The sequence below is a fragment of the Chamaea fasciata genome, unplaced genomic scaffold, assembly GCF_029207755.1.
Source record: "Chamaea fasciata isolate MVZ Bird 193981 ecotype frontalis unplaced genomic scaffold, bChaFas1.0.hap1 SCAF_46, whole genome shotgun sequence".
In the NCBI taxonomy this organism is placed as follows: domain Eukaryota; kingdom Metazoa; phylum Chordata; class Aves; order Passeriformes; family Sylviidae; genus Chamaea; species Chamaea fasciata.
Window position 1 is genome coordinate 920,866 of NW_027094131.1, and position 140,665 is coordinate 1,061,530.

Genomic DNA, 140,665 nt, shown 5'->3' on the forward strand with positions numbered 1-140,665 from the left:
TACCCTTCTTTTCTTTTTGATGTGAGAGGAGAGATTCATCTGTCTTAGAGATGAATCCTGTTTGGGAGGCTCACTGGGCAGATGATTTTCTTCTAAATCATCTGTCTGACTCTAGATCCAGGGCCTCACCTATTCTGAAGTGGCACCTGGCTGGGGGATGGGGGTTGGGGGGAATTCTTATTGTTACCTTCCTGAGCAGGGACCCATTTCCACTCCCCTTCACCTACCAGGCATCCTTTTATTGGCTGACGGTGGGCAGGTGCCCCCGCATCGGGACAAAATCCTGCCCCAGAGGAGGCACTTGCAACGCCCGCCTGCGGCCCCTCCCGGCCCCGAAGATCCCGGCAGCGGCCCCGCTGTCGCAGGGGGGGCTTTGCAGCAGGGACGCTCTGCGGGCCCCCCGGGCTGTGCCCCCTCCCAGGCCGTGCCCGCCCCGGTGCTGATGCTCGGCCCGGCCTCTCTCGCTCTTCCCGGCTCCCGCACAGTCCCGGGCTGACCGGGCACCGACCGCCCGGCGCCGCAGGGCCCCGAGCCCCTGCTCAGCAAAGGGGCAGTGGCCATCGCCGGCCCCTGGCCGGGGGCTCCGGACATTCCCCATCCCCGGCACAACCCACAGCTCCCACCGCAGCTCCCCCGAGCCGGCACTGCGGCTTCTGCAACGAGACAGAAGATTCAGTTCATGGAATCTTTGCTAGCTCTGCTTAGATGTGCAAAACCAGCTGCTGCTGACACAATCCTATCTCACACTCAAGGGTTCCCACTCAAAATGCTACCATTCACTCCTGACACACCATTAAAAAGATCCAAGAGCAAAAGAGACAGCTGATTACAGAATCTTGCAAAATCACATCCCAGAACATTTTGGTGTAAAATCACAAATATGAATGGAAGCTGAGAAAGTCAACAATGTCAGAAAACAAGCAAACATCAGATATCAGGCACCAGGTGCTGGTAATGACTAGACCTGGATCCTTCCCTTCCCTTCCCTTCCCTTCCCTTCCCTTCCCTTCCCTTCCCTTCCCTTCCCTTCCCTTCCCTTCCCTTCCCTTCCCTTCCCTTCCCTTCCCTTCCCTTCCCTTCCCTTCCCTTCCCTTCCCTTCCCTTCCCTTCCCTTCCCTTCCCTTCCCTTCCCTTCCCTTCCCTTCCCTTCCCTTCCCTTCCCTTCCCTTCCCTTCCCTTCCCTTCCCTTCCCTTCCCTTCCCTTCCCTTCCCTTCCCTTCCCTTCCCTTCCCTTCCCTTCCCTTCCCTTCCCTTCCCTTCCCTTCCCTTCCCTTCCCTTCCCTTCCCTTCCCTTCCCTTCCCTTCCCTTCCCTTCCCTTCCCTTCCCTTCCCTTCCCTTCCCTTCCCTTCCCTTCCCTTCCCTTCCCTTCCCTTCTGTTTGTCCTTCAGTTATTGAGAAGATGTTATAATAATGTTCAATCTGAGCACACCACTTTCTTACTGAGGCCCTCTGGGTCACCCCTTCAGGTGGGGGGGTCCCAGTAGTGACTGTCTTAATAACTTTGAAAGGGCGTCTCCAGACAATTGGTTGTTGTGCTGCAATCGCCTCCACTTCTATGAGAGTAAAGCTAACCACAAACAAGTCTTTTTCCCAGGTAGTATACCTCTTTTCAGCATCTCTGAAACCACGGGAATAAAAACCAACAGGCCACGTCGGATCCTCAGGACTCCGCTGCCATATGTGTACTGACAACCCTGAGGAGGCAAATCCCCATTCCACCTGGAAGGGATCTGTAGGATGAATAGGGCCAAAGGCTTGGTGAGCAGTTGCTTCAAAAATCCGTAATTGCATTGCTTCTTCCTGAGAAGCAGTCCATTCCCATAAGCAGGCAGCTTTGTGCACGCTTTCCAAAAGTTGGTCGGGGGTACTAACTGTAGCTAAAGGGTTTCCCCTTTCCAAAGGATTAATTCCCCTGGCCCAGAAAGCTGCACAGTGTGTCAGGGACCATGTGTCACATTTGTCTCCTGTTGTTAAGAAAACTCCATGTCCCCAGTATCCACCGGCCTCCTGTTCAGTTAATTTAATTCGATCTCCACCAGTGAGGGACACTTGGAAAACATACTCTGTCTCCAATTTTTGTGGGAGTTGGCCATATTCTTTCTTTAACTTGGCCAACTCGCAAGCACTGTATGGTATTTGTTTAGTTGTGATATGCAGATCAAAGTCTTCATCACTAATATAATTATATTCTGTTTTAACAAAGGGTCTCAAATGAGGGCAGCAGTTTTCCCCACAATTATTTACTAATTTCAATTCCTTCTGGGGGTATATTTCATTAATGTGAGGAGTTTCTTTTTCCTCTGCCTCCTTTAGGGAGTCAGTATTCTTTGAATTCTTAGAATATTCATCTCTCAGGGCAGCCTGTAGCAAATGATTTTCATTTCTTTCTTCATCTAATTGTTTCTGCAAAATTCCCACTAAGTTTTGAAGAGAATCTATAATTGTTTCCTCTTCATTACGCTGCTTAAAGTGGTTTTCTATAGCAGCTGTAAGGCAAGCTCCTAAAACAGAACAACTTATGGCTTTATTTCGGCCAAATCTAAGTTTTGTTTCATGTTGTAAAAAACATATTCTATCAATCACACTCTCCAAATTAAACCATTTATCCTGAGCCCACTTTTCAATTTCAGGAGAGGGTCTAGCATTGTGTTTTGCTAATGGAGCATAAAATGCAGCTTTGTCTTTTGCACTAGAGTTTTCACTCATTTTGTGAAGGGATCAAAAACCACAACAGGGAGGTAAGACTTAGTTGCACAGACACACAGCTCTTGCTGTCCCCCTTTGCTTCCCTGGGTGGGTGAAGAGACCAAATCTGCCTGGGAGGTACTCCTTAAGCTACTTATGGTTGTGTCTTCGTTACACCAAGCACTCCAGGTTCATACACACGCAAAACAGTTTCCCCTTTTGCACTATGAGATCTTTTGTGAAATTCTGAAGACAGAGCCCTCAACTGAGTATGAGGATGCTTTTCACCTAGGCGTATGCAGTTTCTGGGAAATTCGAGTCACCCCCCTTGCTTTCTAGACACCGCTCACCCTTTTTAGGGTGTCGGGCTAGGTGCGGCTAGAGTGAAACATTTTTCCCCTGTTACAGATTACACTCAACTCTGCATACCTCTCTGTCTCTCAGAATCCTGTCTGTGACACCAATTTAATGTCACAATCCACTAATACAAGTGGGGGTTGTGATGGTTCGTTAACTGATCTCAGAGTACAAAAACAACACAGAGGGGATTTCAGTATTAATCAAAACAAATGTACCTTTATTGAGTGCCAACAGCAAATGCCATAGAAGGATTAGAAAGGAAATAAAGGATAGAGAGAGAGAAAGAGGGGGTGAGTAATAGCTACCAATGGAGAGACAAAATCCTTGTGGTCCAGCCAATAGATCCATCATCTTCTGTGGGGAGATCTCGAAGTCTTTGGTTCACTCAGGGGTCTTTTATAGTCTTTTCCAAAGCAATAGGCAGTTGGCCAAAAGGTGGAGACATCGATATGTTTGTTTTGAGAGAAGGAGAACAGGTACAGAAGGAGAACAGGTACAGACACAGACCTGTCCAGCAGCAAGTACAATCAATTCACCGTGACTTGCCTACTGTTCCTGCTCAGGTTCCAATAGGAATGCATGCCAGTTTTTTTCCAGTGAACACACCTGCAGGCAACATTTGGCAAACGCCTCACCTCAGCCAGGCCAGAACTCCTGTGTTGGGGTTTTAGAGTCCTTTAGGGAGTTCAGTCTCTGTCCTTGGGGTTTCAGTCTCTCCTTGATGGCGGTCGTGAGGCAGATGAGAGATCTTTGGACTGTCTCTTACACCCCTGCCGCTTCCACACCCCGCATGCCCCCAAGGATGCTACGCCACCCCTCATCCCCCACACTGTCCCAGGCCCTGCATCCCCCAAGGAGACCTTGAGGACTTTGGGGACTGTTCCCACGTCCTGCCCCCAGGTCCCCCATGGTACCTCTGCTGCTGCACCAGCACTCAGCCCCAGTTCCTGTCATGGCTTCCTGATGTGAGCAGGCAGGAGTTTCAGTCACACCCTCCCCTCCTCTTCCTCCTCCTCTCTTCCTCCTTCTCCTCCTCCTTCTCCTCCTCCTTCTCCAGGAGGTGATGCCACTTGTCCCACTGGGGACGCACTGGCAACACCGAGGGGACATCACAGGTCACTCCTCAAAGGGATTGCAGGCTCACAGTGGCTCTTGGAGTCCCTTCGAAATGGCAGCTGGGGGACCCGGTATGCTACAGGTGCCAGTCTAGGGGATGGGTGCTCATTTGTGAAGAGGTTAGGGTCTCCAGGATGGCTCCTGAAGTCCCCTCCCATCGCTACAAATCACCCCCAGCCTGTGCCTCAGTTTCCCCATCACTCTGCAGGGACCACTGGCAACCAATGTTCTGGAATTTGGTTTATTTTGGGTGGTTTTGGGGTTAGGACTACAGAGATGGGCTGGTGGGCCAGTGAATTGGGACAAGACTTTGGGGACTGTCTCCCTGTCCCCACCTCCTGTTCCCCATGGTACCTTCCATAATGCACTCAGATTCGGCCCCGATTCCTGCCGCAGCTACCCCATGTCACCCAGCAGGAGTCTGAGTCACACGCTCACCTCTTCCTTCTCCTCCAACGCACTGGTGACACTGGGGGAGACACCATGGGTCAGTTCTTGAAGGGACTGCAGGGTACTGGTGGCTCCTGGAGTCCCCCCGATGTGACAACTGGGGGACTCACAATGCTGTGGTGACAGTTTGGGGAGTGGGTGCTCGTTTGGGGGTCTGCAGGGTGGATCATGAAGTCCCCTGCCCTCATGGCAGAAACCCCACCCCGTGCCTCAGTTTCCCCCTCGCTCTGCAGGGACCACCCAGAGCCGATGTTCTGAAACTGGGTTTATTTTGGGGGGTTTTGGGGTTGGGGCTACTGGGATGGGCTGGTGGACCAGTGTGCAGCCAGGGTGTGGTCAGGCTGGTGGCCATCTGGGTTGGGAGCTGGCCAGGCTGGGGGGCTGCAGGGCCTGGGGCTATCCAGACCAGAGTCCAGCTGGAATCTGTTACTCTGGTGTCCATCTGGACCAGCGTCCAACTTCTCCTGTCCCCATCCATCCCAGGCTCCCTGGCCAAGGCCACTCCTAACTGCAGAGTGGACAAGACCCATGGTCAGTCCCAAGATGACCCCAAACCCCCTCCCACCAACCCCACCAGGCCACCCACCCTGAGCTTGGGGCCACCAGTGTCCCCTGGAAGCTGGGCCAGCTCTGGATCTCCTGGAAGACGAGATCCACATTCCCGGCCTGGGGACTTGAGGGCATCCAGGATGGTGAGCACCAAGTCCTTGTGGCATGGCGGGAGAGTAGGAGACAGGCCTGGCGGGACAGGGAGTGGGGAGTGAGAGTTGGAAGGAGAAGATGCACTCAAAAATGTGCCAAAGTCAAGGGGTGGGCACTCAGAATTGGGGTAAAGGATGGGAAAGGAGAGACCTGATCCACAATAGAGGGGAAACCGATGCAAAAGATGGGGAAAGGACACAAAATAGGGAGGAAAAGACAGAAAACAGGGAGAAGGGACCCAAAATGGCGGGGGGGGAGGGACCCAAAATCAGAGGACAAAGGGTCTTATGGGATGTCATTGAATGTCACAGGGTGTCATGGGATGTCCCTACATGTGACGGGACAGGTTAAGATGCTCAGCATCAGAAGTAGCCACAGGAACATCCTGGGGGACACAGGGACACCTTGAGGGACATGGCCCTGGAACCTCGGGGACTTTGGCTGCATCAGGGGCATGGGACAGGAACATAGGGGAAGGGGACAGGGACTCACAGGGGGGAGAGGGACACAGAGGGGTGACAGGGAGCCATAGCATGGCATGGAGACATATGGAGGGAGGGGACACGATGCCACAAGGAGACACATCAGGGGACAATGTCACTATACCTGTTGGGATGCTTCCACCAGGACATGCTTCCACCAGGACACCTCCATTCACACCCAGCATGGGGCCACATGACCCCCTGGGTGACATGGACACTTGCCCTGTCCCCAGGGGTGGTTGAGGTCCCCGAAGTGCAGTGGCCCTGAGACACCCTGGTGGCTGTCACGTGCTTCCAAGCCACTTGTCCCCAGATGAACAAGTTCCCCGTCTCCTCCTGGTGGGGGGTGACATTCAGCTGGTGACCGCGGTGGTGACACTGGGGACATGGTGGCAGGAACTGCATCAGGCAGTGCTTTGCCATGGCCGAGATGAAGGTGCTGGTGGCACTGTGGTGGCAAAGGTGGTGTCATTGATGCTGTCCTAGTTCATGTCACAATCTATGTCCCCCATGCCCCACAAGTCTATGTCCCCCCATGGCCCCATCCATGTCATTGTCCCCCACATCCCCATCCAAGCTTTAGTTCAACATTTTTATTTTTACCACAGTTTCAGGGCTTTCAAAGGGATGAACAGAAACCTTTTTCATTTCAAGGCCAAAACAAAAGGATTTATGTGTCCCTGCCGTGAGAGCATCCACGTGCTTGGGTGGATGGGATGAAACTATTTTGGAGGGGTTTCAACCCTGCTGTCTCCAAAATCATGGGTTTTGACCCAGTGTGTCCCCATTTGCTGTGGAATATGCCTGTGGGCTACAGAGAATTGAAATGATGGATTTATGTTGGAGAAGACCTCCAAGCCCTGCAGCATTACTTGATGTCAACAGAAGATGCAAAAAGTGAAATTTTTCTAGGGTCAGAAGTTGACAAATCCGCTCTCCACAATGGATTTCAGATGTTGGTCTATGGATGTGTCCAGGTGCCCATAGGGAGCCAGGAGGATTTGCAGCCCCCAGGCAGGTGTCCTCCCAACACACAACACTGACACCACGGATCACCGGGGCTCTGCCCACCAGGGGTCACTGGGGATCAGCCAGCATGGATCCTCCCATGGGGGGTGGAGCTGGAGCAGCGCACGAAGCTCTTCCCACACTCAGGGCACTTGCAGGGCTTCCCTTAGAGGTGGCTCTGTTGGTGTTTGGTCAAGTTAGAGCTCTGTGAGAAGTCCTTCCCACATTCAGGAAACTCGCAAGGCCTCTCCCTGGTGTGGATGTGCTGGTGGTGGATGAGGGTGGAGTTGCGCTTGAAGCCCTTCCCACAGTCGGGGCAGCAGAAGGGCCTCTCATCCGTGTGAATGCGCTGGTGCAGGAGGAGATGGGAGCTGGTCAGAAACCTTTTCCTGCATTGGTCACACTTGTAGGGCCTCTCCCCAATGTGGATGCGCTTGTGGGTGATGAGGGTGGAGTTGTCCCTGAAGCCCTTCCTGCAGTCAGGGCAGCAGAGAGGCCTCCCCTCTGTGTGAATCTGCTGTTGCCTGAGGAGACAGGAGCTCCTCAGAAACCTCTTCCTGCGTTTATCACACTCATAGGGCCATTCTGCCATGTGGCTTCTCTGGTGGATAATCAGGTTGGAGCTCTGGCTGAAACTCTTCCTACATTCGCCACACTCGTAGGGCCAATCACCAAGGTGGATTCCCCCAGTGCTGGATCAGGGAGGACCTCTTGCTGAAGCTCTTCTCACATTTTGAGAACTTGTGGAGCTTCTCCCCATCCTGAAGCTGCTCAGGGACCCCAGGCTCTGAGCTCCGGCCGTCTCCCCGGCCCAGGATGGATCTTTCCTCCTCAGATCCCGGTGATCTGCGTTTGCAGCCACTCCTTGTGCGGGATCTCTGGGGCTTTTCTTCCCGGTTAGATTCCTGCACCATGGAATGGAGCCGCTCAAAACGGGTTCTTCCACAAGGTTTTGCTGTAGGGATTTGTTCTCCCTGGTCTCTCTGCTCAGGTCCTTGTCTAGGGGACAAAAGACAAGGAGAGGATGGGATTTGCCTTGTGCTACAGGAAAGGGGAAGGAGATCCCTTCCAGTGTGTCTCCAGCAGGACGGTGCCGGCAGCGGGGTTGTCCTGCAGTCGGGGGCATGCTGGGCTGGGAGATGGAGCAGGAGAGAGGGGGAAAGGGACAGTGACTTCCTCCTCACCTGCCTGGAGCTCCTGGGCCATCTTCCTCTTCCTCGCGGCCTCCTCCTCTTCCATCGGGCCAAGGTTTGGGAAATTCTGGTTTGCGAGGGAAAAGAAGGGCTGAGCGCATTGGGTTTGATGATCCCGCTGCCGAAGTGCAGCTGCAGAAGTCAGCGCCCTTTTCAGCCTCGGGGGGCCCGGACCCCGCTCATCTCCAGGTCCCCCACCGCTCCAGCCCGCCAGGGGCCCCCCGTGCCCGGGATCGCCCCTCTGCGCTCTTCCCGCTCCGGGGCTTCTGAGTTCCTCCCCGCTTCTCCCGGGGATCCCCAAACCCGATATCGCCCCTCCGCCCGCCGATATCGGGCGATCGCCACGTGGGACCCGCCAAGATCCCTCCAGGGCCATTTCCGGGTGCGGATTTGGGGTCCTGCAAGATCCAAACATGCCCTGCCCCGCAAAAACCTGCCCCGCAAAAAAATCCCTCCCGGAGAGCCCCCGATGAATTTGGGGCGACCTCTCCCTCCCCGCTCACCCTGCCCTGGGGGGTTCCAAAGCGGCCCCGACCCGCGCGGCACTGGGAGCGATCCTGGGAGCAGTGGGAAGGAATTGGGGAGCGCTTTCCCTCCCAGCATCGCTCTCACTGGGAGCGCTGGGAGGGAACTGGGAGGAAACAGCGCCCGGACTCGGCTGCAGCCGGCGCTGGGCGGGGCTGAACCCGAGGGCGTGGCTATGCAAATACAGGAGCGATCGCGATCTGTGATTGGCGGGCGGGAGCAGCTCGCGGTGAGGGCTGCGGGGGAGCGGAGCAATGCCGGCGGCATCCAGTGAGAGAGGAGAGGGACCGGGGATGGGAGCGGGAATGGGGACAGGGACTGGGGACAGGGACCGGGAACGGGGACGTGGAATCAGACAGACAATGAGTACAGGGAGCGGGAATGGGGACAGGGAGCAGGAATGGTAATTTGGGGGAGGGACGTGGAATGTGACCTGGAATGCGAATATGGGAACTAGACAGGGAACATGGAACAGGAATCGGAGAGAGCATATGGGATGGGGATTAAGAAGATGGAGCCGGGATCAGAAATTGGAATACAGGAATGGGACTGGGAATATGGGAACGGGACCGGGAATATAGAAAGGAAAATGTGGGACCGAAAGACTGGGAATACAAGAACAGGAACTGGGCAGGGAATATGGGATTGGGAATATGGGAACAGCAAACAGAGAATACATGACAGGGACAGGGAATGAGACAGGGAATGCGATCTGCACTGGGATGTGAGTGGGACGAAACCGGGAGTGGGATGACAAGGGAATGGCCAGGAGACAAGGGGAGTGACTGTGGGGAGAGGGGGATCCTGGACAGGGGACACCGGGAAACGGGGTGGAGGGACATGGGGACAGTTCCAGGGCAGGAGGTCCTTGATCAGCTGCCCCACAACCTCTGCCAGGGTCTCCCAGTGCAGCTGGAGCCACTCGGCCTGGAGTGACCAAAGCCCTCAGCAACCTCCTTGTCCCTGCCAGGAACCCTCAACTCCCTTGCACCCAGCATCCCCCACATCCCCTGGAAGATCCATCCATGTCCCAATCTACGATTTAGTTCAATGTCCTTATTTTTACCCCGATTTTGGATGTTTTGAAAGGACACAGAGAAATGAAAAGAAAATCCAGGCCACGGGGAGCCAGGAGGATGTGGAGCCCCCAGCCAGGTGTCTTCCCAACACAGATCACTCGCACCATGGATCACTGGGGCTCTGCCCACTGGGGGTCACAGGATCATCCAGCGCGGATCCTCCCATGGGGGATGGAGCTGGAGCAGCTCACGAAGCTCTTCCTGCGCTTGGGGCACTTGCAGGGCTTCCTTTAGTTGTGCCTATGTTGGTGTCTGGTCAAGTTAGAGCTCTGTGAGAAGCTCTTCCCACACTTGATACACTCGTAGGGCCTTTGACATAAAAAAAAAGAGAAAAAAGAAAAGAAAAGAAAAGAAAAGAGAAAAGAGAAGAAAAGAAAAGAAAAGAAAAGAAAAGAAAAGAAAAGAAAAGAAAAGAAAAGAAAAGAAAAGAAAAGAAAAGAAAAGAAAAGAAAAGAAAAGAAAAGAAAAGAAAAGAAAAGAAAAGAAAAGAAAAGAAAAGAAAAGAAAAGAAAAGAAAAGAAAAGAAAAGAGAAAAGAAAAGAGAAAAGAAAGGAAAAGAAAAGAAAAGAAAAGAAAAGAAAAGAAAAGAAAAGAAAAGAAAAGAAAAGAAAAGAAAAGAAAAGAAAAGAAAAGAAAAGAAAAGAGAAAAGAAAAGAAAAGAAAAGAAAAGAAAAGAAAAGAAAAGAAAAGAAAAGAAAAGAAAAGAGAAAAGAAAAAAGAAAAGAAAGGAAAAGAAAGGAAAAGAAAGGAAAAGAAAAGAAAAGAAAAGAAAAGAAAAGAAAAGAAAAGAAAAGAAAAGAAAAGAAAAGAAAAGAAAAGAAAAGAAAAGAAAAGAAAAGAAAAGAAAAGAAAAGAAAAGAAAAGAAAAGAAAAGGAAAAGAAAAGAGAAAAGAAAAGAAAGGAAAGGAAAAGAAAAGAAAAGAAAAGAAAAGAAAAGAAAAGAAAAGAAAAGAAAAGAAAAGAAAAGAAAAGAAAAGAAAAGAAAAGAAAAGAAAAGAAAAGAAAAGAAAAGAAAAGAAAAGAAAAGAAAAGAGAAAAGAAAAAAGAAAAGAAAGGAAAAGAAAGGAAAAGAAAAGAAAAGAAAAGAAAAGAAAAGAAAAGAAAAGAAAAGAAAAGAAAAGAAAAGAAAAGAAAAGAAAAGAAAAGAAAAGAAAAAAGAAAAGAAAAGAAAAGAAAAGAAAAGAAAAGAAAAGAAAAGAAAAGAAAAGAAAAGAAAAGAGAAAAGAAAAAAGAAAAGAAAGGAAAAGAAAGGAAAAGAAAAGAAAAGAAAAGAAAAGAAAAGAAAAGAAAAGAAAAGAAAAGAAAAGAAAAGAAAAGAAAAGAAAAGAAAAGAAAAGAAAAGAAAAGAAAAGAAAAGAAAAGAAAAGAAAAGAGAAAAGAAAAAAGAAAAGAAAGGAAAAGAAAGGAAAAGAAAGGAAAAGAAAAGAAAAGAAAAGAAAAGAAAAGAAAAGAAAAGAAAAGAAAAGAAAAGAAAAGAAAAGAAAAGAAAAGAGAAAAGAAAAGAAAAGAAAAGAAAAGAAAAGAAAAGAAAAGAAAAGAAAAGAAAAGAGAAAAGAGAAAGACGAAAGACAGAAAGACGAAAGACAGAAAGACAGAAAGACAGACAGACAGACAAGAAAGAAAGACAGAAAGAAAGAAAGAAAGAAAGAAAGAAAGAAAAAGATAATTGTAGCCCGGCTGGATGTCAGGCACCCACCAAAGCTGCTTTCTCACTCCCCTCCAGAGATGGACAAGAGAGAGAAAACAGGATGAGGGCTTCATAGCTTGGGATAAGGACCAGGACAGATCACTCAGCACATGCCATCATGGGTTAACCAGGTTTGAAATTAGAGCCATTAATTGAATTTATTGCTGTCAAAATCAGAGCAGGATAGTGAGATGTAAATTAGAGCTTTAAAGGCACCTTCTTCCCATCCCTCCCTCCTTCCCAGCTCTACCTCCTCTCCCAGTGGGTGCAGGGAGACAGGGAAAGGAGGTTCTGATCAGTTCATCCCATGTTTTCCCCTGCTTCTCAGGGAGAGGAGTTGTTCCCTTCTGTGCCAGGGATCCCTCCCATTTCCCTCCATGAACTTCTCCAACGTGAGTTCATCTCACAGAAAGCAGTTTTTCACAAACTGCTGCAACGTGGGTCACTCTTCCATGGGCTCACAAGTCCTACCAGCACCCTGCTCCAGCATGAGCTCCTCTCTCCATGGGTTTGCAGGTCCCTGCTCCAGTACAGGTTTCTCATGGGGTCACAGTCTGCACTCAGGCATCCCCCTGCTCCAGCACGGGCTCCTGCAGATGCTGCAGGTGCATCTCTGCACCCTGTGCCCTCCATGGGCTGCAGGGGCCCAGCTGCCTCTGCACAGACTGCACCACGGAATGTCAGGGCAATCAGCCCCAGCAGCTGGAGCAGCTCCTGCCCCTCCTCCTGCCCTGCCCTTGGTGTGTGCAGAGTTTTTCCTCTCACATGTTCTCCCCCTGCTCTTCCCTGGTCACAGTTACAACTCCCCGATAAGCGATTTTCTTTTTCTTCAATCTGTTATCCCAGAGTTGTTGCCACCATTTCTAACTGGCCCAGCCTTGACCCGTGGCTGGTCTGTCCTGGAGCTGGCTGGTGTTGCCTCTGTGGGACATGGAGGAGCAGCTGCTTCCAGCAGCCTCTCACAGAAGCAGCCTCTCGTAGAGCTTCCCTTAGCAAAACCTGGCCATGCAAACCTCTAGTATAAATATGGTAGGGATTTTACTACCATCATTAATTCTTATTACTGCTATTATCTCTTTTCTTGCCTAATAATATTAGTTATTATTATTCCCACTATTTTTAGGTTTTTTGACTCTATGTTGATAGTGTCTAATAACTATATTAGTAGTAGAACTCAAAACCAATTTTTTAATTGCAAGTAGAAGTTTTCATTTTGGCCGCTGCTTGCCCTGCCCTGTTCTATGGCATTGCTGTGTGTTATTCTGCTGCTGCCAGGGCTCCCTATTTCCCTGCTTTGCGAAATCCGATGGCATTGCTCATATGTCAGAAAGAGAGGGCTCATTCCAATCAAATGCATTGCCTGAGCTCTTCTAATCCCAGTGTTCGAAGCTTGTTTTCCAACATTGTTGACTTGCTCAGCTTTTGTTAATGTTTGTGATTTTATACCAAAATGTTCTGGGATGTGATTTTGCAAGATTCTGTAATCAGCTGTCTCTTTTGCTCTTGGATCTTTTTAATGGTGTGTCAGGAGTGAATGGTAGCATTTTGAGTGGGAACCCTTGAGTGTGAGATAGGATTGTGTCAGCAGCAGCCGGTTTTGCACATCTAAGCAGAGCTAACAAAGATTCCATGAACTGAATCTTCTGTCTCGTTGCAGAAGCCGCAGTGCCGGCTCGGGGGAGCTGCGGTGGGAGCTGTGGGTTGTGCCGGGGATGGGGAATGTCCGGAGCCCCCGGCCAGGGGCCGGCGATGGCCACTGCCCCTTTGCTGAGCAGGGGCTCGGGGCCCTGCGGCGCCGGGCGGTCGGTGCCCGGTCAGCCCGGGACTGTGCGGGAGCCGGGAAGAGCGAGAGAGGCCGGGCCGAGCATCAGCACCGGGGCGGGCACGGCCTGGGAGGGGGCACAGCCCGGGGGGCCCGCAGAGCGTCCCTGCTGCAAAGCCCCCCCTGCGACAGCGGGGCCGCTGCCGGGATCTTCGGGGCCGGGAGGGGCCGCAGGCGGGCGTTGCAAGTGCCTCCTCTGGGGCAGGATTTTGTCCCGATGCGGGGGAATTGCCGCGGGCTGGGCGGGCTGGGGCCGCTGCCGAGCGCCTGCCGCCGCCTTTCCCCGGGAGCCCCCGGGCAGAGCTCTCTGCTCCGGCCAAGGGCCGGCCGCCCGCTCGGCGCTCGGCGGCTCCGAGACGGCAAAATGCTGCTACATGCTTTTATAAATGCATATTGCAAAGTTGGATTTTCGCGGATACTAAATGCTAGATGTGTAGTATGGGTAGGTTTTGCTGTATTTTTTACTTCTGCTGTTAATGAAACTTAGAAATAAGTAGTGTGATGAATACATATATTTCTTAGTCTATAACATGATATTAAAGTAATGGACTGTTTTTGTGGCATCTAAAGCGGCTAAGCCAGAAGGATGGAGAGAATCCCTGGCATTCCTGACTTCTCTTATGCAGATGAAGACTACTGACCAAAGCTTCAGGAGACTTCTGTAATCAGTATCTTATCCAGATGAAGACGACAAAAACTCCAAGAGAGGAATTTATTGAACCAATGCTACCAGACAGAATGGAGCCATTTGCAGATGGGTCTACAAGATAAAATGGTTGGGGGGGGTTGGGGGGGGGGTTGGGGGGGGGGAGTGGGTAATTGAAACTGAAGAAAGAAAGTCACATTCAGAAGGAATGTTTGAATCATGCATGTGATTTTATGAATATGCAACAGGCTGATATTTTCAAGAAGTAAGCCTTTTCGGTAGCAGGTGTGCATTTGACTGAATGCCAAGTCACCCGGCCGTTTAATCTTTTGCTTTCTTTCTATGAAAAACGAGGTTCACTTTCTATGTAAAATTTAAAAATAAATTTAATAAAGTTATAAGACAAGGGAGATTAAAAAAGCAAAATACAGCCGGCCGGGTGACTTGGCACTCAGCCAAATCCACACCCTGCTATATCAAAGTCATACTTTAAATACCCTTTCTATTCTATTGCATCAGTCTGTTGAATATTCATATTTTTCCATAAACTAGTTTCCATATTCCAGGAACTGTTCTGCATGGCCCGTCCTTGGGTCCGCCTTTTTAGAGCATGCGTGTTTCTTGCCCGTGTCTTCGTTATCACCTCCAGTTTGGGCCTTGGTCCGTGCTTTCTTCAGATGGTAGATGCTTGATAGTTGTTTTATCAATAGCAGAGTCCCTTTTTGCATGTTCACTGGATGTTGTCTCGACCAAACAGACAGTTTAAGCATACTATATCAGCTAATACCAATATGCTTAGTTCTCTTTACTAATAGTAGAAATAAAAGAAAAACTTATATCCTTACCACAACATTATTACTCATATAACACACATCTTGCAGAAAGCCAACCCTATAATATAGATTTATAACAATTCCCCCCTCTTTCTAATTCATTTGGCTTGAGCCATATTTCTTGTTTTCTAGCCTCCCTTATTTGTTCATTTTTTTCACAGATCAATTTTGCTTCTTCAAAGGGGTCTTTTACATTATTTCGCTTCTTTAGCACCATGATCTTTTGTGCCGTTCCGGATGTAGTCAATTTTGGGTCTGTTGGCATTGCTACTACTTGCATGCCTTGAACTACATTTGTGATCAGCCGAATAAAACAGGGGATTAAAGAAGGAAGAAATATTAGGCCAGCAGTAGCACATAAGAGGAAAAATCCTAGTTTTTTCCACCATTCTATTCCCAGTAAATTATCCCACCAGCTGCTTTTAGCATTGATTCCCACTTTTAGATGGGTACGTGAGCTTTTTTCTTGACATCATTGATTATATCCAGAACAGCACCTCCATTGTCATCTATTTTCAAACAACAATCTGATGTATTAGATTTTCCACAAACATCCCCTTCTTTAGTTAGTAAATAATCTAAAGCCAACCTATTTTGACACACTGCAGCCCTTGTTTGGCGATGTTCACTCGATATTAATTCCAACACCTGACCAGTTTTGTTTGTTATTATTTTTACAACAGCCTGGAGTCTTATGATGCGGTTCAGCATATAAATTTGGGTCCAATATCCCCAACTCCGATCCTGTGCCCAGGTGGCTGGCCCATATGTTTCCAGTATGCGTTCAGGGGGCCATTCATCATTCCCCCATTTTTGGAATCCTCCAATCACATCTCTCTTATTTCTTTTCAAGTCCTCATAAACTGGTATCCCTAATTGATCTCCCTTTGGTCCTGGCAAAAGAAAGAACCCTGGCTGTATGATTCCCAAAGTGCAACTCCCTTTCCACCTAGAGGGTGTCGGAGTCCAGGGCATTCCTCTGGATGCCCTGGGAGGCCACAGACCTGAGCAAGAGGGTTTGAGATCTGTACAGGGGGTTTGGAATCTGTACAGGGGGGGTTTTGGAGCTGTGCAGGGAGGTTGGAGATCCTGGCACGGAGCCCAGGTGGACACTGCCTTTGACTTCAGTCCATGGGAACGGCTTCCAACACTGAGGGAAGAATTACAAACCACAAAGATGTGAAAAAAAGTAGTTTAGTTTGGTATGGGATGAGAAATGATGTAGTTTTGAGTTTTTAGAATATAGGTACATGGGGGACAAGATGGAGGATTTAGGGTGTTGCCCTTAGTTCTTCCTTCTTCTCCCCTGGCCTCCATCTTTTGGTGACGGTGGCACAAAGTGGTTTAAGGAGATTGGATTAGAGTAAAGTTGACCATTTTAGTATAGGTGATAGGTATTGGAATATAAGTGTAAACAGGTGATACATAACTTTCTGTATAAAGGGACTGCAACGTCCCACTGTGGGAGGAGTCGCCTCGTGTCCTAGCTGCTGTTCAGATTTCGGCTAGGCACGGAGAACATTTTAAGATATGAAACAATAAACAACATGAAATATCAAGAGAACAAGACCTTGAGGACTCCGCTTCTTTCTTGCGACCTGGCTCAGGGCTTTCAGAGGGAAAAAGGACTTTTAACATCTTTAAGCTCGGGTGAGGAGACCTAACCTGACAAGAGGGGAGCCTTGGGTATGCCCTCTTTTCACATATCCAAAAAAAACCATTTAGTGTTTACAATTTCCCTTTTTCATTTTCTTTTGAGCCCAATACCAAGTTGGTTCCTCTGGGATCCACCATGTAAAAGTTCCATTGCTTACCTTATATCTTTTACAGGGAGTGTTTCCTACTTCATTAAGAAAATCTTTTCAAGTGTGCCATTCTTCCCCCATTGCTGTTGAGCTTAAAATCCACCCTTCCAGTCGGTTTTCCACTTTTATATTTGTCTGATTCCACTTAAAGAGTTCAACTGGGCCTAAGCTACTGCCTTTCCATGGCCATTCCTCCGACATCAAAGCCCCTCCACAGACCCAACAGCTGGTTATGTTAAGCTCCTTACTTATTCTTTCCCCCAATTCCACAAACAGATTTATCCCTAGTCTCGAGATATCTATTTCTTTTTCTAATTGCTGGTCCAGTTTTGTATACAAATCTTGGAGTGAAATTTGTACAGGGTTTGATTGCTGTGCTAGCTTTGCCTTTTTGTTCACCAGTTGCTCTTTTACTAAATCTTGGATGGTGCTCACAACAGCATATGTGAAACAAATCCATCTTTCCCCTTTTGGACACTTACTTTCCAACCTGTCACCACTGGTCCCCAAGTTTTCTGCAATCCAATATTCTTTCCATTTTGAATACAATGATCTAATTTGGATGGGTTATAACAGTGACTCTTGATATGGGTATGTGCAATAAGAAAGGAACCTTGGTGTCTTTACATATACAACTTTTGATAGCATCTGTGGCATGACCTTGCCGATATCCCATAAGGAAAAAGCCAAAAAATGAGTGACAGAAAAAGGAATAACAGAGGTCTGGTATGGCTTGTACCTCCACCTTCCATGCCTATGGGGTTGCTACCCACAGCAGGAGTATATGATCTTCTTGGTGGCAAGTACAGCGGCCAACCCAGTTTTGCCCTCTATTTCCTTGCCACTTCCTTTTTTTTGTTTTGTTTTGTTAATTTCCAGCCAAATTGCCTTTGACACTTCTTAACTGTAATTTCCCACTGTTCCTCAGGTATTTTCCCACTCAACAGGCACTAGTAATTCCCACACCCAAAGCAAAGTTATTAGTTCAGCTTGTTCTTAGTTCTGCTGGGGTGGGGAATAGACTTGTCACTCAAGACTTCATACAATGTGAACTACTGTTGGGAAAGGTGAGACAGGGAAAGTCCACAAACATGATTGTCAGACAAGAAACCCTGAAAATATAAAACTTGTGAGGGATATAGAAATGAAAGCTAGCTTTGAGATGCAGGCATGGCATGCAGGAAGACAGCGATTAGTTGGCGATGGGTTGGGTGATAACAGATGAAAATGAGCTCTAGAAAGTAGCCCCAACAAGGCATCAGGGAAAAGTTAGATAAGAAAGTAGTCTCCAGAGTCCAGAATACAGAATGATATGGTAAAATAGTAGCTCTCACAGGCTGCATGCAAAGCCTGCAGGCCCTGTATTCTGCGCCAGTTGGCCAATGCAATGTAGAACACTCACTAAAGAAGATATAATATAATGCATTGCAACGGGGTCCTCAGCCCTTCTTTTAGCCCTTTTTGGCCCTTTTCGCTTCTTACCCCTTGCTCTCATCCCTTTTACTTCCACCTCATTTCTCTCTCTCTCTCCAGCCCCCCCCCCCCAGCCAAGGCTGAAGGCAGACCCCCTTCAATCCACGACCCTTGCAACAAAACCCCATATCCCTATAAGTGTTTCAGGCTTGCAGAGCTCTCTGATCTCTGCCGTCCCCACCAGCCCCTACAAACTACAATACCAATTTTCTGCAATTTAACATTTACATTAAACTCAGCTAACATGTCTAGTATTAGGATGAATCAAACAGGGTGTATAGTATAATTTTGATGGGGGTGGTAACTCCTGTGCACAAGTCACAAGCTAGGGCGAGAATATGAGAATCCTCTGACCAAAACAGTCCTGATCCTCTTGTTTGAAGTGGAAATATCCCTCCCCAGGGGGAATAATGGAGGTGTTTCGGAATTCTTCAAGGCTGAACTTGAAACCACTGATATAAGCTTGGCCTTATCTCCCAATTAGGTGTGATTCTTTGTATGTTTCTTGGGTCATTTAGGTTTTCCCCAGTTCATTACCTCCCAGTCCTTGTTTAAGAGTCTGTTTGGTATCACCTGCTTTAGATGTTACAGTCCATTCCTTTGGGTTTTCCATGGGTCCGTTGATCCTGCTGGCGTTGATTCAAGACCTGCACTTTAGTCATCTGGATACCTGAAATGCATCTTTTTGCTGTGGGGTTAAAGAACCATCTTCTCTCTCTCTCGATATATATATATATATATATTTTTTTTTTCCTCTCAGCTGTAAAAATATACCTTTTTAACATTCGTCTTTATTTACTTCATAAACAACAATTTCATAATTCAAACATTACTTCTTAGGATGTTACTTTCAGACTTTCACACACATTTTATTCACGGCATTTGCGTATTAATTTTGTTAGAAAAATTCTCAATAACAACAAAAATTTCAATCTCATCTATAATCTTTTCTTCTTTTTCCTCACTACATTCCTTAAACTTCTAGATATTTCCTATCAAACACCAGAACTCTCACCACCCTTCTGACCCTAATCTCTTGTTCCATCAAAACTATTCCTTCTCATTTTCAAGGTCACTTCCCCCGCTTTCCCTTTATCTCACAGTTACTTTTTAGACAATTCTAATGCTCCTAAGAACTTGTAAACAACCTTCAAGACTTCTAACCACCAAAAAAAAAAACCTGCTAAAATATTTGTAAAAGCCTCAAAAAAACCCAAAACTTCTAAGTTCCCAAAAACAAAAAAAACCTTTTAATATAAACTTCCATTAATTTATAAAACTGCATTAATCACCCCCCCTTTTTTTTAGCAGCCCTCTTTTCTCTTATTTTTTTTTTCCCAAGTATGTATTATCTCCAATTAGTAAACGTTTCACTTTTTAAAGGCACATTCTTTTCATTGCAAGATTTTCTTACAACTCATCAACACATTTTCTCTCTTTTTCTTAGAAGATTTTATTCTTGCCAAACATTTATTATTCTTCTGGTATAACCCTCATTCCTAATAATATTTCTAGATCTTTTCCCAACACATTGAGACCCAGTTCAGGCATTAATAATATATTTCCTATTCATATGTTGGTATTTCTTTTAATTACTACATTTTCTATGATAGGGACTTCAAACTTCTTTTCTTCTACTGTCACCAATTTTGAGATTTTTTTACTTATTTTACATCTTATTGGGTTTTTCATGATACTCTGTTTTAAGATCAACCAAAAATAGGAATATTTCCTCTTTAGGACCTAATTTTAAAGTTACTAAAGGTTTTATAAAACATTCATCTCTTGAAAACCGAACTCTTTGTTCTTCTCTTGGATATAACTCTGTCAGAGTTTGGTTTTCTCCCTCCTTTCGGTCTTCAAAATTCAAATCGAGACAGTTTTGGACTCTAACTAGGCTTCCTGTGTCAAAAAGAAGGTCATTTATAGCAGATATGAGAACAGAATTTGTTTCATGGATTAATTCTTCTAAGGCAGAGAGGAGGAAACCAGCACTCCAAGCTGAGTCTTGTAGGAATAAGGGAGTGTGAGCCCCCTCGGCTGTGACATAAACAAGCGGGATTGCAGGGAAAGTGATGGGGGTGGAGTGGTCGGAGCCAACGGGACCCCCGGCATGATAGGCGGATTAGTTGTGGGTAGGGTGGCTGAGGCCGGGTGGGACCGAGCCTCCAGTGAGGTCAGGGCTGGCGCGGGGGCCGAGGTGAACGGGAGCGCAGGCGGCGGTGCGGCCGCAGAGACGGAGCGCAGCGCGGCCGCGGGCAGCGCTCGGGCAGGCGGCGGCGCGGGGATGGGGAGCGGGAACCCCGAGGGAGACACTAGAGGTGGTTCGGTGAACGCTGCGACAGGCGCCAGCGGAGCCACGAATGACCGGGCGGAGGGGACAGGCGGCTGCACAGGGGCCAGCACTTCAAAGAGATTCCAATCTCCCTCCCCCTCCTTCCCCCCCCCCTCCGCTTCCAGCGCTTCTGTCACCACAAACAACTGTCCTGAACCTGAACTCCTCGCTAACTCCGCCACAATCCTCTCCCTCTGCGAACACAACTTCTCAGAACTCCTCTCTGGCCTGCAGTTCCCTTCTCCTTGCCATTCAGACATTTTAACTCTTTTACACTTCAACAATTCACTTCTCTAGCACAAATAAATTCCACAACAAGCACACCTTCTTCTCAACTGCTTATTTCCACTTCCGCAAAGACAACATAAAAAGACAATCCTATAGGTGTTTAACTCACTCTTCTCCAAATGATCTTGGATTATCACACTTTAAAGCTTCTAGTGTCTCTCAACCTGGCAGCCTTTTTTTTTTTTTTTTTTTTTTTTTTAAAACCCCAAAAAACCCCCCAGGTATCTTGAACCTTGCACTCCTAGCTTTTTGTGTATTTTCCTCAATTTGGCAAAAAGAGATTCATATATTTGACCACTCTCTTGATGTTCTCATGCTTCTACATAACTTTTAACTCAACAGCAAGTCTAGGTGTTATCGGATCCTTTATTTGACTTTTAACTTAGCAACATTATCCCGTTTTCCCAGTGGTTTGTGTCAGGAAAACCTTTCCTCCCTTCTTTTAAGGGGTCCACCCCCTTATTTGGGACCCCGTCCCAATCATTCTTCTAAGGGGTCTAACCCCTTTCTCTGGGACCCCGTCCCAGACCAGGGGGTTCAAACCTTTTCCCCACCCAGTATCCCGCTTTCCCAGTGGATTGTACTAGGAAAAGCTGTCGGCTCCCTTCCTCTGAGGGGTCCAACCCCTCCCCAGGACTGTCCCAGCCACTCGGGGTTTTTTACAACCCCTTCTTCCCCTGGGACCCCATCCCAACCACCCGGGGGGGGGGGGGGGTCACTTGCATTCCTTTTTATCTTTCGCTTCACCTCCGTACTGGCCAACTCCCTCGCAAGAGAATGGAACCGCAGCTTAAGAAGCTACAACACTCGCCTCACCAGTCTGGGGTACCCAGCCAGTGTCTCATTCACACACCGCACAGACCCCCCCCCCCTTTAACCCCCTCCCCTAAAAAGTACTTACAATCCTTTTTCTTTCTTAGGTTCTTCGTGCACGAGGTTTTTACGGAGCAAAAAAATACGGCAGTTTTAGGGAGCCTTTTCCCTTTTCCTCACTTTGCTTTTTCTGTCTCCCTGCTTGTCTCTTGAGGTGTTTACCTGCAAATCCCCGATTTTCACCTGGAAAAACAAAGTTTTGGGCCGCCAAAAAAAAAACAGGCAGGGCGCCTCCCTTGCTCTGGATTTCCTGGGGTTTCAGGGACGAGGTATATCCCGGCAAGAGCCCCCAAAATGTGAAAAACGAGGTTCACTTTCTATGTAAAATTTAAAAATAAATTTAATAAAGTTATAAGACAAGGGAGATTAAAAAAGCAAAATACGGCCGGCCGAGTGACTTGGCACTCAGCCAAATCCACACCCTGCTATATCAAAGTCATACTTTAAATACCCTTTCTATTCTATTGCATCAGTCTGTTGAATATTCATATTTTTCCATAAACTAGTTTCCATATTCCAGGAACTGTTCTGCATGGCCCGTCCTTGGGTCCGCCTTTTTAGAGCATGCGTGTTTCTTGCCCGTGTCTTCGTTATCACCTCCAGTTTGGGCCTTGGTCCGTGCTTTCTTCAGATGGTAGATGCTGATAGTTGTTTTATCAATAGCAGAGTCCCTTTTTGCATGTTCACTGAATGTTGTCTCGACCAAACAGACAGTTTAAGCAAATAGCAGAGTCCTCTTTACATGTTCACTGGATGTTATCCCGGCCAAACAGACAGTTTAAGGAAATAGTGAAACATTAATTTTGAAGAATTAAAGATTTTAGTTAAATCAGATATTGCTGAAGTAAGACAGATAGACTTCCCTTTTGATAAGCAGAAGCCGGATTCAAGGAACTGATAAATCATGGGGCCTGTCAACTTATGTTTGTGCATTCTGACTAATCAATAGGCTTCAAGACGGACAAGGAATTCATAAATCAAATACTCCTGGGAAAACAGGATTCAGTTGTCACACAACACTAAAAGGTTAAAAAGTCAAGGCGAAGAAGACTCACTCACTTCATCATTTTGAGACCCTGCCCCATAAAAAAGACCACCGACCCATTTCAAAGAACAAACCACGCATGCTTAATAGCTTTTGGCTAATTACCATACGAAGTGGGGAATGGGATGTACTAAAGTCATGAATATACATTTGTGTTTTGGGTATTCAATCCTTCTGTACATAAAAAGACCCTGTGATCTTCTGTAGGTGCGTGTGTGTTTGGGAGCTATCCCGCACGCTGCCCGGCGTCGTAATTAAACATACACTTTCTAACTCTAAACTGCTGGAGAGTCTTTTGTCCGTCATAGTTGGATATCGGCATTAGGGCGATATTCATATTTTTTTAATAATTCAATAGCAGAGTCCTCTTTACATGCTCACTGGATGTTATCCTGGCCAAACAGACAGTTTAAGCATACTATATCAGCTAATACAAATATGCTTAGTTCTCTTTACTAATAGTAGAAATAAAAGAAAAACTTATATCCTTACCACAACATTATTACTCATATAACACACATCTTGCGGAAAGCCAACCCTATAATATAGATTTATAACACTTTCTGTCTCCTAATTGTCTATCTTTTTATTTTTTATTAAACTTTTAAATTCTTCTAAGAAAGTGAACTTCATTTTTCACAAGGTGGGTCCCCCGATGCTGGCTGCCAGCAGAGCCCCGGCGCTGGGCCGGGGGATGCGTGGGACCCTCCCGCGGTGGGGCTGGGGCTGCCCGGGTCAGGCGCTGCATCGTCAGCCCGGAGCCACGGTGCGATGGCCCGGTACCGACAGGGCTGGGGGTTGGGAGAGCGGAGAAGGGCGGTACTGGAGCTGGGGGAGCCTCTGCAGCCTGCGGGGACGGACGTGCCGATAAGGGGGACCCCCGGGATCCTGGAACGTGGAGCCCGGCTAGGGGGAACCCCGGCAGCCTGGAGATGTTGGGAGCATGGACAAGGGAGACGCAGGGATACCCCGGGGCCCTGTAACGGGGGCCCCAGACAGGTGGTACCCCCGGAGCCCCTCTGACAGCCAGCTGGGGAGCCCAGAGAAGGGGAACCTCTGGGATTCCCAGGAGCCCCAGCAGCCCAGAGAGAGGGAATTCCAATACACACTGGAGCTGCAGAAGCCCAGACAGGAGGGACGCTCTGAACCCCGAAGCGGAGAGACCAGAGACAGGGAATTCCTGGGTGGATGCTGAATCTTGGTGGTTTGGGTGTTTTTGAGGGTGGCTGGATCTTGGTGGTCTGGAGGTTTTTATGGGCACCAGACACCTGGTTACCTTTAGAGATGGACTTGGGCAGGAGGAACACCCAAGTGAACACGCTCACTCCTTGTTTTTCCCGCAAAACAGGAATTCCATTTCCCAAAGTTTGGCCAGCTGGAGGAGGAGGCTGCAAAGAAGGGGAAGACTGGCCGGGAGCCCCAGGCAGGTGAGGAGGACGTCAGTGCCCCTTTCCTCCTCTCTCCTGCTCTATCTCCCAGCCCAGCCTGGCCCTTGGCTGCAGGACAACCCCGCTGCCAACGCCGTCCTGCCAGGGATGCACTGGGGGATGCCTTTCCCCTTCCCCGTGGCACAAAGGCAGATCCCATCCTCTCCTTGTTCTTCGTCCCCCAGACAAGGGGCTGAGGATGGAGACCAGGGAGGACAAATCCCTGGAGCAGAACCTCATGGAAGAGGCTGTTTTGAGCAGCTGCAGGGTGCATGAATCCAATGGGGAGGAAAAGTCCTGGAGATCTCACACGAGGAGTGGCTGCAAACACATCCTAGGGGTTCCAGGAGGAAAGATCCACACTGGGACAGGGAGGCCACCGGAGCTGAGAGCAGGGGGTCTCTGAGCAGCTTCAGGATGGGGAGACGCCCCACAAATGCTCGAATTGTGGGAAGAGCTTCAGCCACAGCTGCAACCTGGTTGCCCACCAGAGGAGTCATGGGGGGGAACCGCCCTACCAGTGTGTGGAGTGTGGGAAGATGTTGCTCTGATCTTTTTCAGCCTTCTGATGTTTGCATTTTTGTGGTGGAGCTTCTCACAGATTTCAGGTAAACAAAAGTGATGAAATGTAAACTGTCCTTCATATTTACCATTCCTCTCTTGAAGTGGGATAAGTGATAGACTTCTAGTTTGACCTGTGTGGTTGGAGAGGTGACAACCTCATCCTCCAATCCCTGGTCATTGTCCAGAATCTATATAAATTGAAGTCTCAAATAAACTGCCCTCTTTTCCTGCCCTGACTGCTAACTGCGTGCGTGTCATTCATTTCGTGTCCTCTAGCAACAGGAAGAGGTACAGGCATGGTGCCCACCTCCTCTACCACCAGCGGGTGCCCACGGGGAAACAGCCCTATAAGTGCTGAGAATGTGGGAAGAGCTTCAGCGACAATTCCCACCTGCTCTGGCACCAGAAGATCCACCCTGGGGAATGGCCCTAAAACTGTGGGGAGTGTGGGAAGAGCTTCAGAGACAGCTCCGGACGCATCACCCACCATTGCGTGCACAACGGGGAACAGCCCTAAATATGCTTGGAATGTGGGAGGGGTTCAGCATTAGGTCCAATCTGACCTCCCACCTGAAGATCCCCACTGGGGAACAGCCCTACGAGTGTTCTGAGTGTGGGAAAAAGGCTTGGAGCAGTCCAGATCTCCTCAAGCACCAGCGCACACACACAGGGGAGAGGCCCTTCCGCTGCCCGGACCGCGGGAAGGGCTTCACCCACAACTTCAGCCTCCTCACCCACCGGCACATCCACACCCAGGAGCAGCCCTTTGAGTGTCCTGAGTGTGGGAAGAGCTTCTCCAGGAGCTCTCACTTCCTCAGATACCAACGGAGCCACTGGTAAGAGAAGCCCTGTGATGGCCCTGACTGCAAGAAGAGTTTTGTCCGCTGCTCCAACTCCATCCCCCATCAGAGGACCCCTGTTGCGGTGTACCCCTGACTCCCCTCCGTTTTCCCTCACAGCTGGTCTTGCCCATAATGTTCCCACCACCCCTCCTGCCCATCAAGTTGTCCCTGCCCTTTGTTCCTGACCCTTCTATGCCAATCCTCAGTCGTGCCAACCCCCTGCCTATCCATCAAAGATCAGCCCTTCCCCTTTACCTAGAATGTTCTGTGTTCCACAGCACCTGGTTGGTGCCTGAGCTTTGTATCCTCCCCTTTATGTACCCCACTGGTTGTTGTTCCTTGTACCTCCCATTGATTTCCCCGCCCGCTGGATACCCGTTGGCTGTTGCTTTATTCCACCCAATGTACCACCCCCTGTTTAAAGGCTGCTACGCAGCAGTGCCAGTTGCTCTTCTCTCCCTGACCCCTTTGACTCCAGTAAACCTGTCGGAACCTCACGGAGAGAGCCTCCCTCGTCTCCCTTGCCTGGGTCCTTGTCGTTGACTCCTTCACACGGCGTAGGGCTGAAAGCCCTAAAGGTTCAGCATTGGCACCGTTTGTGCCCTGCCGTTCCCCACACTCGCTGTTCAGCTCTTTGCTGCTACCCGGGGCTTTGGAGACCAATAGGAGCAGAACGACAGACCCCCATTAGGCAGAGCCCTGGTGACCCACATTCCTGCTGATCCATGTTGGGAAGACACCTGGCTGGTTCTCTCCATGTCCTTCTGGTTTCCCGTAGGCACCTGGCTGAACACAGGGGCAGAAACATCCATGTGGACAGAGACTAACATCAGAAATTGATTGGGAAGAGGAGATTTGTTGACTTTAAACTCTAGAAACTCTCACCTGCTCTGTCAGGTCATTTCTTCTGATAGCATCATGCAGCACTGGATGATCTTGGAGCCTCCCATGGCACTGGACAGCTGCTTTTGGTGTGTCAGCACCTGCCCAGAGCTGCAGATGGGGCCTGTGGGGGCAGCTGGGGCCACACTGGTGGTGCTTGGAGCCCCCCAGCTTGGAGCCAAGGGAACTTGGGTGAGCGGGGAGCACGGGAAGGGGGAGCCCATGGGAAATGTGCGGGAGAGGGAGGAAAAGTGGGGTGGGAACTCCAAAAGAAGTGGGAGGGGAGTGGGACCCCCAAAGCAAGATTGGGGTGGTGGGAGATGATGATTCAGGGCACGATAGGAAAGGTGAGAGAGAGAAGGGAAAAGAGAGGGCTTTGGCCTGATGCCTTCTTGGGACTACCTAAAAACAGGCCAGATAAAATTAAGGGAATAAACAGCAGTTGTATTTATTGAAGGGCCTTCAGGTACATTTCAGGCAGAGAAAGCACCCCCAGGAGCTACACCCAAAAATGGACAACAGGTCACGGCTTTTCATACTTTTATAAGTTTGGTCCATTTGCATATTGATGGTTAATCTTCCAACTACAGCTTCAGGTAATGAAGTCATTTAACCCAAGTTTGTTCCCCCTCAACTCACTTCTGTTTATATTTCTTGGGCCTGAGACAATAAGGTGTCCTTGATTCCCTGTCCTGGGGAGGAATTGTTTTGTCTGACCAAAAGGGGAAAGCAGTAGTGAACACTCTGTATGGAGTTTAGAGTCATACACTAAAGAATTGCAGGATTACAAATACAGGAAAAAATACAGAAGCGAAAATCCTAAGCCATCAATGGCAGCTCAAAAGGATAAAAGGATTTGTGAGTCCTTGCTAAAACATTTAGATGGAGAGCAAGATGAGAGAGAATTTTCCACAAAATTCGGTGAACTCCTTCCAAAAGCATTCAGATGGAAAGCAAAATTAGAGAGCAAATTTGGAATCTCTGCTGATTATGGAAGGGACCTTAGCAGACAAATGCACTTTGGGCTCCATAAGGCTGCAGAGTGGGAGAATGCATTGGGAGACACGTTGGGTACATGGACAGGGATGAGGAGGCGGCACAAGGGGTGAGCACAAGGACATGGGCGGGCAGTGGTTGAGATAAGGAAGAGTTGGGAAAGTGCAGGAAGAATTAGCGGGTGAAAGGAAGAGGTCAGATCAGGCATGGAAACCTTTAGAAACCAAGAGAGTGACTAAGTCAGGACAGGAAATCAGTAGGGTGAGGAGGATGAGGAGAAGGAGAAAAAGACAAGTGTGGGACAAGGAGACAAAGCTGGAGAAGTGGCTGTGGAAGAGAAGGGAGAGGCAGGAGAGCAGGCAGTGGAAAAAAAAGAAGAGGCACCTAAGGAAAAGGGAGAGGCTGTGGAAGGGCAGGCAGAGACAGCGCAAGTGTGGGCAGCAGGTGCTGGGGAGCAGAAAGAAGTCGCAGAAGAGGAAGTGCCTGAATCCTGGGAGCCAGGGCTTTTCCTAAGGGTAAATGATCCTCCTAAGTCCTGGTGCCATATACAGAGGGCTGTCTGTTGTCCAGGGGGTTGAAATCCCCTGGAGAGGGAGAGCAGGCTTTGGGAAAGGCGGCGTTGTTGAGCAGGGTCAGCAGAAGGAAAAGAAGCTGCAGGCAGAGGGGCTGCTCACCAAGTGCGATCGTGTGAGGAGGCTTCAGGCAGAGCTTGGTGATGGAGATGAGAGGGAGTGTGGAGGCCCTCGATCCTCTGAGGGAAACTCCTAGGCCAATGCCTTAGAAAAATCTACCACAGGCTTCAAGGATGCCTCATAGCTTAGGGTGAGCAAAGAGGCTTCCCCCAGGGTGCTCTGCAGCATTCTGTTAATCTACCTCAGTTTTGTTTTTCCCATTGGCCCGTGGGCCTTGCCCACCTCTATTGCTCATATATGTCCCAACTTGGAGAAGGTTTGTCCTTTCCCTGTTTCCCAGTTGGTTGTGGTTTCGCTGATGGTCTGCCCTTATGTCCCCTATAGGTCATTGCTCTTTGCCTTGCCCTCGTACTGCCCCTGTGTTCAGACCATTGGCTCCTGACCCCCATACTTAATCCTGGATATTCCTTTGATCTGGGTTTTTCTGTCCATGGAACCTTCAGCCTGAGTTTGAAAAATTAACCTCACTGGAATATTATACAGGAGACCCTTCCGGTCTTAGTTCGCTGGGCGAGCTATGGGGGTGTGTGCGTGTGTGGACTTGAGTGACTGCTGTGAGCCCACCCAAGCGGCTTCTAGAGAAAAGATGCTTTTCTGGGAGAGGTAGCAGCAACAACCATCCATCTCCATGCTACCACAGCTCACCACGAAGCTCCAATCGTATGAGGAGGCTTCAGGCAGAGCTTGGTGATGGAGATGAGAAGGGAATCTTAGCGAGAGAATGAAAGGATGGAGAGTCTATAGCCCTAAACCAAACTGAACCCAGAGATGATGGTCAAGGTGGACACACTGCTACCAAACAGTGCCATACACAGTGACTGAGATATCCAAGTTATTTCAGGATCAGTTAAATTAAGAGGTGGGAGACCCTGTAAGTATTCCCAGCCTGAATGTGGAGGTTGTGTCCGCACTAAGCCATGCACAAGCCCTAGGTGAAAGCACACTAAGACCTTTGAAAGTGGTTCAATTATTTACCCAAGCCCAGTTCCATCCAACCAAACAAAGCCATTTCTCTGCCTGGGTGCTACAGGACTGCCCCAGGGGAGAAGGAATTAAATCTCTTTCAGCAAACAAGCCAATTAATCTTAAGCACCACACACTGGTGACCAGTTGACCAGTTTTCTTGGATTTATCCACTACTGGAGCAGTGACTTGAATATCTTTGGCCAGTTCTTTATGGGTAGCTGCCAGTGCCCATGACCAACAGCACTGTATCCACGTGAACTAAATGTGGATACAATTTGTATCCACATTTGGTGTGAAAAATCTAATTGCCATAAGAAGCCGCACAGCTTCACCTCTTACCCAGGTTAATTCTCTTCATCCAAGAATACTCAAAGAACGGCTGATGATTTATGAACAGTTTTGGGAAACTGGAGAAGTCCATCCTGACTGGATGCTGGCTAACAGTTTTCCAAAAGGTCAAGAAGGATGACCCAGGACACTACAGGCCTGTCAGTCTCACTTCAGTGCCTGGTAAAATGATGGAGAAGATCATTCAGGCAGGCATTGAAAAATATATGGAGGACAATGCAGTCCTTGGTCACAGGCAGCGTGGCTTCATGAGGGGGAGAGTCCTGCTTCTCCAACCTGATTGCCTTTTAGGACAGTGTAACCCACTGAGCTGATCAAGACAGCTGATGTCATCATTTTGAATTTCAGGTGGGAGCTCTGGCTGAAGCTCTTCCCACACTCCCCACACTCAAAGGGCCGTTTTCCTCTGTGGATTCTCTGGTAGACAATCGGGTTGGAGTTGTGGATAAAGCTCTTCCCACACTCCCCACACTTGTAGAGCCGTCCCCCTTTGTGACTCACCTGGTGGCGGATCAGGTGGTAGCTCCTGCTGAAGCTCTTCCCACACTCGTAGAGACCCTCCCCAGTGTGTCTCCTCTGGTGGGCAGTCAGGGTGGAGCTCCGGCTGAAGCTCTGCCCACACTCCCCACACTCATAGGGCCGTTCCCCTGTGTGGCTCCTCTGGTGGGCAATCAGCGTTGAGCTCTGTGAGAAGCTCTTCCCACAGTCAGGACACTCGTAGGGCCTCTCCCCAGTGTGGATGAGCTGGTGGATGATGAGGGCAGAGTTGTGCTTGAAGCCCATCCCGCAGTCAGGGCAGTGGAAGGGCCTCTCATCCGTGTGAATCCGCTGGTGCAGGAGGAGATGGGAGCTGGTCTGAAACCTCTCCCTGCATTGGTCACAATCATAGGACCGTTCCCCCACGTGGCTCCTCTGGTGGATGATCAGTTCAGTGTTTGACCTGAAGCTCTTCCCACACTCCCCACACTCGTAGGGCCGTTCTCCCGTGTGGATTCTCCAGTGGCAGATCAGGTTGGATTTTTTGCTGAACCTCTTCTCACATTTTGAGCACTTGTGGGGCTTATCCATCTCATGAACCTGCTCATGGACCCCCAGCTCTGAGTTCTGGTCCAGAGTGGGTCTTTCCTCCTCAGATTCTTCTGACCTGCATTTCCAGCTCCTCCTTGTGTGGGATCTCTGGTGCTTTTCCTCCCTGTTAAATTCCTGCACCATGCAGGCACTCAAAATGGGGTTTTGCCCCACGGATTTGTCTTCCCTGGTCTCCATTCTCAGCTCTGTGTCTGGGGGAGGCAGGACAAGGAGAGGATGGGACTTGCCGACGTGCCAGAGGGAAGAGGAAGGAGATTGCCCCAGTCCAGCCCAGGCAGGACGTTGTCAGCAGCGGGGTTGTCCTGCAGCCAGGGTCCAGGCTGGGCTGGAAGATGGAGCAGGAGAGAGGACGAAAGGGGCACTGACTTCCTCCTCACCTGCCTGAGGTTCTCGGGCCATCTTCCTCTTCCTCGCAGCCTGTCCCTTCTTCATCGGGCCAAGGTTTGGGAATGGGAAATCCTGTTTTGGGGGGAAAACAAGGGCTGAGCGCGTTGGCTTTGGTGGTCCCGCTGCCCAAGCGCAGCTGCAGAAGTCCGCGCCCCTTTCAGCCTCGCGGGCCCGGACCCCGCTCATGTCCAAGCTCCCTCCCCCACCCCTCCAAGCTGCCCGGGGTCCCCGGCTCGGGGATCGCCCCTCTGCGCTCTCCCCGCTCCAGGGCACCCGCGTTCCCCCCCGGCTCTCCCGGGGATCCCCAAACCCGATATCGCCCCTCTGCTCGCCGGTACTGGGAGGTCGACACGTGCAACCCTCCAAGACCCCTCAAGGACCATTTCCGGCGCTCCGCTTTGGGGTTCTGCAAGATGCAAACATCCCCTGCCCCGCTAATAAACGCTCCCGGAGACCACCCCCCGCGATGGAGCTCCCTTTCCCCGCTCACTTGAGAGTTCCGGGGGTGCGATGCTGCCGCAGCCGAAGGAGTTTCGGCCTGAGCGGGCGGGTGGGGGAATCGCGTGGTGTTGCTGCTGCTGCTGCTCTTCTTTGCGGTCCTCCTCTTCTTCCTCCTCCTCTGTCCCTCCTCTTCCTCCCGCTCCTCCTCCGCTCCCAGCCCGGCCCGGGCGGTGCCGACAACCAAAAGCAGCCGCGCTCTGCCCGGGGGGGGTTCCAAAGCGGCCCCGCCCCGCGCGGCACCGGGAGCGATGCCGAGAGCACCGGGAGCGATGCCGAGAGCAGCGGGAAGGAACTGGGAGCGCTTTCCCTCCCAGTATCGCTCTTACTGGGAGCGCCGGGAGGGAACTGGGAGGAAACAGCGCCCGGACTCGGCTGCAGCCGGCGCTGGGCGGGGCCAAGGCCAAGGTTATGCAAATACAGGAGCGATCGCGCCCTGTGATTGGTTGACGGGAGCAGCACAGCAGCACGGGGTTTCCCTGTGGACGTGAAAGCCGAGTGGGGGCCGGAGGGATGGTGGCGGCGTCCGGTGAGAGGGGACCGGGAATGGGGACGGGACTACGGAAACGGGACAGGGACTGTGGAAACTGCACCCGGAGAGAGAATACGGGACTGGGATTAGTGTTCCAAAGCGTTGCGGTGAAACACATGCGGGGCTGCGAGCTCTGCAGCTGGGCCTCCCCTGGGCTGCTGCGGCCCAGGGCCCAAAGGCTGGAGCTGCAGCCTTGCTCCTGTGTCAAGAACAGGAGGCTCCTGCAGGCCCGTGTCCCCTCCGTGTCCCCAGCATGAGGGAGGGCTCTGAGGCACGGCGGGTGCTGGCAGGAGGGGCTGCTCTGGCCAGCCGGGGGCCTGTGAGAAATGGCCAAAGCCTTGTGCTCTGTGCAGCCGGCCAAGGACAGCAGCAGGGCTGAAGGGATCGTGTGCCACAGGCAGCCCGAGCTGTGGAGCCCTCAGGGCCCCGTGTGAGAGGCGGCCCTCGGGAATGGGACTGGGAATGGGGACAGGGATTGGGAATGAAGGCGGAAATCAGATCAGGAATGCGACTGGGACTGGGGATAGGAAACAGGGACCGAGAATGGGATCAGAAAGGGGACTGGGACTAGGAATGGGGCCTGTGATCAGGAATAGGAGACAGGAACTGAGAATAGGGTCGGGAATGGGGACCGGGATCAAGAATGGGGACAGGGACTGGGAATGGGGCCTGGAATATGGGACCAGGACCAGGAATGGAGTGAGATCAGGAATGGGCGACAGGAACCAGGACTGGTACCAGGAATGGGACTGGGATTTGGAATAGGAAACAGCAACTGGGATAGGGACCTGGAATAGGGACATGGACCAGGATTGAGACTGGGAATGGGAACGGGGTCCGGAAGTGGGACTGGGAATGTGACTGTGCATGGGGACAGGGACTGGGACTAGGACCAGGAGTCTGGGGGAGGGATGTGGAATGTACCCTGGGATGGGAATATAGGAACGGGGCAGGAACAATGGAAACAGGAATTGGAGAGACAATATGGGATGGGGATTAGGAAGATGGGACCAGGATTGGAAACGGGAATACAGGAAAGGGACTGGGAATGGGAGTATGGGAACACAACAGGGAATATAGAAATGAAAATGTGGGACCAGCAGGGGGACTGGGAATACGAGAAAAGGAGCCGGGTAGGGAATATGGGACTGGGAATATGGGAATGACAACCAAACACAGAATACAGGCCCAGGACAGGGAATGAGACCAGGAATGGGATCTGGACTGGGATGGGAGCAGGATGGCACCAGGAGTGGGGTGACATGCGAAGGGGCAGGTGGCAAGAGGAGTGACAGCAGGGAGAGGGGGACCTGGGGACAGTTCCAGGGCTGGGGGTCCTTGATCAGCTGCCCCACAGCCTCCACCAGGGTCTCCCAGCACAGCCAGAGGTGCTCAGCCTGGGAACCCCAAAGCCCTGAGTAACCATCACATCTCTGCCAAGAGCCCTCAACTCCCTTGCATCCAGCATCCCCCACATTCCCTGGAAGATTGCACCCATGTCCACATTCAGGACTTAGTTCAAAATCTTTATTTTAACCCCGGTTTTGGGTGTTTGGAAAGGACAAAGAGAAATGAAAAAAAAATATAAGCCATGATGAGTCAGGAGGGTGTGGAACCCCCAGCCAGGTGTCTTCCCAGCACGGATCACCAGGTCTCTGCCAACTGGGGGTCACTGGGGATCAACCAGAGCAGATCCTCCCATGGGGGATGGAGCTGGAGCAGCGGCACAAAGCTCTTCCCACACTCGGGGCACTCAAAAGACTCCCTCAGTGGTGGCTCTGTTGGTGTCTGATCAAGTGAGAGCTCTGTGAGAAGCTCTTCCCACACTTGATACACTCGTAGGGCCTTTGACAGCACAAGGAGCAGGGCTGGGATGTGCTCTGGTGCCTGTGACAGCACAAGGAGCAGGGCTGGGATGTGCTCTGGTGCCTGTGACAGCACAAGGAGCAGGGCTGGGATGTGCTCTGGTGCCTGTGACATCACAAGGAGCAGGGCTGGGATGTGCTCTGGTGCCTGTGACAGCACAAGGAGCAGGGCTGGGATGTGCTCTGGTGCCTGTGACAGCACAAGGAGCAGGGCTGGGATGTGCTCTGGTGCCTGTGACATCACAAGGAGCAGGGCTGGGATGTGCTCCGGTGCCTGTGACAGCACAAGGAGCAGGGCTGGGATGTGCTCTGGTGCCTGTGACAGCACAAGGAGCAGGGCTGGGATGCTCTCTGGTGCCTGTGACAGCACAAGGAGCAGGGCTGGGATGTGCTCTGGTGCCTGTGACAGCACAAGGAGCAGGGCTGGGATGTGCTCTGGTGCCTGTGACAGCACAAGGAGCAGGGCTGGCTGTGCTGCTCTCTGGTGCGTGGGACATGACAAGGGGCAGGGCTGGCTGTGATTTCTTTGGTGCCTGTGAAATCCCAAGGGCAGTGTCACAGTGGGGGCAGCTCTCAATGTCCCCAGCAGGTCCCACTGTCCAGTGCAGCCCGTGCCAGCGATCACTGCGCACACGGGGGAGGCTGGGCTGGGCGGGGGTCGGGGCAGAAACGCCGCCCTGGGACTGGGCTCTCCCCCTGCCTCCGGGGCCCAGCCCCTGCTGGGAGCGCCTTGGGCAGGGCACGGGGCTGCTGCTGGCCCAGGGGGACAGGCCTTGTCCCCTGCCAGCTGCCTGGGCCCCTCTGATGCCTGTCCCACATCCCTGTGCCTCCTGTCCCTGCTACTCCCTGCCAGCTTCACACCCTCCATCAAAGCCCCACTCAACCTCTGCACTGTGACCTGTGGAAAGAAAGAAAGAATGAAGGAAAGGAAATGTAGTCATTGTAGCCTGACTGGATGCCAGGCACCCACCAAAGCTGCTCTTTGACTCCCCTTCAGAGATGGACTGGAGAGAGAAAACAGGATGAAGGCTTCATGGCTTGGGATAAGTACTGGGACAGATCACTCAGCACATGCCACCATGGGCAAACCTGGATTGAAATTGGAGCCATTAATTGAATTTATTGCTATCAACAATAGCAGGACAGTGAGAAGTAAAACAGAGCTTTCAAAGCACCTTCTGCCCATCCCGCCCTCCTTCCCACCTCTACCTCCTCTCCCAGTGGGTGCAGGGAGACAGGGAAAGGGGGTTCTGCTCAGTTCATCCCATGTTTTTTTCTGCTGCTCATGGAGAGTTGTTGTTCTCCTGCTGTGCCAGGGGTCCCTTCCGGGGACACTTCTCCATGAACTTCTCCAACATGAGTTCCTCTCCCAGACAGCAGTTCTTCATAAACTGCTGCAACGTGGGTCACTCTTCCATGGGCTCACAAGTCCTACCAGCACCGTGCTCTAGCGTGGGCTCCTCTGTCCAAGGGTTTGCAGGTCCCTACCAGGTCCCTGCTCCAGCACAGGTTTCTCATGGGGTCACAGCCTGTGCTTAGGCATCCCCCTGCTCTGGTATGGGCTCCTGGAGGTCTGTCTTTCAGGGGGTTGAAATCCCCTGGAGAGGGAGAGCCGGCTCCCCTCTCTCAGTGTTATCGCTGAGCATGATGAGAAGGAAAAGAAGCTGCAGGCAGAGGGGCTGCTCACCACCCAGTGTGATTGTGTGAGGAGGCTTCAGGCAGAGCTTGGTGATGGAGATGGGAGGGAGGGAATCTTAGAGGGAGAATGACAGGATGGAGAGTCTATAGCCCTAAACCAAACTGAACCCAGAGATGATGGTCAAGGTGGACACACTGCTACCAAACAGTGCCATACATGGCAACTGAGATATCCAAGTTATTTCAGGATCAGTCAGATTAAGAGGTGGAAGACCCTGTAAGTATTCCCCCCCGAATATGGAGGTTGTGTCTCCACTAACCCAGTTTGTCACTAGCCCCCCTAAGCGGGGGGTGACCCACATTCTGCATGAGGGGGAGGTTAACAGCATTTTTGGGGTCACCTCCACTGTTTTCACTCCCTCTATCCCCCCAAGGATGCTGTGTGAGCCCACATCCCTCACGCATTGCGTTCCTTGAAGTGACCTTGCAGAATTTGAGGACTGTCCCTGTGTCCCCATCCCCGGTCCCGCACAGTACCTCCATTGCTGTGCCCGCCCTTGGCCCCAGTTCCTGTCACAGCTTCCTGATGTGACCGGGCAGGAGTTTGAGTCACACCCTCACCTCTTCCTCCTCATCCTCCTCCGGGAGGTGGTGCTGCTTCTCCCACTGGGGATGCTCTGGTGACACTGGGGGGGACACTGTGGGTCACCCTTCAAAGGGACTGCGGGGTCACAGTGGCTCCTGGAGACCCCCGAGGTGACAGCTGGAGGTCCGGCGATGCTGCAGTGACAGTTTTGGTGGTGGGTGCTCATTTGAGCGTCTTCAGGATGGGACCCAAAGTCCACTGCCACCACCACAAAGTCACTGCCCTGCCCATGCCTCAGTTTCCCCTCACGCTACAGGCACCACCTGGAGCCGATGTTCTGGAATTGGGTTTATTTTGGGGGATTTGGGGGTTTGGGATACTGGGGTGGGATGGTGGGCCAGTGGGGTGGGACAGGGTGTGTCCAGGCTGGTGGTCGTTTGGGCTAGTGGTTGGCTAGGTTTTGGGGCTGAAGGGCCAGGGCCCATCCAGACCAGAGTCCAGTTGGGATCCGTGGCTCTGGTATCCATATGGCCTCCATCAGGATCCAACCTCTCCTCACCCCCGTCCATCCCAGGCTCCCCAGCTGGAGCTGCTGCTCACTGCAGAGTGGACAAGGCTCACAGTCAGTCCTAAGATGACCCCAAACCCCCTCCACCAACCCCACCAGGCCACCAACCCCAAGGCCTGGGGCCACCAATGTTCCCTGGAAGCTGGGTCAGCACTGGATCTCCTGGAAGAGGAGATCCACAGTCCCGGCATGGGGACTCGAGGGCATCCAGGATGGTGAGCATTGAGTCCATATGGCATGGGGGGAAGTTGGGTACACAGCTGGGGACACGTTTGGGGGGACAGGGGGTGGAGGGTGACGGTTGGAGTGGGGGGGATGCACCCAAAAATGTGCCAAGTCAAGGGGAGGGCACCCAAAATGGGGGGAAAGGATAGAAAAAGGACCCAAAATAGGGAGAAAAAGACAGAAAATATGGAGAAGGGACCCAAAACAGGGGACAGGGACCCAAAATGGGAGTGGGGGGGAAGGACCCAAAATCAGAGGACAAAAGGGTTTCATGGGATGTCGTGGGATGTCCCTACTGTGACGAGACAGGTGAAGGTGCTCAGCATCAGGAGCAGCCACGGGAACATTCTGAGGGACAGGGGGACTTCCTGTGGGACATAGGGGCACCTTGAGGGACACGGCTCTGGGACCTTGGGGACTTTGGCCCTACTGGGAGTGGGGGAGAGGGACATAGGGGAGATGGGGACAGGGACGCATGGGGCAGGACAGGAACACACAGAGGGCTGACAGGGAGACACGGCAGGGCATGGGGACATATGGAGGGAGGGGACACGATGCCACTAGAACACACATCAGGGGTTAATGTCACCACACCTGTGGGTATGCTGCCACCAAGGATGCTTCTGATCACACTCAGCATGGACCACATGATGTCCCCAGATGACACCAACCCTTGCTCTGTCCCCAGCATGTCCCCAGGACTGGTTGGGGTCCCCTGAGCACAGTGGCCCTGGTGGCTGTCACTTGCTTCCAGGCTACTTGTCCCCAGATGAACAAGTTTCCCATCCCGCCCTGGTGGGGGGTGACATTCGGCTGGGACACCGTGGTGGTGAAAGTGGGGATCTGGTGGCAGGAACTGCATTGGGCAGCACTTCACCGTGGCCGAGATGAAGGTGGTGGTGGCATGTGGTGGCACAGGTGGTAGCATTGATGCTGTCCTGGTTCATGTCCCAATTCATGTCCCCACCCATGTCCATGTCTCCCTATGGCCCCACTCATGTCATTGTCCCCCACATATCCCCATCCATGCATTAGTTCAACCTTTTAATTTTTACCCCAGTTTCAGGGCTTTCAAAGGGATGAACAGAAACCTTTTCATTTCAAGGCCAAAACAAAAGGATTTATGTGTCCCTGCTGGCAGAGCATCCACATGCTTGGGTGGGTGGGAAGAACCTTTTTAGGAGGGGTATCAACCCCACTGTCTCCAAAATTGCGAGTTTTGCCCCAGTCCATTCCCATTTGGTTCTGGAAAATGCCCATGGCTCAGAGAAAATTGAAATTATGGACTTACGTTGGAGAAGACCTCCAAGGCCATCTTGTGTTGCTTGATGCCCCCAGAAGATGCAAAAGTGAGATTTTTCTGGGGTCACTAGTTGACAAATCTGCTCTCCACAAAGGATTTGTGATGTTGGTCTGAGGATGTGTCCAAGTGCCCATGGGGAGCCAGGAGGATGTGGGGCCCCCAGCCAGGTGTATTCCCAGCACAAATCACCAGCACCACGGATCACCGGGGCTCTGCCCACCGGGGGTCACTGGGGATCATCCAGCGTGGATCCTTGTTGGAGAAGGGAGAGGCGGACACCAGGTGGTCGTCAACCAAGCTCGTTTATTGTTAATTCACACAATGCTTTTATAATAACACTAATAAGCTCATGCATATTGCAAAAGTTAAGCTCAGGATTGGTGCTCAGACTAAAAGTCAGCTACGCCTCTTTCTACATTTCTTTGTGGTTACGTAGTTTGAGTAAGTATTAGTTTTACCGTGCTTCTCCCTCATATCTTTCAGCTACAAGGTCTTGTTATCGTATCCTAGCTGTGCTCAAGGACATGCGAAGCTTACTGCCTTGCTGGTTCTCATGAGAGTGCCTGTGTGCTCAGCAAAGCTCTCTCATGTCTGCGTGACCTTTTGCAGCTAGCCAGTTATCAATCACACTCTCCACAGATCCTCCCATGGGGGATGGAGCTGGGGCAGCGCACAAAGCTCTTCCTGCACTCGGGGCACTCACAGGGCTTCTCTCAGTGCTGGCATCATTGATGTTGGGTCAAGTGAGAGCTCTGTGAAAAGCTCTTCCCACACTGGGGACACTTGCAGGGCCTCTCCCCTGCGTAGTGTGGATGCGCTGGTGATTAATGAGGCTGCAGTTGCGGGTGAAGCCCTTCCCACAGTCAGGGCAGCAGAAGGGCCTCTCATCCGTGTGAATCTGCTGGTGCAGGATGAGACTGGAGCTGTTCCGAAACCGCTTCCTGCATTTATCACACTCGTATGGCCTCTCCCCAGTGTGGATCTTCTGGTGCTCTGTAAGGTGGGACCTTGACATGAATCTCTTCCCACACTCCCCACACTCGTATGGCCGTTCCCCAGTGTGGCTCCTTTGGTGGACAGTCAGTTCGGAACTCCACCTGAAGGTCTTTCCACACTCCCCACACTTGCAGGGGTATTCCTTGTGGCTCCTCTGGTGGCAGAGCAGGTGGCAGCTCCGGCTGAAGCTCTGCCCACACTGCCCACACTCATAGGGCCGTTTCCCCGTGTGGCTTCTCTGGTGGATGATCAATTCAGAACTCGTCTTGAAGCTCTTCCTACACTGCACACACTCATAGGGCCTTTCCCCAGTGTGGATTCTCTGGTGGGCAATCTGGGTAGAGCTCTGTGAGAAGCTCTTCCCACACTCCCCACACTTGTAGGGCCGTTCCCCCGTGTGGATTCTCCAGTGGCAGATCAGGGAGGATCTCCACCTGAAGGTCTTCTCGCATTTCGAGCACTTGTGGGGCTTCTCCCCATCCTGAAGCTGCTCAGGGACCCCCATTTCTGAGCTCTGGCCGCCTGCCTGGCCCAGGGTGGATCTTTCCTCCTTGGATCCCAGAGATCTGCGTTTGCAGCCCCTCCTCGTGCAGGATCTCTGCGGGTTTTCCTCCCCACTGGATTCCTGCACCCTGGAGCCGCTCAAAACGGGCTCTTCCACGAGGTTCTGCTGCGGGGACTTGTCCTCCCTGGGCTGCGTGCTCAGCTCTTTGTCTGGGGAAGAAAAGACAAGAGGATGGGATTTGCCTCTGTGCCACAGGGAAGGGAACTGGCAACCCCAGTGCATCCCTGGCAGGACGGCATCGGCAGCGGGGCTGTCCTGCAGCCGGGGACCAGGCTGGGCTGGGAGATGGAGCAGGACAGAGGGGGAAAGAGGCACTGACTTCCTCCTTACCTGCCTGTGGCTCCCGGACCATCTTCCTCTTCCTCGCGGTCTCCTCCTGCTCCATCGGGCCAAGGTTTGGGAAAGGGAAATCCTGTTTTGAGAGGAGAACAAGGGCTGAGCACGTTAGGTGTCATGGTCCTGATACGCAAATGCAGCTGCAGAAGTCAGCTCCACTTTCAGCGTCGGGGGGCCCGGACCCTGCTCGGGTCCCGGCTCTGCCCGCCGGGACCGGGCGATGATCACGTGGGACCTGTCAACATCTCTCCAGGGCCATTTGCATCAGCTTGGCTTTCGCGATCTGCAAGATTCAAACATCCCCTGCCCGGCCCAAAAAAGCCTCCCGGAGAGCCCCCCAATGGATTTGGGGCGAGCTCCCGCTCCCCGCTCACCTGCGGGTTCCGGGGGGGGGGGGGCGATGCTGCCGGGCGGGAAAACCGCGTGGTGTTTGTGCTGCTGCTGCTCGTCCCGCTCCTCCTTTTCCTCCTCCTCTGTCCCTCCTTTTCCGCCCGCTTCTCCTCCGCTCCCAGCCCGGCCCGGGACCTGCCGACACCCAAAAGCTGCTGCGCTCTGTCCTGGGGGGGGGGGGGGGGGGAGGTCCAAAGCGGTCCCACCCCGCGCGGCACCGGGAGCGATCCTGGGAGCAGCGGGAAGGAACTGGGAGCGCTTTCCCTCCCAGTCTCGCTCTCACTGGGAGCGCTGGGAGGGAACTGGGAGGAAACAGCGCCCGGACTCGGCTGCAGCCGGCGCTGGGCGGGGCCAAACCCGGGGGCGTGGCTATGCAAATACAGGAGCGATCGCGCCCTGTGATTGGTGGGCGGGAGCAGCGCGGGGTATTCCAGTAACGTCAGGGCCGGGAGGGGACCGGAGCGATGGCGTCGGCGTCCGGTGACAGGGAACAGGGACCGGGAATGGAGATAGGGATCGGGAATGGCACCGGATGTACGGGAAACGACCGGATACGAGGACAGCGCCTGCGACAGAGAATGGGGACAGGACCGGGAATGGGAAAAAGGTCCAGGATCAGGGAGAGGGACCGAAAACGGGAACCAGGACCGGGAATGGGATTCAAAATATGAGAAAGGGGCTTGGAATGGGACCGGGAATGGAGCAGGGATCGGGAATGCGACCTAGAATACACGACTGTGACTGGGAATCGGACAGGGAATACAGGAATGGGGGTGGCAGTGGGGACAAGGACCGGGAATGGTACCTGGAATGGGAATATGGGAACAGGACAGGGAATATGGAAACAGCGACCTCAGAGAGAGAATACGGGACTGGGATTAGTGTTCCAAAGCGTTGCAGTGAAACACATGCGGGGCTGCGAGCTCTGCAGCTGGGCCTCCCCTGGGCTGCTGCGGCCCAGGGCCCAAAGGCTGGAGCTGCAGCCTTGCTCCTGTGTCAAGAACAGGAGGCTCCTGCAGGCCCGTGTCCCCTCCGTGTCCCCAGCATGAGGGAGGGCTCTGAGGCACGGCGGGTGCTGGCAGGAGGGGCTGCTCTGGCCAGCCGGGGGCCTGTGAGAAATGGCCAAAGCCTTGTGCTCTGTGCAGCCGGCCAAGGACAGCAGCAGGGCTGAAGGGATCGTGTGCCACAGGCAGCCCGAGCTGTGGAGCCCTCAGGGCCCCGTGTGAGAGGCGGCCCTCGGGAATGGCACCTGGAAGGGGACTGGGAAGGGGACCGGGAACGGGGACTGGAAATACGAGACGGACTGGGGATAATACTGGGAATGGGGACAGGGAGCAAGTATTGGATCTGGGATACCAGACTGGGACTGGCACGGGGAATATGGGATTGAGCCTGGGAATGGGACAGGGAATCGGGGCAAGGCCTGGGAATGGAGACTGGGACTGGGAATGGCACCGGGAATGGGGACCAGGACAAGGAATGGGAATGGCAGTGGGGACTGGGAATGGGACTGGGGATAGGGCTTGGGATTGGGACCAGGGAAAGGGAATGGGACTGGAAATACGAGACAGCAACTAGGGATAATACTGGGAATGGGGACAGGGACCAAGAATGGCACCAGGAGTACTGGATATGGACTGGGAATGGGACCGACCAGGAGTGGAAAGAGGGACCAGGGACCGGGAATGGGGACAGGGACCGGGAATAAGTACAGGGATTGGGAATGGGATGCAGAATGTGAACAGGGACCGGGAATGGGGATAGGGACCTGGATGGGGCCCCGGAATGGGGACAGGACTGGGAATGGGAATAGGGACCGGGACAGGGATTAGGAATGGAACTGGGAATAGGGATCGGAAATGGGGAATGGGACTGGGAATGGGGACAAGGGCTGGGAATGGCACTAGAAGTAGGGGACAGAACCGGCAATGGTACTGGGAATATGGGACAGGGACTGGGGATAATACTGTTTATGGGGACAAGGAGCAAGAATTAGATCTGGGATACCAGACTGGGACAGGGAATATGGGACTGAGACCAGGAATGTGACTGGGAATGGAGAGAGGGAGTGGGGATGGGACGGGGAATATAACACTTACCCTGTAAGTATACCCAGCCTGAATGTGGAGGTTGTGTCCGCACTAAGCCATGCACAAGCCCTAGGTGAAAGCACACTAAGACCTTTGAAAGTGGTTCAATTATTTACCCAAGCCCAGTTCCATCCAACCAAACAAAGCCATTTCTCTGCCTGGGTGCTACAGGACTGCCCCAGGGGAGAAGGAATTAAATCTCTTTCAGCAAACAAGCCAATTAATCTTAAGCACCACACACTGGTGACCAGTTGACCAGTTTTCTTGGATTTATCCACTACTGGAGCAGTGACTTGAATATCTTTGGCCAGTTCTTTATGGGTAGCTGCCAGTGCCCATGACCAACAGCACTGTATCCACATGACCTAAATGTGGATACAATTTGTATCCACATTTGGTGTGAAAAATCTAATTGCCATAAGAAGCCACACAGCTTCACCTCTTACCCAGGTTAATTCTCTTCATCCAAGAATACTCAAAGAACTGCTGATGATTTCTGAACAGTTTTGGGAAACTGGAGAAGTCCATCCTGACTGGATGCTGGCTAACAGTTTCCAAAAGGTCAAGAAGGATGACCCAGGACACTACAGGCCTGTCAGTCTCACTTCAGTGCCTGGTAAAATGATGGAGAAGATCATTCAGGCAGGCATTGAAAAATATATGGAGGACAATGCAGTCCTTGGTCACAGGCAGCGTGGCTTCATGAGGGGGAGAGTCCTGCTTCTCCAACCTGATTGCCTTTTAGGACAGTGTAACCCACCGAGCTGATCAAGACAGCTGATGTCGTCATTTTGAATTTCAGGTGGGAGCTCTGGCTGAAGCTCTTCCCACACTCCCCACACTCAAAGGGCCGTTTTCCTCTGTGGATTCTCTGGTAGACAATCGGGTTGGAGTTGTGGATAAAGCTCTTCCCACACTCCCCACACTTGTAGAGCCGTCCCCCTTTGTGACTCACCTGGTGGCGGATCAGGTGGTAGCTCCTGCTGAAGCTCTTCCCACACTCGTGGAGACCCTCCCCAGTGTGTCTTCTCTGGTGGGCAGTCAGGGTGGAGCTCCGGCTGAAGCTCTGCCCACACTCCCCACAATCAGGACAGGGCCTGGGACTGGGGGCTGGGACCAGGAATGGGGACCAGGATAAGGAATGGGGATGGGGACAGGGAGCGGGAATGAAGACAGGGATTAGGAATGCAGACAGGGACCAGGAATGGGACTGGGAATATAAACAGGGACCGGGAATGAGACCAGGAATGAGGACAGGGACCGGTGTCCTGGTTTAGGACAAACTGGGTAGGAAACTTCCAAATGGGTCCCTCTGGAAAGCAAACCCAAGTTGTCCCTCCCCCAGCTGGTCTGGGAAAAAAATTTATTTGAGAAAAATAGAAAGAACTCTTTATTCAACAAGCAAAGTGCCCACAAGCACATAAACAATGAAGAATAATAAACAACAGAACCTCTGGCCTTTCTGAGGAGAGATGGCAAAACTGAGAAAGTCCTGGCCGTGGACTGTAGCAAGCCCAGACTCTTATCAGTCTCTCCAGTGCTGGGAAATGCCGTCCTGGGCCCCAGTGGGCTGCAGGAGTGAGCTCCGGATGTTTTTCTGGGTTGGCAGTCCAGAACAGGTTTATACAGTTCCAAGAAAAATTAGAGAAAACAGTCCAGGGAAATTCTGCATCTCAGCTAGCCAAAAACTAACTAAAAAGCAAAGAAGAACTCTCTCTCTCGCTGTCCAGGAGCAGAATGCAGAGGAGTGAGGGTAGTTTCTGCAAACAAACCCCGCGATTCTTCTTCCACCTCCTTCGCTCTCAGAACCAGTCTTAAAGGTGTAGAACTTTTCTACTAATATCCATCAAAACCAAAACAGACAACTGGGGATACAAGCATTACAAAGTCGCCCCAGGACAACCGGGAATGGGATGGGGACTATGAGCAGGGACTGGGAATAGGGGACACGGAGTAGGAATATTGACAGGGACCAGGTGTGGTGACTGAGAAAGGGGAAAGGAGCCAGGGGCCAGGACTGGGGACTGCGAGCGGGAATATGAGACAGGGACTGGGAATGGGGCTGGGAATAAGGGAGAGGGACCTAGAAAGGGAGTGGAGATGGGAATATGGAATGGGACAGGGAATAGGAAAACAGAAACCAGAGAGAGAACATGGGATGGGTATTAGAAGGTGGGACCAGGATCAGTAATGGGACGGGAAGTAGAATATGGGAACAGGAGAGGGAAAATAAAAATGGAAATACGGGACCTGCAGTGGGACCAGGAATAAAAGAATGGGAACAGGAAAGGTAATATGGGACCGGCACCCAGACAGAGAATATGAAGCAGGGGGAGGGAATGAGACGGGGAATGGGATCTAGACAGGGATGGGAGCAGAACGGGACCTGGAGTGCCGTGACACAGGAATGGGCAGGGGACAAGGGGAGTGACAGTGGGGAGAGAGGGGTCCTAGACAGGGGACACCAGGAACCAGGCTGGGGGGACATGGGGACAGTTCCAGGGCAGGGGGTCCTTGATCAGCTGCCTCAGAACCTTCACCAGGGTCTCCCAGCACAGCCAGAGCTGCTCAGCCTGGGAAGCCCAAAACCCCGAGCAACCACCAAGTCCCTGCCAGGATTGCTCCACTCCCTCACACCCAGCATCCCCCACATCCCCTGGAAGATGCCCCCATGACCACATCCACGTCTTAGTTCAATGTCATTATTTTTATCCCAGTTTTGGTGTTTTAAAAGGACAAAAAGAAATGAAAATCCAGGCCACAGGGAGCCAGAATGATGTGGAGCCCCCAGCCAGGTGTCTTCCCAACATGGATCACCAGCAGTGTGGATCACCGGGGCTCTGCCCACCGGGGGTCACTGGGGATCATCCAGCATGGATCCAACCATGGGGGATGGAGCTGGAGCAGCGCACGAAGCTCTTCCTGCACTCAGGGCACTCACAGGGCTTCCCTTACTGGTGACTCCGTTGGTGTCTGGTCAAGTGAGAGCTCTGTCAGAAGCTCTTCCCACACTCGGGACACTCATACCGCCTCTCCGGGGTGTGGATGTGCCGGTGCCTGACAAGGTTGGAGTTGAACCTGAAGCCCATCCCCCAGTCGGGGCAGCGAAGGGCTTCTCATCTGTGTGAATCCGCTGGTGCTTGACGAGATCGGAGCTGGTCAGAAACCTCTTCCTGCATTTATCACACTCGTAGGGCCTCTCCCCAATGTGGCTCCTCTGGTGTTTGATCAGGTCTGACTTCCAGCTGAAGGTTTTCCCACACTCCCCACACTCGTAGGGTCGTTCACCCATGTGCCTCCTCTGGTGGGCAGTCAGGTTGCAGCTGTGAATGAAGCTGTTCCCACACTCAGAACACTCATAGGGCCTCTCCCCAGTGTGAATGCGCCAGTGCCTGACGAGGGTGGAGTTCTGCTTAAAGCCCTTCCCGCAGTCGGGGCAGCAGAAGGGCCTCTCATCTGTGTGAATCCGCTGGTGCTTGACGAGATCGGTGCTGGTATGAAAACTCTTCCTGCATTGGTCACACTCGTAGGGCCTTTCCCCAGTGTGGCTCCTCTGGTGTCTGATCAGCTCGGAGCTCCAGCTGAAGCTCTTCCCACACTCCCCACACTCGTAGGGCCATTCCCCTGTGTGGAATCCCCAGTGGCGGATCAGGTGTGATCTCCACCTGAAGCTCTTCTCACATTTCGAGCACTTGTGGGGCTTCTCCCCATCCTGAAGCTGCTCAGGGACCCCCAGCTCCGAGCTCAGGCCCCCCTCCCTTGCCCAGGGTGGATCTTTCCTCCTCGGATTCCTGAAGTCTGCGTTTGCAGCCCCTCCTCATACTCGATCTCCGGGGCTTTTCCTCCCCGTTGGATTCCTGCACCCTGAAGCCACTCAAAACAGCTTCTTCCACAAGGTTCTGCCCCAGGGATTTGTTCTCCCTGGTCTCTGTCCTCAGCTCTTTGTCTGGGGGAGGAAGGACAAGGAGAGCATGGGATTTGCCTTCATGCCACAGGGAAGGAAATACCCTCAATGCATCCCCAGCAGGACGGCATCACCAGCGGGGTTGTCCTGCAGCCGGGGGCCAGGCTGGGCTGGGAGATGGAGCAGGAGAGAGGGGGAAAGGGGCACTGACTTCCTCCTCACCTGTCTGGGACTCCTGGGCCAGCTTCCTCTTTCTCGCCACCATTTTATCCTCCATCGGGCCAAGATTTGGGAATGGGAAATCCTGTTTGGGGGGGGCGGAGGGGGGGAACAAGTGCTGAGCACGTTGAGTTTGATGATGCCACTGCCCAAGTGAAGTTGCAGAAGTCAGCGTCCCTTTCAGCCCCGGGGGGCCCGGTCTCCGCTCATCTCCAAGCTGCCGGGGGTCCCCTGGCTCCGGGATCGCTCCTCTGCCTTCTCCCCTGGCTATCCCAGAGATCCCCAAACCCGATATCGCCCGTCTGTCCTCTGGTACCGGGCAATCGCCCCCAAGATTCTTCCAGGGCCATTTCCGGCTCGGCTTTGGAGTCCTGCAAGACCCAAACATCCCCTGTCGTGCGAAAAAAAAAAACCCTTCTGGAGACCCCCGATGGATTTGGGGGGAGCTCCCGCTCCCCGCTCACCTGCGGGTTCCGGCGGGAGAAGTTCCTCCCGCTCCTCTTCCTCATCCTCATCCTCATCCTCATCCTCATCCTCTGTCTCTCCTATTCCTTCACCGGCTGTTCCTCCTTGTTCTGCCTTTTCTTGTCCTCCTCCTCTGTCCCTCCTGTTCCTGCTTCTCCTCTTCTGCCGCTCCTGCCTTGCCTTTTCGTCTTCCTCTGTCCCTCCTCTTCCTCCCGCTCCTCCTCCGCTCCCAGCCCGGCCCGGGACCTGCCGACACCCAAAAGCAGCCGCGCTCTGCCCTGGGGGGTTCCAAAGCGGCCTCGCCCCGCGCGGCACTGGGAGCGATCCTGGGAGCAGCGGGAAGGAACTGGGAGCGCTTTCCCTCCCAGTCTCGCTCTCACTGGGAGCGCTGGGAGGGAACTGGGAGGAAACAGCGCCCGGACTCGGCTGCAGCCGGCGCTGGGCGGGGCTGAACCCGGGGGCGTGGTTATGCAAATACAGGAGCGATCGCGTGATGTGATTGGCGGGCGGGAGCAGCGCGGGGTTTCCCCGTTGACGTGAAAGCCGAGTGGGGGCTGGAGAGATGGTGCCGGCGTCCGGTGAGAGGGGACCGGGACCGGGAATGGGGACAGACACCCGGAATGGGATTGCAAATATGAGACAGGGTCTGAAAATGATACAGGGAATGGGGCAGGGACCAAGAATGGGACCAGGAATACCAGACTGGGACGGCGAATGGGACAGAAATATGGGACTGGGATCGGGAATGGGACTTTGAATCTGGACAGCACCGGGAGTGGGGACAGGGACCAGGAACGGTACTGGAAATATGAGATAGGCACTGGGGATAACACTGGGAATTGAATAAGGGACCAAGAATTTGACCAGGAACCCCAGACTTGGCCTGGGAATGGGAGACGGAATGGGGAGAGTGACCCGGTAATGGGGCAGGGATAGGGACGGGGAATGATGACAGGGATTGGGAACGGGGACAGGCACCAGGAGTGGGACTGGGAATGAGGAGAGGGACCAGAAATACGGGACAGGAAATATGAGTCAAGGACTTTGAATGATACTGGGAATGGAGACAGGGACAAAGAATGGGACCAGTAATACTGGACTGGGAATGGGAGTAGGACGGGCAATGGGGACAGGGCCTGGGAATATGGGACAGGGACCAGGAATGGGAGTGGGAATGGGTATAGGGCCCAGAAATGGGGATAGGGATTGGGAATGTGGACAGGGACTGGGAATGGAACCGGGAATGGAACCAGGAATTGGGCCAGGAATGGGACAGGGAATGAGGACAGGGACCAGGAATGGGACTGGAAATATGAGAAAGAAACTGGAAATGATACTGGTGATGGGGACAGGGACCAAGAATGGGGCCAGGAGTACCAAACTGGGACTGGGAATTGGACCAGGAATATGGGACAGGGACCAGGAATAGAACAGAGAGAAGGAATATGGGAACGGCACAGGGAATATGGCTAGAGTAAGTGTGGAGAGAATATGGGATGGGGATTAGGAAGGTGGGACTGGGATCAGAAACAGGAATACAGGAATGACACTGGGGGCGGGAATATGGGAACAGGACAGGGAATACAATAATGGAAATGCGGGACCTGCAGCAGGAACAGAAATCCAAGGATGAGGGGACATGGGGAAGGTTCCAGGGCAGGGGGTCCTTGATCAGCTGCCCCAGATCTTCCACCACGGTCTCCCAGCGCAGCCAGAGCCACTCGGTCTGGGGAGCCCAAAGCCCTGAACAACCCCCAAGTCCCTGCCAGGAACCCTCAACTCCTTTGCACCCAGCATCCCCCACATCCCCTGGAAGATGCCCCCATGTCCCCTTCCATGTCTAAGTTAGGAATCGTTATTTTTACCATGGTTCTGCGTGTTTTGAAAAGACAAAGTGAAATGAAGAGATGACCCAGGCCACAGGGAGCCAGGAGGATGTGGAGCCCCCAGCCAGGTGTCTTCCCAATAGGGATCACCGGCACCATGGATCACCGGGGCTCTGCCCATAAGGGCTCACTGGGGATCATCCAGAATGGATCCTCCCATGGGGGATGGAGCTGGAGCAGCGCACGAAGCACTTGTCGCACTCAAGGCACTCGCACGGCTTCCCTTAGTGGTGGCTCCGTTGGTGTCTGCTCAAGTGAGTGCTCCTGAAGAAGCTCTTCCCACACTCGGGACACTCATAGGGCTTCTCCCCGGTGTGGATGCGCTGGTGGCTGACGAGGGCTGAGTTATACTTGAAGGCTATCCCGCAGTCGGGACAGCGGAAGGGCCTCTCATCCATGTGAACCCGCTGGTGTCGGACGAGATGGGAGCTGGTCTGAAACCTCTTCCCGCATTGGTCGCACTCGTAGGGCCTCTCCCCAGTGTGGATCATCTGATGGACAGTCAGGTTGGATCTCAAGCTGAAGGTCTTCCCACACTCCCCACACTCGTAGAGACCCTCCCCGGTGTGGCTCCTCTGGTGGGCAGTCAGGGTGGAGCTCCGGCTGAAATTTTTCCCACACTCAGGACACTCATAGGGCCGTTCCCCCGTGTGGATTCGCCGGTGGACATTCAGGACAGAGCTATTGCTGAAGCTCTTCCCACACTCGGGACACTCATACGGCCTCTCCCCGGTGTGGATGCGCCGGTGCCTGACAAGGTTGGAGTTGAACCTGAAGCCCAGCCCGCAGTCGGGGCAGTGGAAGGGCCTTTCATCCATGTGAATCCGCTGGTGCCGGACGAGATGGGAGCTGGTCTGAAACCTCTTCCTGCACTGGTCACACTCGTAGGGCCTCTCCCCAGTGTGGCTCCTCTGGTGGACAATCAGGGTTGAGACATGGCTGAACCTCTTCCCACATTGCCCACACTCATAGGGTCGTTCCCCAGTATGGCTCCTCTGGTGGACACTTAGGTCGAAGATCAACCTGAAACTCTTCCCACACTCCCCACACTCATAGGGCCGTTCCCCCATGTGGATTCTGCAGTGGCGGATCAGGCTGGATTTTCTGCTGAACCTCTTCTCACATTTTGAGCACCTGTGCGGCTTCTCCCCCTTGCGAAGCTGCTCAGGGACATCCAGCTCCGAGCTCTGGCTGTCTCCTTGGCCCAGGGTGGATCTTTCCTCCTCGGATTCCTGAAATTTGCGTTTGCAGCCCCTCATCGTGCTTGATCTCCGGGGCTTTTCCTCCCCGTTGGATTCCTGCACCCTGGAGCCACTCAAAACGACTTCTTCCACGAGGTTCTGCCGCAGGGATTTGTCCCCCGTGGTCTCTGTCCTCAGCCCCTTGTCTGGGGGGAGGAAGGACAAGGAGAGGATGGGATTTGCCCCCATGTCAACAGAAGGGGAAGGAGATCCCCACAGTGCATCCCAGGCTGGACAGCATCACCAGCGGGGTTGTCCTGCAGCCAGGGTCCAGGCTGGGCTGGGAGATGGAGCAGGAGAGAGGGGGAAAGGGGCACTGACTTCCTCCTCACCTGCCTGGGGCTCCTGAACCATCTTCTTCTTCCTCGCCACCTTTTCCTCCTCCATCGGGCCAAGGTTTGGTAATGGGAAATCCTATTTTGGGGGGAAAACAAGGGCTGAGCGCGTTGGCTTTGATGGTCCTGCTGCCCTATTGCAGCTGCAGAAATCTGTGCCCCTTTCAGCCCCGGGGCCCGGACCCCGCTCATGTCCCGGCTCTGCCCGCCGGTACCGGCGATCGACACGTGGGACCCGCCAAGATCCCTCCAGGGCCATTTCCAGCTCGGCTTTGGGGTCCTGCAAGATCCAAACATCCCGTGCCCTGAAAAAAAACCCCTCCAGGAGACGTTCCCCGATGGATTTGGGACCAGCTCCTCCTCCCCGCTCACCTCGGGTTCCGAGGGGGGAACTTCCTCCCGATCCTCCTCCTCCTCTGTCCCTCCTCTTCCTCCCGCTCCTCCTCCGCTCCCAGCCCGGCCCGGGTGGTGCCGACGCACAAAAGCAACTGCGTCTGCCCTGGGGGGTTCCAAAGCGGCCCCGTCCCGCGCGTCACCGGGAGCGCTCCTGGGAGCCCCGGGAGCGATCCTGGGAGCAGCGGGAAGGAATGGGGAGCGCTTTCCCTCCCAGTTTCGCTCTTACTGGGAGCGCCGGGAGGAAACAGCGCCCGGACCCGGCTGCAGCCGGCGCTGGGCGGGGCTGAACCCGGGGGCGTGGTTATGCAAATACAGGAGTGATCGAGCGCTGTGATTGGTGGGCGGGAGCAGCGCGGGCGTTCCCCGGCAGCGTGAGGGCCGAGAGGGGGCTGGGGCGATGGCGGCGGCGTCCGGTGAGAGGGGACCGGGCATGGGGACAGGGACTGGCACAGGGATCCGTGATTGGCGTATGGGAACGGCACAGAGAACATAGAAACAGCAACTGGACTGAGAATATTGGATGGGCATTTGGAAGGTGCGGCTGAGAGCAGAAATGGGAGTACAGGAAAGGGACTGTGAAGTGGAATCTTGGAGTGGGACAGGGAATATCGCAATGGAAATGCGGGCCCAACAACACGACCGGGAGTATAAGAATGCGAAGAAGGCCGGATATATGGGACTGGAATTATGGGTACGGCAGCCAGACGGAGAATACGGGACAAGGACAGGGAATTAGACCGGGAATAGGATCCGGACTGGGATAGGAGCAGGGTGGGACCGGGAGTGGGGTGACACGTCAATAGGCAGGGGACAAGGGGAGTGACAGTGGGGAGAGAGGGGTCCTGGACAGGGAACACAGGGAATCGGGACAGTGGGACATGGAGACACTTCCAGAGCAGGGGGTCCTTGATCAGCTGCCTCAGAACCTCTGTCAGGGTCTCCCAGTGCAGCTGGAGCCGCTCGGCCTGGGAAGCCCAAAACCCTGGACAACTCCCAAGTCCCTGCCAGGATTGCTCCACTCCCTCACACCCAGCATCCCCCACATCCCCCAGAAGATCCCCCCATGTCCACATCCAGGTCTTAGTTCAAAATTATTTTTACCCTGGTTTTCCGTGTGTTCAAAGGACAACGAGAAATGAAAACAAAATCCACGCCATGAGAAGCCAGGGGGATGTGGAGCCCCCGGCCAGGTGTCTTCCCAACACAGATAACCAGCAACACGGATCACCGGGGCTCTGCCCACCGGGGGTCACTGGGGATCAGCCAGCATGGATCCTCCCATGGGGGATGGAGCTGGAGCAGCGCACGAAGCTCTTCCCACACTCAGGGCACTCGCTGGGATTCCCTTAGTGCTGGCTCTGTTGGTGTGTGGTCAAGTGAGAGCTCTGTGAGAAGCTCTTCCCACACTCCGGACACTGATAGCGCCACTGAAATCACAAGGAGCAGGGCTGGGATGTGCTCTGGTGCCTGTGACATCACAAGGAGCAGGGCTGGGATGTGCTCTGGTGCCTGTGACAGCACAAGGAGCAGGGCTGTGATGCTCTCTGGTGCCTGTGACAGCACAAGGAGCAGGGCTGGGATGTGCTCTGGTGCCAGTGACAGCACAAGGAGCAGGGCTGGGATGTGCTCTGGTGCCTGTGACAGCACAAGGAGCAGGGCTGTGATGCTCTCTGGTGCCTGTGACAGCACAAGGAGCAGGGCTGGGATGTGCTCTGGTGCCTGTGACAGCACAAGGAGCAGGGCTGGGATGTACTCTGGTGCCTGTGACAGCACAAGGAGCAGGGCTGGCTGTGATGCTCTCTGGTGCGTGGGACATGACAAGGAGCAGGGCTGTCTGTGATTTCTTTGGTGCCTGTAAAATCCCAAGGGCAGTGTCACAGTGGGGGCAGCTCTCAATGTCCCCAGCAGGTCCCACTGTCCAGTGCAGCCCGTGCCAGCGGTCACTGCGCACACGGAGGAGGCTGGGCTGGACGGGGGTCGGGGCAGAAACGCCGCCCCGGGACTGGGCTCTCCCCCTGCCTCCGGGGCCCAGCCCCTGCTGGGAGCGCCTTGGGCAGGGCACGGGGCTGCTGCTGGCCCAGGGGGACAGGCCTTGTCCCCTGCCAGCTGCCTGGGCCCCTCTGATGCCTGTCCCACATCCCTGTGCCTCCTGTCCCAGCTGCTCCCTGCCAGCTTCACTCCCTCCATCAAAGCCCCACTCAACCTCTGCACTGTGACCTCTGGAAAGAAAGAAAGAAAGAATGAAGGAAAGGATGTGTAGTCAGTGTAGCCTGGCTGGATGCCAGGCACCCACCAAAGCTGCTCTTTGACTCCCCTCCAAACATGGACAGGAGGGAGAAAACAGAATGAAGATTTCATGGCTTGAGATAAGGACTGGGACAGATCACTCAGCACATGCCATCATGGGCAAACCTGGTTTGAAATTGGAGACATTAATTGAATTTACTGCTATCAATATCAGAGCAGGATAGTGAGAAGTAAAATAAAGCTTTAAAAACTCTTTCTGCCCATCCCTCTTTCCTTCCCAGCTCTACCTCCTCTCCCAGTGGGTGCAGGGAGACAGGGAAAAGGGGTTCTGGTCAGTTCATCACCTTTTCTCCTGCTTCTCAGGGAGAGAAGTTTTTCCCCTGCTGTGCCAGGGGTCCCTCCTGGGGACACTTCTCCATTAACTTCTCCAACATGAGTTCCTCTCCCAGACGGCAGTTCTTCACAAACTGCTGCAACGTGGGTCACTCTTCCATGGGCTCACAAGTCCTACCAGCACTGTGCTCCAGCCTGGGCTCCTCTGTCCAAGGGTTTGCAGGTCCCTGCCAGGTCCCTGCTCCAGTACAGGTTTCTCATGGGGTCACAGTCTGCACTCAGGCATCCCCCTGCTCCAGCACGGGCTCCTGCAGATGCTGCAGGTGCATCTCTGCACCCTGTGCCCTCCATGGGCTGCAGGGGCCCAGCTGCCTCTGCACAGACTGCACCACGGAATGTCAGGGCAATCAGCTCCAGCAGCTGGAGCAGCTCCTGCCCCTCCTCCTGCCCTGCCCTTGGTGTGTGCAGAGTTGTTCCTCTCATGTGTTCTCACCCTTCTCTTCCCTGGTCACAGTTACAACTACACCATAAGCAACTTTCTTTTTCTTCAATTGGTTATCCCAAAGGCGTTGCTACCATTTCTAACTGGCCCAGCCTTGGCCTGTGGCCGGTCCGTCCTGGAGCCGGCTGGCGTTGCCTCTGCGGGACATGGAGGAGCAGCTGCTTCCTCTCACAGGATGCGCTCCTAGAGCCCCTCCCTTACAAAAACCTGGCCATGCCAGTGTCGTATTAGTATGGTATAGTTTTTATTGCCATTATTACCGTTGTTAATTTTTATATTTGCTGGGGCTGGGAGAGCAGAGAAGGTGCTGCCAGAGCTGGGGGACCCTGTGCAGTCTGCAGGAGGCAGACATCCTGATAAGGGGCAACCCCGGCAGCCTGGAGATGTTGGGAGCATGGACAAGGGAGACGCAGGGATACCCCGGGGCCCTGTAACGGGGGCCCCAGACAGGTGGTACCCCCGGAGCCCCTCTGACAGCCAGCTGGGGAGCCCAGAGAAGGGGAACCTCTGGGATTCCCAGGAGCCCCAGCAGCCCAGAGAGAGGGAATTCCAATACACACTGGAGCTGCAGAAGCCCAGACAGGGCTGAACCCCAAAGTGGAGAGACCAGAGACAAGGAATTCCTGGGTGGATGCTGAATCTTGGTGGTTTGGGTGTTTTTGAGGGTGGCTGGATCTTGGTGGTCTGGAGGTTTTTATGGGCACCAGACACCTGGTGACCTCTAGAGATGGACTTGGGCAGGAGGAACACCCAAGTGAACACGCTCACTCCTTGTTTTTCCCGCAAAACAGGAATTCCATTTCCCAAAGTTTGGCCAGCTGGAGGAGGAGGCTGCAAAGAAGGGGAAGACTGGCCGGGAGCCCCAGGCAGGTGAGGAGGAAGTCAGTGCCCCTTTCCTCCTCTCTCCTGCTCCATCTCCCTGCCCAGCCTGGCCCCTGGCTGCAGGATGTGAAAAACAAATGTTTACTCTTCAGAATATTTTTAAACGTTTAAAAAGGGAATAAAAAGGGACAGTATCCAGTGCTGGGGTGTTCCTGGCTATGGGCCAAGGAACAGGCAGGTAAAATAAGGGGGTGTTATCTATACACTGTTTCTTTACTGACCTATGTACATGTTCTTAAGTTTCATGCATTATTCAAACATTCTTGGGAGCTTTCGATGTTGCAGGGACTCTCTTGTTTTAGTTTTACACTCTGACTTATCTGCATGACCTTCTGCAGATCAGGTCAATATATTTTATTCCTTTCTGTGGTTTCATCCTGTTTTACTCTTCCTTGATGAGAGGAGCTAACAAGTTCTTTGCTAATTCTCCTCTGGTGCTTTGGTTTGTGTCACTATTATCACTTGGAGAGGTCAGTCAGCAGATGTGGGAAACAACATCTGTGCTTTAGAGAGTTCTCTTAGTTACTTAGACAAAACATTTTATGTTTTGCTAAGGCCTACAGTATAATACATTCACTGCACCATTATTTCTGTAAACTATATGGTGTATACATAGATATCACGTATTCACCACACTACTATTTCCATGGGCTGTACAGTGCATACTTAGAATGATAGATTATGTTATATTAGCAAGCAGCTAAAAGGAGTTATAAATTGTGCTGTATTTCAGTACTTATGATCAATAACAACATGCAATATCTAATACGCAAATGGAAAAGCCAATATAATAGGGTCATTTTTAACAAGAACAAATATCACCCTAATTTTTCAGCCTTCTGATGTTTTACATTTCTACTGGAACTTTTTCACACATTGAAAAATAAACAAAGAGTGATGTTTTGTAAATATGCATTCTTTCCAGGAGGAAGGACAAATTGAGAAACTTCTAGGTTGACCACTGGGGTCAGAGAGGTGTTACTCTGGTCCCCCAGTCCCTCATCAAATTCCAAAGACTATATAAGTTGATATTCCAAAATAAACTTCCTCTTTCTTTCTCGTCTCACAACCTGATGGGTGAGTGTGGTTCTTTGGTGTCCATACAGAGACAGACAACCTCACTGCAGACACTGTCCTGCCAGGGATGGATTGGAGAAATCTGTTTGTCCTTCCCTCTGTCACAAAGATAAATCTCCTTCCCTCTTTCACACCTTCTGTCTTTCTGTCTTTCTTCTTTTTTCTTGTTCCCTCCTCTCCTTGTCCTTCCTCCCCCTGAAAATGAGCTGAGGACAGAGACCAGGGAGGACAAATCCCCATGGCAGAACCTCATGGAAGAGGTTTTCGAAAGCGCAGGAATTCAGTGGGGACAAAAAGCCCCGGAGATCCCACACGAGGAGGGGCTCCAAACCCAGCCCAGGGAGCCCCGAGGAGGAAAGACCCACCCTTGGCCAGGAAGGCGGACGGAGATCCAGATGCAGCTTAGAGCTGGTTGTCCCTGGGCAGCTTCATGGCAGGGAGAAGCCCTACATGTGCTTGGAATGTGGGAAGAACTTCAGCTGGAGCTCCAGACTCCGTACCCACCTGGATGGGACCCCCTTTGAGCAGGGCCAGATTTCAGCTGGAATATCGGGATTCCCAGACCCAGGTTGGTGAGTGCGCCCAGCACATCCAGCACCAACCTGGAGATGCTGCAAGTCCAGTACAGTCAGAGCAGGGGTGAGTAGGGGGAGCCAGGGGCTGGGGGATCCACAGGAATAGGGTGAATTTGTGAGGCTGGGATGCTCCTCACCATCCTGTGCTTCCAAGAGCCCAGTCACTCCCAGCATGAACCCAGTTCCTCTCAGCATGATTTCAAATGCTCCCTGTTCATTCCAGTGTGATACCAGTGCTCTCTAGTACAGTCCAAGTCACTCCCCGTGTGATCCCAGTCTCTTCCACCAGAGTCCCAGTCATGCCCAGTTACCCTCAGTGTAGCCCCAGTCACTCCCACTTGCTCCCAGTTTCCTCCAGCATGGTCCCAGTTGCTCCCAGTGTAGTCCCCATCAGCCCCAACAGAGTTACACTCCCAATATATCCCAGTTGCCCTCAGCATGCTTGGAGCCATTCCCAGTCACTCCCAGTATGATCTCTGGGTGATCCCAGGAGAGCCCAGTCACTTCTAGTAGGAGCCCAAAGCTCATGGAACACCTGGAGAACACACCTGGAGGACGGTCCCTACAAGTTCTCTGGCTGCAGGATGAGCCCCAGGGAACAGAGGTCCCACCAGAACCACCACCCGAAGTAGGAGGTGGGGACAGCTCTGCAGCCTGGGGCCCCGGGACCACCAGGGGAGCCCCCAGATTGACACTCCAGCAAGTGGCTCACACAGCCCCTCATCCTGTCCCCAAAATCCCACTCTTGGGATCCCTCATCCCTCTCTGCAGTCCCCCCTCCAACATCTCCAGGCCTGCAGGAAGAGCCCCAAGGGATGGAAGTGCCTAAAACGCTACTGAAGTGTCCAAACTGCTCCCAGGCTGTGGATGTTCCTGTCTACAAACCTCTACTGGTCAGTGCCATGGGGGGCTGGGAAGGGGTTTTTGGGGATCCTGAGGGGATTGGAAGAAGACTTTAGTGGCTCTTGTGGGAGTTTGTGGAGCTAGGTCTGTGGGGGAGTTTTCCGAGTTCTGGGAGGGTTGTGTGGTTAGAAAAAATTTGAGTGGGTCTTGGGGGAGATGGGAAAGCTGTGATGGATCTCGGGGCCATTTATATTGCATGGTGCTGTTTAGGGAGGGGCGGTGGGGATCTGTGGGGTGGTTTGAGGGGGCTGGGAGTGTCTGTGGGGCTGGAAGGGGGTTTTAGGCTGATCGTGACCTCCCAGACCCCCAGAGCTGCTGCCAGACCCTGCCCACAAGGTGCTGCCGGGAGAGAGGGGCTCGATGTTGGTGTTTGTGTTCCTGGCACTGTGGGAGTGAGGGGGGATCCCCAGGGGCCATGTGTGTCCGCCCCAGACTGTGTGTGACCCCCCCATCCCGGTGTCACCCCCTTTTCCCTCTCCACAGGGCTCCTGACTCAGCTGCCCCCAGGAGGGAATTTCGGGAGGGGGCAAAGGGGCTGTGTAGCCCCCCCAGGGGATGACCCCTCCGCAGCCCCTTTGTTTAGGACCAAACTGGGCTTGGGGCTGCAGGAGGAAGAGGCCGAGGGGAAGCAGATCCTGTAGGTGGGACAGTGCTTGGAGTCAGGGCAAGGTCCTGCTCTGCACACCTGACTCAGATGTGACCCTGCACCGGGTATGGAGTAGGATATTCCCATCCCCAGATATCCTGGGGTTTTCATAGTTGGGGAAGGAGGGTATAGCAGGGAGAGAGGAGGGAATTTTGGAACTTGAAGGATTCCAAAGCCACAAATGCCCTTTGGGGAGATTCTGGGGGTGTCCCGGAAGTTGTTTTTTCACGGGGGGAGGCAGGAGAGGGGAGAAGAGTGGGACACCGAAGTGTGCAGCCCAGAGAGAGCAGAGCCCCAGGATTCAGCCTTGGAGGGGAACACCCTGGCGAGGGGGAACCTCTGGAGCTCCCCGCAGCCTGAAGCAGAGTCAGGGGAAAGGGGAGCGCTGGGACCCCAAGAGCTCCAGCATGGCTAAGTGAGAGCCCAGAGACGGGGAGGCAGGGAACTCCCAGGGGCTGCAGGGAACCTCCAGCAGCAGAGAGAAGGGGGAGCCCCAGAAGCCCAAGGTCAGCGGAGCAGAAAGGGGGGACCCTAGGGATTCCTGGGACCCCTGAGAGGCTGGAGATGGTGGGGATGCCAGAGAGGAGAACTTTCAATACACGCAGGACCTCCGGAAGCCCAAAGGGCAGAGACCAGAGAGGGGAAAGTCCTGGAGATGTTTTTTTTGGGGTGATCATGGTCCATCCAAGTTTTTTGTGGGCTCAATCATGGTATTTCTGAGTGTTTTTTCAGCTAAATCTTGGTGGTCTGGAGTATTTTGGGTCTGAATCTTGGTGGTTTGGAGGTTATTATGGACAGAAAATGTCCAGGAACTTCTAGCGATGGGTTTGAGCAGGAGGAATCCCCAGCCAAATGCTCTCAAACCTTATTTTTCCCCCAAACCAGGATTTCTCATTCCCAAACTTTGGCCTGATTGAGGAGGAGGAGGCCATGAGGAAGAGGAAGATGGCCCAGGAGCCCCAGGCAGGTGAGGAGGAAGTCAGTGCCCCTTTCTTCCTCTGTCCTGCTCCATCTTCCAGCCCAGACTGGACCCTGGCTGCAGGACAACCCCGCTGCCGACAACGTCCTGCCTGGGCTGAACTGGGGTGATCTCCTTCCCCATCCCTGTGGCACGGTGGCAAATCCCATCCTCTCCTTGTCCTTCCTCCCCCAGACACAGAGCTGAGCATGGAGCCCAGGGAGGACAAATCCCTGGAGCAAAAACCCGTTTTGAGTCGCTGCACGGTGCAGGAATTAAACAGGGAGGAAAAGCCCCAGAGATCCCAGACGAGGAGGGGCTGCAAAGGCAAATCTCAGGGATCTGAGGAGGAGAGATCCACCCTGGGCCAAGGAGACAACGAGAGCTCAGGGCTGGGTGTCCATGAGCAGCTTCACGAGGGGGAGAAGCCCCACAAGTGCTCAAAATGTGAGAAGAGGGTCAGCAAAAAATCCAGCCGGATCTGCCACTGGAGAATCCACATGGGGCAACAGTCCTACGAGTGTGACCAATGCAGGAAGAGGTTTCAGACCAACTCCCATCTCCTCAGGCACCAGCAGATTCACACGGATGAGAGGCCCTTCCGCTGCCCCGACTGCAGGATCAACTTCAAGTACAACTCAGACCTCATCATCCACCAGTGCATCCACACTGGAGAGAGGCCCTATGAGTGTCCTGACTGTGGGAAGAGCTTCTCACAGAGCTCAACGCTGATTGCCCAACAGAGGAGTCACACAGGGGAACGGCCCTATGAGTGTGGGGAGTGTGGGCAGAGCTTCAGCCGGAGCTCCACCCTGACTGCCCACCAGAGGAGACACACTGGGGAGAGTCTCAACGAGTGTGGGAAGAGCTTCAGCAGGAGCTACCACATGATCTGCCACCACACGAGTCACAAAGGGGAATGGCTCTACAAGTGTGGGGAGTGTGGGAAGAGCTTTATCCACAGCTCCAACCTGATTGTCCACCAGAGAATCCACAGAGGAAAATGGCCCTTTGAGTGTGGGAAGAGCTTCAGTCAGAGCTCCCACCTGACTATCCACCGGAGGAGCCACACTGGGGAGAGGCCCTACGAGTGTGATAAATGCAGGAAGAGTTTTCAGACCAGCTCCGATCTTGTCAAGCACCAGCGGATTCACATGGATGAAAGGCCTTTCCGCTGCTCCGACTGCGGGATGCCCCAAGGCTGAAAGGGGCACAGATTTCTGCAGCTGCAATAGGGCAGCAGGACCATCAAAGCCAACACGCTCAGCCCTTGTTTTCCCCCAAAAATAGGATTTCCCATTACCAAACCTTGGCCCGATGGAGGAGGAAAAGGTGGCAAGGAAGAAGAAGATGGTTCAGGAGCCCCAGGCAGGTGAGGAGGAAGTCAGTGCCCCTTTCCCCCTCTCTCCTGCTCCATCTCCCAGCCCAGCCTGGACCCTGGCTGCAGGACAATCCTGCTGGTGATGCTGTCCAGCCTGGGATGCACCGTGGGGATCTCCTTCCCCTTCCGTTGACATGGAGGCAAATCCCATCCTCTCCTTGTCCTTCCTCTCCCAGACAAGGGGCTGAGGACAGAGACCACGGGGGACAAATCCCTGCGGCAGAACCTCGTGGAAGAAGTTGTTTTGAGTGGCTCCAGGGTGCAGGAATCCAACGGGGAGGAAAAGCCCCGGAGATCAAGCACGATGAGGGGCTGCAAACGCAAATTTCAGGAATCCGAGGAGGAAAGATCCACCCTGGGCCAAGGAGACAGCCAGAGCTCGGAGCTGGATGTCCCTGAGCAGCTTCACAAGGGGGAGAAGCCGCACAGGTGCTCAAAATGTGAGAAGAGGTTCAGCAGAAAATCCAGCCTGATCCGCCACTGCAGAATCCACATGGGGGAACGGTCCTATGAGTGTGGGGAGTGTGGAAAGAGTTTCAGGTTGATCTTCGACCTAAGTGTCCACCAGAGGAGCCATACTGGGGAACGACCCTATGAGTGTGGGCAGTGTGGGAAGAGGTTCAGCCATGTCTCAACCCTGATTGTCCACCAGAGGAGCCACACTGGGGAGAGGCCCTACGAGTGTGACCAATGCAGGAAGAGGTTTCAGACCAGCTCCCATCTCGTCCGGCACCAGCGGATTCACATGGATGAGAGGCCCTTCCGCTGTCCCGACTGCGGGATAGCCTTCAAGTATAACTCAGCCCTCGTCAGCCACCGGCGCATCCACACCGGGGAGAAGCCCTATGAGTGTCCCGAGTGTGGGAAGAGCTTCTTCAGGAGCACTCACTTGAGCAGACACCAACGGAGCCACCACTAAGGGAAGCCGTGCGAGTGCCTTGAGTGCGACAAGTGCTTCGTGCGCTGCTCCAGCTCCATCCCCCATGGGAGGATCCATTCTGGATGATCCCCAGTGAGCCCTGATGGGCAGAGCCCCGGTGATCCATGGTGCCGGTGATCCCTATTGGGAAGACACCTGGCTGGGGGCTCCACATCCTCCTGGCTCCCTGTGGCCTGGGTCATCTCTTCATTTCACTTTGTCTTTTCAAAACACCCAGAACCATGGTAAAAATAACGATCCCTAACTTAGACATGGAAGGGGACATGGGGGCATCTTCCAGGGGATGTGGGGGATGCTGGGTGCAAAGGAGTTGAGGGTTCCTGGCAGGGACTTGGGGGTTGTTCAGGGCTTTGGGCTCCCCAGACCGAGCGGCTCTGGCTGCGCTGGGAGACCGTGGTGGAAGATCTGGGGCAGCTGATCAAGGACCCCCTGCCCTGGAGCCTTCCCCATGTCCCCTCATCCTTGGATTTCTGTTCCTGCTGCAGGTCCCGCATTTCCATTATTGTATTCCCTGTCCTGTTCCCATATTCCCGCCCCCAGTGTCATTCCTGTATTCCTGTTTCTGATCCCAGTCCCACCTTCCTAATCCCCATCCCATATTCTCTCCACACTTACTCTAGCCATATTCCCTGTGCCGTTCCCATATTCCTTCTCTCTGTTCTATTCCTGATCCCTGTCCCATATTCCTGGTCCAATTCCCAGTCCCAGTTTGGTACTCCTGGCCCCATTCTTGGTCCCTGTCCCCATCACCAGTATCATTTCCAGTTTCTTTCTCATATTTCCAGTCCCATTCCTGGTCCCTGTCCTCATTCCCTGTCCCATTCCTGGCCCAATTCCTGGTTCCATTCCCGGTTCCATTCCCAGTCACTGTCCACATTCCCAATCCCTATCCCCATTTCTGGACCCTATACCCATTCCCACTCCCATTCCTGGTCCCTGTCCCATATTCCCAGGCCCTGTCCCCATTGCCAGTCCTACTCCCATTCCCAGTCCAGTATTACTGGTCCCATTCTTTGTCCCTGTCTCCATTCCCAGTATCATTCAAAGTCCTTGACTCGTATTTCCTGTCCCGTATTTCTGGTCCCTCTCCTCATTCCCAGTCCCACTCCTGGTGCCTGTCCCCGTTCCCAATCCCTGTCATCATTCCCCGTCCCTATCCCTGCCCCATTACCGGGTCACTCTCCCCATTCCGTCTCCCATTCCCAGGCCAAGTCTGGGGTTCCTGGTCAAATTCTTGGTCCCTTATTCAATTCCCAGTGTTATCCCCAGTGCCTATCTCATATTTCCAGTACCGTTCCTGGTCCCTGTCCCCACTCCCGGTGCTGTCCAGATTCAAAGTCCCATTCCCGATCCCAGTCCCATATTTCTGTCCCATTCGCCGTCCCAGTCTGGTATTCCTGGTCCCATTCTTGGTCCCTGCCCCATTCCCTGTATCATTTTCAGACCCTGTCTCATATTTGCAATCCCATTCCGGGTGTCTGTCCCCATTCCCGGTCCCGGTCCCCTCTCACCGGACGCCGCCACCATCTCTCCAGCCCCCACTCGGCTTTCACGTCAACGGGAAACACCGCACTGCTCCCGCCCGCCAATCACATCACGCGATCGCTCCTCTATTTGTATAACCACGCCCCCGGGTTCAGCCCCGCCCAGCGCCGGCTGCAGCCGAGTCCGGGCGCTGTTTCCTCCCAGTTCCCTCCCGGCGCTCCCAGTGAGAGCGAGACTGGGAGGGAAAGCGCTCCCAGTTCCTTCCCGCTGCTCCCAGGATCGCTCCCAGTGCCGCGCGGGGCGAGGCCGCTTTGGAACCCCCCAGGGCAGAGCGCGGCTGCTTTTGGGTGTCGGCAGGTCCCGGGCCGGGCTGGGAGCGGAGGAGGAGCGGGAGGAAGAGGAGGGACAGAGGAAGACGAAAAGGAAAGGCAGGAGCGGCAGAAGAGGAGAAGCAGGAACAAGAGGGACAGAGGAGGAGGACAAGAAAAGGCAGAACAAGGAGGAACAGCCGGTGAAGGAATAGGAGAGACAGAGGATGAGGATGAGGATGAGGATGAGGATGAGGATGAGGATGAGGATGAGGATGAGGAAGAGGAGCAGGAGGAACTTCTCCCGCCGGAACCCGCAGGGGAGCGGGGAGCGGGAGCTCCCCCCAAATCCATCGGGGGTCTCCGGAAGGGTTTTTTTTTTTCGCACAACAGGGGATGTTTGGGTCTTGCAGGACTCCAAAGCCGAGCCGGAAATGGCCCTGGAAGAATCTTGGGGGCGATTGCCCGGTACCAGAGGACAGACGGGCGATATCGGGTTTGGGGATCTCTGGGATAGCCAGGGGAGAAGGCAGAGGAGCGATCCCGGAGCCAGGGGACCCCCGGCAGCTTGGAGATGAGCGGAGACCGGGCCCCCCGGGGCTGAAAGGGACGCTGACTTCTGCAACTTCACTTGGGCAGTGGCATCATCAAACTCAACGTGCGCAGCACTTGTTCCCCCCCTCCGCCCCCCCCAAACAGGATTTCCCATTCCCAAATCTTGGCCCGATGGAGGATAAAATGGTGGCGAGAAAGAGGAAGCTGGCCCAGGAGTCCCAGACAGGTGAGGAGGAAGTCAGTGCCCCTTTCCCCCTCTCTCCTGCTCCATCTCCCAGCCCAGCCTGGCCCCCAGCTGCAGGACAACCCCGCTGGTGATGCCGTCCTGCTGGGGATGCATTGAGGGTATTTCCTTCCCTGTGGCATGGAGGCAAATCCCATGCTCTCCTTGTCCTTCCTCCCCCAGACAAAGAGCTGAGGACAGAGACCAGGGAGAACAAATCCCTGGGGCAGAACCTCGTGGAAGAAGCTGTTTTGAGTGGCTTCAGGGTGCAGGAATCCAACGGGGAGGAAAAGCCCCGGAGATCGAGTATGAGGAGGGGCTGCAAACGCAGACTTCAGGAATCCGAGGAGGAAAGATCCACCCTAGGCAAGGGAGAGGGGCCTGAGCTCGGAGCTGGGGGTCCCTGAGCAGCTTCAGGATGGGGAGAAGCCCCACAAGTGCTCGAAATGTGAGAAGAGCTTCAGGTGGAGATCACACCTGATCCGCCACTGGGGATTCCACACAGGGGAATGGCCCTACGAGTGTGGGGAGTGTGGGAAGAGCTTCAGCTGGAGCTCCGAGCTGATCAGACACCAGAGGAGCCACACTGGGGAGAGGCCCTACGAATGTGACCAATGCAGGAAGAGTTTTCATACCAGCACCGATCTCGTCAAGCACCAGCGGATTCACACAGATGAGAGGCCCTTCTGCTGCCCCGACTGCGGGAAGGGCTTTAAGCAGAACTCCACCCTCGTCAGGCACTGGCGCATTCACACTGGGGAGAGGCCCTATGAGTGTTCTGAGTGTGGGAAGAGCTTCATTCACTGCTGCAACCTGACTGCCCACCAGAGGAGGCACATGGGTGAACGACCCTATGAGTGTGGGGAGTGTGGGAAAACCTTCAGCTGGAAGTCAGACCTGATCAAACACCAGAGGAGCCACATTGGGGAGAGGCCCTACGAGTGTGATAAATGCAGGAAGAGGTTTCTGACCAGCTCCGATCTCGTCAAGCACCAGCGGATTCACACAGATGAGAAGCCCTTCCGCTGCCCCGACTGGGGGATGGGCTTCAGGTTCAACTCCAACCTTGTCAGGCACCGGCACATCCACACCCCGGAGAGGCGGTATGAGTGTCCCGAGTGTGGGAAGAGCTTCTGACAGAGCTCTCACTTGACCAGACACCAACGGAGTCACCAGTAAGGGAAGCCCTGTGAGTGCCCTGAGTGCAGGAAGAGCTTCGTGCGCTGCTCCAGCTCCATCCCCCATGGTTGGATCCATGCTGGATGATCCCCAGTGACCCCCGGTGGGCAGAGCCCCGGTGATCCACACTGCTGGTGATCCATGTTGGGAAGACACCTGGCTGGGGGCTCCACATCATTCTGGCTCCCTGTGGCCTGGATTTTCATTTCTTTTTATCCTTTTAAAACACCAAAACTGGGATAAAAATAATGACATTGAACTAAGACGTGGATGTGGTCATGGGGGCATCTTCCAGGGGATGTGGGGGATGCTGGGTGTGAGGGAGTGGAGCAATCCTGGCAGGGACTTGGTGGTTGCTCGGGGTTTTGGGCTTCCCAGGCTGAGCAGCTCTGGCTGTGCTGGGAGACCCTGGTGAAGGTTCTGAGGCAGCTGATCAAGGACCCCCTGCCCTGGAACTGTCCCCATGTCCCCCCAGCCTGGTTCCTGGTGTCCCCTGTCCAGGACCCCTCTCTCCCCACTGTCACTCCCCTTGCCCATTTGTCTTGGTTTAGGAAGACAGGTATCTGCCAGGTAAAATTACAATCAGAGGCTCTTTGGCAAAAATTTCGGAAATAGGAATTGCAGTTCTTTACTAGTATGTAATACAAAGCAAACAAACACAAAAAACTCCCCCCCCCCCCCCCCCCCCCCCAAACAACTACAGCATTAATGACAAACGACAACAGTACCGAGAACCTTGAGGGCTTTGTTTCACAAAACCCAGGGCAGTTTGGTTTCGGTGTCCCTGCAGGATCCTCAGAGCACCAAGCTGGAACAGTGGAAAAGTCCCGGGCTGGTCGCTGGGATGGCAGGGTGTCCCGGCAGGCAGGGGCAGGATGTCCCGGCAGCGCAGGGGGTGCAGGGTCACGCTGCAGCAAGAGGAGCAGCGCCGAAGAAGTCGATGGCAAGGCAGAGCCTGGACCAGCTCCCCGCGAGTGGCCGGGAAAACTCCGGATTCAGGCCGACCCGGTGATAGTAGATTTCCCAGGACTGGATCCCTTTGGCCACAGTGAAACTCCTCCAGCCAGCAACAGCCGTTCTCTGCTCGGCGTGCTTTGCGGCGGCTGAGCTCCTTGAGGAGCGGCAGACACACGTCTTCCCGAACGCCGGAAAAAGCAAAGCCCGCAGCTGCCTCAAGCTTTGTCTTTTACCTGCGTTATCTCCCCCTTCCACCTTTGTCCACCTCTTTTGTTTCGGTTAAGTACTCTCAAGTATCCAACACTTGGTCTCCTTGGTAACTTGTGGGGAAAAAATTCTTTAGAGAAAGAAGGAACAAACCTAACCCCCAACATTATCCACCCCGAATTTTTTTCCATACCAACATATTGCATTGAGTTTTAACTGTTAAAAATACATATATATATGCAAATATGGATACAGCCACATTGTCATGGGTGGTTCACCCCAAAACAAGGTCCCCTTGAGGTATGCATCGAGTCTCTCCATCCTTTTGCATCACCCACCAGGTGCAACCTGATCCCTGAGCGAAGACAACCCCACGGATGGGATTGTCTTTGCTGGAGGCAGGATTAATCCAGTTTTTCCCAGCATACCTCTCATGTGTACCACTGGAACCTTATCTCCGTCTGTCTTTTGCAAGGGCTCAGATTGGGCAGGACCTGCTCGGTTGGTGGAACCTCGAGTGTTCACCAACCAGGTGGCCTTTGCTAAATTAGTATCCCAATTCTTAAAGGTTCCCCCACCCAGTGCTTTCAAGGTAGTTTTAAGCAGGCCATTGCACCGTTCAACTTTCCCGGCCGCTGGTGCATGATAAGGAATATGGTACACCCACTCAATGCCATGTTCTCTAGCCCAGGTGCTTATAAGACTATTCTTGAAATGAGTCCCATTGTCCGACTCGATTTTCTCAGGGGTGCCATGTCTCCACAGGACTTGTTTTTCTAGGCCCAGGATGGTGTTCCGGGCAGTAGCATGAGGCACAGGGTAGGTCTCCAACCATCCAGTGGTGGCTTCCACTATGGTTAGCACATAACGCTTGCCCTGGCGGGTTTGGGGAAGGGTGATGTAGTCAATCTGCCAGGCTTCCCCATATTTATATTTGGACCACCGCCCACCATACCATAAGGGCTTCACCCGCTTGGCTTGCTTGATTGCAGCACATGTCTCACAGTCATGGATAACCTGAGAAATACTGTCCATGGTTAAATCCACTCCTCGGTCTCGGGCCTACTTATAGGTGGCATCTCTGCCCTGATGACCCGAGGCATCATGGGCCCATCGGGCTAGGAACAACTCTCCCTTGTGTTGCCAATCTAAATCTATCTTTGACACTTCTGTCTTGGCAGCCTGATCTACTTGCTTGTTGTTTTGGTGTTCCTCATTAGCCCGACTCTTGGGAACATGGGCATCTACATGGCGGACTTTCACAGGCAGCTTCTCTACACGAGTGGCAACGTCCTTCCATTCATCAGCAGCCCAGATTGGTTTTCCTCTACGCTGCCAGTTGGCCTTTTTCCACCTTTCCAGCCAGCCCCACAGAGCATTGGCTACCATCCACGAATCAGTGTAGAGGTAGAGCTTTGGCCACTTCTCTCTTTCAGCAATGTCAAGGGCTAATTGAACAGCTTTGAGTTCAGCAAGCTGACTTGATCCCCCGTCTCCTTCAGTGGCTTCTGCAACCTGTCGTGTGGGGCTCCATACGGCTGCTTTCCACTTACGGTTCATTCCCATGATGCGACAGGAACCATCAGTGAAAAGAGCGTAGTGTGTTTTTTCTGCTGGCAGTTGGTTGTACGGAGGAGCTTCTTCAGCCCGTGTCACTTGTTCCTGCTCCTCTTCGTCCGTGAGACCGAAGTTTTCTCCTTCCGGCCAGTTTGTAATTATCTCCAAAATCCCAGGGCGATTTGGGTTTCCAATACGGGCACGCTGTGTGATGAGGGCAGTCCATTTGCTCCATGTGGCATCGGTGGCATGGTGCGTGGAGGGAGCCTTTCCTTTAAACATCCACCCCAGCACTGGTAGTCGGGGTGCCAAGAGGAGTTGTGCTTCTGTGCCAATCACTTCTGAGGCGGCTTGAACTCCATCATAGGCGGCCAAGATCTCCTTCTCTGTGGGAGTGTAGTTGGCTTCAGATCCTCTGTAACTTCGACTCCAGAATCCCAGCGGTCGGCCTCGGGTCTCCCCTGGCACCTTCTGCCAAAGGCTCCAGGACAAACCGTTGTTCCTGACTGCAGAATAAAGCACATTCTTCACCTCTGGTCCTGTCCTGACTGGGCTAAGGGCTACTGCATGAGCAATGTCCTGCTTGATCTGGGCAAAGGCTTGTTGCTGTTCAGGGCCCCAGTGGAAATTGTTCTTCTTGTGGGTAACCAGGTAGAGAGGGCTCATGATCTGACTGTACTCAGGAATGTGCATCCTCCAAAAACCTATGGCTCCTAGGAAAGCTTGTGTTTCCTTTTTGCTGGTCGGTGGAGACATTGCTGTGATCTTATCAATGACCTCAGTGGGGATCTGCCGCCGTCCATCTTGCCACTTTACTCCCAGGAACCGGATCTCTCGAGCAGGTCCCTTGACTTTGCTCTTCTTGATGGCAAACCCGGCTTTCAGCAAAATCTGGATGATCCTCTCTCCTTTCTCGAACACTTCAGCTGCAGTCTTTCCCCACACAATGATGTCATCGATGTACTGTAGATGTTCCGGAGCCTCACCCTTCTCCAGTGCAGCCTGGATCAGCCCATGGCAGATGGTGGGGCTGTGTTTCCACCCCTGGGGCAGCCGGTTCCAGGTGTACTGCACGCCCCTCCAGGTGAAAGCAAACTGAGGCCTGCATTCTGCAGCCAGAGGAATGGAGAAAAATGCATTGGCAATGTCAATAGTGGCATACCACCTCGCTGCCTTGGACTCCAGCTCGTACTGAAGTTCCAGCATGTCCGGCACAGCAGCGCTCAGCGGTGGAGTCACTTCATTCAATGCACGATAGTCCACAGTCAGTCTCCATTCTCCATCAGACTTGCGCACAGGCCAGATGGGGCTGTTGAAGGGTGAGTGGGTTTTGCTGACCACCCCTTGGCTCTCCAGCTCACGGATCATCTTGTGGATGGGGATCACGGCGTCCCGATTTGTTTGATACTGCCTACGGTGCACTGTCGAGGTGGCAACAGGTACTTGTTGTTCTTCTACCTTCAGGAGTCTCACTGCAGATGGGTTCTCTGATAGTCCCGGCAAGGTGTTCAACTGCTTAATGTTCTCTGTCTCCACAGCAGCTATTCCAAAAGCCCATCTGAGTCCTTTAGCGTCTTTATAATATCCATTCCTGAGGAAGTCTATGCCCAGAATACATGGAGCCTCTGGGCCGGTCACAATCGGAAGTTTCTGCCACTCCTTCCCGGGCAGGCTCACCTCGGCTTCAACCAGAGTCAATTCCTGTGATCCCCCCGTCACCCCGGCCATGGAAATCGGTTCTGCCCCCACATGTCCCGATGGCATTAGAGTACACTGCGACCCAGTATCTACCAAAGCTTCATATTTTTGTGGCTCTGATGTGCCAGGTCATCGAATCCACACAGTCCAAAAAACCCGATTTTCCCGTGCCTCTTCGTGGCTAGAGGCAGGGCCCCTCTAGCACTGGTTATTATTCCCTTCTTGGACATACATGGTAGAGGTTCCTTCGAGGGAATCTGACACAGCATTCCCACCTCCGTAATACCTGGCAGCTTGCTCATGGGAGGCTGAGGCTACCTTCATTCTAGTGGAACTCCCTCTGTTAGCGTTTCTCTCCTTGAGCTCACGTACCCGTGCTGCCAGGACAGAAGTAGGTTTCCCATGCCACGCTCCCATGTCCTCCCCATGGTCCCGCAGATAAAACCACAGGTCAGCTCGAGGGGTGTACCCTCTCTCTCTCGCTGGGGGATGTTGGGCTCTGATTCTGGGGCCTGTGACTCGCACCGGTGCTACATGGGAACTGTTTCTTCTCATCTCCTCTCTCATTTCCCTCATCTCCTCTTTGAGTTCCTTCACCACCGCAGAGACATGAGCCTACATTGGGCCACTGATCATACTTTCATAATTTCTGAGCTTGTTGGCAACAGAACCCACTGTCTCTCGGTTATCCTCGGCATTAATTGTTGCGATGAATGTGGCGTATTGAGATGGTCCATGAGTTGCCAGATTCCACAACATGTGCCCTGTGCATTTAACCTTGTCGGGGTCATTATCATGCTGTCCGGTCCTCCCAAAAAGTACTTCCAATACTGCCACTTCTCTCAACTGTTGGATTCCTTCCTCAAGGGTCTTCCATCGCATTCTATTGTTGTGCTCTTGCATTCTGTCTCTGTGGACAAATCTCTCTCTCACACTCATTAGAAGTCGTTCCCAAAGGGGAAGGGGCCTTTGCTCTCTTACAAATACCTGATTTATACCTGAGTCCTGGGTCAAGGGTCCCAAATTCCTTGCTTCAGCACTATCCAGTTGCACACCTGTACCCATAAGGTCCCAGATTCGAAGTAGCCAGGCTGTATAAGCCTCACGTCCTCGTCGTGCAATATCTTTTTGCAGATTACGTAGACTTTCATACGTCAGGGACTCAGTGATGATCTCAACCTGTGGCTCTTCTGTGGATTGTGAGGACCCTCCTTTCTTATCCTTAATACCAGGATCTGACGATTTCACTTTACACTTCCTTGTTTCCACGGGGCGACTGCTGCTGTCTGTGGCTGCCCTTGTGGTTCAGCTGGAACCTGGACAGTTGTAACATCTGTGGGTTCCACTGCTGCACCATCAGTCTCTGCCTTCTCGGGGCAGGGGGAGGGTTTTTCATGAGCTGGGGAAATGTACTCCCTCAGCATCTGGCCCACCTCATGCATCTCTTTTACCAGAATTTCAACCCAATCCGGGTGGGTCCTTTCTGAGGTAGGCTGTGGGGCAGAGTCAGGCTCTGGGGTATCATCCCTGTTCTGTGGGGTAGGTATCAGGGTGGTTATCCAGGTCAATCTTCCCTTATCTCTGAATGCTAAATAGAATACGCCTATTAGCAGCACCAGCCATTGTATGATATCATTAGCATTCAGAGAGGATTTAAACCCTTCAAAAACTGGTGGGGCAGACCCAAAGAGATGGGTGAAGGGTTGGGAAAAAGAAACTTCCCCCGGTGTCATTTCCTCACAGTAGGTACCAGTGTTAAAGTAACTCCAAAAACACACAGTTAGTGTACGATAGCCCTGAATCCATGTGCCTGCCTTCCAGAGGAAATTAAAAATCCATGAGTTCTTCACCTTATTAAGCCATAAAATAAACTGGATGACAGTCACAGTAGCCTTAGTTATAGGGCCCATGTTTAGATAAGGGCCTGCAAATGGAAGGAATACAGCCACAACCACATGCCACCCAAACCAGGCTAAGTTAGACCACATGATGCAGCCTAATGAGGTTTTTATATCCAACGCACACAAAAGAAAGTACTAGGTTAGTTAAGAACTGCTATTTCTCTTCCCTTTTCTTTTCTCAGTGCCCTCGAGCCCCACGTTGGGCGTCAAAATCTGTCTTGGTTTGGGAAGACAGGTATCTGTCAGGTAAAATTACAATCAGAGGCTCTTTGGCAAAGATTTGGGAAATCGGAATAGCAGTTCTTTACTAGTATGTAATACAAAGCAAACAAACACAAAAAAACTCCCCCCACCAAACAACTGCATTAATAACAAATGACAACAGTACCAAGAACCTTGAGGGCTTTGTTTCACAAAACCCAGGGCAGTTTGGTTTCGGTGTCCCTGCAGGATCCTCAGAGCACCAAGCTGAAACAGTGGAAAAGTCCCGGGCTGGTCGCTGGGATGGCAGGGTGTCCCGGCAGGCAGGGGCAGGATGTCCCGGCAGCACAGGGGGTGCAGGGTCACACTGCAGCAAGAGGAGCAGCGCCGAGGAAGCCGAAGGCGAGGCAGAAAGCGGCCCAGCTTCCGCGAGTGGCAGAGAAAACTCCGTATTCAGGCCAAACCGGTGATAGTAGATTTCTCAGGACTGGATCCCTTTGGCCACAGTGAAACTCTACCAGTCAACAACAGCCGTTGTCTCCCTCCCCGAACACGGGAAAAAGAAAAGCCCGCAGCTGCCTCAAGCTCTGTGTTTTACCTGCATTATCTCCCCTTTCCACCTTTGTCCACCTCTTTGTTTTGGTTAAGTACTGTCAAGTATCCAACACTTGGTCTCCTTGGTAACTTGTAAGGAAAAAATTCTTTAGAGAAAGAAGGAACAAACCTAACCCCCAACACCAGCCTAGGAGACGCACTTTCTGTGCTGCAGAAGCTTCTCTGCTTGTGGAGAGCTCGGAAACCGCGCCTATCCGCTGTTCCCAGCCTGCCTGCAGCGTAGAACCGCCGAGAGCACTAGGCGCAGCGAAAACTCACTTTCTCGCTTCCCAGGCTAAGAGAAGCACTTTCTGTGCTGCAAACAGCTTCTCTGCTTGTGGAGAGCTCGGAAACCGCGCCTAGCCACTGTTCCCAGTGCGCCTACAGCGTACAACCGCCGAGACCACTATATGAGGCCAACAGATGCTTTCTCACTTCCCAGGCTAGGAGACACACTTTCCGTGCTGCAGAAGCTTCTCTGCTTGTGGAGACCTCGAAAACCGTGCCTAGCCGCTGTTCCCAGCCTGCCTACGGCGTGCAGCCTCCGAGAGCACTAGGCGAGGCCAACAGATGCTTTTTCGCTTCCCAGGCTAAGAGAAGCACTTTCCGTGCTGCAAATAGCTTCTCTGCTTGTGGAGAGCTCAGGAATCGTGCCTAGCCGCTGTTCCCAGCCTGCCTACGGCGTGCAGCCACCGAGAGCAATAGGCGAAACCAAGAGATGTTTTCTCGCTTCCCAGGCTCGGAGACGCACTTTCTGTGCTGCAGAAGCTTTTCTGCTTGTGGAGAGCTGGGAAAATGCGCCTAGTCACTCTTCCCAGCCAGCCTGCAGCATACAGTTCCCGAGAGCACTAGGCAAAAGGGAAAAGCCGCTTTCTCGCTTCCCAGGCTAAGGCAATTACTTTCCGTGCTGCAAACAGCTTCTCTGCTTGTGGAGAGCGCGGAAATCCTGCCTACCCGCTGTTCCCAGCCTCCCAATGGCGTGCAGCCGCCGAGATCACAAGTCGCAGTGAACAGGAGCTTTCTTGCTTCTTAGACTAAGAGAAGCACTTTCCGTGCTGCAAACAGCTTCTCTGCTTATGGAGAGCTCGGAAACCGCGCCTAGCCGCTGTTCGCAGTCAGCCTGCAGCGTACCGCCGGAGAAAGCACTAGGCGCGGCCAACAGGCGCTTTCTCGCTTCCGAGGCTAGGAGACGCACTTTTCGATCTGCAAAGAGCTTCTCTGCAGCAAATGCTACTCGTTTTCTTTAGGAGAGAAGGTGCTTCTAAACCACGACTAGAACAAAACCCCTATTCGTTCATTGACTTTCCAGAGGCCTGTTCATTTGTCCAAGCAATCCCCTGCTTAATGGAAACATGCATCTCCCTGCTGCCCTGGTATCAAGGGTCGGCAGGGGAGAAGATCCCACTTCAGGCTTCCACAACCCATCTCCAGGTTTCTCTCTAAGCCCTCCCGGTGTAGTAATGTATCTGAATAACTTGGGCCATTCCCTCTATCAGCCAAACTGTTTGTAGAGAAGACGACACCTGCAGTCTTCTTTTCCAGAGTTCGCAGGAATTCCTCAAGGCTACAGGAACAACAACAGCTCTAAAAATAAGAGCCTAGGAAAGCCTCTCCAAGAAATGCAAAACTCAGATAGGAGACACATAGCACGGTGATGGACACTTAACCAATTAAGTGCCCTGAAAGATGTGTGCGTGCGTTCCTGCCTTCCTGCCTGCCTGCGTGATGGAGAAATAACTTAGCCGACCGAGAGAGACACCTGTACCCATGAAGAGTAGTGCTAGAAACTGGAACTGTAGCTTTATGTACACAAGAAAGTAGCTGCTGTTAGAAGCATATTGTTTCCTTCATTTCAGCAGCCCATTTTCCCCCTGTATCCCTGTGGCTACCTGCTCCCACTGCAGAACAGAACCAGCACCCAGCCAGCAGCTCCTCAGTCCTGGCAGGTCAGCGGCACTTCCAGGAGCACACCAGGCTGGCAGCAAACTGCCCAAAGGGCACTCAGCCCTAGACCCTTCAAACCCTCCAAAGTAACTTGGCCAGGGGGCAGGGTCAGCACCAAAGACACAGACACCAACCTCAGGAGCTCAGGGTCATTGGCGACAGCTCAGAGCAGCCAAGAACCTCCCAAGGAGAAGCTCAGCAATGCCCCCCAGCACTGCTACCCAAGGTGACCTACAGGGACTGAGATCCAGCACCAGGGACCCTGAGCCTTACCCCCAGCAGCTGGGAATCCCCTGTCACAACTCAGCCCTGGAGAGCCCCCCCAGAACTGGCAATTCCCGCGGGTGCGTCCGCCCGCAGGCCAAGAGGCTCCGGCTGTGCCGGGACAGGGCCCAGGTCGGGCAACTGCTGCAATAAACAGGCGCACACAACTCCCACAGCGGGAACAGCTGGGCTCAGCCTCCTCCGGCGTCGCCCCAAAGCCTGGCCAGGGCTTCAGGAGCAATGCAGGAGCTGCCTTTGGCCCCGCTCCTCCCAACAAGGCCACAGGACTCATCTCAGGGCCCTGTCCGGCCTCTGAACACAGAAAGGTCAAGCCATGTTTCACTAATGAGCACGGACCTAGCCCAGAACACTAATGATCCTGGCTACCGCACTGCCGACAGGATACAAACACAACATCTGGGTTGAAGGCTCACCCAGAGGTCAGCTTTGCCTCAAGACTCTGCTTCAGGCCTCAGGCCTTCAGGAAGTCCCAAGCTGCTTGAACCTCTGCGCAAAGCCTGCTCCCATCTCCTGTGGAACCTCACAGATCAGGCAGCACTTCCTCTGCCCACTCCTGAGGCTATTTAGCCTGCCAGCAAAGAGCAGGGGCTGACCTGGGAATGACAGAAGGCAGGGAGGGGAAAGGACCCTTTTGCTTCCATCCAGAAAGCCAAAGGCCCTCAAAAAACCCTCTGATGAACACCTGAGCAACTACCTGAGCAGCACCGGGAGATGAGAGGCCTGGCACTCCTGACTCCCAGAGCTCCCAGGCCTGCCTTGCCACTCACCTTCATCCCCCGTCTTGGACAGCAAGGCAATCCCAGGGATGGAAATCCAGGCTCCTGCTGCTCCTGGAAGGAGGCACCCAACAGCTCCGTGCTGTTTTGTTTACTCTTTTATTTACTGCTGAAGTGATTCACATTACTTGACATACTGAAAGGTTTCTTATATACATGAGGGTATCAGGCCCTTATGATGTACCGGTCTGAGATGGCTGCAAGTTCCTACGGAAGATGGAGCAGGGCAGAAAGGGGAAATAGGGAATAACATCAGTGACATAAGTTGGACGTAAGAAGGACTTCTGGGGGGGAAACATGAGGTGCAGCTGTGCACTTCAGTTACAAAAGATGCTGATGTCGACTGGGGTTCTGAAACAACTTGAGTATGACAATATCAGCTGCTAAGTCTGATGAAAACAAGCGGGCAGATGGCAGATATTATTCTAAGGCCTTGTCTCAAGATGGTGCTACTGTGTGCTGGAAGAGGACAAACAGGGATAAACCGTGTAAGAAGTGGAAAAGTTGATGTAAAGATGGAAACCATTTCAGGGATTTTTTTTTTTTTTTTAAATCAGGGAAGGATGTAATGGGTTAAGAAGCCAGAGAAAGGCAGTTAAATGCACTGAGCTAGGTGGCAGCAACTTCTGAGAAATGCAATGCAAGGTAAAGTAAGGCTGGAGAATACTAGATGCTAGCTATTGGACAAGGATTTGGTAATATATCCCAGATTAAGGATCTATTACAAAATGAAGGTTAAAGAAGCATTTGTAAAACTTTGGGGTCGATTCTGGGCCATTCTTTTAGTCAGCTACAGAGAAGATGTCTCAGAAGAGAGACCAGGATGAAAGGAATGAACAAGTGCAGAGATGGCAGCTAGGGCTTATCCAGCATTCTTTGTCAACTTGGATATTTCATGTCATGTTCTTTTCCAAGAATTGGTAATAGCTGCGAAGTAAAAGTCTTCTCTGCAGCCTACCTTTTTGTAGCTTCTATTTTTCTAAAAGAGATCTGTGTTAGGTGTGGTTCAGTTACATTTTATTGGTGGCTGTTAGATCTCATTTTGCTCAAATACTGTATTTAATAGACTGTTTGAATTGCAAAACAAAAGTTGCCTTCCTGGGGACTCTGACTTGCGTTACTCAGTGAAATAATTTAGACTATTTTACAGACTGCAGGTATTCGGCAGGCTGGGGAATGCCAGGATAGTGAGGCACAAGAGCACCTGGAAGTGAGCTTAGGGGAAATGAAGGGAAATTAACTTGTATTTTTCTCAAGGTTAATAATAAAACCAGCAACAGCAACAACAACAAAAAAAATCACCAAAAACCTGAACTGTGACTCTTCATTAAAACACATTTTCTCATCCCAGTGGCTGGAATATGAGCCTTGTTGCTGAAGCTAACTGGACTTTTATCACTGTTTCTCTGAGGCCATTGGCGAAGGTCTCTAAGGTCAATTTCTAAGCCAGTAGCTAGAAACAGTAGCTAGACCATTTGTAAAGTTGCCATTTACAAAACCCCTTTGAGAGAGTAATGGCCATCTTGCCAAATCTCTGTTTCTATACCTGCTTAGATTCTTTATCTGAGTAGTTGTTGTACAACTACTTAGTATCTGAGCTTATCAGAGAGCTCCTTAAAAACACTGGGAGTAAACGTTTCGAGTTACAATGTTTTGAATTTCCCAAATACAACAGGCTAGTTTTCTAGCTAGAAATTCATGCTAGAACTGAACTCCTTTTGTACCCTCAGTACAAGCGTTTCCTTTTGTAAAGTAGTAGTTACACCTGTTTTCTCTTTACAAAGCAATGGGACAAAAGAGAAGCTCTCAGAGAGGCTTCTCTCTTAGGATGTGCATAGATGGCACTTAGCATCATGTGGCAGCTGCAGTGCAAGGAAGTAACGCTGTTTACTGGGATTCTGGTTCATGGTGACTTGGTTGTACCCTGTCCCATCTTCTGTTAAAGGACAAAGGCAGCCTTGTGATATCTGACTTGGCCTTTACTGGTGGATATAAATCTAGCAGGCACTTAAAACAGCTGCCAATACACTTGTCCTTTTGTTTTGCCCTGCTGCGCAGAAGATACACCTTTTGCATCATATCAGATGATAATGCATAGAAATTTAATAGTCAGAAATATGCATTGATTCTGTGGTAGATCAGGCTGGTGTTAAATTTTTTACACATTCCATTACCAGGAGCAAAACCAAGTGAAGGAATAAAATGTCCTAATAAGCACGCCATCCTGGATTTGCTCAGAGAGTTTAAGCTTAAACTCAATTAATTGGTTCCAAACTGAAGAAACAAGTAGTATAGTATTCTGGAAATAAGCAGCCCATGTCTACGGCTTTTGTTCTTTCTACTGGAAACAAACTTAAATTAGCGAAGTCAAATGGTATAAGGACAGAGCTAAATGTCTTCAATTGCACAGTCAAATAAGGAGGGAGATGAAGTTTTCAGGAAATTAAATATCCCCTTCAGTTCACACACATTCCTAAAACAATACAGCTGCTGAAGAGATGCATGATGTTCTCTCTTGGTTTATTCACTCAGGGCCAGAATTATTTTTTATTGTACTTATGTGATTTGATGCAAGGTGAAAGTTTGGTGTTGTTGGGCAAAAGGATGATTAGCTTCTAATAACCTGTAATAAGGAAAGGAGAGCATTTTAAGAACATGACCTTCCCACACATTGCAGTTTGTCTTCCTGTTGTACTACAAGTAATAAGCATCCGGACAAATGGGAAGCCCTGTCAGCATACTTAAAGCACCCAGAAGGAAGCTGTGAGGGCATGGCCGCAAGACTGCAAAGGTTTCATCTTTCTTTCTTTCTTTCTCAGAGTTTCATGGTGTCCTGAATCCAGTCAAGATAACGACTCACATTTGTATAAACACCAGGTATGTCTTTGCGGCCACAGCCTATTCCCCAGCTGATGATTCCAATCACATCCATACGATCGTCCTTCACACAGACCAGAGGCCCTCCAGAGTCGCCCTACAGAGAAGTAGCAGATTAGTAACAATCTCTTTGTTTGGTTTGGCATTGCTTTTCCCACCTCCACTGGCTTTAAGGGTTCACTAGTGTTTACAGAAATACCCCATGCAGTATGCTCACAAATCAAGAGCTCTTAGTACTTTTACCTAAGTCACTTTCATGTTCCAGACTGCCTCAATGCTCATCTTATGGGGAGAGATACAGAAAAATATAACACCAAGGTGTCTAACTTTGTATGGAGCTCATTTATGAAATGCAGGTAAAATGCTGAAAAGAACAAAGAGAGGAAGGCCCTTATTCAAGCTATAAAGATCCAAGGGGTTTTACACTGTTGTGTGTAACAGTAAGGCAAAATTATTAAATAGCTGTTTAAACAGAAAGGATGTGGATTGAATGCATGCCTTCCTTTTTCCTCATGTCATAGCTGTTTGTTCTCTACCATCTTTCAGCCTTTATCCTTCTTTGCACTACTTTTCAGTAGAGGAGCACCCCCTTCCTTCTACAGAACCTCCTGCTGAGTTTTGCATGCTCACATAACAGAAAATACTAGGAAATGATGGGGTGGGTTTTCCTGTTCAGTTTTGTGATATTTCCTGTATTTGGGATTTTCGGTCTGTGTTGCTCTGGTTTGACTGCTTAAGTGTTCCCTGCCTTCCCCTCCATGAGGGGTGGGGGAAGAGAAATTAAAGAGGAGCCACCAGTTCTATTCTGTTCATCAAAAGCCTACTAGGACTGCCATGCAGGCAAAAAAACTTCTTTAAACAATTTTCTGAAGCTTTTTGTTTAGTTAGCTCAAAGTACAGAGGAAAGAAAAGAGACAAGGAAAAGAAAAAAGAAGAACAGAATAGGGTTTACCTTGCAGGCATCATCAAGGTTCCTTGTGTCTCCTGCACATAACATACTGTCCGTTACTGTCCGGTTCTCTAGATACTGTGCTGTGCACCGACTGGCTGGGAACAATCTGACATGGCCTTCCTTCAGGTGCTCTGAATAGAACGGAGAAACTGGAAGGAAAATGACAACATATATACATACATATGTCTCTGTATGTGCATATATATGTTTTCTAAAAGTTGCAGTTCAGTTTCCATAGTTTAGGGGAGAGTGAACTGAAGTAGCTCTGTGGCTAAACTAAAATTTCCTTGCAAAAGGATTTTTTTTATATCTTGCGTGTTCCACTTCAATAATCAGAACCACTTAAATCTCGTTGAGAAAGAATATTGTCTCTTCAGCAAGCTAGAGAGGTTTTATGCAGGCTCCAAATTAAAGACTGCTGGGTTTCTTGGTGGATAAGTGATCTTCACAGAGTTACATCAATCAAAATGAAGTAACAGGAAATGTCTATGAAAATGCCTTAACCGTATGAAACAGGATCCTAACTTTTTAACATTAGACTTGTACTGACAAAAGTTAGATGCTTTGTCATACATAATACTGAGTAACTGCTACACTTACGTTGGAATGGAAGAGATTTGCATGGTTGATTTGGACGTGGGTTTTATTCTCCTGTACAGCTACAATTTCACAAAACTGGAAGTTGGCAGGATTGTTGCTATTCAGTAGAGTTTTGAATTACAGTTGCAGCATCTTTTCCCTTTCAGAATTTATCCTGTACTCCCTGTAAGCAATGCTGAGGACAAGCTTTAAAAGCACCTCTAAAAACACTTAATGCCACACTTACATGCTACATCTTTAGGTCTGTTCCAAAACCCCTGTGGGTCCAAACTGTGATTAGGTCTTGTATGATGGATGCTTCACAGTTTTTCTCTTACTAAGTTTACAAGTTAATGAACTTAAAGAAAACGGAAAAGGAAGAAAGTAAAATAAGAACTGGGGTTTTTTTTGTTTGCTTTAAATACAGGTCCAGCTGTGTACACTTTCACACACCTTTTATTTCTGTTTGTTACAGCTCACTTGAAAAGCAATTTAACCAGCCTTTTAATGTATATCTGGGATTGTTATTTCTTTAGCCTTTTTTTTTGCTACTCTCTGCATCTCTTAGAATAATGCGTCAATCTGCAACTGTATGGTATATCAAGGCTTGAGAGAAATGAATTTCTGTCCAAATTACAGTATCTAAATGTATTGAGTACAGCAGATGTGGCAGCCCTGATTGCAAATCTTATGTCTTTCCTACCTTACTCATTGTGCCTTTCTTTTTTAGTTTTGTACTGTGGAGAGTATCGGGGAAGACTCTACTAGCCCATAGGGCTGACAGAACTCAGATGAATAACTTACAGTAAAACTTGTTTTTGAGTAATTCCTACATACATTTTGTAGTGCTCATATAAGCCATTATGATACATTACACATTCAGTGGTGCTAAAGGCTTGAATTCTTTGAGGGCAGAGGACTCAAGGTCTGGATGTATAGACATGTATCTTCTACTTACATTCTTCATTTTTGCCATAACCAGAGATCTCACATTCAGTCCAGTCAGGCAGCTGCAGCTCTGGCATGGGGAGGCAGGCAGCACGTACAGTGCCTGTTTCAACAGCACAGTCTTCTGCATCTGACTTCAACTGCAACAGAGCTGAACATGGAAAAATATCCCCATTTCATTAACCACAAATTTGAGCCAATCATGACCTTCCAGTCACAATGTCAGAAAAGTTTCTTACCAATATCATTGTTGAAATTTTCTGAGTCAAATCTCTGATGCACAGTGTAGTTCTTTACTTGAAACTTCTGTTCATTTTCCTCGGGAGTTGCTCGGGAAGTCCTACCCAGTACAATCTTCAGCTGATTTATACTAAAGCTGAAGAACAAGAGAGTCTGTATTCCTGTGTTAACTAGAGCACACCTTTCCCTTGAAGATGTGCTGTTGGAAAGTCTGCTCTTTATTTATTTATTTATTTATTTATTTATTTATTTATTTATTTATGTATTTATTTATTTTTAGCTCTATTACTACTTCGTTACCCAGGCAGTTTGACTGCAAAGTGACCTATTTGCCTTCTTTTTTGCTCTATATGCTTACAGCCATCAGGGGAAAGTTCCTCTGCCAGCCCCTTGCTGTTCTCAAGTTTCAGATGGTTCTGCATGTGTATTGACAACTGTGTTCTTAAGGTAACTGATACTTTCCTGTGGTACCTTAATGCCATCCTGCTAGTTTGCCTAATTAAATGCCTCTCTGTAATGCTCAGCACAATTAACTATAATCTTTAGTGCAGACTTACTGGGATAAAGAGGGGTTTTTCCAAGTCTTATACCCTTCCAGTAAAGCTATACTGGATGCTTCTATTTTCCAGACCTTTTACCCCCAGTCCTCAACTTACCCTTCCTCAAAACAGTGAGCTGCTGACAAAGCCCAGCAGGAACTGATCAGAATTCCTCCACAGAGAAAATGCTCTCCAGGCACTTGGTGATACTTCACAAAGATGGCAGCTCGCCATGGGTGAGCTGCAATGTCTGCGTAGGAACCACCTTTAATCCTGTACCGGGGTACTCTGCACTGCCGTAATCCACAGGTTGCTGTGGATGACAAACCCAGAAACAGGCTTTTTGTTTGGGCACTCTTGCTTTGAGTTAAGGTTAAGAGCCTGCTAGTCACCAGTCCATGTTGAGGCAGCTGGCCACCAACTGTTTAGTATTTGACTCACCGCTGTTTCCTAGGAAACTTGTATTCTGATTTGAGAAATACAGTAAGGAAACCCTGCCTTTTCCTGTCCTCCATTTCTGTAATCTTCCCTTCTGGCAGAGCAAGAGGCATTTCCATGAGAGTGGAGCTACAGAATCTCTTTTTGCTCCAAACAACTTTGTTTGTTTGTTTGTTTAACTCCAGCCCTTTTTTTTTGCTGGAAGATGCTTGAGTGTAATACAGCTTTTTTTCTCCAGATCTTATTTTAATACAGATGACATGCAGGACTGTAATGCTTCAAAGAAAGAGTAGAACCAGGAGTGCTGGTATCCTTACAGCAAGTAGGCCCATTGCAGTACTCCCATGGGAGCTGATTTCCTTTCAGGACATGGCACCAGGGCTTGCTGTCATTATCCGGATTCCTGCAGCATAGGAAAGAGAAGAGCTATTTGTATGATCAGATCTGCAGAGAGCTTGCAGACACCTCAAGGTGTCAGACTGTGACCCGAGTGCATTTTTTTTGATATGGGGGGCCCTAAGGGGGCACTCCCTAAGTGCAAGTGAAATTTGCACTTGCAGAGCCTGATCTTAGGGAAGTATAAATAGGCCAGGTGGAATAAAATTACTATTGGAAGTGAGTTTCATTGCCACCAGTAATGTGCTTTATTAATCTGTGTATAAGATTAGAGCCTTGCCTTAACAGTACTGCAAGACAGTTTGGTGGGTTGGTTTTTTTTTTGTTATTCTATCAACAACTACATACCTACAGAAATTGTGACTACCAAGGCCCAGCTGGTAAGCATTTCTTCTCCAAGCAGTATATAGCTTGTTGACAAGGATTCGAGAATTCCACTTCAAACAGGTAGCTCCAGAACTGGTAACACTGTGGCTGCCGCGGTAATCTGTGCCTCTTCCAGATCTGATGTTCAGTAAGAAAGCTGCACGTTAACCGATTGATGCAAAACTGTCGGTTGTTCCTAGGTGTGATTTCTGTCAAGGCATCTATGTATTACCTCTATGTATCTCATTCTCTCAGTGTCTTAAATACTAAAAGCCTAAATATGATATAACATGAGAGTTTCAACTTTTTAGGCTACAAAAATAGCCCAAGTTCACAGAGAACCCTTATATATGCAGCAAATAATGGAAATTCCAACGTCCATTTCCTGTCCCCTGCATATACCTTTAGAACAGGAGGGCACACTGCAGTGTTCCCAGGTGTACCTTCCCCCTTTGTAGATATAGCACCAAGGTCTGGAATCCTCATCTGGGTTTCTGAAAGAGTTACAATATTATGCATCATTTTAAAGCTATTGCCAGTAGTGTCATGTAGGCCATCTAATTCGCTTAGTCCTGCTCTGCAGTGAAGATGTGGACTGAACCACCAGAAGTTGCTAGAATTCCTATTTTAATTATAAAACTGTGGAGTACACTGGTGTGAAGATGAGATGGCCAGTAGCTAGCAGGAGTGGACAGCATGTTTGTGCAGTTTAGGTCATGTACGGAAAACACTATACAGTTTTGATCAGGATTTGAAGCTGTAGAAAGCTGAATCAGAAGTGGAGTTTAGGGAGGACTGAGAAGGGGCAAGAGAAAGACTCTTGGGTGAGACACACTTGCATTTTGTAGTCTGCCACAGACATCAGTCTAGGAAGACCTGAAGTGCAGACACGTCTACAGACATGGCAATTACTGCTCACGGGCTGCACAGTATCTGCACCTGTGCAGAGTATTCCCTGCTTGGTATCAGACTACAGCAAGCAGCCATTCTTTTGCTCCAGGCTCTTAGAATGGGCTAATTCCTGTGGCTCTGACCCTGTGTGCCATCAGCCCCTCACCTGCAGTAGTTGTGATTGCCCAATCCCAGTTCAGCAGCATCCTCTCTTTGGCCACTGTACAACCAGTCCACCAGGCCATTGCTATTCCAATTTAAACATTCAGTTCCACTCTCTGCCGTGCTCCAGATACCCCGATATGTTACTCCAGTGTCTTTGTAGCATTTAACTTCAGTATCTGAAAAAAAGGTAAGATCTGAAAATCTAAGGACAGCATACCAATTCTTTTCCCTGACAGTTTCCCCAGTCTCTGTTCTGTTTAAACTTGGCTCTCAAATGTCTTGTCTAGTAAGTCAGTGAAAATGCCCTGTCAGGCAGTCTGCAAGTGCATATGAAGGTCTTCAGTTACAAAATTTTAGAGTTTTATTAAGAGACACCTAGAACAACCAAGATGTGCTTAAAAGTTCTTTGTAGTATTAGCTTTAGAGTAAAAAAAGACAACTTACTAGAGAGCCTAGCCTACAACAGGAGCTTCTGGGTATCTCATCCTTGTGTACTGCACAGCTAACCCAAATAGCATTGTTCACAGTAGTTGATGTGGTATACTCACCTATTTCACACTGCTTCCCTGAGAAACCTTGGTGGCACTGGCAGATGCAGAGCTGTGGGGAATAATGTGCCTGTGAACACTGGCCCCCATTGTAGCATTTATTTCTGGTGCAGGCTGTGGAATAAGCAAAAGCCAGGAAATACTGTTAGATTTCACAGAAGCAAGAAGCTGGAAATGTAGACACACCTTTCATTTTCCTGTCAGTCTCTTTTAGCCTGTTCTGTTTTTCTCTACCCACCTGTTATTGCCATGTGCTTACAGCCTTTTTGTGTAGCGCTTCAATTTTTTCTCTGTTTCATTCTCTCCACATATTCTATCAGACTTTCTCAGCTCCATGCCCACTCCCACTTAGTCCCGCCCATGAGAGTGTGTAGTGGTATTTTCTTTTCTATCCTCTTCTATTCCCAGACAAATTTTCTGTGCAGTAACTCTGGCCCTGACAGTGGATGATTAGATGGACAAGCTCTCACCATTTCTTTTTTCTTTGTCATACTTACCTCTGACAGGCACAGTGTGGCAGTGACTCCGACCACTGTCACACCTACAGTATTCGATTCTGCTCCCTGAAAGCCTCCGCCAGGTCCCCCTGTATTGGTAAATTTCAACAGATGAATTATCTGTGCAAATGGCTGTAATCAGAGAAAGGAAATCCTCTTTCAGTTCAGGGAAAAGACCTGGCTGAACAAAAGGACTCCCTTCTATTTCCAGGAGAAAAGCATCTGTGATGGGAGCATCTTTCTAATGGGTTGCCCTTTTTCCTTCTCAGACCACAACTGTCCCATCTCTCTCACTGCTGTGCTGCCAAATGTACTGTTCCACTATTGACTCGTCTCTCTTTCTTTCAAGAAGAGCAGAGGGAGGGGAAAACTTTGTTGTGGATGGTATTAACGCTCTGGTATTTTGCCTTCTGAATCTCTCATCCACATAACCATGACAAAAAGCTCTCAGGCTCTGTTTCTTCAGCATGATTTGCTTTCCCCTCCCATGTTCATAATGCTCCAGCTAACATGGTTTTAGTTAGCCTGGCTTACCTCTAGATCTGGCTCCTCATTTGAAACGCATGTGTAAGCCCTGCAAGCAAAGAAGGTTAATTCTGTGAGTAACTGCTCTCTTAAAAAAGATGAGAGAACAAGTTCCTTCAAAGAGTCAGTCCTTTTCTTAAGGGCATGTAAATCAGGAAGCTCTGAGGAACTGTCTGCCCTCTTGTCAGACAGTACAGTGAAAAGTGCCTCTAGTACCTCAGTATGGGTTCCTAAGAATTGTAAATCATTTTGTTCCACAGATTACCAGGTGATTGCTTGTCATCTGAGTGAGGTGAATTTGGGATATGCTTTACTCACATTGTGTGTGAAGTCATTATGTGTTCTTGGGGCGTTGCAAATGCTAACTAAAGCTTGCCAGCTTTCTGCTATTTGAAGGAGGTTCAAGCAAATAATTTCCAAGGTAGGTACAGTCAACAAGCAGTTACTTTTGCTCACTGACATGCAGTTTCCCCATGAGACTTTGTAGCTTGATTATCTTTAAGAGATATGTCTCTTGCAGCCAGTTAAATGAAATATTTTGGATAAAGTTTAATGGAGGAAACCAATTTAGAAAGCTGCTTTGATTAGGCCACAAGAGAAAGAAGATAAGAAGGAGGAAAGGTGGGATAGCAATTTTTTGAGAAAGGGAGTAAACGTTCTGGAATTGTGTAGCATTTACTCAAGCTGTGTGTGGTGTGAGGCTTAAAGTGAGGGGACAAGGGAACCACTGACGTGCAGTTTTAAGTGAGAATAGTGATGAAGATGATGACCATAGAAAACGGAAGGCTGGTTACAATGGAGTTCTTATTAACAGTGAAAGGTGACAGTGAACAGATACACCAAGAATACCCGGAGAAGACTTGTTTACTTGCAAGTCTTGAAATGAAAACGAGCCAGGATAACACATAACGCATCCACAATGATAGACTACTTTGTAACATTTTTCTTCCTCTGGTTTGTAGTGAGCTAAGCAGATTCTCATTCTGCCTGATGCAGACAGCTGCAGCCAATGGCAAAGGAATGCTGCTGAAAATACAGGAAGATGGCAAGAGAATTATTTGATGCATTAGCCTCTTACCTGGCACTGGGCAGTCATGATTGCTCCTACCAGCACAAGGAGACATGGGAGCTTGCCTTCCATTCTGAGTGTTTTTCACATCAGCTCTAAATATCAAATTATCTGTAGAGACAAAAAATAGGATGTTGAACAAAGGAAGTTTACAGTGTGAATGGAGTTCAAGGTGTAACTTTAAATGAAAGTTTTAAATTATGAAAATTCTTTTTATACAGTTTTTCAACCCATCACTTCTCAGCTGTCTGGTCTAACTGTCCTGGTCTTCCTAGGGAAACTGCCAGGCTGGATCCAGATGTGCTTTTGCTTGATAAACTTAGAAACTTGATAAGCTAAAGCACTCTCATTTACATCTGGAGGAAACTGAGAGAATGCTTCCTGGGAAATAATACAGAAGTAAATTCCAAGTACTTTTTCCCTAAATTGTAGGATGCCAACAGTAGTACCACGTGCACAATTAGAGAGATGGGCTTATCTGATGATGCAGTGTAATGGTGATTTAAATGCGTTAATTGAGATTCTGATTACTGACACCTACGTAAGAGATCTCTTGCAGAGGGTCTGCTGAAGGGTCAGTTTGTGTTAACAGTGGTTTAAGAGGATCTGCATTTCTTGTAGACTGCTACTTTGGGTGAGAGTGAAGATTCTCTCTTGTGTAGAGAATGTGTAGGCAAAATGACTTTGCTTGATGATAGGTGAGGAGTTATTTTCAATATTTCTACCGATCCTTCCCAACTAAGCCTTTAGTTTTTACTAGTATCATACGCTTTTGCTAAAAAGGCAGAGTTATGGCAATGGTCTGGCAGGCTAGCTTTTATTCTGATAGTCTCATTTATTTGTTGCAGCATCTTTCTCTATGTCACTTCTATGCAGTCACAACTATACATTATTCCCTCTAACCTCTTCAGCAGCTTTACACTTCAAAGCCCTCTTCAATCCACCAAGAAGAGTTTCTGCTTTCTCCAAATCGATTTACATAGTCTGACTCGTCTATCAGTACTCTTGGGAGAGAACTTTCATTGATCCCTAGTGGAAGATTGTAAGGTGTAATGTAGATGTGGTGGACCCTGCCTGCTTTGAACAAGTCCTGCACCACGAGTCCATTTTCTCTCTTCCTTTTAAAATATAATACCTCCTATACAAACCAAGAGCTGGGAGCAAGATAAAGTAGCAGGCACAAGATACAGGCAAGAAGATAGATTTTAATTTCCAGTCTCTAGGATTGCCCTGAAGTTCCAAATACTTGAAATAATATTCAGGCACCGTTGCCCACACTATCACCTTTTTATCATCTATGTTATATGCAGAAAGCTAACTCAATTATTTGAAAAAAACTACTACTTCCGGAAATCATGAGCTCAGACTCTGTTTATATAAAGCCAAAGAAGGCAGCTGAATAACAGCTGGTGAAACTGGAGTATGATAGATGAGTCATAAATTTGGATTCAGGGCTAATATGGAGAAAGACTCTGGGTTTTTAGTAGTCTTGTCATTGGGGCTTTTTTGTTTGTCTGTTTGTTTGTTTGTTTGTTTGTTTTAAAATTTGTTCAAAGCAAAAGGTATAAATAGTCCAGTTTCTGAAGCAGAACCAGAAGTACAGGAGGATAATTTAGGATGCGATTTCTCATCATTAGGCTGCAAAAAGAAGGGACTTAAGTTGCAAGTCAGACTGAAAAGATTCACAAGAACATCTTCCGAGAACCTTAATTACTCCATGCTTTATCTTTAGGTCACATCTTGACGATAAAATCCTTAAAATTCGGAGCATCTCTCAGTGACTTGTATTGGTCCATAGATTTCACAAGACACTTTTTATATACTTACAAGTCATTTTTCACCTCTTAGGAAACACTGCATAGTGAGCCTTTTTAAAAAAAAGTGGTACAAGCGATTCCCAAATGGACATTAACTTCAATTGCATCTGAACTAAACCAGCAGCGTTCCCAAAGCCGAAGTGAATGATCTGAACCGCTGTCCAGTCGGTTGGTTTCTGCTGTAACCCTGTGTTATAGTATCCTTACTCCCCGCAGCTGTGGCTCATTATTACAGCTATGCAGGCTTGTGTTCTGAATCCCACAGTGGCAATGTTTTAACTTGCTAATTGTTGGTATCACTGGTGATCTTTGTTGTTATCTGTAGAGAAGGCTTGAAGTTCTTAAAACTGTTAGAAACAAGATTCCGGTAGTAAAGACGCTTTCAAAGAAAGCTTTGTTCAGTGAAACTACTTAGATGTGGGTTGAGCTGCCTGGTTAGAATTTCTGCCTGGGAAGCTCGGTAAAGAACTGTTGAGGTCTTATTTCTGAGGTATCTGCTAAGATGCCCCCAAAACAAGGCAACGCCAGTGATGTTTTTTTTTTTCCCCCTGGCCTAACTGATATCTTGGAAGAAATCTTAGCTACCTGAAACCAGCAGGAAACTGCAGACCATTTTCAGGGGGTAGTTGAATGTCTTTTTATTTTTTCTTTGCCTGGAAGACTGACATGAGGAGTCTCTATTTTAAAAGCACCTGCATGGCTTAATCAAGTTTATCTCATATATTCATCTGTACAAGTAGATTCTAGCCTTACACAGCATGTGTTTATACTGCAAATGCTGTAGATAGTCTCTCTAAGTTTGTTTTGCATCAGATGCCACACCCTGTCTTCCACGGATTTCTGTTTCCCGTCTTCAGGCTATCTTAGCTTATAATGCTGCAGCCTTTCCCCCACCTCTCCCCAGCTCCCTGTGGGATACCTGTCCATCCACTGATGGCTGCTGTCCCACTATGCATGGAAAACTGGTAACAGATGTTACCCTATGTTTCTTTTCAGTTTTGGGAAGGTACAACTTAAGCCAGTCAATTGGAATGTCTTGAATGATAAGCCTTGTCAAATTGGAATTTTATGTCTGTTTGAAAAGTGTATTTACAAAGCTCCAAGTAGAAACCTGCAAGCAATGCGCATCTGGCAGGGCTCTCATAAACATGTGCGCCTTCTGATCTCAGCCTGTACTTCCTTTACGTCAAAAATACTAGACAATAAGTCAAAGACCTAGATGCGATGTTCTGCCATTTTGATTCTACACTTTCAAGTACATTAAGACATAACAATGTGCGATTCCCTACATTTGTCTCTTTTTGCTGAAGCATCACCAACGGGAATGCTTAAAATCCCACATATTAACCTTATTATTACTAACAGCCTTTCTAAGCAGTAATGATGTGTGCATTATCTTACTAATGTGGAGTAAGACCTAAAAAAAGAGCTGTAACTTATCAAGCGTGAACAAAAAGTTCTTAATCATAAAATCATTTAGGTTGGAAAAGACCTTTATGAGCATTGAGTCCAACTTAAAACTAACATTGCCAAATCCACCAGACCATGTCCCTAAGTGTGACATCTATAGATGTAGATATTAAAAGTAGCTCTCCTTCCTCCCAATGACACAATGCATTCATTCCAACATACATTGTTTCTGAATCTATAGCACTAATAGCTTTCTTGGTGATGATCAGCTATCTTGACTTAGTTGAAGCAACTGACTGCCTTCTGGATAAAGTGTTTCTGCATCCCCTTTCTGAACTGAGCAGATGAATAGCACAATTGAACTATTTCTCCTTAAAAATATAACAAACAGACCTCTGTTTTGGGGGGAAAGAGCTAAAAACCCAAAAGGAAACAAAAGCAAGATGCTGTAGTCTTTTAGGACATTGGATGAAATGAGTATTTCAAAGTCTTTGTTTTTGGAGTCATTCTCGGTATTTCCTGTGGGTTTGGCCACATTTAAGGAGAAGCATATTTAGGGAGAACTGAAGATGACCCATCCTCCTCCTCCTCCCTGTCCCTCCATTATCATGCTTTGGAACCTGGAGTGAAAGGCATAGTCTGATCTCCTGGGAAGATCAGATAAATTCTCCTTTTGCAGCTAGTTCTCTGTGTCTCCTTACCTTACCATCAAGATATTGGTCAACAACTCTCCCTTTAAGTTCTTCTGCTAATGTCCTTTGTGTGGGGGACTCCTCCTTGCTTAACTGGTCAGAGCTCAAGGCTGTCAGCCCTCTCCCTGGAAAGCTTCAGCTTTCCTGAAACTACTGAAAGTTAGCAGCTTTACCCACACTATGAATCTCTTCAAAAACTGGAAGGCAATAGCTCAGTTAGTTAACTATCATGGTGCTTCAGTGGGATTTATTAAATAATAATATTTAATAGTATTTAATGACAATGCCGTTCATGTTGAAAACAGGAAATGCCAGTTTTGAAACAGGTGCAGAGTAGTGCCTACCTTTTTGCTTCTTCTCTTCTGTATTCTCTTGATGATTTGCTTTCCAGACCAGGCTGGGTTTGTGTTTCCTGCATCTCTGCTCTGATCTCTGTCCTACTTGTAGCGCCACTCGAGGGGGTGGAGACTCCCTGGGCCGTGGGGCGTGCTGTCCACATCCCACCCCTTCCCGAGCATCTAGGGGATGGTCCAGGCAGGCGGCTGGCTGGGGGGGAGCCTGTGAGGGACGGGAGGAAAGCTCCTTGCTGGCATGCTGCTGGATTTTACGGCCAGTTTGTTTTGTTCTCTCTCTTTTCCAGTCAGAGAGCAGATTCAGCCTTCGTAACAACTTTTTTTCCCCACTGAATACCTTACTGTTCAATGACAGAATAGTACTTATCTCTTACAGTGAACTGTCCTGTCCCATTATGCTTCTGGGTGTGTGAGTGAATGAATGCACAGCTGTATTATTTTCTAATATAATCAGAAGTCTGCAGTATGTCGACTTAGTAGTAATAACGAGAAATTCCTGTTTCATGCACGAGTGTAGTGTGCTGTACTCCTAATTAAGATGTTTGGCAGAGAGGCCCTGACCCGCATGTAGAGCAAAGCATGCCCTGAACAGAGCCATGGGAGAAGAAACAGTCAGGGGAGCTTGCAAGTTAAATGAACAAAACTTCTAATGAACTTTAGATATAAATAAGGAACAGCATGTTGAGGACCAGAGCTAAATGTTCACTGATGCTACTCATCCTAGAAAACTGAGATCTACTCACTGGGGTGTGGTCACGAGGTATTCAGTTATCAAAGTGTGGCAGACAAATGCGATGATTAGTTTTAGAGCTGATCTTAGGGCACTGTTATGAAAACAGTCAGTGGTGCAATTGTTACAGCGATGAATGTGTCCTGCCTACTTGGGACTGAGTCACTAGCAGTCAGGCTCCTGACAGAATTTAGTGTAAGGCATAAGAACTAGTATGTGAGTGACTTCATTTTCAGGAAGCAGCTGTCTGGAGTCCTCCTTTGGAAAGCACGGCACTGGTTATTTTGCATAATGGTAAAGATGAAACACTGCGTACTCTATATGTTTAGCTCTTCTCTGCACGGAGATCTATGTCAAGATTATCAAATGTATTTCCCCAAGAGTCATGGTGCTGGTGATAACATTACTGCCATAAATCTGATTTAAGTGTAGCTGCATTTGACCCTTTCCAGAAAGGACTTCCAGTAGCTGAGATTAAACACTGCTGAGTGAACAGGGGCTAATTTGTTTTATTTTTAAAGATAACAGCCTAGATTAAAGATGCTAACAAACTAATGGCCTTGGGGGAAGATTTCAAAAATTATTTTTCTGACTTTTCACAGCTTAAGGACAACCATAATTGTCTACGGAGTGCGGTGCCATTTGTAGGGCTTAACATATTTTAGGAAAACCAGCAATAAAAGTGTCTGCTCTCTCAAGCACCACCTACTGGCTTTTCTCTAAGCTGATCCTCGGGATAATTTCAGCAGGACTGTTTAATGTCAGTGACGAAGTGTGCCATCATGACATGCCACAGCCGCCCCATGTCACCCAGACGGGACCCTCTGTGCTCGGTGGCTTTGGCAGGTCCAGTGCAGGCGACTGGAGTTGCGGTAGGTCTTGGAGTGTATTTTCCATCCCCGTACCGTTGCGCGTCTTTGCAGTGGCATTAAAGCACCTCACGCCAAGCCAGGCCAGGAGGAGGAACTATCCAAACCCGGTGTAATGCCCAGAAGAGCGCTTTGGTTCGGGCGGTGCGGCGGGAAACGCAAATGGCGCATCCCGGATTGGCAAGTTTGGGAGATGCTGTGGGAAGAAGACGGCAACTCTGCAATTTTACTTACGCAGCCCACGAGCTGTACTCTCCTGTCATTCCGAGCCCATGACTTCACGCGGTATGGCGGCCACGAAGATGGCGGCTCCTGCGCTCCTCGCCGGGGCGGCCGTGACCGGGCCCAGCGCCGGCCCCGCGCGGCCCCTTTAAGGGCGGGCGGGCGGGCAGTCGCGCCGGAGCCGGAAGCGCAGGTCCCGCGGAGCGGAGCCGGGCCCGCCGTGAGTCGCCCGCCCGCGCTGCAGGCGCTGACCTGCGGGCCCTGGGAGATGCGGGAGCGCCTCGGCACCGGCGGCTTCGGCAACGTCATCCGTTGGCACAACAAGGCAGGAGGCGGCCGGGCCCGCGGCGCCCCGACTCGGGACCCGCGCTTAGCCCAGCCCTTGCCGCGTCCGCAGGAAACCGGCGAGCAGGCGGCCATCGAGCAGTGCCGGCAGGAGCTGAGCCCGCGCAGCCGCGAGCGCTGGGCGCTGGAAATACAGATCATGAAGAGGTGAGGCGGGGAGGCGGCGGCGCCGGGCCGAGCCCGGTGCCCGCTTGCGGCCGGGCCGGGCGGAGGGCTCGCTGCGCGGTGTGGCGGCAGTGCCCCGGGACGCTTGGCCAAGACGGCCCTGGAGCGCGGATCTGACGGGTGCGCTGAGGGAAATGGGGGGGAGAGGCTTTCGGCCGCCGGCCGCCGAGGATTTCTCTTCCGGGAGGTGCCCAGTCGGCTGCGGCGGCAAGTGCGTGGCAGTTCCCGCGTCAGAAAGCTTCGCCTTGTGCTGCGTGAGACTCTTGGGTCTCACACTGCCGTCTTCGGCTCGTCTGCCGTGCCCTCAGCGCTACAACAACGCTGCTACCTAGAGCCGCCGCTTTGCCTGACTTAACGTCTGTGCTGCGGCAGTCCCTTGGGGTGTTGGATTAACATTTTCGGCTGCAGCAGTCTCATTGCAGTTTGGGTCTTTTCTGGACGGTAGCAACAGACTCCCTTGCACTCCTGTGCAGGGCTCATTGCTGTACCTTCTAGACAGATCTGTAATGCGTACATGTTGAAGAAACACACTGTCTTCCGTATGAAGTGCCAGGAGTTGAAATGAGTCTAGATCCGTGAAAGATGGAAACCTTTAGAATTCACTGACTCAATTTCTCAAAGCATTTGTGACCATGTTGGGCTTTGCGTGGTGACCACGAGCACATGAAAGCGTATAGCAGTTTCAGAACATCATGTATACTTGCCTAATTTTTGTTCTACAGACTGAACCAGCCCAATGTGGTGGCTGCCCGCGATGTCCCTGAAGGGATGCAGAAGCTCGCACCAAATGACTTGCCATTGTTGGCCATGGAGTACTGCCAAGGTGGAGACCTCCGCAAGGTGGGGCCCCTAGGATGGTAACCTAGGAATGGATCACCTTCTGATCTGGTCCTAGGTTTTCTACTGAAGTTTTCCCTTCAAACCTTTGCTTTCATACCCTGATGTTTCCTATTTTTAGTCATGGCGTCAACAAGTGTTGGTGACTTGGTCCTTGGTATTATGTTCAGCTTTTGAAGACTTAAGTGCTTTGTATTTTTTTAGGTGCAAGTGACACTGTGAGGAGTTTGCACACAGAGAATGAGGGCAAGTGTAGGGGACGTGCGACAGTATTTGAGTATGGCCAAGACCATTGTGGGGTAGGTGCATCTGTAGGCTGTACCCTTCCTGAAAGTGATTAACTCTTGTCTGTCATAGGAAGAGATAACACATGGTAGTTCTAATCCTGAGGCTTTTCTGACCTTTGCTATAATCTGCCCGTAGCTAAAACACAGACCTTAGGCCTCAGATTGGAGTTGATACTGTCAGGCAAAGAGGGATGGAACAAATAGAAGGATGAAAACGGGATGACAGTGACTTCTTTCATCTTCTTTCCCATGCAATTAAACCAAGGCACAAAGCTGTAATTGCTGCTACCGCAGGTCACAGTCCATAGAGTTTTGTGCTTCTGGAGAATTTAATTGCTGTTGCTGAAACTTCTTGCATCCCTGAGAATTTGTGGAACTCTGGAGTTCACTCGGGATAGAGAAGGGAAAGACTACATTCTGTGTTCCTTACTTGCAGTACCTGAACCAGCTGGAGAATTGCTGTGGCTTGCGGGAAGAAGTTATTCTTATCTTGTTATCTGACATTGGTAAGTGGTGGCAGTACCTTCAGTTGTCTGAACTATGGAAACCCTTTTAGTCCTGAGTCCACTCTCCAAATATACAGTAGTGACCTTAGTGACTCCATTTCAGACTGACCTTTTATGATCTTGATCATCTCCCAAAAGTGTTGGGAGTCTGGGGAGGTTCTTGCCTACTGGAAGCTAGCCAGCATTACTACAGTTTACAGGAAGGATGTGAGGGAACATCCAGAGAGAGAACTCAATTTGTGTCCAGAGTTCTATGGTGCTGACTTTACCCCTTACACTCAGTGTTTCATTGTATGTTTGATTGTACAAGGTCTGATGTGAAAGCCATGCTTATTACTAGATAGAATAGATGAATCCTTACTGAGCTCATGCTCGGTACTGTTACTTAACTCTAACAACTGGCTTTTTCTGTCTCAGCTTCTGCTCTCAGATACCTTCATGAGAACAGGATCACCCATAGAGACTTGAAGCCAGAGAACATTGTGCTGCAGCAAGGAGAGCAAAGGGTAAGCAGGAAGCAGTCGTCTCTACCTGCACAGACAAGTAAACTTACAAGGAACCTGCATGTGCTTCATGTAGTTACATGGTCCCTCTGCAAGAGCACTCAGCCCAGGATAACACCTGTCTCAGGTCACTGTCACATAGTATTCTGTGTGCAGCTGAGGTGAGACGTTGTATTAGACGTCTGTTAACACCTGACATTTTGACTTTCAACTATTAAGGAAAGAAGCAGACTGTACTGATTGACCAAAGATCGGAAGGAGCTAGAGGCGTAACTGCTAAGTGTGCTACAACACCTTCAAATTCATTGTGGTTTTAGAAATCTACAGTAGCCTCCCATTTCTGCTTCTATCTCTTCACTGGCACCTTTCCTGCATAGCTTTGAAGAGCCAGACCTTTTCTTTCTGCTGTATGATGTGCTTTTAACAGGACTTCAGTCTGGCATTCTTATTCTCTGTTGTGTGTTTCAGTTAATACACAAAATCATTGACCTTGGTTATGCTAAGGAGTTGGATCAGGGGAGCCTGTGCACATCCTTTGTTGGGACTCTGCAGTACTTGGTAAGAAAGGAATTCAGCTAGAAGAGCAGCTACTGCTTTCTAGTGGGATAGAATTAACTGTTACCAAGCTTTGGGCTGGGATTAGGTACTTGCACGGTATGGGGTGCGTTTGTGGTGCTGAAGCTAGCAAAGGTGACTGCTTTGTTGCTGACGCTGGGTTTTGCTGAGACTGGGTTTTGTGCTACCTGCATCTGTTATAAATAAGCAGGAGTGCCAGTAACCTATGCTACTCACTCCAGGAGGGTCTTAAAGCACGTGAGAGGCAGCATTCAGTAATGTCTTTAATTATTTGTACAAATGTTAATGAGATGTTAAGGGATAGAGAAAGCTAAGAGCTTTCTGGCCAAAGCCATCTGGCTTTGTCTCATGCGTGTAAACTGTATCAGGCTCCAGAGCTACTGGAACAGCAGAAGTATAGGGTGACAGTGGATTCCTGGAGCTTTGGCACGCTTGCCTTTGAGTGCATTGCAGGCTTCCGACCATTCCTACCCAACTGGCAGCCAGTGCAATGGTGAGTGAACCGTGGCTGGGTGGTAAGTGGGCATGATGTGACTTTCCTGTTTACAGGAAGCAGAAGTGTGGTCCCTTGATTCTGAGGATAATATCCCTATGTTTCTTGCCCTTTTGGAAAGTGACCCCTTTCACAGGGGCTTGACTCACCTGAGCAAGTTCAGCATTCCTGAGACTTGCTCTATGGGATAAGGGCTGACTCCCGCAGGGCAGGTAACAGAAACCAAAGTGGCATCTGTATTATATGTCAAGAGTAGCTTTTAAGAGCCTACTAGCATGCAGGCTGGGAAAGGCGGGCAATTTTTTCACCATTGTACTCGCTTACATTAGGCATACTAAAGTGCGTCAGAAGAGTGAGCTGGATATTGTTGTTTCAGAAGACTTATCCGGAGAAGTCAAGTTTTCTAGCAGTTTGCCCTGCCCCAACAATCTAAACAGGTGAGTACTAGAAATTGCTGTGCTGAGACAAACTGATTCTTCTGCAAAAGGACCAAGTTTGTGTTATATGCCTTACTGTGTTAATCTGTGAATACATTGAGTGTGTGACACAGGCAGTACTACTGTCGCTTGTCAGACTTGTGTAGTCTTGGTTTCTGCCTTCTAAACACTGCGTTTGTGATGGGGAGAGGTGGAGTGCTGGAGGGAGAAGGAGGGGGGCAGTTTTGTCAGTCCTCCCACACAGAACAGGCCGTATCATTACTGCAAATGCACTTTTACCTTTTCTGATCTCCTGGTTTTTGTTGCTCAGTGTTTTGTCTGGGAGGCTGGAGAAATGGCCGCAACTCATGTTAATGTGGCACCCACATCAGAGAGGTACAGATCCTACCTATGGACCCAATGGGTGTTTCAAAGCATTGGATGACATTTTGAGCTTGAAGGTAAGTAATATGTCTGTATTACCCTAAAAAGTTTTCCAGAGAGCAGTATCCTGAGCCTCTGAATCATAGACTTCGGAGGAAGAGTGAGGCAGAAACTCATAGAACTGTCTCCTGACCGTTAGTGACAGGTGCTTTCCTCTTGCCTCTTTGAGGACAAATACTCCCTGAGCTTGTTGGGAGTAGTGAATAGTTTCTGTGCATGCTTGGTTCCATATTCTGAGAGAGGATTCTACAGGTATTTAACTGCCATGTGGCCTCTCTTCCACTTGATGAAGGACAAGAACTTTGCCATAATGTTAGGAAGTAGCTGTAAAGTGACTTCTTGATTCTGCCAAGTGCTTTGAAGAGTTTCTTGGTGGTCATTTTTTCGGTCCCTCAATCTCTGCTCTAAGATGACCAATGTATCCTCAGCCTTTCTCATGCCACGCTACTCTTCTGGTAGTTGCTTCAGGTTTTGAACATGGTTACGGGAACTGTGCACACCTACCCTGTGACAGAGGAAGAGACTCTGCAGAGTGTGAAGGCCAGGATTCAGTCAGATACAGGAATTCCAGAAGAGGACCAGGAACTACTGCAGGAAGCAGGACTTGAATTGTTTTCTCAGAAGTTGGTCACTAAACATACAGCTGATGGCAAGGTGAGTCTCGGTATTTCCTTTCTTGAGTTTGAGTGAATCAGAAGTCACTGCACTCGCTTTGGGATCACAGCACTCCCTGCTGTTGTGGCATGCTTTTGTCATGGTAACCTCACCCACCTAACAGCCACTGTAGCGTAGGCACCCTGTTGCCTTTGGTGCTCTGTGTTTGGTTGAGGAGGACTCTTCTGTTTGTGGTGTTAGCAAGGCTTGCTCTTCCCAAGAAAACCTGGTTGGGTCTTTTGTCTTCTGCAGGTGAATGATACTGCAGCAGCAGACACAGACCTTCTCTTCCTCTTTGATAACAAGAAAGTTTCCTGAGGCTCAGGTGGCCTTGCGTCCTCATCCAGAAAGTGTTGGCTGCATCCGTAAGGACTCCTCTGGCATGAATATGAAGGGCGGGGCGGGGTCAGTGTTGAGAGGGGCGTCTGTGTTTTGTGGTCTGTATTGTGCCCAAAGAGTAGAGGGAGCTTTTGCGTATTGGGACTGAAGAAGCGGTAAAATGGACTGTCATTCATTCAGTTTATCAGAATAACTAAAAAAGGGAGGTGTTTGATTTTGACATGCTAGGGGAGCTGCACAGGGGTTATCCAGCTCTAGGCTTTGCAGGCAGTAGCATGCCCCTCAAAGGAACAATGTTTTGGTCTGTTTTGTGATAACACACTATTCCTGCTTCACGCTGATATGTCCATTTCCCTTTCTCCCACCTCCTCTGTTTTCAGTTCAGGATCCAAAGAAGGATCTCCACTTTTTCCAGTTGCGGAAAGTGTGGGGTCAGATCTGGCATACGATGCGGATGCTGAAAGAGGACTGTAATCGGCTTCAGCAGGGGCAGCGAGCAGCCATGTACGGTGGCCGTTTCTCCACAATACTTATCTCTGTCTTTGTGCGCTGGTGGAAGGGAAGACAGAAATGGGACCCTGTTGGAATGGGAAAGCCCGTGATTGGAGCTGTATGCAATTCATGAAAAGTGGAGAGTTAGCCCTTTGGCACAACTGCATTTGTCCTCACCGCTGTCTCAAGTATCTGTTTTGGATGTAAATGAAAGCCTGGTGGATTTCTACTTTCAGAGGCTAATAGGACCTTCTTGTCCTTGCAGGATGAATCTGTTGCGTTACAATAGTACCCTCTGGAAGATGAAGGATTCTATGGCCTCCCTTTCTCAGCAGCTGGAAGCAAAGCTGGACTTCTTTAAAACAAGCATCCAAATTGACCTGGAAAAGTATAAAGAGCAGATTGAGTTTGGAATTAGTGAGTATAGCATCTGGCAAACGGGTCTTTTCATGACTCTTATCCTCACAAAAACACCTGCCTCCTTCTCTGTGAACCTGAGAAAGCCAGTCACTCTTCTTTGATTCCTCTAGCTTCTGAGAAGCTGCTGTTTGCCTGGAAAGAGATGGAGCAAGCTGTGGAACTTTGTGGGCGGGTATGTTTCTAAATCTAACTGCTAGTCATAAAGAGGTTTGTTTTTGTTATCTCTCCCCTCCTCCCCCTTTAGCTTCATTGTCCCTGCCTTAAATAGAAGCCCCTTGTATCTGCACTGATGTCAGATTTCACATTGCCTTGGTTTGTGTGGCACAATTTTTGTGCATTATTAGTACTACATGAAGCTCGTTCTGTTGTAAGGCTTAGGGGGAAACGGGAGATCTTGGCGAAGCCCCAGAAACGTCTTGGAATTTCCTTGAATTGAAACGACTCGTTTGTCTTTGGCCAAGGCTGCTGTTTGCATCTTGTTGGTTTGTTTAGAAATAAGAATGAGAAAGGAAGAACCAGTTTGAGTGTGAGTGGTAGTGTCTCTAGGTATGAGACTGTTCTGTTGCTTATGTTCTACCCTGCTTTCAGGAAGATGATGTGGAGCAGGTAGTGAAGAGGATGATGGCCCTGCAGACAGACATCGTGGACCTGCAGAGAAGCCCGCTAGGTCGTAAACAAGGAGGAACACTGGAGGATTTGTGAGTTGAACTACCTTGAGCTTCAGATGCAGGAGTGTTTCTGGCTAAGCTTACTCGCTAGAGGACAGTGAAAGGGCTGTTTCTTCCACCCAAATTGTGGGGGACTGGGAGCACTTTAACACTAAAGATGTTTTTTGACTCATCTGTCATTGTTCTGAAATGGCAGACAGGTATAGAAAAGATTTGAGTTCTCAAACTATTTGTTCCATGTTTTGGTTCTTTGGAAATCCTTTTCTTTCCTGCTTTTTTTCTTCTAGAGAAGAACAAGCCAGAGAGCTGTACCAAAGACTCAGAGAGAAGCCAAGAGGTAAAAGACGCTTTAGCTCAAGGTCAGCTTGCTTTGTGTGTAACTTTGGAGGTGTAGTAAGGATCATTGAGAAAACTATCTGACTTCTAGGCCTGCCCAGACACTAGCAGCACATGGGCTCTCCTGGATTGCCTTTTTTCGAGAGGGAAGTCAGGGAGTCAGTTTCACACTAGACCAGCCTTCCTTTCTTGGTGCTTTGTGAGCTGTTCTCGAAACTCCTCTGGAGCTCTTCTCAGAGCAGGCTGTTGCCACAAGCAACAAACAACCTTTCTGGGTAGAAAGGATGAAAGACACGATTGTTCCTTTGATACAGTCCCAACTCTCCTTTTCAAGTTCTTTAAATTTTGAAGAAGGTGGCTAAAATTCAGTGTAATTCATCCCACTCAAACTCGCATATCCTGAACTTTGGCTGTTTCAGGATTAAAGCAGTAGTGGAAATGAGCCGCTAAGAATCTTCTCACTCTGTCCTATAAACCGACCTTTCTGTGTAATATTGGCTCTCATTCCAGATCAGAGGACAGGCGGTGACAGCCAGGAAATAGTACGACTGCTTCTACAGGCAATCCAGACCTTTGAAAAAAAAGTTTGAGTCATTTATGCTCAGCTCAGGTGAGCTTTGTACATTTTATTCAGAGTTGAGAGAAGGTATTTTCTCTTCCAGCAAGAGAAGGTTTAAAACTCATTGCATATGGCTATTGAGATCTTGCAGTGTTAACAGAAAATAATTAACTTCAGAACTGTTCTCCTACTGCAGTGGCCCATGTGTGATCTGATTAGTTTTTATTTTTTTAATAGTAAAACTGTAGTTTGCAAACAGAAGGCATTGGAATTGTTCCCCAGAGTGGAGAAAGTGATGAATCTGATGAGTGAAGATGAAGAAACAGTTGTTAGGCTTCAGGAGAAACGACAGAAAGAACTGTGGAACCTACTGAAAATTGCTTGTGTAAGTAAATTAAGAGCTCCCCTTTAACCTGAGAATATGGTTTGTAGCACAGGCTACTGAAACAATAGTAAATTGAGTGTATCCTATGGTTCTTTTCTTTATTTTGAATCAGTATGAAAGCCAAGTTCCAGGTTGCCTCATATTCCCGGCTGCTGAAAACTAGCGGGAACAATTGCACTCTGAATATTTTGTGTTTTCATCAGAGTAAAGTGCGTGGTCCTGTTACTGGCAGTCCAGAGAGCGTGAACACATCCCGTCTTGGTAGCTCAGGTCAACTGCTGCTGCAAGTCCCTTCTGGAACATTCAATTTATCAGAATCTGTAAGAAAAAGCTGAGGCAAAGTCTGGAGTTCTTCGGCTGCTAATGCCACCACTACAAAGCTAGGTTTCCTGCTTTGTGCAATAATGGCACACAGGGTTTCTCATATTTTACACTTTGTGTTCAGCTTGCATTGTCAGCAACCTTAGTTTACTTGGTAGTTAAGACTTCCTGGGGCTTTCAGATCTTCCATATGGAAATTGGGTATCATGTATGGCTTCACTTCCCCCAGCCTCAGTAACAAAAGTGGTTTTTGGTTTTCTTCCTTTAATCTGAGATGGTTGGGCTCGCTTGGAAGTACACTGCCAGCAAGAACTGTTGAAGTATTGTCATGTAAGGTCACAGTAGCTGAGCTGTGTCATTGAGACTGCTGCATGCGTAGTTCCGGCTTGCTTAAATGAACTGGGTTACCACTTGGAATGAAAGACCTTGGTTTTGTTTTTGCCTGTTGCCCCATCCTTAAGTTTATAGGCTTCTCAGCTTTTCCTCTAGCAACAGTGGTTCCACCTAATAAGAACCCAGTTCCATCTTGGAATACATTTCCTTTCCCCCATTTGGTAAATCAGGGGCTGCCACCAACTTTTCAAGTTGCAGTATGAATTACAAGCCTATGACCTGACTAACTTCAGTGTTCTGCAGCGTATCTGCCAGAAGTATTTCTTAATGATAGAGGCAGCATCTCTTTAAACTGCCACAGAAATTAATAGTGTAATAATTGCCCCTTTCAGTGAGGAGCTGCTGCTGGAATCTGGGAAACTTTGTAGCCAACTAGAAAATGTGATGCATGACACAATGAAGGATCAAGAGCAGAGTTTCCTGGTAATGTATTCACTCTTCTGTAAATGGACTAAGGAAGTGCCTGGCTTCGAAGTTCTGAATGTGCAACTTTGCCACCACTAACACAGCTAAATGAAATCTGCATTTTACTCATGGCCAAGGGGGAGAGTAGGAGATGCACAGAGATAGGAAGCACCGGTTCCCTCATAATCTGCCGCCTGACTTACTCTGCTTGCCAAAACTGGGAGCCACATGCTGGGAACTTGCTGCGCTAAACAGTAAAGGATGGGGCAAAGCACTTGGCTGTTGTACAAAACTACTGCAAAACTGCACACAAATTTGGGATGAGCGGGTGTCAGGGATCCTTAATTTAACAATGCAGAATATTGAAGAGAGAGTAAAATACTGGAGAGTGCAAGTAGGTTGTTTCCTTGACAGCAGTCACGTGGCTCATCGTGAAATTGACCAACTTGTTCCCAGTAAATTTTTTATACCTCTTAACACACTTTACCTTTATTTTAGAAAAAGCTCAACTGTAGCCTGGTGTTGAATTTCATTTATTCTTTCGGCTCTAGACTGGAGCTGGCTGCAGCTTCAGGTAGAAGAAACAAACAATCCAGAACAAACCCAGATGTAGAATCACTCTGGTTGCCTCTGAAGCCATGCTGCTTTGGGAAGCCAACTGTGAAAAGCTGCTGCCTCTGAGAAGGGAATATCAACTGCCTTCTACTGTCACCAACTGCTTATGTGATACATATGGCTTAGCTTTTAGTATCCACTTCTCAGACACTTTTTCACGAAGATACATTAGGGAATGCCTGTTCTAACTGCTTGGAGAATGTTCTTAATTGTGCCTTAAGACAGCAGATCTCTGTCCTGATACGTCTTCCCTTGGGCATTGCCTGTGGCTGTTTTGCTGCATTTTAGGCTTTCTAATGAACAATGGACAAGGTATACCCAGTCACTGGTAGATGTCACCTTCCTAATGAACTGTGAACTTAATTGCTTAACTTTGCTGATTTGCACTTTTTTTCTTTAAGTGTAATGGTTGTACTTACCTAATACTTGTTTCCTGTATGGGAACAAAATTATCTAAAACATGTAAACTTTTGGTTTGCTCTTGTTGATGTGCTCAATAACACTATAATGGAAAAAGCTGCTTTCACTGTGCAGGTCTCTAAAACATGAGAGGTGTAAGAATGTTAGCCTAGAAACCAAAGAAGGAAATCTTCAGTGTACAGGTATCGTGTAACAAAGCATTTGCAGATTATCTATTAACCATGCTTAAAGTTGCATGAAAAGATGAAAAAAAGACCAAAACCCCAGCTGGATGGAACCTTGGTGAGAGTCAACACACACCAACCTTGTGTTCTGACTGTGACCAATTTATTTCATTCTGTTCTAACCCCAAATTTCCACTACAACACAGAGACCTCCTTTTATAAAAGGCTGTGAAGTATAGGACATGCAAAATGCAATACAATAATGGGGAGAGGTTGGATTTTCTTTTGGTTTTTTTGGAACAGATTTAAAATACAGGAAACTGAAATGTGGCACAAACATCACAACTTCCATGCATGCCTTCAAGTGTCTTCCTTTGTTGTGCTGGCACACTCTGGACTTCAGCATTGGGTTAAAGTCATTCTTGGACAGAGTAGAAAGTTCACACTTCTTCAAATTTCCAAGTAATATTAAGGCTGAAATGCACCAGGTACACTTTTCCTTCATCTTCCAGAGAACCACCAGTTGTTTTACTTAAAGCTGTGTTAGGCTTCCAGCTCAAATCCCAGCCCAATTTTGTGACCTCCAGCACTGAAATTCTTGCCATCAATCAAGCCTGAGAGGGTCAGCTTTACACCTACAAAAGCAAGTCACGAGAACCATCATACACTGACATCCCAGTACAGTGCTCTTCCTCAGGTCCTTGACCTCACTAATGTGGCTTAGTTGCCACAGGAACTTGCATCCATAGACATCCTTTAGTTCTCTGAGTCTGCGTAGACTTCTAGCTCCTTTGTTCATCTAGTCTGTTCTTAAGATGACAGTGAATTAAACCATAGTGTAGTACTTAACACCATTTGCTGCTACCAGTGAGAACTGCGTACTAGGTCGAAGGGCATGAGTGTAACCAATTCCAGTGAGGCTGGCATTGTTCACTTTAGCCTATAGGAAAAAAAAATCACAGTATTTATAAACTGTGTAAGTATTCATACAGAAGTATCCCAGTCCCCTGAGAAGGTGGCCTGTGCATTAACACTCTTGAGCTACTTGGAGACCAACCTCTCTTAGAAGCATGTTCCAATCTTTTCCTTTTCTCAGGAGTGTTCAGCTTAAGCGAATCGTGCAAATTCTGCCTTCACAGAATGCCATGCTGTTTTTCACTGCCTCCTCTATTATGTCTTTATATCTTTTAAAGAGCTACTTACTGCACTCCCTCAGAGCCTGTCTTGTTCACATCACTCAGGAGTGATTTTCTTTTTTCTTCTAATGAGCAAGAAATACATGAATATGCAATCCCCTTTTTGCATTACTAAGTTTTGAGCTCTTAACAACAGTATTTCTCATTTTCAATTTTGGTTCAGTGGTCCTGGAACTAATTGTTGTTTTGAAACATAAATCCTTGCTACTTCAGTTCTTGGTCTTAAAACACACACGTCAGCTAACTTTCAACGGTTAACTTACTGTTAGGAGAAGGCTGTAAGCTCAGGTAAACTTCCACCATTGTAATTATAATATGGTTTTACATTATGGATTTAAGAATTAAAAGGACACTTTCATTGTCTTTTGAAAGACATTTTTCAGCACAGTAGCATGCTATTCCAAGCACACTAGTCAGACTATTTCACTATGGACAAAATTATATTTAAGATTTCTTTTCCTCCATAAGTTCACAAGTACGATGTGTGAGGTCCCAATTTAAATTTGAATCACAACAGAAGCCACAGTTCGCAATCTACCATACTTCCTCAGTAACTAGTTCAAGCAACTGCTTCATTACAAATTTTCAGTATTTAGGGGAGCTTGAAATACTCATTTCTGTAACAAAATTCTTACCACAACGGAAGTCCTCTCATCCATTTGGTACTTTCCAGCAATACCAAAACGTGTGTTGTTACTGCCAGCAGTCCATGCAAGATTGACTGATGTCTCAACCTTATTAGTAACCTTCTGATAAACAGACCCACCAAACTCAGTGCCGTCATTCCTGTTTGTAATAGATGCAAGTGTGTCAGGCCTTGCTTTGTTTAGTAACTCTTTAGATTAACCCTTCCCCACAATGATTTGACATTATCTCCTAAAATGAACCAAGAGATCCAATACTTCCCTGAACCCAGGCTCACTACTTCCTAGCTGGAGCTGGCAGACTCCTGCTCCTATTTTTTTTTGCACAAAACATATTTTGCTTGCAGAACGGAACAAGACTTGCCAGAGACCTACAGTTTAAGGTTCTGACAAAAGAAACCAAACCAAACAAACCAAAACCAAAACCAACCCACCCAGGTAACCTGGTTGCTTGTCTCAAGTAAGCCAGTGTGCAGTAACACATAAAGGAGACTTCAGTTATGAGAATAAGACTGAAAACAATGTTGTTGCATTATAATTGTTTAAATACACCATCTTCAGAGCGTCTCAGGCCACCTGAATGCCAAGATTAGGGCTACGCAGCGATGACAGCTGGAAACAAACACAATGCCACGCATGCCTTTCTCCTTCATCGTGGGCATTTCTGAGGGAGAAAGTTTCTGTGTGGAGAGTGTGATTGATAACTGGCTAGCTGCAAAAGGTCACGTAGACATGAGAGAGCTTTGCTGAGCACACAGGCACTCTCATGAGAACCAGCAAGGCAGCAAGCTTCGCATGTCCTTGAGCACAGCTGGGATACGATAACAAGACCTTGTAGCTGAAAGATATGAGGGAGAAGCACGGTAAAACAAAAACTTACTCAAACTGTGTAACCACAAAGAAATGTAGAAAGAGGCGTAGCTGACTTTTAGTCTGAGCACCAATCCTGAGCTTAACTTTTGAAATATGCATGAGCTTATTAGTGTTATTATAAAAGCATTGTATGAATTATCAATAAACGAGATTTGCCGATCACTCATATTGAGTGCACATTTCTCCCGCTGCGGATTTCCCACAAGAACAGACCTTCCAGTTCTTAAAATCTTCTTAGTAGGAGGTGTGATGGTGCACTTTGAGTAAATTGTGGTCAATTCTGTCTCCTAATAGCTGGCATCTTCAGATTCTACTGGCGGTGTTGTGAATGTCTTTTCAAGAGTTGAGAAGGAAAGTGTCTTTTAAGGATTCTGATCTTCCAGTGTGATGTGTAGATACCAGTCAACGTGTAGACTGATGACAGGCACAGACAGTATGATTGGCAATTGCTTAGAAAATAAACAAAACATCAGGCAGTAGAATAATCCTGTCAACAAGGATAACAGTAACTTTTCCAAGGGACAAATGTCAATGTCACTTTCAGTTACATTGCAGGAAAAAAATGGTAAAAGAAATGGGTGTGACCCAGAATTCCCACAGCCAAGAGGATATGTGAGTACCAGTTTGGCTGAAATGACTGTTGCTTGTCATTCCCCAGTGACAGTTTGGAGAAGTCATCACAGGCTCTTTTAATTGATGAATACTGATGTGTATAAGTCAGGTGTCGGTATATGTATTTTCACATCCTTTTTTTTGCTTTTTCCATTGTGCAGCAGGTAATCTCAGAACAGCAGTGGCTGTGCTGAAGCAATATAAATAGTAATCTCTGATTTTTTCCAATGATGTTTGATTGCCAAGTGATATCCTCAGCAAAGTTGGTCAGACCCTCTCAGTCCTACTCCTTGTAGCTTCTGAGTACTGAGATTGTAGAAGGCCTTACTGAAGCTGACAGAAGAAATTTTCATTGCCTTCAGTGACTTTTCAATTGGGCTGAAAGTGCTGGTTGGTCTCAAAAATACTTTGTGAGCTTTGATCTAATGAGTGGAGACCAGTGGTAAATCAAAATGGAAGGAAGAGCTTTGTGGGCAAAATGCAGTACAGGTTAATTTGCTTTTCCAAATTCTAACTTATTTAAATTTCACATCAGAAGTTGTGGAGGTCTAAATCCCTACTACCACCTTAAGGTATCTCTGCCTCATCATTGCTTAAGACACTGACTGAATGCACATAGTTTAATTTAAAGTTGATTGCATTTAACAACAGAGTTTTTTAAAGCCTTTAGTCATGTAATAATGGTAGATAGCGCTTCATTTAGTCAAGAATGACCCGATACAGTTATCTATCATTTACATTAGCAATGTTGAACCGACAGTCAATTCAATTAATTCTTCAATTTTATGCTCTTAATATTTAAAAACCTAAATCCACTTTAAAATCAATTTCCATTTTTTTGAGGATGGGATTCTTAATGTTAAGCTCCTATTAAATCCGCATTTTCTCTACTCTAAGGTTGCTTTGAATTTTTTGTCATGTTTTTGTGGAATGTTGGTCTTAAGCAGTTTTTGTGGGTTTGTCTGTGACTTAAGGAGCTCTCTATTGGATACTGATCTATGCAGTTGAAATAGAACACTGGAAAAACATGGTTTATAACAAGTGTTCTCATAGCAGACCAGGAGGTTGGGTTGATATTTCTTCTTCTTCCATCAAGGAACACCCATGGCTGTGGGCTATAATTTATAACAACAGTGTTGCTTTGACCGCCTTTGGTTACTGTGGGCTTGTTTTCAGGAATGATGAGTATGTAGTTATCCCATCTTGAAAGAAATACATAGCACATGTGTTTATTTGGATTAATTAGTACGGTTTTATATCACAGTTGATAGAAAGCTGGAAGAAAAGCCCAAGAATAAAGGAATAAAGGAGGCAAATCAAATAACTGAGGGTTGTGACTGTGGTTAAAGTCCCTTATGAATTCTGAGTGCTCCAGCACCGGTTTTCTGTGAGTCACTCTTTGAAGCTGCATTATCATTTTGTTATATATATTTCAATATATGTCAGTCCTGTCAGACCCTAGAGAGAACACTTGCAGTGAGTAATTTCAGGTCTGAGTGCCACAACCAGGCTGCTGAGAAAGCTGGCCCAGCCTTTTTTTTTCTTGGTGTTTCTGATGGTTTGAGCTGCAAGTTCACTCAGCTGAGCTGCTCTGTGCTCCAGCTCTGTTTCTTTAGTGATGCTGCAATACTTGCTGCACGGCAACTCAATTGGAAAACAAAGAAATTAATGATACAGACAGAAGATCTGTTCCCAAAGCAGGGTGAAATTCTGGTGGAAGGGCTTCTGCTGCTTGAATTTTAAACACTGTGCTGTTAAACCTCTCACGTCATCTGTGGGTTAGTGGTTGTATCACCTGGGATAGTCCATCCAGGCCCTGTTGATGCAAACATGCTTTTCACTGGTGCTGCTCCCTATTTTGGAGAATATCTGAAAATAAGGTGTGAGCAAGTACTGAAAATTTCAATTTTTGCTCCTATTTACCCACTTGCCTGCTGTTTTAATTTTGAAGTAGGGTGTCAGATAGAATCTGTCTAATGGCAGCGGTGTAAAAAGCATGCCTTCAGTTCAAAACTGAAACCCCTTGCAATCAGCAGATGTCCCAGCTCAAGGAAAATGGGTTGCAAGCCCAAAACATTCACTTTCTTTGCCTCATTTCTTACGGTGTTACCAAGGAAATAGCCAGACTTGGATTGTGCTTACTCTTTGCAATGAAGAAGTTGTTAATGCTGCGTTTTCATGCTCCCATCGTCGTTGTACTCCAAATGTCTGTTCTGTGGAATGGGCAGGATTAGGCTGTTTAAGACAAAGCCACTCCACATTTACAGTGCCTGTCAGGTCCATAGTAAGAGCCCTAAATAGAAGTATCATTTTCAAGATGCCTTTTATTTTACAAGCAGCCAAACAGAAAATGAAACCCTGGGTTGAATTGCAGTCTTCCTGAAGGAAGTGTCAAAGCCTAACAAGGGAGCTTGACCCAGCTTTGTACTTGTTGTTCAGTGAAATAAACTTTAATTGCTAATGAATCCAAACACTGTTAATGAATCCAATACTACTACTTTACTGAAAAAAGCTGCAATTACTGGACAATCCCCTGATTTTCAGCTGCTGTAAATCACTCTATCTTCACAGAATGGAGAGGGGCACTTCATTTAACAACACTGAAGAATTAAGACAGGGAAATGGCATAAAAATCAGAAAGGATCTTAGAATTATAATCAGGGGAAACAGAGTAAAGAAAAACATGTAAAGTTGGACGTTGCTTCTGTGAAAAAAGAAGTTGTACATCCATGTACATGTAGTTGCATTAAGGAAAAGCATTAGTATTCAAGCCGAATGATGTCATGGAAAAACCAGATTGTTTTTTTTAAGCATGCAAAACTTCTGTCAGTTGAAAGGGGATAAGAACAGCATATTAATCAATTTGCCTCCTTACCTATTGTTTTGTGAAGTAGTTAGGATTGCTGGCATTTTCCATCTGGAATTTTATGCCAGTGGCAGATCCCTGACTGTGATGGTAGAAGGGTAAGGACCTCATCCAAATGCATCAACAGGAATAGTGTTTCACTGTGAAACTGCCAAGTATTTCAGACCGGTGCCTAATAAGGCAAAACCTTGTTGCAATTATGTGTGAAGTGTAATTTATCTAATGTAATTATGAGATGTTTAGAGCCAGTCATTTGAAATAGACTCCACTCCTCTGTTAACTTTTGACATTGAAGAGACTGTAATCATGTTGCAGACCATCAACCCTTGGATTAAAATTTCAACCTACAGTGAGCTTCAAACTGCTTTGCATTTACCCTTAGAAGAAAAGGGAGGTTGAATAATTTTTGTTACGTTGATTTATCTTAGGAAAATGGGTGTCAAGGTTCTGAATTACAGTAATTATTGTAAGCATGTAAAATATTATCAACTACAAGATACATCTGATGTGGTGTGGATGGATTAGTGCACATGCTAAGACCAATTTGAGAACATTTCAATTTTTGCTGCGTTTGCTAGGGCTAATTACATCCACTTAAAATACAGATTGGCTCTAAAATGGCAGTGGTTTGCAGGTCCTAAGTGTTAGGACTTTGGTTAAAGCAAAAGGAAGAAAATAATTCTTTTTCTTTTAGCTTGTCATGCAGTTTGTGCTAAGGCTTTCAGTAGTACTTTATTGTGACAGCTCATTTTCCTTTTCATTTGATGCCCTCATATACACCTTGTCACTCTATTAAACCAGAAAGATTTAGTTTCTTAAAGAGCCTTCAATGAAGCTGTTATAAAGCCTTTTCTCAAAACAACAAATATGGAGCCTGAACACATGAGATTACATTGTTTTAGTTTATGTTGCTTTTTTGAGGAAATAAAAACAGGAGAGAGCAAGAGTTTATTGCTTAAGAAGTATCAGCTATTATCATCAAAAGGGTTCATAATTTTGAGTTTCATTTTTATTTTGACCAGAACACTTTTAGGTAATAAATGTTGCAATTGAATCTTGTTTTTTTTAGGAAGTTGTTAAAACAAGCTAAATGCTTTCCATTTATGGATAACAAACTGATGCTCTAAGTTTAGGAATTACTGTGCCAAAATTTGAGTATTTCTTTGATTTCCTTGTAACCTGTAAAACTGACTGTTTCTGGTTATTCTGGGACCTTTGAACTAGGGGTCTTACCTCAGGTGGGATGTCAAAAGAATATATAGATTGTGATGCTGTTTTCTCTCCATTACTAGGAGCAGTTTTTTATCTGGGCAAGTTGTGATTCAGACAATGCCACTAGATTTCTACTTGAGAATCTGCCTTTTGTGGCCTGTTTTATGGATATTTTCACTTTTTTCATTGCAAGTTTTTAGGATTTTCTAAGTGTGTGTTTCTAAAAAAGCAGCACCCAAATTAATTGCATCTTATCAGTACGTAAGAACTACTTTATGGCATTTTAACCTGCAAATGCTATGATAGCGTGTGTGGAAATGGATTTTAACTCACTTGGCGGACTTGAAATATATCCCTAAGCAGTAATTGCAACATCTTACCAAATTCTCGAGCAGGAAACCAATCTTTTTCTAAATGGCATTTTTATGAACTGTTTTAAGGACTGTTTACTGGAAAGCTGCCTAATCACTGCATTCCGTGGGTAATGGCTGAGATATGTGTCCTGAATTAGTAGCAGGAAGATGCTCAGCTACTCTGGCAGGGAACAGTTGATACTGCTTTTGCTAATGCATGTAAACCACAGAGAAAATTCTGAATATGGAGAAAATTTTTATCAATAGCCCCATTTAATTGTATCCTTCATTTGAACGGTGCCTTGCTTCAGCGATTTTTAAGCAAATTATTGAGACTATTTTTTTAAGTGGTAGAAGTAATAATTAAAACCCGTCCATGAAAAGATTTGGGAATACATTTAATTGATAGAAAGATTAGGTATATCAGGGGAAAAATCCACGTTGCTGGCATTCTTCTGTTTTTGGGTCTTGGCAAAGGAACTAAAATGGGTTAAGAGGAAATTGCTTGTTCCACAGTGTGCTGTGTGTGGCTTCCTGGGGATTTTACCTTTACGGTGAGTGTTCCTCTGAACACAATGAAGATGCAGGCGTGTGCTAAATCCAGTTAAGCAGATTTCCAGTCTAGTCTTTTGGCTCTGGAAGAGTCCCTAACTGTGCACCTGGGACATAGGATTGTCCAAAAGTGTCCCCATTGCACATTGCGAGGAATCCTGGTCTTCATTCTGCTGGTTTAGTTTGATGTTTCCATATTCTTCTAAAAAAGAATCATTGCTTTCTGTCCAGTGCCTGCATTCACAGCTGTCTGGTTTTTACCTTTTCTTCAGCTGCCTCTTCTCCACACAAGTGCCCTTGTCTACTTAACTCTTTCTTTTATGGCAGCTGTTCAATAGCTGGAGTTAAACTTCTTGCCCTACTCTGAATTTCCAATTTCCCATTTGAGGATGAGGTAATCACCGCTGACTTCCCAGAGGGCACTCCTTCGCTTAGTTATCCAGCTCTTAGCAGTTTGAAAGGGACAGAGAAATGGAAGGGAATAGCTTTGGTTCATAAATATTTTTGCATTAATAATAATTAAAGTTAAGATCAATGACTGTAGTACAGATGACTACCAATAGTGCTTTATAGCCCCTTTGGGAACTGAAATTATGTGAAATAATTCCAAATAGCCTCCCTCGAATGGTTATTCTGTGAGCAGCAGTAGCTCTGTTTTAAGGCTGACGTGGTGTCAGGAGGTCTCTGGGCATGCCAGGAGTTTCAGGTTGCTCACTTTTCTGTTATTTTTGCCCATCTCCAAGTGTTTCCATTCTACATTTGGTCTTCCTGAAAATATCTGTGTGTCTTCCTTCATTTGGACATTGCAAAGCATGACTGCTTTTGTGGAGGACTTTTCACCCTTTCCCAGTCTTGTGCCTTTTGTTTCTTTTGGATGTAAATCCAAGCAAGCTGCAAATCTTTTATTTCTTCTTGGGATTTAGCAGTGGTGTCAGCGAGTACAAAAAAGAGTTCAACATGTTTTATTGTTACCAAAAGCATTTCCAGGAGTGGGAATGAGGGATAGGAATCCAGGGCACAGGGATGGTGGATCCCTGCTTATCTCTGTAGTATTTTAGAGTGTGTTTCAGTGTATCCCTGAACCTCTTTTGCAAATATTGTTAAAAAGGCAGTGCTTCCCAAAGCAAGAAATGAACCCAGGAAAAAAAAACTCACAGTCTTATCACAGCATGCTTTTTCTTTCTTATAAAACCAACATAATCAAAACAAAAACCAACTAAACCAAAACCAAACCAAACAAAAAACCTCAGAAACTAACCAAGCAAAAAAAAAAACCCCAAAGCCCCCAAAAAACTAAAACAAAAACAAAAATGTGTTGTATGAACTTTCTGATCACTCCATGTCAATTCATACCCAAATAGCTAAGTTGCAAGAACTCACTAGTGATTTGCAGCAAGACACAGGCTTGGCTTTAACAGATTGGCTAAGATCTTTCGGGCGAGGGCCTTGGATAACCTCCCTACTGCAACATGTAATCAATATTGTGATTGTTATTTTACTGCTTGTCCTTTTTGTACCTTGCTTTTTTTGCTGCTTGCAACAGATGATGTATCGCGTAGCAGAAACAGTAACTACTCAACACGCTGTGTTTGTTGCACAAAATAAAAAAGAGGGAATTGTTGAAGAATGGTTAGCAGTGCAAGGCCACGGATCATTAGAGGCCTTATGGCCCGATACCAAGTGCTAGCAGCCTACGCGCTGCTGAGACAAGCTGTCCTTGGGACAGCAGTAAGCACGGACACAGGCCAAAGATAAAAGAACTTGTGGTGAATAGAGCATAGCAGTAAGCACGTATACAAAGTTTTCAGCATGCCAAGAGGAGGAACATTCTCACGCTTGATATAGCCAATCAAGTATAGATGAGTAGTGTATGCTAACCAACTATAATTTGACAAGTATGCTGAACGCTTCGGGCAAAAGTATAAGAACGGATGTTATGAGCAATAAAGTTGAACAATGCTTTAGCAATCATATTGATTGATTGCATTCTTCCCTCGCCGAAATCCTCCGCAGTGCAGCACATCCTGCGTAGGAGACGGTCCTGGTGTTCCAGAGGGAATTGTGCGTGGCTTTGCGGACAGTGGTGCAGATGGAGCCCAGGTCGCTGAGGGCCAGGTTGAGCAGGAGGAAGAACATGGGGCTGTGCAGGTGGTGGCCGCAGGCTACGGCGCTGGTGACCAGGCCGTGGCCCAGGAGGGCAGCCAGGGAGATGCCCAGGAAGAGGCAGAAGTGCAGGAGCTGCAGCTGCCGCGTGTCTGCCAGCGCCAGCGGGAGGAAGTGGCTGATGGAGCTGCTGTTGGACATTTGCTGTGGCTGCATATGGGGACGTGTTCATGGATAAAGGACAGTGACAAGTCAGGACTGGCTGCTTTGAGCCAAACCCGTGCCATTCCCTGTAGCCTGTCCTGCTGGTGTTGGTGTCTTTGGGGCGGACCCTGACTGCCGACACAACAGCAACACATTCGCTTAAGAGCTGGACTAGGTCAGTGCAAAAGATGGCGGCCAGGGCTGAGGGAGCCACACACAAGATGGCGGCCAGGGCTGGAGAACCACACACAAGATGGCGGCTGGGGCCGGGCTGCCAGGGCGGCTGATCTCACTAGGAGGCGCAGCCTCAGCCCTCTGGCTGCCATCCTGCGTGGGGCAGGCTGAGCCCCCCTGCAGTGTCTGTTGGAATGGACATTAACGGACACCCGGGAAAAGGACACGGTCTGGCACCTTTGCTCTGTGCACACAAACACAGACCAGCCAGTTTGGAACGCCAACTGGCAGTACTTTGATGTCAAGGCAATTCAAATAGGGGAAAATAGAACAAAACTCCAGGCATGGAACGTTTTAAAATAAAAACTTCTTTTTTTTTTTTTTTTTTTGAAAGAGGGCTAAAAGCACTTCTTGTGCACATGGACTCCAATTAGCATCAAGCAGCATCACAAGTGGTTTCGTCCAGGCAGGAGTCACAGTGAGTGTGAGGTGATGAAAACGGAGATGGGATCTGCTTGAGGCGGATGGTGCAGCGGCTGCTCACCTGCGACGTGTATCCCTCAGGGTACCCATTTCTTTAGAACACTATGAAGACTAGAGGGAATTGAAAGTCCACTGCAGTTTAGGTTGTTCTTCACGAGATTGTTCAAGTCGAGCACAGCCATTCTGTTCAGCAGACACACGGGCAGGGGCTTCTTGGAGCGCTGCTCTGGCACCCATTCTTTGGAGGAGGGGATTGCAGGAAAGAAGAAAAGAAGCTCATCAACTACTGAAGAGGAAGAGTCACTGACAGGACTCAGTGGGTTAAGAAATGTGAGGGGAAAAAAGGCAGAAAACATGAGGTGACAAGTGTGAGAAATGGGAGTGGAAAAAGGAGGGAAGTGTGAGGGAGGAAAAGGGAAGGAAACCTGAGTGGGAAAGGCTGAGAAAACTGAGGGGAAAATGGTGAAGACGTGAGTGAAAATAGGAGAGGAAGGTGAGAGGAGGAAAAGGCAGGACATATGACGGGAAAATTCTAAGAAACATGATCAAGGAAGGCTGAAAAACATAGAGGAAAAAATGGAGGGAAATGTGAGGGGAAAAGAGCGAGAAAATTACTGGCAGAGAGAGAGAAACAGGCAGCAAATGTGAGGGGAACATTGTGAGAATCCTGAGGGGAAAAGAGGGAGAAACCAGAGGGCAGAAAAAGGCAGAAAACATTAGGGGGAAAAAAAGCGTGGGAAGTTGGATGGGAAAAGTGACAGAAAACAGGAGTGAAAAAAGGGCACAAAATGCTAGAGGAAAAGTATTAGGAACATGAGGGAGAAAGAATGATAAACATGAGGGGAAAAGTGGGAGAAATGGGAGAGGGAAAGCCTGGGAAACACGAGGGCAAAAGTGAGAAACATGAGGAGACAACTTGGAGAAAAATGACTGAGGAAAGGAGAAAAGCATGAGGGGAGAAAAGGGCAGGGTAAGTGAGGGGGAAATTGTGAGAATCGTGAGAGAACAAAAAAGCAGGAAAAAGCGGGAAGCTGGGGAAGTGCGAGAGGCAAAGTGTGAGGAAAGGGAGCTGAAAAGGGTGGGGAAAAGAAGTAAAACTTGGGCGGCAAACATGACAGGAAAACTGTGAGACTCGAGAGGGGGAAGGAGTGGAAATGTGAGAGGGAAAAGAACAGGAAACGTGAAGGGAGAAAAGGAGCGAAGGCAGTATTGGCATGACAGCTGAAATGATTCCTAACACATTCCCCCATGCATTTGCCCATTTATTGCACTAGCCCAGGGCTTCTCTGTATGTCCGTCTCCCCCTGTGCCTTGATTCCTGTTCGGAAGCAGTAGAAGTGCAGGATGTGCCCACCAGCAGGAGCTGCTCCAGGCTTGGAAGGGGCCAGGTGGTGCTGATTTCCAGAGGCTTCTGTGTCCCAGGTGAGGCCAGGGCAGGAGTGGGTTGAAAGGTGCTGCTGCTGCTCCTCTGTGCCAGAGAGCCCTGGCTGGGCAGGGCACGGCGCCCACTGCACTGCGGGCTCTTTCTCCTGCCACAGCTGGGCACACCTGGCAACAAATCCTGATGACTTGTGGGGAAACCAAGGGCTTTGTGGAGGCTGCATTGCTCTGCACACACCCGGGCCACCTGCAGCACAGAGCTTTGGCCCCCAGAAATGTAAACCCGAGGGGAACAGCTGGAAAAGGTTTCATTTTCACCTTTCAATAGAAGCGACTAAAATCAAAGTTACCAAGAAGGGCTCCGATCCCTGGTGCCAGCTCGGTGTGAGAAAGGAGGCATGACTTTATTTCAGTGCTGGGTGCGTGGGGAATCACTTTCCTAACACGTGCTCAGCCAGAAATCTCACCTACTCATTTGTAACCATGGAAACAAGACCTACTCATTACTGTGCTGAAACTCACAGGTTAAACATTCCCTCAAATTAGTTGACATATTTAAATCACTTCTCAGAAGTTACTGACAGGAGAGTAGGGCTCTCTTGAGAGTCTCTGGTGGTCATTTGGGGAACATCCCATTCCTGCAATTCTCCTCTGGTGCTCAAGAGCCTCCTACAACCACTCTTTTCCCCTTGAATTAATTCCAGCTACCTTCTTAGGAAGACTACTCTATTCTCAAGGCTAAGGAAGCCACTTGCACACATCAATCACTGCACTGGGGGAATAGAGGGTTCAACACAGTTAATGGGAAGGGAATCCATGATTTGTTGCAGTTCAACATTTTCTCAACACTTTCTTTCTCTGGGAATTGCTCACAAGCATTTCCTCAATGCACCTTGAAATAGTTTTTGCTGACTGAAGCCACATTGTATCTTTCCTTCAGCAATTCAGAAAGAAAAACACAAATTGCCTACTGAAACCTTTCTACTCCCAAATCTGTTCACTGCTCAAGCACAAGCCTCAGGCTCATGCCCGATTCTCTCAGTGAGATAGGAGGTAATATTTTGCTTCAGCTGAAGGGTTATTAGAAGAAAGAAGGAAAGTTGTTGGTTCTTGGGGTTGTTATTTAGGGTTTGGATTTGTTCTAGTTGATTTGTTGGGTGTTGCTGTGAGCTGGGAGAGGGGCCAGCGTGAAGACCAGACCAAAAGGGAAGTAGGGTAAGAGGGGAGGGGACAGAAAAGGAGGCGGTGGGGACAGAATACAAGTTTCCTATTTCCCGGCCAAAGGGAAAGGGGACACGGTTCGCCCTGGGCTGGGAAAGGCAATAAAAAGCAGCATTTTCTGTGTGTGTGTTGTGTGTGTGTTTGGCTCTTGGGAGAGGGAGATACAAACCCAGCTCAGGTGAATCCTTCCTAAGAAACAGTTCTCTTTGGCTTTGATGACTTTGTCTCCCCATTTAATTTCATCTAAGAGTTGGCTCCTTTCTAACACCCCTCTCCCAGCAGCTCAGGGCTGCATTGCGCAGAGCTTGCTGTGTGCCAGAGAGCACAAAGCAGGCTGGCCTGGCGCCTCGGAATATTTCTGCAGAACACTCCGCATTTCACCCCTTTGCTCTGGCTCAGTGCACAACTCCAGCACTGCAGGCGCTTCCTCCCAGAGCCGTGTGAGGCCCCGGCTCCTGCAGATGTGACCTGACAAGCTGTCCCTGCCTGCCGCTGGCCTCGGTTCCCCCGGCAGAAGCGCCGTGCCTGAAGGAGGCTGCCCTGTGCCGGAGCCTGCGGAGCAGCCCGGCTCCCTCCCCTGTGCCCAGAGCGCTGCACACACTGCTCGCCTTGGCCAGGAGTTAGAGGGCAGCCGGCACAAGGGTGGCAATCCTCAGCCAGGCCTGCAGCCCTCGGCTGTGGTTTGCCTTTCTCTCTTCCTGTGCACGCTCTGGACGGCCGATGCCACCGGGCTGTGCTGTGCCCAGCACGGCCACGCTTCCCCTCGGGAGCAGCCGGCTGCCAGCTGGGCTCTGAGAGCACAGGATTCGCCCGGGGCCCCCAAGAGGCACCCAGGGCCGGGCTGCTGCCTCTTGCAGCTCCAAGGGCCTCCTTGCAGCTGCCTCTGCCCCGGCTCAGGCTGCTCCGGGCTCTGCCAGGGCTCTGCTGGGGCTCCAGCCTGGGCAAGGCGGGGCCTGGGCTCACCCTGCAGCCGCTAACAGCTCTGCACCAGCTCTGCGCCTTTCCCAGGAGCCTCCCTGATCTTTCTGCTGTCTCACTTGGGCAAAACTCTCCCCCAGACAAAGAGATTGCACTTAGGGATACAAATGCAAGTGGCAGCAACCCAAATGCTCTCGAGTCAGAGCTCAAGGCCTGCATCTGCACAGGGTATTTGGGCTGCCCCACTCGTCCTTTGGTTCTGCCTGCAAATGCCACTGCCCTTTCTGCCTCAAACACAAGTGCCACAGCTGGGTAAAACCCAGCCCCTGGGCCATATTCCAAAGGCACTGCGGTCCGGAGAGCATGACGAAAGAAGAGCCTACTCCCCCTTCAAACCGTACCAAAGAAGGCATCAATGTCACTTTCCACCTCTAAGCAAAAATGGACAGTTCAGAAGGAAATGTTGAGCATTCTCACAGGCTCAGAAGGAGGACAATCTTCAAAATGACTTGAGGTTTCAGAAACTTTATTTACAATCCTAGGCCAAAATACTACCCTACAATCCTAGGCTAAAATCCTACTCTACAATCTACTACAATGCTGGTGATGGAAGAAAAAGTTTTTAAGTGACTGGTCCATTCCTGTCAACTCCTTCCACCTCTTAAAGGTAAGGATGAGTGGCACCAGGCTGGATGTAGGCTTGGCCGATGTTACAAATGGATGCTGCACAAAGGAAAACAAAAAAGCCAAGAATGAACCATTACTTTCCAAGCTAAGAGCCCCAAAGGCAGGGTAATCTTTTTTTCAATGAAAAGGGGATTGAGTCAGAGTAGGTCTAAGGAGCAACAGTGGGACAACAGTGGCACAGCTTACTGCAAGAGCTGCTAAATGCCCCAGGCCTGGAAATATTTCAGGTCTGAGCATCCTGATCTCTTGAAAGACGCCCCTGCTCATTGCAGGGCACTTGGACCAGATGACCCTTACAGGTCCCTGCCAGCCCAGCCCAGTCTAGGATTCCTGGCTGTTCTCATTTGAACAGCACCAAGAGTGGAGGCGAGGAGGACGAGGCTCATCTGATGCCTGGCACTTCAGTGCAGGAGGAGCCCGTCCCTGGGACACTGTTTCCCCCGCAGCCCCTTGGCATTTTACCTGCAGCAGCTCCTTGGCAGACCAGCGCCGCTCCTCGTCTCTCTGCAGGCAGCAGCTCAGGAAGTCACGCAGCAAAGGGGAGAGAAGCTTGGGCTGCTGCAGCTTTGGGATCCCTTTGGTGGCTATCAGGAATCGAGCCTGGAGAAAAAGGAAAGACGAGTCTCTCAGCTGCTTCTTTCACATCTGGAACTGCTCTCCCAGATCCCATTGTTTCAGCTGCACTCTGCAGTGGCAGTTTCTGCCGTGGCACAGAGGCAGAGATGACTTTCCTGGACCAACAAAAAACCCAAAGCCTGATGCAGTCACAGCTTTTCCAGCATCCAGCAGATCTTGCCCTGGCAGCTGATTTCATTGACTGACCTCCTTAGTGGAAACTACATCAGCAAAAGCACCTTTGCTTCTCTGAGGATTCACCTGACCAGCTTGACAGGCTAGTTGGAAGAGGGACTTTGCTCTACTAACTCACTCTAGTATTTCCAAGGAGTATGACATGAAAAGCATCTCTGCAGCACTTGTTGGTCCCTTAAGCACAGCTGCTATAAAAGTCATCAAGCTTTTTCCTTGGTTCTTGAAAACAATGGTAATTAAAAGTAAAGAAAGGAAATCCCTCAGTTAAGGCAAGTTTCCCTGTGAGAAGAATGGGGGTACACTTCTCTCCAAACCACTGCTTTAGAAACTTTGTTGGGTTTGGGTTACTTTCCTTCATTTCAGGAAAGATAACAGCAGCTCTAAGATGCTTGTTTCCTGTTAGTAGGGCCATCTACACGGCCAAAAGAGCTGGAAGGACTTCTAAGCCAAAGCCCAGTGTTGCCTGAGAAGGGAGATTGTCTGCCTGGGCTAAGGCTTGAGTTCCCCCATGGATGCAACCAAAACCCCAGCAGATGCTGATGTGCTGCAGGGACATTTTCAGAAAGGGACCGTGGTGGAAGTAGTTCCAGCAGATGGCAATGGCATTTTGTCCAATGGCACACAGAACGTGGGATGGGGGAGAAAGACAGCGGGATCAGAGAGTATTTACACCTTACCGAGAGAGGACCTTTATTCCCGTAAGGAGGTTCTCCTTCCACCATTTCAATGCCCACAATTCCAAAAGACCAGATGTCTGCTTTGGGGCCATAGGACTCAGCTTTTGCAATTTCAGGCGCCATCCACCAAGCAGTCCCGGTCACCGAGCTCCGTCTACTCTGCTCAGGGGTGAGTTGAGCAGAGAGGCCAAAATCAGCTGGGGAGAGAGCAAAAGAAGGTTTTGATTTGAATCCTGTGCAATTAGGAAAGCAAGGAAAAGAATTGCCCAGTTGAAGTTGGAGAATGTGCTGCTGAATCTCCTGGACAACTCTCCCTGCTCTGTTTCCTCAGGACTTTAGCCAAGGAAATATGGCATTGGCTGCTTCAAAAATCCCCACATTTTTTACACGGCCTCCAGCAGTGTCTTTTGTTCCCCTGAAGCTTTAGACTTGTAGCCCCCTCCCTCTGGAAGGGACACACACAGAGCAATGCCACTGTGGACGGCTCGATCCTTGCCATAGGTCTGTGCACGTTGCCACCGCGTGGTCAGCTCACAACAGGCTCCCTGCACTGCCACCAGCACCGTTTTGGGGGGGCTGGCTCTCACTCAAAAGCAGCCCCACAGCCCACATATCCCTGGAATGCTGCACCTGACCAAGAAAATACTGACCCAGCTTGACAGAGCCATCCGTTTTGAGGAGGATGTTGAGGCTCTTCACATCTCGGTGTATCACGTGGTTGGAATGGAGAAAATGCAGTCCTTGCAGGCACTGAGAGAGAAACCAGAAACAGGAGGGCAAAAATCAGTGATGTGATTTCATCACACAAGAAAGGAAAGAGCTCTCCAAGATTCCCTCTGCAGGGGAATGGGGAGTAATGGCAGAAGACAGTGCCATTGAGGGCAAGAGCACGCTGCTACAACACAGGCAGGGCAGCACCTTTCTAAAGAAAGGCATATCAGCTTGCCAAAGAGCAACAGCAACTGCTGGTGTAGACTCTGCCCTGCAAACCAGCCAGGATGACTGCTGCTGCACTGGATGTGCTCAGAAGTACAGAGCATTCTGGCTGCACTGCTAACCTTTCCAGCTGAGGACTCAGAGAAATGAGTCTCTCTTCTTTGCTGCTCCTTTCAAACAGTGCCACCCCCACCTTTGCTTTTACAGTCAAGGAATGCAGCGCAGACAGGCCAAAGTTTAGAGAGGCAAGATGGAGAAGAGCAAATACAAGAGCCAGAGTGAAAGTGCAACAGCAGGAGAGAAGAGGACAAGAACAGAGTCCAGTGAGTGCAGGGGCACTGGCAGGCAGTTCACTTGAGATGCTCTTGCTTGCCCAGAGCATATCAGCCACACAGAAACAAAGCCTGGCTCACGGAATCGCTCCTGTCCTGAGCCCCTTTCCCAGACAATCCTGCCCAAGCCCTGGGACGCACAGATGGGATCCCTCACCTCTCGACTGATGGTTGCAACGTGGTGTTCACATATGCGAACCTCAGCGATGACATCATCCAGAGAGCCTCCATCCATGTACTCCATCACCAGCCAGAGTTCGTCGAGCACAAGGTAGCTGAAAGAAGGGAACAAGGCCATGCAGATGAACATGCATACATTGGTTTCTTTGCTTGATTCTTGTTTCCGGGTCCCTTTGTGACAAGGACAGAATTCAAGGAATAGACATGCCCTCCAGGCTGTGCATTGTTTGCAGTCTGTGCAGTCTCAAGGAGAACAGCACATCTGTGAGAAAGGAGATATTTTAGATGGCCAGCAAGCCAAAAGTACAGTTTAGTATCAGCCAAGATGAAAAACCTGTCCCGCATGGTATTTCTGGAAAGGAGCACCTAGTGTTCCTGGCATGGCCAGCCCTGGAAAAGAGGGGCAACAATCCAAGGGAAATCCTCTCTAGCATGCTTCATCAGCATTGAAGAAACTTGAAAAAATCAATCCTGAGACAACATGGAGGCAGTGAGCTTACAAGGTATTGACTTAGTATGGGAGGGTTGATTCAGGTTTTTGGCCAGTGTTCCAACTCAGTGTTTGAAAGCCAGGGAAGACACATGCAGGCAAAATACACTCTCTTCCCATCCATTGGAGATGAGTAGAGAAATAATAATTAACTGATTATTAACAGCTCTATTTTCTGCCAGTGTCCAAAGTGGGGTTTTAACCTCGCATGCTTTTACTATGTAAACAAACCTTCATGGGAAGAGACCATGACCACTCACCTGTCTAAATAATCCACAACGTGGGGACTCTTATTCTTCTTCATGACCATGATTTCATTAAGCGCTTGTTGATTCCTGTTCGGTCCTTGAAGATTGATTTTCTTGATGGCCACCTAGAATGACACAGAAAATCAGTAACTTTAGAAGCTGGTGGAATGAGACCACAACACACATGGAGCGAGTGATTTTGCAATGACACAGGTGAGCTCTGCCAAAGTGCCTTGCGATTAGACAAAGGAGTAATTAGGAACTGACATTCCTACAGCTCATTTCTCTGCTCCTTTGGGGGCCAGTTCCAGGACACGTGGCCACTGACCACATTTTGCCTTGTCCACTTGTTAAAAATGGTGTGTCAACTCTCACCCCCCAAAGCTCTGAGCACACTCTCTGTTTCTCTGTCCGTACTTCAGAGGAAGAAATGCATGCCTTGGTACTCTGTGGATACATCTCGGGACCTAGGCAGGGCTTGGGGCTTTTAGGGATGCCTTGCAGATCTCTCCCCTACATGCAGTTCCCAAGTGCAGCACTGCAGGTGGCTAAGGAACTGCCAGGAACATTCCGATGAATTTGCTGGCAGCCAGAAATGAGAATTCAGGACTCTGAAGCCGTAGCCCCAGAGAGCAGTGAGATGCCCCTTTGTTGGAGCAATTGAGAGCCAGGGAGAGCGTCCTTCTCTGAAAGGAACCGCTGCCCCCCTTGCCTTCCTTCTGGCAGCTGAGCAGGACAAAGACTGTCCCAAATGCAGCTGGCAGGCTGGCACCAGTCTGTGCTTCTTGTGCCTTTGCAGCACAGCTCTAGCCACAGCTGCAGCCACAGCTGACACGAGAGAGGAAAGCCCTGGAGAGCAGCAGAATCTGCAGGGGCTCTTGACATTTACCTGTCCTCCTGTGGCAGTGTCGATGGCTCTGCAAACCTCTCCAAAAGCCCTAGAAACAAAACAGCAGCAAAGCAAGGAGAAGCCATTTAGACCTTGGAGTGAAAGCCAGCCCAGACAGGAGATGTCTGCTGGAAATGCCTCCAACCTGCAGCATGCAGGAGGGCTCTGCCAGAAGGCAGATGATGCATTTTCCTCTCCAGTGCATGGGCACTGGGCCTGTTTCTGAAGCACTGGGCTTTAGTGCCTCAGCTCAAAAGGCCAGGTGATTCTTTCGTCTTGGATTTCAGTTTCTAAACTGGGCAGTTTTTATCCTGATCACACTATTTCCTTCAGCAAACTCTTGGGAAGAAATGTTCCTTCAAACAGTTATCTACCTGCTACGAAAAGGGGTGGTTGCTGTTTCTGGCAATGAAATCCAAGTGTCTGACAATTCCTTCTGACCACACTTCCAAATTCTGGCCGGTACTGAGAGATGGGGCAGACTAACCCCAGTGTCTGAATATGTTTGCAGCTTGCCTGACTTCACCCTTGACAGATATTCCAGCAGCAGATCGTTGCCCCATGATTGCGTACAAGTAACTGTGGTTGGACTCACCCTCTGCCAACAATTTCCTCTTCAATGTATTTCCTTCGGGGATTTTCCATGCTCGCCATTTGCCCTGAGGGAAACAAAATGCAAGATGCTCACTTGAAAGCAGAGATCCCACTATCCAGGAGATACAAAAGCCAGCCCTGCTGGGGCTGTACAGTCTGGCCTGCTGAGTCCTTTGTGGCCAGCTGCGTAACAACAAAAACTGCAAGAATTGCAACAAGACAGGCAGCTCTGCAGTACAAGCAGGCCAGCACTGATTTCTACAGTCCTTTGAAGAGATCTCTTGACAGCAAACAAAGCACAGGGAGATGCATTCCCAGGAGAGGAGGGCATCTTCCCCACCTTGCAGCAGTTTCCCAAAGGAATGCCTTTCCCTTTGTAAACCCAAGCAGCTCATGCTCTAACCAATCCCAAGGGGCCTTCAGCAGCAGGACCCTCACCCTTGATGAGCAGGCTGAGCTGGAAGACGCCCTTGCCCGTGGCCCACGTGAAGAACCACACTGCTTCTCCTCCCCCTGACAGCAGGGATCAGTCCCTGCCATTGCACTCGCCCTCTCAGCCCCGCACACGTGCCCACCTTCCCGCAGCGGGCAAGGGCAGCAGGGACAGCAGTGCTCCTCAGGTGCCGGCGGGACACGGACAGCTGCCCAGAGGAGATGCTGACCCTCTGTGAGCCCAGCCCAGGCCGTGCAGGAGCCGGCCCAGAGCAGGGGCTGCTGCCTCGGGGCAGCTCCGCGCTGCAGCGGCCGGCCGGCAGCGGGACTCTCCCAGCTAAGGAAGGCTCCAGCCTCGGCACTCGCACCAGCCCTCAGGGCCAGGGCAGCCACCGCCACAAAGCTGCCAAAGCCCAGGCACCAGCACTGACAAGCAATGGCAAGAAGGCACGGCCACACCCAGCCCCTTCCAAGCTGGTGCCCCCACTGAGGACACGGCAGGATTGGCTTGGAGAGCAGACACACCCAGGTGCACGTCAGTGCCCTTTTGTGCCAACAGGTGACGGGAGACAGAGAGTCAGCTGGGCTCTCTTCTCAGCCCCACCAGGTCTCATCTGAGGGCACAGGACCGGCAGCTGCTCTGGGCAAGAAGCAGCTTCAATGACTTGTGCTGTAGAATCACAAAGGGCTTGATTTGTTTTCCTAGAGACTGATCTGAGCAGGGCTTGGGCCAGTGGGTAGCATTCTAACAGTCATGGGAATGACTGGGAATCAGGTAGGAAAAAGTGCCATGGATCTGAGGAATATACAGCAGAGGGGCTGGAGGCTCACTCCTGAGAAATGCCTACAGTGCACTTTTATCTGATCATGCCCCAGGCCTGTGTCTCTTGGACTTATCTTTCTAGGAACAAAACTAGGATATTAAATACAGATTGTAATAAAAAGATCTGTTTTTTTCATTGGGGGCACAAAAAAACCAGCTCTTGCTGTCTGTTTCTGCTGTCACCTGATGTTCTTTCCAAAGAGTCCTCACTGACAAATATATAATCTTCTCATTAAAAAACCTGCAGATGTAGTAGTGGTAAATAGGAACAGTCATCAAAATTACGCCACTGAGACTCATGGGGCAGAAGAGCTCCTTCAAGATGGAGAATAAACCTCTACCCAAAAAAATCTGGGAAAAAACCCAAACTAAAACCACAACCAAAAGACAAAATGCCAAAACCAATCAATTTCCGTGAAGGTTTTTTTTGCTCGGATGGCGGATGAGAAGTCAGGAGTCTAAGGAGAATTTAGGAAGCTGACTATTCTATCCAGTTTGGCCACTAGCACACAGGACTTGCCCAGATCATTTGCTAGCTCACAGCCTTCTGCTGATGCAAGGACAACCCCTGCTTCTGCCTTTAGCAGCTGGGGAAGCTCAGGCAAACCCCAGGCACATCCAAGCTGCCCTCAGAGGCAGCGGGAACACCCAGAGCACTCTCTTGCTGCCTTGGAGCACAGCCTCTCCTGTGGGGAGCCCTAAATGCTCCTGGGACACCAAAGGGAGGAGAATCATTGGGTCCAGCTGTGCTGACACGTGCACACCATACACTGTCCCTCAGAGAAGAAAGACACAAGACATACTCAGGAGCTCCAGGGACTCATCCTCATCATCCTCCATCTCCTGTTGCTGAGCAGAAGCCCTGTCAGTGCTGGAGATGAACGAACTGCCCGGCTTCCACTGCACAGCTTGGCCAGCACAGGTGCCTTCAGGTAACACTGCTGCTGCTGCAGGTTCAACAGAAGAGCCTGTGGAGATCTGAGACAACAAAGGAGTTGGTGTCAGAAAGAAAAGTGGCTGGCAGAGATTAGCCCCAGATCTCATTTCAAGTGCAAGCCCTTAGCAAGATGCTGTCAGCCACATGCAGGGCTCTGCCATGGGTTTGTTCTGATGTCCACTCCTCAAACTGGATGGCTCAAAGCCAAAGGCTGGTTTGACTGGAGTGCAAGGCCAGATTAATTGTCCATTTTCTCCAAAATGCATTTGCGTGGGTTTTCTGAAGGGTGACTGCCAAAATGACCATTCCGCTTTCTCCCAAGGACGCTTTTCCCCTTCCAAGCGCTGCAGACACACTTGCAGCTCTTTGTTCAAATGTTCTACCTTCTCCCATGGAGTCCTCTTTTCCTCCGGCATCTTCTGAACGTGTCCAACCGGCAGCGCTGCTGCTTGGGACAGTTTCTGTGCCTCACAGGAATCTTGGGGCTCCTTGCTGCCAGTCACTTGATGGAAATCTTTGCAGGCTGCCAGGCGAGATGTCAACACTTCCACCTTAAGTCAAAGAGAACAAAGCAGTCAGAGAGTCCAGCTTGTCCCTGTCAGCCAAGAGTCATCGACTGTGAGGAAAGGGAGAGGACCAGATTCACAAGGGATACAGACAGCTTCTTTCCAGATCCATCTGGGTCACCGTGTTCCCCTGCAAGAACACCTCAAGAAACAAGGAGAGCAGGAAGAGGCCAGCAGGAATGCATTCAGATGACTGCTGGCCAAAAGGCCAAAGCACTAGTGCCACTGTGCAGGGCAGCAGCTGAGATTCAGCAGAGCAGGGAGTGTCCTTCAGAGTGCCTGTGGCACACACTGGAGCAGGATGGCACTCAGAGGCATCACCCCACCCCCCTGCTGCTCTGCAGGGGAAAGGCAAGAAGGGCAGAAAGCACCAGGTTGGTGACTGCAGTGGCTATTGCTCATTCACTCACTTGTTTCTGTAGAGCCTCTCGCTTCTCAAGGAGGAGACAAATTTTCGCTCGGTCTTCTGCTAGAATCTCCATTTCTTCCTCCAGCCTCTTCTCCCATGCCTTGATCCTAGCCCGAGTTTTCTGCAGCTCTGCCTGCAGCTTGTCTCCAAAGTTCCGTAAAGAACAAGAGACAGAACCTTCCATCAGGGGAGTGGCTACTACTCCTCCGCTTACATGGTTTTGTTGATTGCCCCTCTCCTGATGGAGTTTCCATTGATCCTCAGTTCTTCTGATGTCTTCCCTGCTCTTCCTCCTTGCTGCCATGGTGTCACTCGGAGGTTTGGGCGGCTCTGCTTGTGCCTCTGCCTCCACGTTCTGTACACACAAATGCAGAGCAAGTGACTGGGAGATGCCATCAGGCTCAGCTTTTTCCTTTTTCAGCGTACAAATCATATTCATTCAGCCACTTCTTTCTGCTTCCCTGCCCACCTCTGCTTCCATTGTAACCCTCCTGTCCCAGTGCTGATCTCTGCAGATGACAAGGCTCTGTGCTTTCAGTGCCTGGGGGACTCCTGGCCTCCTCAGTCCCAAGAGCTCCATTGAATTCCCCTCTCCCTGCCCTTCACTCTTTCCCACTGTGACACTAGCAGTACAATCAGCCTCCATCTGGGTCTGAAGCTCCAACAGCCTCTTCGGAAGCTGACAGGGAACGTGTCTTTTGCCACACAAGAGAAGAGTGGCCCCCCAAAGATTCATGGACAACACATCATCTCTTAGCAGCTCTTTAAAAGCCAAAAGACAGGTGGACTCCGAGTGCCTGTCAGCTCTGCTACTGCCTGCTCTGCCTGAAGAGGCAAAAGAACAACCTGGCAACAAAGGCACCAAAATCCCTGTCTTCAAACAGCAACTCCACATCCCCAGTGTGTCTCTGAAATGCTCCCGGGTAAGCACAGCCAAGAAGCTCCCGGGGACAAACCACCCCAAAGAGCTTGTGTTCTCAGATCAAGACTTTTGGTGCCTGTGGGTACTTGGCACGTCTGTGGAGAGGGACAGGTGTCCCCAGGCCACAGCGTCCCCTACGTATCCACCAAGGCTGAGCACAGTGCCTTTGACATGCTCCCTCCTCTGCAGACAGGGAACCTTCCTGCTCCAGGCTGGCCCCTATCAGAATCCCAGCAAGCTGGGGCCTAAACACGGCAGCTCAAAGCCCATTTTCCAGCTGTCACTGGCTGAGGGGAATGGCTAGGTCTGGCAGGACTGCAGCACTCAGCATTCTCAGCCACCAACAGCAAGAGCTGGCTGCTCAGAAACTTGCAGCTCTGCCTCGCACTAAAGACAGCACCCTCCAGAAGTGGCACTTACTGTCTGGGAAAGTTCCGGCTGTGGGGTGACAACAGCTGGAGCCTTGTGGTCATTTGGCTCCTCTTCGGCTTCTTGTCCAGGAGCAGAGGAAGCCGGAGGGGAGTCTGTTCTTCCTTCAGTGATCTGTGGACAGACAGGAGCGTGAGACACAGGCTCATTTAGAACCTTCTTTCTCTTCAGCTCTAGAACCAGCTCTACTAAGCACAAATCATCAACTTGGAGAGCAAGGGGATTCTAAGTCACTCTGCCTAAATTCTAATGGGCTGATTCAACTGGACACTGCAAATTGCTCCAAATTACATATTCCCCCTGACTACTATCAGGAAGCACCATTCTCTCTGCAAAACTTCTCTTTTAGTTCTTTTAAAGCTCTGGAATGGAAAATTAGGAAATAGGCAGTGATGCCTCTGCTCTTGCTGCTGTAGACATGGAAATGGATTTTCTTGCAGCCTACTCAGCTGGCCCTCTAAACTCTACTGCCACAGGCCAAGCTCACAGCTTGCTGCACGATTCTTAAACACCAGGAACATCAAATGTTCTTTCCTTACTCACCTTGGGATCAGCACCTCTGAATACCCGGCTCAGGTGACCTGCAGTAGGCAAGGGAAAATGAAGCAGATGCTTTGAGAAAACTGGAGACAACCAGAGCATTTTTAGAAGACCTTCCAAGAAGGCCTCCCAGTCTACATTTTCAAAGTTGTCCTGCTTGACCCAGCAATGGAGGAATTGGCAAACTCTGCTGCCACAGACTCTCCCACGGAGGGAACGCAACCCCTGCAGGTTCCCTTGCAAATGCTGCCCACACGGCCGTGGCTACACACGCCCCCTTTTGAGCTGAACATGTTGACAGGAGCTTTACCCAAGCGGCATCCCAATGGCCTTTCTGTTTCCAAATCAACCCAGTCACTAAGAAAGAGCAGGAAGACACAAAAACCAGGTTAGGTGACACTCAGGGAAAACCTCTACTTACCTGCCAGGTGAGTCAGGAAATAGCAGGAATAAGTAACTCCGTAAACAGTGAAAACTGCAGCGGCGAGTTGCCGAATCATTGTGGCAACTGCTGTGCAAGTTTGCAGAGTGCGCTCTAACGCTAGCTAAAAGGAGTCTCCTGTCAGTCAGCAGCTGCCCACTGACAAAAGCCTCAAGCACAGGACCAAGTTCCTGCACCGAGCAAGCCCAAGAGCTGCTCTGACACCCCTGAGGCCTTCCGGGCACCAAGGCAACCTTGCGATGTCACCACGACCACGTGGCAACCGTGCCCTGACATCACAAAGCAAACGCTCTGCCTTGATCTGGATGGATGGAGGAGGGCACGTGGACGCGACTACTGAGGACACATTGCAGACGCTAGAATTAAGGGCTGTCCTTTGGATCATTATGAATTGGCCTGGTCAGGGTATAAATATTGTCACAGACTCATGATGCGTAGTAGGGGTGGTGCTGCGGATTGAGGATGCATTGATAAAGGATATAAAGAATGACAGGTTATGGGAACTTTTGAGACAGCTGAGGCAAGCTGTTTGGCTGCGCTCAGCTCCTTTTGCAATTTTGCATATTCGAAGCCACAAATGGTCAGAAGGTTTGGGTCAGGGTAATGCCATAACTGATCAGTTGGTTTCTGTTGCAGTACCACAAGACAGATTTCAGCAGGCACGTATTGCTCATGAGACTTTTCACCAGAATGCGCGTGGCCTAAAGAAACAGTTTCGCATATCTCTGAATGATGCCCGTGGTATTGTCAGATCCTGTCCTCTCTGTAGTCAGCATGGGCCTGGACTAGGGATGGGAGTAAACCCACAGGGCCTTGGAGCCAATCAGATCTGGCAAATGGATGTAACTCACGTATCCTCCTTTGGTAAATTGAAATATGTGCATGTTACAATTGATCCTTTCAGTAAATTTATTTGGGCTTCAGCGCAGCCAAGAGAGAAAGCTCTCCACGTGGTACGACACCTAACTACTTGCTTTGCGGTGATGGGGGTGCCAGAACAGATTAAGACAGACAATGGCCCTGCATATGTAAGCAGCAGGATCCAAAGGTTCTTACAGAAGTGGGGTGTGACACACATCACAGGTATCCCACATTCACCAACAGGTCAGGCGATTGTGGAGCGAGCCCACCAAACACTCAAGGATTATCTGTTAAAATAGAAGGAGGAGGTGGATGTGCAGACCATGCTATCAAAAACACTATTTGTATTAAACTATCTGTGTGTAATGGGGGACCACTCGGAGCCCCCTGCGGTCATCCACTCAGGGGGAGTAAAGGAGGAAGCAACTAAGCCATTGTTTAAAGTCATGTACCGAGATCCCAAAACTGGAGTATGGGAAGGTCCCGCAGAGGTTCAGTACATGGGTAGAGGTTATGTTTGTGTTCTTACCCCCACAGGGCCCCAGTGGATACCTAGTAAATGGATCCGTCCTGCTAATGACCCTGCAAGAGTGACATCGATACTGGACAGCCAGGGTTAGAGGCGGTACACTTAATTGAAGACTTAAGGGCAAGAGAAAACCTACAACTGCTCTGGCAGTTTGACAAGGCAGTACAGAGATATCACTCCATGTCAATTCATACCCAAATAGCTAAGTTGCAAGAACTCACTAGTGATTTGCAGCAAGACACAGGCTTGGCTTTAACAGATTGGCTAAGATCTTTCGGGCGAGGGCCTTGGATAACCTCCCTACTGCAACATGTAATCAATATTGTGATTGTTATTTTACTGCTTGTCCTTTTTGTATCTTGCTTTTTTGGCTGCTGGCAACAGATGATGTATCGCGTAGCAGAAACAGTAACTACTCGACACCCTGCATTTGTGGCACAAAATAAAAAAGAGGGAATTGTTGAAGAACGGTTAGCAGAGCAAGGCCACGGATCATTAGAGGCCTTATGGCCCGATACCAAGTGCTAGCAGCCTACGCGCTGCTGAGACAAGCTGTCCTTGGGACAGCAGTAAGCACGGACACAGGCCAAAGATAAAAGAACTTGTGGTTAATAGAGCATAGCAGTAAGCACGTATACAAAGTTTTCAGCATGCCAAGAGGAGGAACATTCTCACGCTTGATATAGCCAATCAAGTATAGATGAGTAGTGTATGCTAACCAACTATAATTTGACAAGTATGCTGAACGCTTCGGGCAAAAGTATAAGAACAGATGTTATGAGCAATAAAGTTGAACAATGCTTTACCAATCATATTGATTGATTGCATTCTTCCCTCGCCGAAATCCTCCGCAGTGCAGCACATCCTGCGTAGGAGATGGTCCTGGTGTCCCAGAGGGAATTGTGCGTGGCTTTGCGGACAGTGGTGCAGATGGAGCCCAGGTCGCTGAGGGCCAGGTTGAGCAGGAGGAAGAACATGGGGCTGTGCAGGTGGTGGCCGCAGGCTACGGCGCTGGTGACCAGGCCGTGGCCCAGGAGGGCAGCCAGGGAGATGCCCAGGAAGAGGCAGAAGTGCAGGAGCTGCAGCTGCCGCGTGTCTGCCAGCGCCAGCGGGAGGAAGTGGCTGATGGAGCTGCTGTTGGACATTTGCTGTGGCTGCATATGGGGACGTGTTCATGGATAAAGGACAGTGACAAGTCAGGACTGGCTGCTTTGAGCCAAACCCGTGCCATTCCCTGTAGCCTGTCCTGCTGGTGTTGGTGTCTTTGGGGCGGACCCTGACTGCCGACACAACAGCAACACATTCGCTTAAGAGCTGGACTAGGTCAGTGCAAAAGATGGCGGCCAGGGCTGAGGGAGCCACACACAAGATGGCGGCCAGGGCTGGAGAACCACACACAAGATGGCGGCTGGGGCCGGGCTGCCAGGGCGGCTGATCTCACTAGGAGGCGCAGCCTCAGCCCTCTGGCTGCCATCCTGCGTGGGGCAGGCTGAGCCCCCCTGCAGTGTCTGTTGGAATGGACATTAACGGACACCCGGGAAAAGGACACGGTCTGGCACCTTTGCTCTGTGCACACAAACACAGACCAGCCAGTTTGGAACGCCAACTGGCAGTACTTTGATGTCAAGGCAATTCAAATAGGTGAAAATAGAACGAAACTCCAGGCATTGAACGTTTTAAAATAAAAACTTCTTTTTTTTTTTTTTTTTTTTTGAAAGAGGGCTAAAAGCACTTCTTGTGCACATGGACTCCAATTAGCATCAAGCAGCATCACAAGTGGTTTCGTCCAGGCAGGAGTCACAGTGAATGTGAGGTGATGAAAACGGAGATGGGATCTGCTTGAGGCGGATGGTGCAGCGGCTGCTCACCTGCGACGTGTATCCCTCAGGGTACCCATTTCTTTAGAACACTATGAAGACTAGAGGGAATTGAAAGTCCACTGCAGTTTAGGTTGTTCTTCACGAGATTGTTCAAGTCGAGCACAGCCATTCTGTTCAGCAGACACACGGGCAGGGGCTTCTTGGAGCGCTGCTCTGGCACCCATTCTTTGGAGGAGGGGATTGCAGGAAAGAAGAAAAGAAGCTCATCAACTACTGAAGAGGAAGAGTCACTGACAGGACTCAGTGGGTTAAGAAATGTGAGGGGAAAAAAGGCAGAAAACATGAGGTGACAAGTGTGAGAAATGGGAGTGGAAAAAGGAGGGAAGTGTGAGGGAGGAAAAGGGAAGGAAACCTGAGTGGGAAAGGCTGAGAAAACTGAGGGGAAAATGGTGAAGACGTGAGTGAAAATAGGAGAGGAAGGTGAGAGGAGGAAAAGGCAGGACATATGACGGGAAAATTCTAAGAAACATGATCAAGGAAGGCTGAAAAACATAGAGGAAAAAATGGAGGGAAATGTGAGGGGAAAAGAGTGAGAAAATTACTGGCAGAGAGAGAGAAACAGGCAGCAAATGTGAGGGGAACATTGTGAGAATCCTGAGGGGAAAAGAGGGAGAAACCAGAGGGCAGAAAAAGGCAGAAAACATTAGGGGGAAAAAAAGCGTGGGAAGTTGGATGGGAAAAGTGACAGAAAACAGGAGTGAAAAAAGGGCACAAAATGCTAGAGGAAAAGTATTAGGAACATGAGGGGGAAAGAATGATAAACATGAGGGGAAAAGTGGGAGAAATGGGAGAGGGAAAGCCTGGGAAACACGAGGGCAAAAGTGAGAAACATGAGGAGACAACTTGGAGAAAAATGACTGAGGAAAGGAGAAAAGCATGAGGGGAGAAAAGGGCAGGATAAGTGAGGGGGAAATTGTGAGAATCGTGAGAGAACAAAAAAGCAGGAAAAAGCGGGAAGCTGGGGAAGTGCGAGAGGCAAAGTGTGAGGAAAGGGAGCTAAAAAGGGTGGGGAAAAGAAGTAAAACTTGGGCGGCAAACATGACAGGAAAACTGTGAGACTCGAGAGGGGGAAGGAGTGGAAATGTGAGAGGGAAAAGAACAGGAAACGTGAAGGGAGAAAAGGAGCGAAGGCAGTATTGGCATGACAGCTGAAATGATTCCTAACACATTCCCCCATGCATTTGCCCATTTATTGCACTAGCCCAGGGCTTCTCTGTATGTCCGTCTCCCCCTGTGCCTTGATTCCTGTTCGGAAGCAGTAGAAGTGCAGGATGTGCCCACCAGCAGGAGCTGCTCCAGGCTTGGAAGGGGCCAGGTGGTGCTGATTTCCAGAGGCTTCTGTGTCCCAGGTGAGGCCAGGGCAGGAGTGGGTTGAAAGGTTCTGCTGCTGCTCCTCTGTGCCAGAGAGCCCTGGCTGGGCAGGGCACGGCGCCCACTGCACTGCGGGCTCTTTCTCCTGCCACAGCTGGGCACACCTGGCAACAAATCCTGATGACTTGTGGGGAAACCAAGGGCTTTGTGGAGGCTGCATTGCTCTGCACACACCCGGGCCACCTGCAGCACAGAGCTTTGGCCCCCAGAAAGGTAAACCCGAGGGGAACAGCTGGAAAAGGTTTCATTTTCACCTTTCAATAGAAGCGACTAAAATCAAAGTTACCAAGAAGGGCTCCGATCCCTGGTGCCAGCTCGGTGTGAGAAAGGAGACATGACTTTATTTCAGTGCTGGGTGCGTGGGGAATCACTTTCCTAACACGTGCTCAGCCAGAAATCTCACCTACTCATTTGTAACCATGGAAACAAGACCTACTCATTACTGTGCTGAAACTCACAGGTTAAACATTCCCTCAAATTAGTTGACATATTTAAATCACTTCTCAGAAGTTACTGACAGGAGAGTAGGGCTCTCTTGAGAGTCTCTGGTGGTCATTTGGGGAACATCCCATTCCTGCAGTTCTCCTCTGGTGCTCAAGAGTCTCCTACAACCACTCTTTTCCCCTTGAATGCATTCCAGCTACCTTCTTAGGAAGACTACTCTATTCTCAAGGCTAAGGAAGCCACTTGCACACATTAATCACTGCACTGGGGGAATAGAGGGTTCAACACAGTTAATGGGAAGGGAATCCATGATTTGTTGCAGTTCAACATTTTCTCAACACTTTCTTTCTCTGGGAATTGCTCACAAGCATGTCCTCAATGCATCTTGAAAAAGTTTTTGCTGACTGAAGCCACATTGTATCTTTCCTTCAGCAATTCAGAAAGAAAAACACAAATTGCCTACTGAAACCTTTCTACTCCCAAATCTGTTCACTGCTCAAGCACAAGCCTCAGGCTCATGCCCGATTCCCTCAGTGAGATAGGAGGTAATATTTTGCTTCAGCTGAAGGGTTATTAGAAGAAAGAAGGAAAGTTGTTGGTTCTTGGGGTTGTTATTTAGGGTTTGGATTGGTTCTAGTTGATTTGTTGGGTGTTGCTGTGAGCTGGGAGAGGGGCCAACTTGAAGACCAGACCAAAAGGGAAGTAGGAGAAGAGGGGAGGGGACAGAAAAGGAGGCTGTGGGGACAGAATACAAGTTTCCTATTTCCCGGCCAAAGGGAAAGGGGACACGGTTCGCCCTGGGCTGGGAAAGGCAATAAAAAGCAGCATTTTCTGTGTGTGTGTTGTGTGTGTGTTTGGCTCTTGGGAGAGGGAGATACACACCCAGCTCAGGTGAATCCTTCCTAAGAAACAGTTCTCTTTGGCTTTGATGACTTTGTCTCCCCATTTAATTTCATCTAAGAGTTGGCTCCTTTCTAACACCCCTCTCCCAGCAGCTCAGGGCTGTATTGCGCAGAGCTTGCTGTGTGCCAGAGAGCTCAAAGCAGGCTGGCCTGGCGCCCCGGAATATTTCTGCAGAACACTCCGCATTTCACCCCTTTGCTCTGGCTCAGTGCACAACTCCAGCACTGCAGGCGCTTCCTCCCAGAGCCGTGTGAGGCCCCGGCTCCTGCAGATGTGACCTGACAAGCTGTCCCTGCCTGCCGCTGGCCTCGGTTCCCCCGGCAGAAGCGCCGTGCCTGAAGGAGGCTGCCCTGTGCCGGAGCCTGCGGAGCAGCCCGGCTCCCTCCCCTGTGCCCAGAGCGCTGCACACACTGCTCGCCTTGGCCAGGAGTTAGAGGGCAGCCGGCACAAGGGTGGCAATCCTCAGCCAGGCCTGCAGCCCTCGGCTGTGGTTTGCCTTTCTCTGCTCCTGTGCACGCTCCGGACGGCCGATGCCACCGGTCTGTGCTGTGCCCAGCACAGCCACGCTTCCCCTCGGGAGCAGCCGGCTGCCAGCTGGGCTCTGAGAGCGCAGGATTCGCCCGGGGCCCCCAAGAGGCACCCAGGGCCGGGCTGCTGCCTCTTGCAGCTCCAAGGGCCTCCTTGCAGCTGCCTCTGCCCCGGCTCAGGCTGCTCCGGGCTCTGCCAGGGCTCTGCTGGGGCTCCAGCCTGGGCAAGGCGGGGCCTGGGCTCACCCTGCAGCCGCTGACAGCTCTGCACCAGCTCTGCGCCTTTCCCAGGAGCCTCCCTGATCTTTCTGCTGTCTCACTTGGGCAAAACTCTCCCCCAGACAAAGAGATTGCACTTAGGGATACAAATGCAAGTGGCAGCAACCCAAATGCTCTCGAGTCAGAGCTCAAGGCCTGCATCTGCACAGGGTATTTGGGCTGCCCCACTCGTCCTTTGGTTCTGCCTGCAAATGCCACTGCCCTTTCTGCCTCAAACACAAGTGCCACAGCTGGGTAAAACCCAGCCCCTGGGCCATATTCCAAAGGCACTGCGGTCCGGAGAGCATGACGAAAGAAGAGCCTACTCCCCCTTCAAACCGTACCAAAGAAGGCATCAATGTCACTTTCCACCTCTAAGCAAAAATGGACAGTTCAGAAGGAAATGTTGAGCATTCTCACAGGCTCAGAAGGAGGACAATCTTCAAAATGACTTGAGGTTTCAGAAACTTTATTTACAATCCTAGGCCAAAATACTACCCTACAATCCTAGGCTAAAATCCTACTCTACAATCTACTACAATGCTGGTGATGGAAGAAAAAGTTTTTAAGTGACTGGTCCATTCCTGTCAACTCCTTCCACCTCTTAAAGGTAAGGATGAGTGGCACCAGGCTGGATGTAGGCTTGGCCGATGTTACAAATGGATGCTGCACAAAGGAAAACAAAAAAGCCAAGAATGAACCATTACTTTCCAAGCTAAGAGCCCCAAAGGCAGGGTAATCTTTTTTTCAATGAAAAGGGGATTGAGTCAGAGTAGGTCTAAGGAGCAACAGTGGGACAACAGTGGCACAGCTTACTGCAAGAGCTGCTAAATGCCCCAGGCCTGGAAATATTTCAGGTCTGAGCATCCTGATCTCTTGAAAGACGCCCCTGCTCATTGCAGGGCACTTGGACCAGATGACCCTTACAGGTCCCTGCCAGCCCAGCCCAGTCTAGGATTCCTGGCTGTTCTCATTTGAACAGCACCAAGAGTGGAGGCGAGGAGGACGAGGCTCATCTGATGCCTGGCACTTCAGTGCAGGAGGAGCCCGTCCCTGGGACACTGTTTCCCCCGCAGCCCCTTGGCATTTTACCTGCAGCAGCTCCTTGGCAGACCAGCGCCGCTCCTCGTCTCTCTGCAGGCAGCAGCTCAGGAAGTCACGCAGCAAAGGGGAGAGAAGCTTGGGCTGCTGCAGCTTTGGGATCCCTTTGGTGGCTATCAGGAATCGAGCCTGGAGAAAAAGGAAAGACGAGTCTCTCAGCTGCTTCTTTCACATCTGGAACTGCTCTCCCAGATCCCATTGTTTCAGCTGCACTCTGCAGTGGCAGTTTCTGCCGTGGCACAGAGGCAGAGATGACTTTCCTGGACCAACAAAAAACCCAAAGCCTGATGCAGTCACAGCTTTTCCAGCATCCAGCAGATCTTGCCCTGGCAGCTGATTTCATTGACTGACCTCCTTAGTGGAAACTACATCAGCAAAAGCACCTTTGCTTCTCCGAGGATTCACCTGACCAGCTTGACAGGCTAGTTGGAAGAGGGACTTTGCTCTACTAACTCACTCTAGTATTTCCAAGGAGTATGACATGAAAAGCATCTCTGCAGCACTTGTTGGTCCCTTAAGCACAGCTGCTATAAAAGTCATCAAGCTTTTTCCTTGGTTCTTGAAAACAATGGTAATTAAAAGTAAAGAAAGGAAATCCCTCAGTTAAGGCAAGTTTCCCTGTGAGAAGAATGGGGGTACACTTCTCTCCAAACCACTGCTTTAGAAACTTTGTTGGGTTTGGGTTACTTTCCTTCATTTCAGGAAAGATAACAGCAGCTCTAAGATGCTTGTTTCCTGTTAGTAGGGCCATCTACACGGCCAAAAGAGCTGGAAGGACTTCTAAGCCAAAGCCCAGTGTTGCCTGAGAAGGGAGATTGTCTGCCTGGGCTAAGGCTTGAGTTCCCCCATGGATGCAACCAAAACCCCAGCAGATGCTGATGTGCTGCAGGGACATTTTCAGAAAGGGACCGTGGTGGAAGTAGTTCCAGCAGATGGCAATGGCATTTTGTCCAATGGCACACAGAACGTGGGATGGGGGAGAAAGACAGCGGGATCAGAGAGTATTTACACCTTACCGAGAGAGGACCTTTATTCCCGTAAGGAGGTTCTCCTTCCACCATTTCAATGCCCACAATTCCAAAAGACCAGATGTCTGCTTTGGGGCCATAGGACTCAGCTTTTGCAATTTCAGGCGCCATCCACCAAGCAGTCCCGGTCACCGAGCTCCGTCTACTCTGCTCAGGGGTGAGTTGAGCAGAGAGGCCAAAATCAGCTGGGGAGAGAGCAAAAGAAGGTTTTGATTTGAATCCTGTGCAATTAGGAAAGCAAGGAAAAGAATTGCCCAGTTGAAGTTGGAGAATGTGCTGCTGAATCTCCTGGACAACTCTCCCTGCTCTGTTTCCTCAGGACTTTAGCCAAGGAAATATGGCATTGGCTGCTTCAAAAATCCCCACATTTTTTACACGGCCTCCAGCAGTGTCTTTTGTTCCCCTGAAGCTTTAGACTTGTAGCCCCCTCCCTCTGGAAGGGACACACACAGAGCAATGCCACTGTGGACGGCTCGATCCTTGCCATAGGTCTGTGCACGTTGCCACCGCGTGGTCAGCTCACAACAGGCTCCCTGCACTGCCACCAGCACCGTTTTGGGGGGGCTGGCTCTCACTCAAAAGCAGCCCCACAGCCCACATATCCCTGGAATGCTGCACCTGACCAAGAAAATACTGACCCAGCTTGACAGAGCCATCCGTTTTGAGGAGGATGTTGAGGCTCTTCACATCTCGGTGTATCACGTGGTTGGAATGGAGAAAATGCAGTCCTTGCAGGCACTGAGAGAGAAACCAGAAACAGGAGGGCAAAAATCAGTGATGTGATTTCATCACACAAGAAAGGAAAGAGCTCTCCAAGATTCCCTCTGCAGGGGAATGGGGAGTAATGGCAGAAGACAGTGCCATTGAGGGCAAGAGCACGCTGCTACAACACAGGCAGGGCAGCACCTTTCTAAAGAAAGGCATATCAGCTTGCCAAAGAGCAACAGCAACTGCTGGTGTAGACTCTGCCCTGCAAACCAGCCAGGATGACTGCTGCTGCACTGGATGTGCTCAGAAGTACAGAGCATTCTGGCTGCACTGCTAACCTTTCCAGCTGAGGACTCAGAGAAATGAGTCTCTCTTCTTTGCTGCTCCTTTCAAACAGTGCCACCCCCACCTTTGCTTTTACAGGCAAGGAATGCAGCGCAGACAGGCCAAAGTTTAGAGAGGCAAGATGGAGAAGAGCAAATACAAGAGCCAGAGTGAAAGTGCAACAGCGGGAGAGAAGAGGACAAGAACAGAGTCCAGTGAGTGCAGGGGCACTGGCAGGCAGTTCACTTGAGATGCTCTTGCTTGCCCAGAGCATATCAGCCACACAGAAACAAAGCCTGGCTCACAGAATCGCTCCTGTCCTGAGCCCCTTTCCCAGACAATCCTGCCCAAGCCCTGGGACGCACAGATGGGATCCCTCACCTCTCGACTGATGGTTGCAACGTGGTGTTCACATATGCGAACCTCAGCGATGACATCATCCAGAGAGCCTCCATCCATGTACTCCATCACCAGCCAGAGTTCGTCGAGCACAAGGTAGCTGAAAGAAGGGAACAAGGCCATGCAGATCAACATGCATACATTGGTTTCTTTGCTTGATTCTTGTTTCCGGGTCCCTTTGTGACAAGGACAGAATTCAAGGAATAGACATGCCCTCCAGGCTGTGCATTGTTTGCAGTCTGTGCAGTCTCAAGGAGAACAGCACATCTGTGAGAAAGGAGATATTTTAGATGGCCAGCAAGCCAAAAGTACAGTTTAGTATCAGCCAAGATGAAAAACCTGTCCCGCATGGTATTTCTGGAAAGGAGCACCTAGTGTTCCTGGCATGGCCAGCCCTGGAAAAGAGGGGCAACAATCCAAGGGAAATCCTCTCTAGCATGCTTCATCAGCATTGAAGAAACTTGAAAAAATCAATCCTGAGACAACATGGAGGCAGTGAGCTTACAAGGTATTGACTTAGTATGGGAGGGTTGATTCAGGTTTTTGGCCAGTGTTCCAACTCAGTGTTTGAAAGCCAGGGAAGACACATGCAGGCAAAATACACTCTCTTCCCATCCATTGGAGATGAGTAGAGAAATAATAATTAACTGATTATTAACAGCTCTATTTTCTGCCAGTGTCCAAAGTGGGGTTTTAACCTCGCATGCTTTTACTATGTAAACAAACCTTCATGGGAAGAGACCATGACCATTCACCTGTCTAAATAATCCACAACGTGGGGACTCTTATTCTTCTTCATGACCATGATTTCATTAAGCGCTTGTTGATTCCTGTTCAGTCCTTGAAGATTGATTTTCTTGATGGCCACCTAGAATGACACAGAAAATCAGTAACTTTAGAAGCTGGTGGAATGAGACCACAACACACATGGAGCGAGTGATTTTGCAATGACACAGGTGAGCTCTGCCAAAGTGCCTTGTGATTAGACAAAGGAGTAATTAGGAACTGACATTCCTACAGCTCATTTCTCTGCTCCTTTGGGGGCCAGTTCCAGGACACGTGGCCACTGACCACATTTTGCCTTGTCCACTTGTTAAAAATGGTGTGTCAACTCTCACCCCCCAAAGCTCTGAGCACACTCTCTGTTTCTCTGTCCGTACTTCAGAGGAAGAAATGCATGCCTTGGTACTCTGTGGATACATCTCGGGACCTAGGCAGGGCTTGGGGCTTTTAGGGATGCCTTGCAGATCTCTCCCCTACATGCAGTTCCCAAGTGCAGCACTGCAGGTGGCTAAGGAACTGCCAGGAACATTCCGATGAATTTGCTGGCAGCCAGAAATGAGAATTCAGGACTCTGAAGCCGTAGCCCCAGAGAGCAG

At 49.8% G+C, this 140,665-nt stretch overlaps 4 protein-coding genes, 2 long non-coding RNA genes and 3 pseudogenes across 6 annotated transcripts; 4 read left to right on the forward strand and 5 right to left on the reverse strand.

Moving 5' to 3' along the window:
• Window positions 1-238: 238 nt before the first annotated feature.
• On the reverse strand, window positions 239-2,707 carry LOC136303989 (uncharacterized). The gene is made up of 2 exons (XM_066207648.1): window positions 1,692-2,707; window positions 239-653 (listed from the first exon to the last, which is right to left on the reverse strand). The coding sequence occupies exons 1-2, from the start codon at window positions 2,705-2,707 to the stop codon at window positions 239-241; spliced, it is 1,431 nt and encodes a 476-aa protein (XP_066063745.1).
• Window positions 2,708-6,367: 3,660 nt separating this feature from the next.
• On the reverse strand, window positions 6,368-8,603 carry LOC136304059 (uncharacterized). Its single transcript, XR_010724362.1, has 3 exons — window positions 8,501-8,603; window positions 7,989-8,064; window positions 6,368-7,803 (listed from the first exon to the last, which is right to left on the reverse strand). It is a non-coding gene; the product is annotated as an uncharacterized lncRNA (long non-coding RNA).
• Window positions 8,604-13,808: 5,205 nt separating this feature from the next.
• Window positions 13,809-31,171, reverse strand: LOC136304033 (zinc finger protein 300-like). Its single transcript, XM_066207722.1, has 5 exons — window positions 31,092-31,171; window positions 30,592-30,673; window positions 29,432-30,405; window positions 21,392-29,284; window positions 13,809-18,537 (listed from the first exon to the last, which is right to left on the reverse strand). Exons 2-4 carry the CDS (start codon window positions 30,644-30,646, stop codon window positions 29,273-29,275), a joined length of 1,041 nt encoding a protein of 346 aa, XP_066063819.1. The 5' UTR covers window positions 30,647-30,673; window positions 31,092-31,171; the 3' UTR covers window positions 13,809-18,537; window positions 21,392-29,272.
• A 6,934-nt stretch (window positions 31,172-38,105) lies between these two features.
• On the reverse strand, window positions 38,106-50,917 carry LOC136304046 (zinc finger protein 850-like). The gene is made up of 5 exons (XM_066207736.1): window positions 50,616-50,917; window positions 50,241-50,322; window positions 48,903-50,054; window positions 45,297-45,826; window positions 38,106-39,272 (listed from the first exon to the last, which is right to left on the reverse strand). The coding sequence occupies exons 2-5, from the start codon at window positions 50,293-50,295 to the stop codon at window positions 38,556-38,558; spliced, it is 2,454 nt and encodes an 817-aa protein (XP_066063833.1). The 5' UTR covers window positions 50,296-50,322; window positions 50,616-50,917; the 3' UTR covers window positions 38,106-38,555.
• A 128-nt stretch (window positions 50,918-51,045) lies between these two features.
• On the forward strand, window positions 51,046-55,657 carry LOC136304062 (uncharacterized). The gene is made up of 3 exons (XR_010724366.1): window positions 51,046-51,330; window positions 54,513-54,591; window positions 55,529-55,657. It is a non-coding gene; the product is annotated as an uncharacterized lncRNA (long non-coding RNA).
• A 3,077-nt stretch (window positions 55,658-58,734) lies between these two features.
• Window positions 58,735-59,967, forward strand: LOC136303990 (zinc finger protein ZFP2-like). The gene is made up of 2 exons (XM_066207649.1): window positions 58,735-58,771; window positions 58,958-59,967. The coding sequence occupies exons 1-2, from the start codon at window positions 58,735-58,737 to the stop codon at window positions 59,965-59,967; spliced, it is 1,047 nt and encodes a 348-aa protein (XP_066063746.1).
• Window positions 59,968-60,056: 89 nt separating this feature from the next.
• Window positions 60,057-65,034, forward strand: LOC136304048 (zinc finger protein 345-like; annotated as a pseudogene).
• A 12,007-nt stretch (window positions 65,035-77,041) lies between these two features.
• LOC136303973 (tissue-type plasminogen activator-like) lies at window positions 77,042-92,195 on the reverse strand (annotated as a pseudogene).
• On the forward strand, window positions 91,970-103,168 carry LOC136303991 (inhibitor of nuclear factor kappa-B kinase subunit beta-like; annotated as a pseudogene).
• The last annotated feature ends 37,497 nt before the right edge of the window (window positions 103,169-140,665 follow it).

Bases quoted from the DNA above. Each gene is read 5' to 3' on its own strand.
- LOC136303990 (XM_066207649.1), top strand. From the start codon at position 58,735: ATGAGGAAGAGGAAGATGGCCCAGGAGCCCCAGGCAG. The intron at 58,772-58,957 runs GTGAGGAGGAAG...TTCCTCCCCCAG, and splicing joins GGCCCAGGAGCCCCAGGCAG to ACACAGAGCTGAGCATGGAG.
- LOC136304046 (XM_066207736.1), bottom strand. From the start codon at position 50,295: ATGGAGGAGGAAAAGGTGGCGAGGAAGAAGAAGATGGTTCAGGAGCCC. The intron at 50,055-50,240 runs GTGAGGAGGAAG...TCCTCCCCCCAG, and splicing joins GGTTCAGGAGCCCCAGGCAG to ACAAGGGGCTGAGGACAGAG. The intron at 39,273-45,296 runs GCCCCGACTGGG...AAGCCCCACAAG, and splicing joins CAGATGAGAAGCCCTTCGCT to TGCTCGAAATGCGAGAAGAC.
- LOC136303989 (XM_066207648.1), bottom strand. From the start codon at position 2,707: ATGAGTGAAAACTCTAGTGCAAAAGACAAAGCTGCATTTTATGCTCCA. The intron at 654-1,691 runs GTCAGTACACAT...GTCTCGTTGCAG, and splicing joins GGATTTGCCTCCTCAGGGTT to AAGCCGCAGTGCCGGCTCGG.
- LOC136304033 (XM_066207722.1), bottom strand. From the start codon at position 30,646: ATGAAGAAGGGACAGGCTGCGAGGAAGAGGAAGATGGCCCGAGAACCT. The intron at 30,406-30,591 runs GTGAGGAGGAAG...TGCCTCCCCCAG, and splicing joins GGCCCGAGAACCTCAGGCAG to ACACAGAGCTGAGAATGGAG.